This window comes from Nomascus leucogenys, chromosome 12, assembly GCF_006542625.1.
Source record: "Nomascus leucogenys isolate Asia chromosome 12, Asia_NLE_v1, whole genome shotgun sequence".
Lineage (NCBI taxonomy): Eukaryota > Metazoa > Chordata > Mammalia > Primates > Hylobatidae > Nomascus > Nomascus leucogenys.
This window is the reverse complement of record NC_044392.1, coordinates 45208684-45337784: the sequence shown is the minus strand read 5'-3', so window position 1 is coordinate 45337784 and position 129101 is coordinate 45208684. Positions and strand designations below refer to the sequence as shown.

Sequence of the window (129101 nt, the reverse complement as noted above, 5' to 3'; positions counted from 1 at the left end):
CTGAGGTTGGGAGTTCGAGACCAGCCTGACCAGCATGGAGAAACCCTGTCTCTACTAGAAATACAAAATTAGCTGGGCGTGGTGGCACATACCTGTAATCCCAGCTACTTGGGAGGCTGAGGCAGGAGAATCTCTTGGACCTGGGAGGCAAAGGTTGTGGTGAGCCGAGATTGCGCCATTGCACTCCAGCCTGGGCAACAAGATCAAAACTCTGTCTCAAAAAAAAAAAAAAAAAGAAAGAAAGAAAAGAAACACAGGTAAATGCAACACTCTAGAGTAATATACTGGGGGTAATATGACCCTTGCAACTGCTCTTTGTGGATTTCTCTACATGCCTTAACGTCTGGAGTGATTCACTTTTCATATTTTCTGTTCTGTGTAATTTATCCTCCCTGTGAGAGGAAGAAAGGAAGGAGAATCCATTCCTGCTCTTTTAAAGTTTCAGTGAAGGAACTACAAAATATTTTCAAATTATAAACTAATATAAGCACATTATAAGAAAACTGGGGCCACCCATCGTCTGGGAAGTGAGGAGCGCCTCTGCCCGGCTGCCCCATCTGGGAAGAAGTGAGGAGCGCCTCTGCCCGGCTGCCCCATCTGGGAAGAAGTGAGGAGCGCCTCTGCCCGGCTGCCCCCTCTGGGAAGAAGTGAGGAGCACCTCTGCCCGGCTGCCCCGTCTGGGAAGAAGTGAGGAGCGCGTCTGCCCAGCTGCCCCGTCTGGGAAGTGAGGAGCACCTCTGCCCGGCCGACCCGTCTGGGAAGAAGTGAGGAGCGCCTCTGCCCGGCCGCCCCGTCCGGGAAGAAGTGAGGAGCGCCTCTGCCTGGCCGCCCCGTCTGGGAAGTGAGGAGCCCCTCTGCCCGGCCACCCATCGTCTGGGAAGTGAAGAGCGCCTCTGCCCGGCCACCCATCGTCTGGGAAGTGAGGAGCGCCTCTGCCCGGCCACCCATCGTCTGGGAAGTGAGGAGCGCCTCTGCCCGGCCACCCATCGTCTGGGAAGTGAGGAGCGCCTCTGCCCGGCCACCCATCGTCTGGGAAGTGAGGAGCGCCTCTGCCCGGCCACCCATCGTCTGGGAAGTGAGGAGCGCCTCTGCCCGGCCGCCCCGTCTGGGAAGAAGTTAGGAGCGCCTCTGCCCTTTCACCCCCCCTGGGAAGAAGTGAGGAGCGTCTCTGCCCGGCCGCCCCATCTGGGAAGAAATGAGCAGCACGTCTGCCCGGCTGCCCCGTCTGGCAAGAAATGAGGGGCACCTCTGCCCGGCCGCCCCGTCTGGGAAGAAGTGAGGAGCACCTCTGCCCGGCCGCCCCCGTCTGGGTAGAAGTGAGGAGCGTCTCTGCCTGGCCACCCCGTCTGGGAAGTGAGGAGCACCTCTGCCCGGCCGCCCCATCTGGGATGTGGGGAGCGTCTCTGCCCGACCGCCCCGTCTGGGAGGTCTACCACGGAAGCCAGAAGCAATGTGGGGGCTGGACGTGGTGGCTCACGCCTGTGGTCCCGGCACTCTGGGGGGCCAAGGCGGGTTGATCACTTCAGGCTAGGAGTTCGAGACCAGTCTGGCCAACATGGCGAAACATATGAAAAATACAACAGACAAACCAACCTACCAACCCAGTGACAACAAAACAGGTCTACCCTGGAGTCATACTCTAATTTTTTCTATTTTCCTCCCTTTCTGATCCTTTATCCCACTTTCTTTTTCTTCCTCTTCCTTCTCCTTCTTCTTTGTCAAATAGAGGATTGAGTTATTATCACTGATCCATATAAAGTCCCTCTCTCATTTATTTTAATTCCCACTCCCCATTTCTATTCCCCGTCTTCCCATGTGCAACCTTCCTAATATGTTTGATACGCATCTTTTTGTTTGTATGTATTTTTAGAAAATGTTTATTGTTTTGTGTGCAAAAAAAATTAATTTAAAAAAAAAAAAAGAAAACTGGAGCAGGGCGCAGTGGCTCACGCCTGTAATCCCAGCACTTCGGGAGGCTGAGGCAGGTGGATCACAAGGTCAGGAAATCAAGACTATCGTGGCTAACATGGTGAAACACTGTCTCTACTAAAAATACAAAAAATTAGCCAGGCATGGTGGCACGCACCTGTAGTTCCAGCTACTTGGGAGGCTGAGGAAGGAGAATCACTTGAACCTGGGAGGTGGAGGTTGCAGCGAGCTGAGATTGTGCCACTGCACTCCAGCCTGGGCAACAGATCGAGACTCCGTTTAAAAAAAAAAAAAAAGAAAACTGGAACCAGACGCAGTAGCTCACACCTGTCATCCCAGCACCTTGGGAGGCTGGGGCAGGAGGACTGCTTGAGCCCAGGAGTTCAAGACCAGCCTGGGCAACAGGGAGACCTTGTCTCTACAAAAAGTCAAAAACTTAGCTAGGCACGGTGGTGTGTACCTGAAGTCCTGCCTACTTGGGAGGCTGAGGTGGGACATCCGTTGAACCCAAGAGTTCAAGGCTTCTGTAAGCCATCATAGTGCCACTGCACTCCAGCCTGGGTGACAGAGTAAGACCTTGTCTCAAGAAAAAAGAAAAAGAAAATTGGAAAATAGAGAAAAGGAAAAAAAAAGTCAAGATTCCAAAATCTTAATAATTACTTTGTCTCTTTATTTTTTTATCTTTTGTATTTATTTACTTATTTTTATAAATAGAGACAGGGTGTTGCTCTATTGACCATGGTCTCGAACTCCTGGCCTCAAGCTATCCTCCTGCCTCAGCCTCCCAAAATACTGGGATTACAGGCATGAGCCACCATGTCTGGGCCCATTTTGTCTTCTGAGCTTATCTCCTGTGCATATTTTTCTTGATACATCACTCAGAATCAATGTAGAAAATATGTAAAATAAAGTTCAAGTCATAGAAATAGGGGGAAATCCACTCAGAGGCAAGCATTGCTAATTTTAGCACATCTTCCAATTTGTTTTAACTATCTTATGATTGCAATCATGGTATGTATATAATTTTGTATATTACCTTTTTCTAGATGACTGTCTTAAAAATAACAACATCATCATATCACAATGATGGTAAGATTATCTTGGCACTCAGCATACTTTTGGCTACAATTAACAGGAAACCCAATTCAAGTTGGCTTAAACATTAAGAAAATGCATCAGCTCACCTAACTGGAAGTCCTAAGGTGGGGTAGCCTTCCGAGTTGACTTCTGCAAAAGGTCACTAATACTGTCAAGGACTCAGATTCTTTCTGTGGGTGCCCCCTGACATTTCAATGTCAGCTTCATCCTGTGGCTTTCATCTGATGAACCACTCCCAAGGTTTCTTGCTTCCTCATTCACCTCCAGGTGGAAAGAGGAGATGGCTCAGGACCTCTCCCAGAAAAATAAGAGAGCCTTATTCCCAGAATAAATTCTGAAAAGCCTCTAGCAATCCTCTCATCTGTTTTTCCTGATCCAAAATGTAACACGGTCATTTCTGAACCAAACATTGACAAGGAGGATGGAATTTTCTTTAGATCACTTAGGACTGTCCTGGAGCTGGGCCTGGGAAAAAGGTGAATTCTTGAATGAAATGTCAGTTTTTCTGGAAGGAGGAATAGATGCTGGGCGGGCAGCCAACCAAGAGCACTGCAGTAGTCCACCCTACCCTAATCCTGGGTTTTGCTTTCTGCAGTTTCACTTACCAACAGCACAACACAATAAAATACCCTATTTTGAGAGAGACCACAGTCATATAACTTTTATTACAGTGTATTTTTATAATTGTTCTATTTTATTAGATTGTTGATAATCTCTTACTGAATCTAATTTATAAATTTAACTTTATTATAGATACATGTGTATAGGAAAAAGTATATATAGGGTTTGATACTATCCATGATTTCAGGCATCCTCTGGGGATCTATGAATGTATCCCTTGTGGATAACTGGGAGCTACTGTACCTTGTACTTTTTTTATTTGTTTGTTTTTGTTGTTTTGTTTTTTTTTTTTGAGATGGAGTTTTGCTCTTGCTGCCCAGGCGGGAGTGCAATGGCGTGATCGCAGCTCACTCCCAGGTTTAAGCAATTCTCCTGCCTCAGCCTCCCGAGTAGCTGGGAATACAGGCATGCACCACCACGCCCAGCTAATTTCGTATTTTTATTTTTGGTAAAGAAGGGATTTCACCAGGGTCAGGCTGGTCTCGAACTCCTGACCTCGTGATCCACCCACCTCAGCCTCCCAAAGTGCTGGGATTATAAGCGTGAGCCACCTCGCCCAGCCACTGCACCTTGTTTTCTATAGACCTCTCACTCCGAGGTGCTTTTTCCTGTGATCTCCTTATAACAAACTCCCAGAAAAGAGTTGCCCACCATCAGCTGGGCACGGTGGCTCATGCCTGTAATCCCAGCACTTTGGGAGGCTGAGGCAGGTGGATCACGAGGTCAGGAGTTCGAGGCCAGCCTGACCAACATGGTGAAACCCCATCTCTACTAAAAATACAAAAATTAGCCGGGCGTGGTGACACACCCAGTAATCCCAGCTACTCAGGAGGCTGAGGCAGGAGGATCACTTGAACCCGGGAGGCAGAGGTTGCAGTGAGCCAAGATTACACCATTGCATTCCAGCCTGGGCGGCAACAGAGTGAGACTCCGTCTCAAAAAAAAAAAAAAAAAAAAAGAAAAGAAAAAAAGAAAGAGTTGCCCACCTAGTAAGGGCCTCCAGTACTGCTCTCATCCATCCCCCCATACCTTGTGGTCTGAAAAGGCAAACAGCCTAGTGCTTGGGCTTTTCTTTGAATACTTCAAGAGCAATGTAAGTTTAGACATAGGGCATCATTTTTCAGAAAGCTTAGAAAATACCGATTCTTAACTAGTATAACTTTTACAAGATGGTAAACTGGTGAACATCCCAATTGCCTAACACTGTCTATACTAGGGTCAATACCACCTTCTGGACACCTCTAAGAAATGCTCAAAATTCTGTCTGGCCTTCAGGAAACAAAGTCCTAAAGGAAGTCCTAAGGCTCAACAGGCCCAGGATTAGATGCGCTAACAGAAAATTTTGAATAAAAGTGTGGGAATTCATGAGCAAGTCTTGTGTCTAAGCCTGGGGAGCCGGTAATTCACCTCAAATACTACTTTTTTTTTTTTTTTTGAGACAGAGTCCTGCTCTGTCACCCAGGCCGGATTGCAATGGCCTGATCTCAGCTCACTGCAACCACCGCCTCCCAGGTTCAAGCAATTCTCCTGTCTCAGCCTCCCGAGTAGCTGGGATTCCAGGCATGCACCACCACACCCAGATAATTTTTGTATTTTTAGTAGAGGCGGGGTTTCACCATGTTGGCCAGGCTAGTCTCGAACTCCTGACCTCAGGTGATCCACCCACCTCAGCCTCCCAAAGTGTTGGGATTACAGGCATGAGCCACCATGCCCAGACAGTACATTAAATCTCAATCTAATTGAAAGGCTCTGACAGGGCCATAAGGAGAAAAACTCATTTTCTTTCTTCTTATTTACATTTTGAGACAGGGTCTTGCTCGGTTGCCCAGTCCGGAGTGCAGTGACATGGCTCACTGCAGCCTTAGCCTCCTGGGCTTGGTTAATCTCACACCTCAGCCTCCCAGGTAGCTGAGTAGCTGGCACCACAGGCATGCACCACCACGACACACGTGCTACCACACCTGGCTAACTTAAAAAATTTTTCTGTGGAGACAGGCTGGTTGGAACTCCTGTGCTCAAGCAATCCTCTTGCCTCTGCCTCCCAAAGTGCTGGGATTACAGGCGTGAGCCACCACGCCCAGCCTATCTAGCTATCTGTCTATCTATCTATCTATCTATCTATCTATCTATCTAGCAATCAATCATCTATCTATTGAGACAGGGTCTCACACTGTCACCCACGCAGGTGTGCAGTGGCACAATCATAGCTCATTGCAGCATCCACCTTCTGGGCTCAAGCAATCCTTCCACCTCAGCCTCTCAAGTAGCTGGGACTACAGGCACACGCCAGCACACGCAGCTAGTTTTTAAATTTTTGTAGAGATGGGGGTCTTGCTATGTTGCCCATGCTAGTCTTGAACTTCTGGCTTCAAGTGACCGTACCACTTCAGCGTTCCAAAGTGATGAGTTTACAGGCATAAGCCACCACACCTGGATGAAACTGGACATTTTCATGATTTACATTCACTCACATCAAATCAGCTTCTTCTCAGGCTTTTTTCCAAGTTAAAATTTAGTTATTGTTTTTTTTTAATAGGACCAGAAGGAATTTTATTAATTTTTTTGGCACACAAAACAATAAACATTTTCTAAAAATACATACAAACAAAAAGATGCATATCAAACATATTAGGAAGGTTGCACATGGGAAGAAGGGGAATAGAAATGGGGGATGGGAATTAAACAAAATAAATGAGAGAGGGACTTTGTATGGATCAATGATAACTCAATCCTCTATATGACAAAGAAGAAGGAGAAGGAAGAGGAAGAAAAAGCAAGTGGGATAAAGGATCAGAGAGGGAGGAAAATAGAAAAAATTAGAGTATGGGCCGGGCGCGGTGGCTCACGCTTGTAATCCCAGCACTTTGGGAGGCCGAGGCAGGCGGATCACGAGGTCAGGAGATCGAGACCACGGTGAAACCCCGTCTCTACTAAAAATACAAAAAAAAAAAAAAAAAAAAAAATAGCCGGGCGTGGTGGCGGGCGCCTGTAGTCCCAGCTACTCGGAGAGGCTGAGGCAGGAGAATGGCGTGAACCCCGGGAGGCGGAGCTTGCAGTGAGCCGAGATCGCGCCACTGCACTCCAGCCTGGGTGACAGAGCCAGACTCCGTCTCAAAAAAAAAAAAAAAAAAAAAAAAAAAAAAAAAGAAAAAATTAGAGTATGACTCCAGGGTAGACCTGTTTTGTTGTCGCTGGGTTGGTTGGTTGGTTTGTCTGTTGTATTTTTCATATGTTTTGCCATGTTGGCCAGGCTGGTCTCGAACTGCTAGCCTCAAGTGCTCAAGCTGCCTCGGCCTCCCAGAGAGCTGGGACTACAGGCGTGAGCCACCACGTCCAGCCCGAACATTGCGTCTGGCCTCCGTGGTAGACATCCCAGAAGGGGCGGCCAGGCAGAGGCGCTCCTCACTTCCCAGATGGGGCGGCTGGGCACAGACGCTCCTCACTTCTTCCCAGACGGGGCGGCCGGGCAGAGGTGCTCCTCACTTCTTCACAGACGGGGCGGCCGAGCAGAGGTGCTCCTCAATTCCCAGACGGGCCAGCCGGGCAGAGGCTCTCCTCACATCCCAGACGATGGACGGCCGGGCAGTGGCGCTCCTCACTTCCCAGATGACGGGCGGCAGGGCAGAGACACTCCTCACTTCTTACCAGACGGGGCAGCCGGGCAGAGGCGCTCCTCACTTCCCAGACGGGGCGGCCGGGCAGAGGCGCTCCTCACTTCCCACATGGGGCGGCCGGGCAGAGGCGCTCCTCACATCCCAGATGGGGTGGCCGGGCAGAGGGGCTCCTCAATTCCCAGACGGGGCGGCCAAGCAGAGACGCTCCTCAATTCCCAGATGGGGCGGCCGGGCAGAGGCGCTCCTCAATTCCCAGACGGGGCGGCCAAGCAGAGACGCTCCTCAATTCCCAGACGGGGAGGCCGGGCAGAGGCGCTCCTCACTTCCCAGATGGGGCAGCCAGGCAGAGGCTCTCCTCACATCCCAGACGATGGACGGCCGGGCAGTGGCGCTCCTCACTTCCCAGACGATGGGCGGCAGGGCAGAGACGCTCCTCACTTCTTACCAGACGGGGCAGCCGGGCAGAGGCGCTCCTCACTTCTTACCAGACGGGGCGGCCGGGCAGAGGCGCTCCTCACTTCTTCCCAGACGGGGCGGCCGGGCAGAGGTGCTCCTCACATCCCAGACAATGGGCAGCCGGGCAGGGGCACTCCTCACTTCTTCCCAGACGGGGCGGCCGGGCAGAGGCACTCCTCACTTCTTCCCAGATGGGGCGGCCGGGCAGAGGCGCCCCTCACTTCTTCACAGATGGGGCGGCCAGGCAGAGGCACTCCTCACTTCCCAGACGGGGCGGCCGGGCAGAGGTGCTCCTCACTTCCCAGATGGGGCGGCCGGGCAGAGGCACTCCTCACTTCTTCCCAGACGGGGCAGCCGGGCAGAGGTGCCCCTCACTTCTTCACAGACGGGGCGGCCAGGCAGAGGCGCTCCTCACTTCCCAGATGGGGCGGCTGGGCACAGACGCTCCTCACTTCTTCCCAGACGGGGCGGCCGGACAGTGGCGCTCCTCACTTCCCAGACGATGGGCGGCCGGGCGGAGGCGCTCCTCACTTCCCAGATGGGGCGGCCAAGCAGAGGTGCTCCTCACTTCTTCCCAGACGGGGCGGCCAGGCAGAGGCGCTCCTCACTTCTTCCCAGACGGGGCGGCCGGGCAGAGGCGCTCCTCACATCCCAAACGATGGGCGGCCAGGCAGAGGCGCTCCTCACTTCCCAGACGGTGGGCGGCCGGGCAGAGACACTCCTCACTTCTTCCCAGATGATGGGCGGCCTGGCAGAGACGCTCCTCACTTCTTCACAGACGGGGCGGCCGGGCAGAGACGCTCCTCACTTCTTCCCAGATGGGGCGGCCGGGCAGAGATGCTCCTCACTTCCCAGACGGGGGGGCCAGGCAGAGGTGCTCCTCACATCCCAAACGATGGGCGGCCAGGCAGAGGCGCTCCTCACTTCCCAGACGGTGGGCGGCCAGGCAGAGACACTCCTCACTTCTTCCCAGATGATGCGCGGCCTGGCAGAGACGCTCCTCACTTCTTCACAGACGGGGCGGCCGGGCAGAGACGCTCCTCACTTCTTCCCAGATGGGGCGGCCGGGCAGAGGCGCTCCTCACATCCCAGATGATGCTCGGCCGGGCAGAGGCGCTGCTGACTTCCCAGACGATGGGCGGCCTGGCAGAGGCGCTCCTCACTTCCCAGGCTATGGCTGTGCAGAGACGCTACTCACTTCCCAGACTATGGGCGGCCGGGCAGAGATGCTCCTCACTTCTTCCCAGACGGGGTGGCCGGGCAGAGACGTTCCTCACTTCTTCGCAGACGGGGCGGCCAGGCAGAGGCGCTCCACAGTTCCCAGACGATGGGCGGCCGGGTAGAGGCGCTCCTCACTTCCCAGATGATGGGCGGCCGGGCAGAGGCGCTCCTCACTTCCTAGACGGGGCGGCCGGGCAGAGACACTCCTCACTTCTTCCCAGATGGGGCAGCGGGGCAGAGATGCTCCTCACTTCTTCCCAGACGGGGTGGCCGGGCAGAGACGCTCGTCACTTCTTCCGAGACGGGGCGGCCGGGCTGAGGAGCTCCTCACTTCTTCCCAGACGGGGCGGTGGGGCAGAGGCCCTCCTCACTTCCCAGATGGGGCGGCCGGGCAGAGGTGCTCCTCAATTCCCAGACGGGGCAGCCAGGCAGAGGTGCTCCTCACTTCCCAGACGATGGGCGGCCAGGCAGAGACGCTCCTCACTTCTTCCCAGACGGGGCGGCCGGGCAGAGGCGCTCCTCACTTCCCAGACGATGGGCGGCCGGGCAGAGACGCTCCTCACTTCTTCCCAGACGGGGCGGCCGGGCAGAGGCGCTCCTCACTTCCCAGACGGGGCGGCCGGGAGAAGGCGCTCCTCACATCCCAGACGATGGGCGGCCAGGCAGTGGCGCTCCTCACATCCCAGACGATCGGCGGCCGGGCAGAAGCGCTCCTCACTTCCCAGATGGGGCGGTCGGGCAGAGGCGCTCCTCACTTCCCAGACGGGGCGGCCGGGCAGAGACGATCCTCACTTCTTCCCAGACAGAGACGCTCCTCACTTCCTAGACAGGGTGGCGGCCGGGCAGAGGCGCTCTTCACTTCCTAGATGGGGTGGCGGCGGGGCAGAGGCGGTCCTCACATCCCAGACGATGGGCGGCCAGGCAGAAATGCTCCTCACTTCCTAGACGGGGAGGCGGCTGGGCAGAGGCGCTCCTCACCTCCCAGACGGGGCGGCCAGGCAGAGGCGCTCCTCACATCCCAGACGATGGGCGGCCAGGTAGAGACGCTCCCCACCTCCCAGACGGGGCGGCGGCCCGGCAGAGGCTGCAATCACAGCACCCTGGGAGGCCAAGGCAGGTGGCTGGGAGTCGGAGGCTGCAGCCAGCCAGGACCACGCCACCACACTCCAGCCCGGGCAACACTGAGCACCGAGTGAGCAAGACTCCGCCTGCAGTCCCAGCCCCTCGGGAGGCCGAGGCCTGCAGACCACTCGAGGTCAGGAGCTGGTGACCAGCCTGGCCAACATGGCGAAACCGCGCCTCCAGCCAAAGGACGAAAACCAGGCAGGGGTGGTGTCGCGCGCCCGCAATCCCAGGCAGCCTGCAGGCTGAGGCAGGAGAATCACAGGAGCCGGAGGTAGGGAGTCTGCAGCGTGCCCACTCTACTCCAGCCCGGGCAACAGAGCGAAGAAAAGAAAGAAAGAAAGAGAGGGAGGGAGGGAGGGAAGGAAGGAAGGAAGGAAGGGAGGGAGGGAGGGAGGGAGGGAAGGAGGGAAGAAGGGAGGGAAGGAAGGAATTTAGTTATTGTTTACCAAGCAGTTGAAATTGCTATGTGTCCCTTACTCCTTCTCATTCTCCCACCATTCAGTCCAAATCTCTGTCAGGTTTTGCACATTAGAATTAGAGGTGCCCACTGAAAAGAACTGAGACTCTAAGAACTGTGAGCTTTTTAATTCACTGTTGAATTCCCAATGCCAACACATTGCTTGGCATGCAGTGGGTACCCAAGAAAGGCAGGCAGGCAGGGAACAAAATATTGTCTAGGAAGCAGACTTAAAGCAAACATGAAAATGCTGTCTCTTCTAACTACTTATTCTGAGTTGGAGTTTCAAAAGTAGTTTGGTATAATGATCGGTTTTGGTTTTGTCTTTTTTGATGATGGTGGTAGGTGTGTGTTAGTTGCAACTAGACCCATGTATTTCTCTTCAGGAGTCTAAGGACATGAAAGTTAAGAGTGTCCAGAATGTTTTGGGTGGGAATGCACAATTTACTTCTCTGGCTGACTAGATTGATGTGCATGCCTTCCTGGGCAGCAGAGATTTTATGTTGGATTGCAGTGTATTGAGCACTTGGACCCATCCTCATAAAAGCCATACATTTCTCTGCCTCTGCCGCCTCACCTGCACACTCCTCTGCCAGGAAACTAGGGAAAGCATTTTGTGGGAGATGTTTTGGATCTAAAGTTTTTCTTTTGGCTCAAAGCAAACTGCAATAAACTCTGGCAATAACCAGCTCCAGGAAGAGCAGGAAATGACACATGTCCCCACTGCAGCAGCTTTTGTTCAAAAAACTGAGTGACTTCATGATATGATCACGTGTGCTGTGGAATGTATGCACTGAATCAAAAGCTGCTCATCATGAGTTTTAAGCAAACATTATTAGATAAAGCTAAAACATTTCAGTAATTTTGTCTCAAGGCCAACTCATGGTTTTTTTTGTTTTTGAGACGGAGTCTCGCTCTGTCGTACTAGCTGGAGTGCTGTGGCGCAATCTTGGCTCACTGCAACCTCCACCTCCCAGGTTCAAGTGATTCTCCTGCCTCAGTCTCCCGAGTAGCTGGGATTACAGGCGCATACCACCATGCCTGGCAAATTTTTTTTGTATTTTTAGTAGAGACAGGGTTTCACCATGTTGGTCAGGCTGGTCTTGAATCCCTGACCTTGTTATCTGTCCACCTCAGCCTCCCAAAGTGCTGGGATTACAGGCGTGAGCCCTGTGCCCGGCATGTTTAAAAGTTGATTGGACAGCTTTGTACAGTGACAGGATTATAGCCAATGAGGCATGATTATTGCTAATTGAAAACTTTTCCCAATACCCTGGCATTGGCAATTTTTGAGAATCTCTATGGAGACTGAACTTAAAAAACAAAAGTTGATTGAAAAAAAAAATTTTTTTTTTTTTGAGACGGAGTCTTGCTGTCGCCCAGGCTGGAGTGCAGTGGCACGATCTTGGCTCACTGTGACCTCTGCCTCCTGGGTTCAAGTGATTCTCCTGCCTCAGTCTCTCGAGTAACTGGGATTACAGGCGCATGCCACCACACCTGGCTAATTTTGTATTTTTAGTAGAGACAGGGTTTCACCATGTTGGCCAGGCTGGTCTTGAACTCCTGACCATAAGTGATCCATCTGCCTCAGCCTCCCAAAGTGATGGGATTACAGGCGTGAGCCACCGCGCCTGGCAAGATTTCAAATTTCTGTACGAGTTTGGAAAAGGCATAACACTACCAATGACTTATTAGGAGTCTACTAAATTTACTAATTCCTTCCTTTTTGAATTCCTATAACATTTCCAGTTTGAAGCATGTGATTTATTACTTTAAGACTGATCTCTGGCTGTTTTATATATACAAATTTTATTTTATTTTATTTTATTTTTTTGAGACGGAGTCTCGCTCTGTTGCCCAGGCTGGAGTGCAGTGGTGTGATCTTGGCTCACAGCAAGCTCTGCCTCCCAGGTTCACGCCATTCTCCTGCCTCAGCCTCCCGAGTAGCTGGGACTACAGGCACCCGCCACCGCACCTGGCTAATTTTTTTGTATTTTTAGTTGAGATGGGTTTCACCGTGTTAGCCAGGATGGTCTCAATCTCCTGACCTCGTGATCCACCTACCTCAGTCTCCCAAAGTGCTGGGATTACAGGCGTGAGCCACTGCACCTGGCTATATATACAAATTTTATCTAAGCTCCAGAGCAGGGATAATATATATATATATATTTTGGTGTATATATATAATATACATGTAAATATATATATATAATATACATGTAAATATATATATAATATACATGTAAATATATACATATATATATACTTTTTTTTTTTTTAAATACAGAGTCTCACTGTTGCCCAGGCTGGAGTGCAGTGACACGATCCTGGCTCACTGTAACCTCCGCCTCCTGGGTTCAAGTGATTCTTGTGCCTCAGCCTCCAGAGTAGCTGGGATTACAGGTGTGGGCCACCACGCCTAGCTAATTTTTTTGTTTTGTTTTGTATTTCAGTACAGATGGGGTCTCACCATGTTTCTCAGCCTGGTCTCGAATTCCTAAGCTCAGGCAAACTGCCCACCTCCACCTCCCAAAGTGCTAGGATTACAGGCATGAGCCACTATGCCAGACCATATTCTATATTCCTCTGAATCCCTCACAGCTCTTTAAAACAGTGCTTAATACATGGAAGAGGCTTATAAATACTTCACCTGAAATTCCATTACTTATTCTAACAGAGGTTACGTTAGAAAATGGAATGCCATTAAATATGAGTAATTTAATCAAAAAAAATTTTTTTTTGAGATGGAGTCTTGCTCTGTTGACCAGGCGGGAGTGCAATGGCGCAATCTCGGCTCACCACAACCTCTGCCTCCAGGGTTCAAGCAATTCCAATTCTCTGCCTTAGCCTCCCGAGTAGCTGGGATTACAGGCACCCACCACCACGCCCGGCTAATTTTTGTATTTTTAGTAGAGATGGGGTTTCACCATCTTGGCCAGGCTGGTCTTGAACTCCTGACCTCGTGATCCATCTGTCTTGGCCTCTCAAAGTGCTGGGATTACAGGTGTGAGCCACCATGCCCGACCAGGGGAATGATTTTTTAAATCAAGTGAAAAAAAAAAAAAAGAGACAGAAAGAAAAATGGAATGCCACTCCTCCAGTACCTGTTTCTAGTGGACACTGACAGTTACTGACCATTCAAAAATGTTAAATAGGCAGGGTGCAGTGCTCACACCTCCAATCCCAGCACTTTGGGAGGCTGAGGCGGGCGGATCACTTGAGGCCAGGAGTTTGAGACCAGCCCAGCCAACATGGTGAAACCCTGTCTGTACTAAACATACAAAAAATTAGCCAGGCGTGGTGGTGCATGCTTGTAATCCCAGCTACTTGGGAGGCTGAGGCACAAAGATCACTTGAACCCGGGAGGCGGAGGCTGCACTGAGCTGAGATGGTGTCCCTGCACTCCAGCCTGGGTAAGAGTGAGACTCTGTTTCAAAAAAATAATAATAATAATGAAAACATAAAAATCCACTCCTGGGCCAGGTGAGGTGGCTCAGGCCTGTAATCCCAGCACTTTGGAAGGCTGAGGCAGGATCGCTTGAGGCCAGGAGTTCGAGACCTGCCTCTACAAAATATGTAAAAATTTGGCACGGCGTGGTGGCATGTGCCCGTAGTCCCAGCTACTGAAGAGGCTGAGGCAGGAGGATCACCTTAAACCCAGGAGTTCAAGGTTACAGTGAGCCAATGATCACACCACTGCACTCCAGCCTAGCACACAGAGGGAGACTGTCTTTTGGCCAAAGACAGGCCAGGTACAGTGACTCACACCTATAATCCCAGCACTTTGGGAGGCCGAGGTGGGTGGATCATTTGAGGTCAGGAGTTTGAGACCAGCCTGGCCAACATGACGAAACCATCTCTAATAAAAATACAAAAATTACCTGGTCGTGGTAGTGCACACCTGTAATCCCAGCTACTCAGGAGGCTGAGATGGGAGAATCACTTGAACCCGGGGGGCAGGGGCTGCAGTGAGCCCAGATCATACCCCTGCACTCCAGCCTGGGCAATAGAGTAAGACTCTGTCTCAAAACAAAAAAAATCTATTTGTTTAATGTCCAAACTAGGTCCTCTCTACCAACACTGGTGGCCATTTACAGTAATGGAGATTAAATGACCTTCAGGCAAAAAGTTATCATTCTTGGCCAGGCGTGGTGGCTCACGCCTGTAATCCCAGCACTTTGGGAGGCTGAGGCAGGCGGATCACAAGGTCAGGAGATCGAGACCATCCTGGCTAACACGGTGAAACCCCGTCTCTACTAAAAAATACAGAAAAATTAGCTGGGTGTGGTGGCGGGTGCCTGTAGTCCCAGCTACTCGGGAGGCTGAGGCAGGAGAATGGCGTGAACCCGGGAGGCGGAGCTTGCCGTGAGCCGAGATCGCGCCACTGCACTCCAGCCTGGGCGACAGAGTGAGAGCGGGACTCTGCCTCAAAAAAAAAAAAAAAAAAAATTATCGTTCTTTCACTTTTCATTTAGTGTATTTACTTATAACAACTTTAAGTAACCCTTGATCAGGTAGCAAATGTGCTGTCATTTTCCATATGTGTTTTTCCTGTCTCCTCCCAAGAGGTAATCTCTTCAAATGAAGGGGGTTCCATGGCATGCTCCCTAGCACTTGACATGGGTGTTTTGTTCATGGTGGGCACTCAAATTTTTTGAATTCATATTTTCCAGAATTATCACATCTCATGGTTATGTTTTTCTTAAAACAACTCTTTTGTGATGATTCCAAACTCTACCCACTGATAGGGAAGCAAAGGAAAGCCCAAGTTGTTTAAAAGTTTTGTATTGTCATACAAACTGTCTTCACATACAAGTGCATTAAAAAAATTTTCCCCCTCCTCCTCCCCAAACATCACAGTAGACCAATTCTTGCTAATATATGACAAAGTTAAAACATATGTCCCCTCTGAATTCTAAACAGCTAATTCTAGACACTAACATCTGGATCTTATAATTTACTGGTCTGGTATGGACATGAACAGTTCCAGTGCCTTTCAACTTATCCCTGAATTTTTCTCTTTTCAAAGTTCTAGGCAGTAATTTTAATGCCCTCAAATTAGATAAAGCTGATTACTTAGAGCTTATAAGTTAGCTACACTTTATGACACCAAGAATAGAGCTCTGACTTATGCATATCATACCTAGCACCACGAATAGAACTAATATTAATGGATGGACTAATACAAGGATCTAATATATGACAGTGATAGTCTTAAAAACACCAATTTGTTATTTTCCTTATATATAATCCAAATTCCTTTCTATCCTTCTGGCAATGTTTCTACTGCCTGACTACCTTAAATAATTATATAGTGTCAATTTCTTGCTTGGGCCAGGTGGTGGTTCATGCCTGTAATCCCAGCATATTGAGAGGAATGAATCCTAGGAGTTCGAGATCAGCCTGGGCAACATAGTGAAACCTCATCTCTATTAAAAAAAAAAAAAAATACATATATATATATATAGCTTAATGTTAATAACAATTCCCTAGGTCACTAGTAATAAGAAGCTATGGACTTTAAACTTAAAAGGTGCTAAACCAGTTTAAATGTAAAACATTCTCATAACAGAATTGCACTGTATTTCTTTTCTACGCTGATGCTCTTCCAAAGTGCTATAGTTCCTGTGAGATTTTTGTCCTGCACAGAATCAAATTCTAGGTCTTTCACTTTTGGATGGCTAAGTACCATAAAACATGATTTATTTGGTAACAAAAATGTTTCCAGGAGTTTAAAAAGGGACCATTACTCAGAGCTAAAAAAGTTCTAACAGTCACTTTTTAAAAAATCTAGTTTATCATTAGTTTATAAAAACACAACTCTGTCCTACTTCCTCTAATAAAAATGGAAAATATTAAGATGAGCTGTGTGCTTATAAAGAGGTGCTACACAAGTCATCTTACATTTCTAGTCGACACAAACATTGCTTCAGTGACATTTAATATTCAATACATGATGCATTACTCTTAGCATTTTTGCATTTACTCTCCACATGTAACAAGGTCAGATACCAAAACAGTCCTGATCTTAAAACAGACAACTCATTACCAATATTTAAAGCTGTTTCTTCCTAGGACTACAGTTCCTAAACTATGCACAGGGAGCAAAGTGGTATTCCCTTAGGATAAACTTGGTCAAGGCTCAGTTAACCCTGAGGTGAACTTAGCAAAGTCCTTGTAAAGAAATCTTCAGATAAGTAACTCCACCTATGTGAATTTTAAAGCTTTAAGACTGACCCATTAAACAGAAATAGCAGATTTTCTCAGAGCACTGAGTCTAGTGATTGTCCATGTCAAGGAGACACACACACAATTTTACCCACACCCGATGTCTCTTCTGTATGGAAAATGCAATCAGTGATGAAGGGCCGAAAAAACATCTTGCCAGCTGTAGCTCTTTCACAGAGCACAGAGTGGGAGGAAGCAATTAATATAAATGTGTTGGTGTGTGCATCTATGGGGAAAAAATAAACCTGTACAAGGCAATGGCTGATCCAACTATGAATTTTGATTAAACACGTTTAGTAATATAGTTATGATTCCCAAAATGTCTACCTTTGAAGGTAAAAAAAGAAAACCCTGAAATGAAGAGTAAAATAAGGTTCCCAGGAGAAACCTTCATCACATTTTATATGCTTCTGGCTGTTCTCACTTATCCCGGTGAATTTGGGCCACATGTGTACTTCTTAGAAAAGCAAAGCTTGTACTGAGAATACTTTTCTGAACCTACCTTTTTAAGTCCCTGCAAATATATAGCCCAACTTTCCCAAATCTCACCACTCCATAGTCTGCAACAGGTGCCAGCCCCACAGGTATCTGCTGAAATTTAGCACTGATCTCATTAGCCCCAATTTCCCTGCATGATTTTTGTTCGGTCTCTAGAAAGCATAGTGCGAATAGAAGAGACTGAGGTCTTTCTCTGGGATAGTCCCAGGAAATTGAAATTGAAGGATAATGTGGAGTGCAGAGCCAAAAACTTCCCTTGTGAACTTAGTCAAACACACATGGTATACATATTCTCCTGGGTATAAACAATTTTACATTAATTAATTAATAGCGCAACAGAACCCAAAACATTGGTAGATCAAATTCTAATGTGACAATTTAAAAGCAGACAGTGCTCCACTGGGTTAATAAATCATACTTAACTAACAGACAATACTTTAAATACCACATCATTAAAAACTCCTAGTAGGCATGTCCCTTTTATCAGTTAGGAGAAAGAGCAAGCACCATGCTCAGTACTGCAGGTTACTGGACTGCTTTGATACAGCACTGCAGTTCACAGATAAACACTTCACATCTTCTCTTCAAGTTACTGAATCTTTCTTCTTCCGGAATGGTGATTTTAGCCTCTTCCATACACTGTTTTTGGGCTTAGATTTTTTCTCCATGGCCAGTACTGCCTCCTTTTCTTTCCTACGTATCTCCCGTACAAGGGCATGGAAAACATCATCAATATAGTAGCGGTATGCAGCAGATGTCTCAAAAAAGGGACAGCTGAATTCTCGGGCCAAGGCCAATCCTTCTTCCTTGGTGACCTTTAAAGGCAAAATGTGAGAAAAAGTAACGGTGAAAAACAATTAAATTGTCCAAAAACCTGAATGCACCACCACCTTAACACAAAGAAAGCTTCTCAACTCTGGAGGTGTTCAAGCATATAGCACTAATTTTTGTAATTTTAGCAGGCTAGATTACTTCTAAGGTTTCTTCTTCTGCCTTCAAATGATACGATTCTATTTCTAGTCTACTTTTTTTTTTGAGACAGAGTTTCGTTCTTGTTGCCCAGATTGGAGTGCAATGGTGTGATCGTGGCTCACCACAACCTCGGCCTCCCGGGTTCAAGTGATTCTCCTGCCTCAGCCTCCTGAGATTACAGGCTTGTGCCACCACACCTGGCTAATTTTGTATTTTTAGTAGAGACGGGGTTTCTCCATGTTGGTCAGGCTGGTTGTGAACTCCTGACCTCAGGCGATCTGCCCACTTCGGCCTCCCACTGGGATCATAGGCGTGGGCCACCGCGCCTGGTCTCTAGTCTATGTTTAAGATACTTTTTGGAACAGGGAATAGTTATAGATATCAAATACACAATCTTAATTTTCCCCATACTTTTTTTTTAAAGAAAGATAAATATGCTGGGCTTGGTGGCTCACACCTGTAATTCCAGAACTTTGGGAGGCTGAGGTGGGGAGGATTGCTTGAGCCCAGGAGTTTGAGACCAACTGGGCAATATGGTGAGACCCTATTTTTACAAAATTTGTAAAAATTTAGCTGGGCTGGGCACGGTGGCTCACACCTGTAATCCCAACACTTTGGGAGGCTGAGGCAGGTGGATCACTTGAGGTCTGGGGTTCAAGACCAGCCTTGTCTACATGGCAAAACCCTGTCTCCACTAAAAAAAAACTAGCTGGGCATGGTGTTGGGCACCTGTAATCCCAGTTACTCATGAGGCTGAAGCAGGAGAATCGCTTAAACCTGGGAGGCGGAGGTTACAGTGAGCCAAGACCGCGGCACTGCGCTCCAGGTGTCGCACTCCAGCCTGGGCGACAGAGCCAGACTCCGTCTCAAAAAAAAAAAAAAAAAATTAGTTGGATGTGGTGGTATACACCTGTGTTCCCAGCTACTCAGGAGGCTGAGGTAAGAGGATCGCTTGAGCCCAGGAGGTCAAGCCTGCAGTAAGCCATGTTTGCGCCACTGCACTCCAGCCTCAGTGACAGAGCAAGACCCTGTCTCAAGAAAAAAAAAGTTGGGTGTGGTGGCTCACGCCTGTAATCCCAGCACTTTGGGAGGCTGAAGCAGGTAGGCAGATCACCTGAGGTCAGGAGTTTGAGACCAGCCTGGCCAACATGGTGAAACCCCATCTCTACTAAAATAGAAAAATTAGCTGGATGTGGTGGCAGGCACATGTAATCCTAGCTACTCAGGAGGCTGAGGCAGGAGAATTGCTTGAACTCAGGAGTCAGAGAGGTTGCAATGAGCCTAGATTGCGCCACTGCACTCCAGCCTGGGTAACAGAATGAGACTCCGTCTCAAAACAACAAAATTAAAATAAAAATTAAGAAAAAAAAGAAAGCTGGGCGAATCCCAGCACTTTGGGAGGCCGAGGTGGGCAGATCATGAGGTCAGGAGTTTGAGATCAGCCTGACCAACACGGTGAAACCCCGTCTCTACTTAAAAATACAACAATTAGGCCGGGCGCGGTGGCTCATGCCTGTAATCCCAGCACTTTGGGAGGCTGAGGCAGGCGGATCATGAGGTCAGGAGACTGAGACCATCCTGGCTAACACGGTGAAACCCCATCTCACTAAAAATACAAAAAATTAGCCAGGCATGGTGGCGGGCACCTGTAGTCCCAGCTACTCAGGAGGCTGAGGCAGGAGAATGGCATGAACCTGGGAGGCGGAGCTTGCAATGAGCAGAGATTGCACCACTGCACTACAGCCTGGGTGACAGAGCAAGATTCTGTCTCAAAAAAAAAAAAAAATTAGCTGGGCATGGTGGCATGCACCTGTAATCCCAGCTACTCAGGAGGCTAAGGCAGGAGACTCGCTTGAACCCAGGAGGAGGAGGTTGCAGTGAGCCGAGATTGCGCCACTGCACTCCAGCCTAGGCAACAGAGTGAGACTCCGTCTCAAAAAAAAAAAAAGAAAAAGAAACACAAAGGAAGGAAGGGAAAGAGATATATGCTTACACTAAAATATTGAAAACTATTAGGAGCCCATAATTGATACATCTAATTATGGATATGCCATAATTTCTACTTTTGGACAGTTACACTGTTTCTCATTTTCTGCTACCATAAATAGCCTTGCAATGAACATGTTATATATAAATCCCTAAAAATTTTTTCCAATGGAGATTAACAGAGAAGCATTATGAATTTGACTACTATCAAACTACTTCCAGCCAGGTGCGGTGGCTCACACTTGTAATCCCAACACTTTGGGAGGCCAAGGCAGGAGGATCACTTGAGTCCAGGTGTTCAAGATCAGCCTGGGCAACATAGTGAGATCCTGTCTCCACAAAAAGTAAAAACAATTAGCCGGGAGTGGTGGCACACGCCTGTGGTCCTAGCTACCCTCAAAGCTGAACTGGGATGATTGCCTGAGCTGGGGAGGTAGAGGCTGCAGTGAGCTGTAGCCCCAACCTCACTGCAACCTCCACCTCCCCAGGTCAAGGGATCCTCCCACCTCAGCCTCCCAACTAACTGGGACCACATGTGCATGCACCACTATGCCCAGCTATGTTTTTTTCTATTTTTTGTAGAGATGGGGTTTCGCCATGTTGCTCAGGCTGGTCTCAAACTCCTGACCTTAAGCAACCTGCCCACCTTGGCCCCACAAAGTGCTGGTGTGAGCCACCTCACCCAGCCTGATTTTCTATTTTAAGGCAAAAAAATCTGTAAGCCAAGCTAAGAATCTGTGAGCCAAGAAACAAAAATGACTAATTGTATAAGATTATAGACAGTATTTTCTTCTCTATCCTCACCTGTCTTAGCTGTTTGAGGTCTGACTTGTTTCCCACAAGAACCACGGGTGTATCATCAGTACGTCGGACTCGATAAATAAGCTGTTTAAACTCACGAACTTCATGGAAACTTCGACGATCCGTGATAGAGTAACAGATGATAAACCCTTCTCCTGCCCTCATATACTGGTCCCGCATGGCTGTAAACTCTGCCTAGAGGGAAAAAAGGGTCATTATGTATTGACGGAATCTGGCGCAACTACACACACAATTAGCTATTTCTTTCAGATTAAAGAAAATGCATGTTGATTACCTGCTATCCTGAGTCAGAGTGCATGAAAAATTAAGAGAGATAAACTAGTGATCTTCTCTGCGTAGGCCTTCCCCTCCCCTTTGCTAGAGTAAAAAAGCCTTTACTCATAACATTCTGGGATTTAATACCTGTCCAGCTGTATCCAAAATGTCCAGATTGGCAGGCTCATCATCAATACGGATCCTGATCTTATAAGCATCTTCTACAGGAGGGAAGAAAGGTGTACTATAAAGTCATAAATGCAGGAAGAAATGCCTATTTAAAACTCGTCTTACAGAGTAGTACATTGTATCCAAATTCATTAAATGCCCACATTTTCTCAGGAAGCATGCTAAATCCACTGAGATACATAAACTAAGTCTTCAACTGAAGTCTTTTTTTCCACATAGGTGATGATGTAGTTTATTCATAGCTGAAGATTTCACCTACAATTCTAAGCTAAAAAAGGATTCTGAGAAGATGTCTTTCTTAAAAAAATTAGGCCAGCTGGGCACAGTGGTGACTGCCTATAATCCCAGCTACCTGGGAGACTGAGACAGGAGTATTGTTTGAGCCCAGGAGTTCAAGACCAGCCTGGGCAACACAGAAAGAGATCATCTTTTTTTTTCTATTGAGACAGGGTCTCACTGTCACCCAGGCTGGAGTGCAGTGGTGCGATCTCGGTTCACTGTAGCCTTGACTTCCCAGGCTCGAGTGATTCTCCCACCTCGGCCTCCCAAGTAGCTGGAACTACAGGCGTGCGACCACCATGTCTGGCTAATTTTTTGTATTTTTGGTAGACATAGGGTTTTGCAATGTTGTCCAGGCTAGTCTTGAACTCCTGGGTTGAAACAATCCTCCTTCCTTGGCCTCCCAAAGTGCTGATATTACAGGTGTGGGCCACTGCACCCAGCCGAGACCCCATCTCTTAGGGGGAAAAAAAAATTAGGCCTGAAAAGTAACTTTACCATTTATTAAATAGTTATTATCTACCAGACATTATACTAAGTAACTTTATATGTATTAATTCTTCAATAATCACAATAATCCAATGAAGTAGGCATTATTACCTCCATTTTACAGCTAAAGAAAATTCAACTCGAAAATACTAATGTCTTCTCTAAATCACAGTTAATTAGTGACAGAATGAGGATTAAAACCCAAGATTGCTGAACTGAAAAGCATTATTAACTATGTGTTATACTTCCTCCTCATTACTACAAAAAAGGAAAAAAATACATAATTCGCTTTTTTTTTTTTTTTTTTTTTTTGAGACAGGGTCTCACTCCATCACCCAGACTGGAGTGCAGTGGCATGATCTCGGCTCACCACAACTTCTGCCTCCCAGGCTCAAGGGATTCTCCTGCCTCAGCCTCCTGAGTAGCTGGGATTACAGGCACATGCCACTACTGCCTGGCTAATTTTTGCATTTTTAGTATAGACGGGGTTTCACCATGTTGGCCAGGCTGGTCTTGAACGCCTGACCTCAAATGATCCACCTGCCTCAGCCTCCCAAAGTGTTGGGATTACAGGCGTGAGCCACCGCACACGGTCTAATTGGCTATTTTCTAAATAATCCACAGTTTCGCAATTTCTGTTTTCTGAAAGCAAATTTCTTTATGCATATTACTATAGTAACCTTGGAAAATATAGAAAACTAAAAAGAGAAAAAAAACCACTCAATATTTCATTCACTTAACAACTGCTGCTTACATCTCGATGTATTTCCTTTTAACATTTTTTCTGGAATTCCTGCTTCTGACTCTTCCTCAAAGATGAAGAGCTCATTAAATCAATGCTTCTCAATTATTCATTAGGATTAGTGAGTTGTGAAATCTACTTAATGAGCCGGGACCAGCATTAAAATACACAAGCAGAAACCTAAATAAAAATAGAAAATACCAGGCCGGGTGCAGTGGTTCACGCTTGTAATCCCAGCACTATGGGAGGCTGAGGCGGGTGGATCACCTGAGGTCAGGAGTTCAAGACCAGCCTGGCCAATGTGGTGAAACCCCACCTCTACTAAAAATACAAAAATTATCTGGATGTGGTCACAGGCGCCTGTAATCCCAGCTACTTGGGAGGCTGAGGCAGGAGAATCGCTTGAACTCGGAGGCGGAGGTTGCAGTGAGCCAAGATTGTGCCACTGGACTCCAGCCTGGGCAACAAGAGAGAAATTCTCCATCTCAGGAAAAAAAAAAAAAAAAAGGAAAGAAAATACCAGAGTAGGTGAGGTACAGTGGCTCTCACGCCTGTAATCTCAGTGCTTTGGGAGGTCCAGGTGGGAGGATCACTTGAGCTCAGGAGTTTGAGACCAGCCTGGGCAACAGAGCGAGACCTCATCTCTACTAAAAAACCAAAAATATTAGCTGGGCTTAGTGGCCTACGCCTGCAGTCCCAGGTATTTGGTAGGGTGAGGCGGGAGGAGCACTTGAACCCAGGAGGTCCAGGCTGCAGTGAGCCAAGATCACAACACTGCACTCCAGCCTGGGCAACAGAGTGAGACCCTGTCTCAAAAAAAAAAAAAAAGAAAAAAAGAAAAAAGAAAATATCAGAGTGCATCAGATGTAGTGAGGTAAAGTTTCATAATATTTTAGCTACACATACACATGTGCTTGTGTATATAATTTATATATACATATGCACACATTCATATGCTTTTTTTTTTTTTTTTTTTTCTTTTGAGGCAAAGTCTCACTCTGTCGCTCAGGCCGGAGTGCAGTGGTACAATCTCGGCTCACTGCAACCTCTGCCTCCTGGGTTCAAGGAATTCTCCCACTTCAGCTTCCTGAGTAGCTGGGATTACAGACATGCAGCAGTAACATGCCCAGCTAATTTTTGTATTTTCAGTAGAGATGGGGTTTTACCATGTTGGCCAGGCTGGTCTTGAACTCCTGACCTCAGGTGCCTTGGCCTCCTGAAGTGCTTCGATTATAGGATTACAGGCTCAGGATTACAGGCATAAGCCTCCGCACCCGGCCTTGTGTGCTTTTTTATCTCTACCAGTTACAATGTAAAGTTTTTCTGAGTTTACAGCCAGAGCTTGAAACCAAATGCACTAAATTATAAACTCAAGAACAGAAACCTCATCTTTTTGATCACCACTGTACCCTGAGCAGGGCTTGGCACATAATAGAAAATCAGGAGACATAGTATTTGCTGTTGAATCAGATAATATTGCCAGGAGAGTAGTTAACTGGAGGAAAATTGATTAAAACAGATAACTCTTACAGGAGACAAGTATTTGAGGTTTACTTTAAAGAAAGGAAAAGATGCGGCCGGGTGTGGTGGCTCACGCCTGTAATCCCAACACTTTGGGAGGCCGAGGCAGGCGGATCATGAGGTCAGGAGATCGAGACCATCCTGGCTAACACAGTGAAACTCTGTCTCTACTAAAACTACAAAAAATTAGCCGGGCATGGTGGTGGGCGCCTGTAGTCCCAGCTACTCAGGAGGCTGAGGCAGGAGAATGGCGTGAACCTGGGAGGCGGAGCTTGCAGTGAGCTGAGATTGTGCCACTGCACTCCAGCCTGGGTGACAGAGTGAGACTCTGTCTCAAAAAAAAAAGAAAAGAAAAGATGCTTCTGGAGTTCTCAAGTAAATATGCGTAAGCCCCAAATTCATTTTATTCCTAGAACTCCCACCATAATTTGAATCTCTGAACAATGTTTTTTTTTTTTTTAATTTTTTTGAGACAAAGTCTTGCTCTTATCCCCCAAGGCTGGAGTGTGATGGCACTATCTCGGCTCACTGCAACCTCCGCCTCCCAGGTTCAAGCAATTCTCCTGCCTCAGCCCCCGCAGTAGCTGGGATTACAGGCACCCACCAACATGCCTGGCTAGTTTTGGTATTTTTAGTAGAGATGGGGTTTCACCATGTTGGCCAGGCTGGTCTCCAACTCCTGACCTCAGGTGATCCACCCGCCTCGACCTCCCAAAGTGCTGGGATTATAGGCATGAGCCACCACGCCTGGTCTGAATCTCTGAACAATGTTCTAAATTTGATATAGTACATGAAAAAGTCAAGACTTTTTCTATTTTTCCTATCCCTGGAATCATCTGCTGTATGAAATGACCATACCAAAGCTGGGCCACCACAAAACATGACTGGCTTTGTGGGAAACAGAGCAGCAGAGGCCTGACCCAATGGAAACCCTTCCTAGAGAACTAGGATCATGGCAGAGAGTGTCACATACTGAAAATAACAAGGTCAGGTGCAGTGGCTCATGCCTGTAATCCTAGCACTTTGGGAGTCCGAGGTGGGCAGATGACGAGGTCAGGAGATCGAGACCATCCTGGCTAACACGGTGAAATCCCATCTCTACTAAAAATACAAAAAAAAAAATTAACTGGGCGTGGTGGCGGGCGCTTGTAGTCCCAGATACTCGGGAGGCTGAGGCAGAAGAACAGCATGAACCTGGAAGGTGGAGCTTGTATTGAGCCAAGATCGTGCCACTGCACTCCAGCCTGGGCAACAGGGTGAGACACCGTCTCCAAAAAAAAAAAAAGAAAATAATAGTACAGCTGACTTTCTGTGCCCTCTCCCATTCCCACATCCATTTTTCTTTAATATTAGGATATAAATCCATAGATTCAAACCTGCTTCCTTATGGTTTAGGAATGACAGTAATGTTCTTAGTCTTTGTAGAGACTAGCAATTAAAAAATCAGAAAGTCAATGCAAGTAAAATGACTTTTTTACTCTACTAGCTTTCTGCAACAAGAGTTAAGGACCGTAAAAGACATCGGAGGGCTGGGCACGGTGGCTCACGCCTATAATCCCAGTACTTTGGGAGGCCCAGTACTTTGGGTGGATGGATTACTTGAGGTCAGGAGTTTGAGACCAGCCTGGCCAACATAGTGAAATCCCATCTCTACTAAAAATACAAAAATTAGCCGGGTGTGGTGGCAGACGCCTGTAATCCCAGCTACTCAGGAGGCTGAGGCAGGAGAATTGCTTGAACCCAGGAGGTGGAGGTTGCAGTGACCGGAGATCGCACCATTGCACTCCAGCCTGGGAGACAGTGCGAGACTCCATCTCAAAAAAAAAAAAGACAGACATGGGAAAAGACATTACTATGTAATGAACTTAAGGTATAAGGAAGTAAATGAAGAGCTCCAAGTGCAAGATGTCCAGGCTTGGCATGTCTGGGTTGTAAGAGTTCAGCAGCCTAGCTCTACTTGTTTTTCTGCTTCCTTTTGTGGAAGTTCAAACCAGCTGACTCACAATTACAGAGCGAGTCTCAAGTCATACCCTTAGAGAAGTGACAGCAAGAAAAGGCTTCGTTAAGTGGCCTGTATACAACCATAAAAAAATACAACAAAGAGAGTTGTCCCATTAATGTTCAGTAAGAGACAAAGACTAAAGATGGCTTATGACATCTGAAAAAAAAAAGAAATATTCAGTTGCTTAACAATTGCTGATACCCTTGTTTCTAAATAAATCTGAATTAGACTCCAAAAAAGGCTCAAAATATAAATAGAAACCACTGATATTCATTAAGATATTTTTATGGGGTATATTTGGAAACATAAGTGATGATCTGGCTTACCAATGGTGGGATCATGATCTTCTGGGAATCGGTGGCTGATGAACTGCATGGTCATGGCTTCAAAAGAAGAAATAAAAGTCAAATCCTCACAAAGGTGACCCACAGAGAGAATTTTAAGTATTAACATTGCAAGATAGCAAGTATCCCATCTGGTCATTTAAGTACTTTTCATCCATGCTTCCTGTCAAATGGAAAATGTTACCTACCACTCTTCCCTACACCACCAGCACCCAGCATCACTAGTTTGTACTCCCGTGAGAGCCCAGCGGGGCTGCTACAGCAGCTACCAACTGGGCGAGTTCCAGAATCCATTGTCCTCTTGGGGCCTTCCTGGGCTGCCCCGAGGAAAAGCCACCTAGAAAAGGAGGAGGAAATGCTTAATCCAGGATGGAGACACCACGGCGACAGCCCTCAAGCCAGTGCCTTGCCTTTCCATACATACTCTGGCCTTTCCCTCTTGCTCACCACTGCACCCTTTCTGGTGGTCCTAAGAAACCCCCCACATCTTCACCCTCCCTCCTAGACAGTTTAGTCACATGACACATCACAGGTTTTACTTTTTCCAAAGAGAAAAATAAAAAAATACAAATACATTTAGGTCCCGGCACAGTAAGGACAAGGAGAAAGTTTTGGGAAGAAACGGATGCGGCCCCTTAGGCCGCAAGGGTCCTCTCACGTCTGCGGTACCCGGGGGTTCCGCCCCCTCCCCATTCTCCTCCGAACCCCCTCCCCACCCCCAGCTGCTCCTCCGCCGCCAGATTCCCCACCTCTCTGCCTCACAAGCCGACGCCCTGCTGCTCCTACTGGTCAGTGGGGGCTGGAACACCACAGCCGGTCGGGTCACGCACTTCGTCTTCCTTCACTCGCAGAGGCTCCGGCACTGACCTGTGACCCCTCCCGCAGCTGGGTAAGATGGCGCCACCGGCACCCTAGTCGCGGAAGGAGGGGCGGGGCCACTCAGTGACGCCCACAGCCTGCCCCGCCCTCTTCCCTCCCCCCCCAGGTCCCTAAAACCCAGTTCCGGGACTCACCGCTGAAGGCCCTCTGGTCACCTACCCAACGTAGGGTGTATGCACTCACAGATTAGGGTATTTAATCACGAGTAGAAAGTAAATTCTTTACACAAAAGGGAAGGGAGTACGTGGTAAGAGATATGCAGGGACACTTAACAACTTACCGAGGGTTGTTTGCTGCTTGTGGGAAAAAAAAAACAAACCGAAACTAATTTGACCCAATGTAATGAGAGGGAGGACAGGGGCACCCCCCAAATCCTCCTAAAACACAGGCTTTCAGTCAAGTCTACCGCGGATGACTGCTTCACAGGAGAAAAATGACTTTCCTAAAGGAGCGGCCACAATGACTTTGGTATTGAAACCTGGATTCATTCTCAGAAACCAGATGTTCACAACAGTCCCTAATCAGAGTTCTGTATGTATTTTCAACACGTATAAGACACACAAAAATTTGTTTTAAATAAATGTACCACACTCTGGCAGGAAAGAGAGCTTTGAGTTAACAGCGGACTTGAGTTAAACACAGAACTGAAGCGAAGCCACTATAACCACATTCCCTTCAATTTAGGTAGCACAAGTGCTAGAAGAAACTGACACTGGAAAATTGTTTCTCATGCAGCTCTGCCTACCACTGTTCTTTTTAAATGTCTTTCTGGGCCGGGGGCGGTGGCTCACTTCTGTAATCCCAGCACTTTGGGAGGCCGAGGCAGGTGAGTCACGAGGTCAAGAAACAAGAGACCATCCTGGCCAACATGTAAAACCGTCTCTATTAAAAATACAAAAGAATTAGCTGGGTGTGGTGGCATGCGCCTGTAAGTCCCAGCTACTCGGGAGGCTGAGGCAAGAGAATCACTTGAACCTGGGAGGTGGAGGTTGCAGTTAGCTGGCTGAGACGGTGCCACTGCACTCCAGCCTGGCAACAGACCAAAACTCCGTCTCAAAATAAAAAAAAAAGTCTTTCTGGCCAGGCGTGCTGGCTCACGCCTGTAATCCCAACACTTTGAGAGGCTGAAGTGGGCGGATCACTTGAGGATCAAGAGTTCAAGACCAGCCTGGCCAAAATGGTGAAACCCTGTCTCTACTAAAAATACAAAAATTAGTTGGGTGTGGTGGTAGGTGCCTGTAATCCCTGCTACTCAGGAGGCTGAGGCTAGAGAATCACTTGAACGCAGGAGGTGGAGGTTGCAGTGAGCCAAGATTGCACCATTCCACTCCAGCCTGGGTGACAGAGACTCCATCTCAAAAAAAATAAAATGTCTTTCCAAGAATAACTATTTCCTTTAAAACCTGCTTCATTCATGAAGTCCTTTTAATACCCTGTTAAATAAAGGAGAGCTAAAATATGAAAATGGAAAATATCCAGCATAATAATCCTTAACTTTTTTTTTTTTTTTTTTTTTGAGACACAGTCTCGCTCTTTCGTCCAGGCCGGACTGCGGTGGCGCTATCTCGGGTCACTGCAAGCTCTGCCTCCCGGGTTCATGCCATTCTCCTGCCTCAGCCTTCCGGGTAGCTGGGACTACAGGAACCCGCCACCGCGCCCGGATAGTTTTTTGTATTTTTAGTAGAGACGGGGTTTCACCAAGTTAGCCAGGATGGTCTCGATCTCCTGACCTCGTGATCCGCCCGCCTCGGCCTCCCAAAATGCTGAGATTACAGGCGTGAGCCACTGCGCCCGGCCATCCTTAACATTTTCATGTGAACTTTAAGGGTACATTTTGCAGTTACATAACTCTTGGAACTATATGCAAACCTTGGGGTCTGTATATGTATTTTTCTGGTAATGTTAGAGTTGCATTATGCTATGAGTAAAAAAAGTTTATGAATTTTAGTGTATGGATGGGTTGTGGAAGAAAACAGAGAAACCACAAGCAGAATATTTATACATTTATTTATAATGAAATTATGGTCTAAATATTTACAACATATAGGAAACCAGAGGATAAGTTTATACAAAGCCAGCCTGCAAAGTATTCAAATGTGCAAAAATGACAGTTCAATATCTCAAACTATTCCTGGTTCAGCAGACTAGCTCCTTCACTTTCACACATCAATATTTGATACAAAAAAGTTGTTTTGGCAAAACCTGTAATGCCAAGAAAAAGGACAAGTTGCAATTTCAGTCATTAAGTCCAAAATCCTATAGCCAGCAGTCAGATCTCTCTATTTTAGCTGCAACCAGTTCTGGGAGAGAGAGACCACTGTATTTCATTTCTGTGATGAGTTCTGACCAGTTTTAGTCAAGAAGTTTTCTGTGACCCAGCTGACGACAGGATCTTAGAAGGGCAATAAAAACAGTAATGGCTATGAGACCAATGTGCCTGAAGGTGCCAGCTTTGGATCACCCCAATTAAAAAACACAATGAAAAAATAACTTCATTTTTCTATCCAGGATCCAGCTATATCCAACAGTTTTAAATGAGACAGCATTTTCCAAAACAGAAATAATCCAAAACGAAAGAGGGATGCAGATCTGTCAGAATGAAATACTGAAAAGGATGGTCTTAAAATCATTTCCCCACTAATAAATAGTAAGGCTCTGTTTGTAACCAGTTATATATCAAAATTGACCAAACAGTAATAAAATACAAATAAAACTTTCTTTATGTCAGAATGGGGGCTATTCATTTGGAAAAGGCTGGACCAGGTCAAATGTGTATCGGAACGACCCTGTTAGGATGCTTTGTTGGACAAGCACATTTCACCAACTGTTAAAAAGCTTCTGAGATAAATTTGTGATTCTAATTAAATTTTAACAGATTCTGTGCCACCGCAGAAATAAAGATTTTTGTTCCTGTTGTTAAGGAACCCCTTTAAGAAAGGGGGGCACTGAATCTCTAACTTCTGCAAAGGTCCAAGATGGTTCCCAGCACAGGCCCCAGAGTCTTGTTAAATCAAATGCATGCATTATTGCTAAGAAGAGTCACTGAGGGTCAAAACTCTGTTCCACTGTTTCCTAGGGAGCCATCCAGAATGGCATCTGTTGTTTAGCTCGTGGTTGTGATGAAGGATATTGGTATCCCAAACTCCAGCCCTGTGGAAAACTACTTGCATTTTTATGACCTCCATGTTCCTCCTCTTCATCAGATGAATCTGCGGCATAAGCCACCAAGCCAAATCCTTTCTCTGTAGTTTTCATCTTCTTGGCTGGATAATCTAGAATAGAGAAAAACAACCCCAACCCCATCCCCACCAAGGGAAAAAAAAAAAAATACCATAAATTCGTTAATTAAAAAAAAAGATGTTAATTTTAAGTGGTTAGTTGGACACGATTTTGAGGTCACAGGGTCAATGGTCACCCAAAAACGTTGAAGATCACACGAAAAACAGCACCAGCATCAGCAAATGTGAATCCACCAGAACCATGTAAGAAAACAGAGAAAGAAAAAAGAAACACAAAAAAAAGAAAAAAAAGAAAAAAAGGAAAGTTAGCAAGTGAGTCTCTTGAGGGCTGATAAAGACCTTTTTAAAGAGTTAAAAGAAAAGAAGAAAAGAAAAAACGTATTTTCTTCTGTTCATTTTTATGAGTACAGGCAAAGAACAAAATATCCCATGTACCGCTACAGGATTTAGAGTTCTGGAATGCTAAAAAGCAACATTTTTCCTAATAGCCACAAATTGACCATTACTGACCAATAGAGCTATAAGGGGAGGTGTGGCTCAGCTCCCAATATAAAGCAAAATCAACCTTTATTAAGTCCGTATCAGATGACCTCCTGGTATTCACACAATATAGGCAACAGGATTTTGAAATGACCTACCACTCATTAGCATTCACTGATGCTATGTATAAAATAAGTCGACTAACTCTTTTCTAGATACACGTTGGTTGGAAACAAAAGGTTGTCTGTATAAAAATTTTTTAAAACTATTTTTTTCTCTCTGTCTCGACACACGTTAGTTGGAAATGAAAGGTTGTCTGTATACAATGTTTTTTAAACTATTTTCTCTCGACACACGTTGGTTGGAAAGGTTGTCTCTATACAATTTTTTTAAACTATTTTCTCTCTCTCTCTCGACACGTTTGTTGGAAATAAAAGGTTGTCTGTATACAATTTTTTAGAAACTATTGTCTCTTTCTCTTTCTTTTTTTTGAGACAGAGTCTCACTCTATTGCCCAGGCTGGAATGCAGTGGTGTGATCTCGGCTCACTGCAACCTCCACCTCCCAAGTTCAAGCGATTCTCCTGCCTCAGCCTTCCAAGTCGCTGGGAATAGAGGCATGCACCACCATGCCCAGCTTAATTTTTCTATTTTTAGTAGAGATGGGGTTTCACCGTGTTAGCCACGCTGGTCTCAAACTCCTGACCTCAGGTTATCCGCCCACCTTGGCCTCCCAAAGTGCTGGGATTACAGGCGTGAGCCACCGTGCCCAGCCCAAAAGTATTTTCACTGGCCAATAGATTATAGAGGTTGGATTAAACACCTGAATGAACATCAGGTTAGAAAACTAATAGCTTTATTTATGTATTTATTTATTTATGAGATGGAGTCTTGCTCTATTGCCCAGGCTGGAGGGCAGTGGTCTGATCTTGGCTCACTGCAACCTCCGCCTCCCAGGGTGAAGTGATTCTCCTGCCTCAACCCCCTGAGTAGCTGGTATTACAGGCACCCACCACCATGCCCGCTAGTTTTTGTATTTTTAGTAGAGATGGGATTTCACTATGTTGGCCAAGCTGGTCTTGAACTCCTGACCTTAGGTGATCCGCCCACCTCAGCCTCCCAAAGTGCTGGGATTACAGGCGTGAGCCACCGCGCCCAGCTGAGAAAACTAATAGCTTTAGACCAGTCTTAGTTAGTCACTTCCCTGTTCCCCCAGCTATACCACACTCACCATGGCTCCCTGTTAAGGTCCCAGACCCATTCCTTTCATCGGACTCTGTTTTTATTCCAGTCACTGGAAAGGCTGGTGGAGGCATCAACTGCCTATTGAAAAACAAAATGAAACTTTCTTTCAATTTAAATTTTCTTTTTTTTTTTTTTTTTTTGAGACGGAGTCTTGCTGTGTCCCCCAGGCTGGAGTGCAGTGGCGCGATCTCGGCTCACTGCAAGCTCCGCCTCCCGGGGTTCACGCCATTCTCCTGCCTCAGCCTCCCGAGTAGCTGGGACTACAGGCGCCCGCCAACACGCCCGGCTAATTTTTTGTATTTTTAGTAGAGACGGGGTTTCACCATGTTAGCCAGGATGGTCTCGATCTCCTGACCTCGTGATCCGCCCGCCTCGGCCTCCCAAAGTGCTGGGATTACAGGCTTGAGCCACCGCGCCCGGCCATTTAAATTTTCTTAACTTATTCAGTGGATTAGAAGTGCAATTAAGTCTGCACACAATCCTTCAAATTCATTTTAACCATTAATTTCAACCCCTTCCACCCTCCCCCAGCCCCTTTATAAAAGTATAAGGCCTGTCTACACAGCAACTGCCATGACAAAAATCGAATTGAACTGTTATAGAAAGATATCAGCTCCTTTCTTATGGAGCTTAATATACTAATATAAGAAAGGAAAATTCAAGCACTGTGTGGCAGGCTGAACTCCCACATTCATGTACTTCCATCCATGATATTCTAATGACTCTAAAGTAGCAAAAATAGCTGAATTATATAACATTTCTGTTACTGTCTACCCTTAGGAAAATGGCCAAGATGCAGACAATGGAAGTCAAGAAAGATGTCTGAACAAGTAATTATTCAAAGCCGAGTATAACTGCTTCTAAGTCTGTAAAAGGCCTATCATTATATTTTACTTCATTGCATCAATTACAACAAACAGAAGCATATTTGATTCGAAGATTTCATTTCAGTTTCAGAATACTTAAGCTCATAGCAATGATCATTACTCTCACTAATGGTGCAAACAAATAACATCCGAATACATTTGCATAATTATTCCAACTTACCTGTCCCTCTCTCTCTCTTTGCCTGAGGAACTTGCTGGCTTCGATCCTGCACCTTCAATCTCATTCTGACTGGAGAAGCCTGTACCTAAATTAGTCATATGAATGGGTCCATGCTATGAGCAGAAAAATACAGTGGCATTAGCAAATCTACAACTGCTGTATTGACTTTAGCTCCTTAACGTAACTGTCAAGTGCCTCATCTTTCTGATAAGTTGTAGTAAGTTAACTACAAAGCTCTTTGGGATTTGCTGTGTAACTGTAGTCAAAAGTAGGGATTTTTTTTCTCTATAGAACTTGGACAGGGGTGTTATAATTCATTATGCTATCTATGGCCTGTTTTTAACTGACTGCCCATAGCTCCGCTAGTTTCTATAAACCTAGCTAGAAACTATAAAAAAATGCTTTGGTTTAAAGAATGATTCAAGGATTCTGGCAAAATGGAAAGGTACTTCTGATAAAATTGCACCAAAACTACAAATTAAGAATCTTTTTAACTTTAGTGGCTAACTTTACAATTACATGTACAGAATCACTCCTTTTCTAGCAGTCTTGAGGGGTGGGGAGACTAGAGGGAGATACCACTCTCTTTTTTAGGTAGAGGGTAAAAGAGAGAGCACCATTGAAAGCCAAGGTTTTAAATACAAACCACATACTGGTAGATCAAGAGCTTTGAGTGAGATGTATAAGAAAGTAAGAACTCTCAGAGGCTTTCAAGACTCTGTTGAATAGGATAAAAAACCTAACCAAAATGAATTCCAGAAAGCAGAAATCCTAGTACTGGGAGAATGATGTGAATTTATCTTTTTTAAAGGGAGAATATAGTAGAAGAATAAGATGAAGATAGGAAAACGGTATTTTATTTAACCTGGTATCCAAGCAGTCCAGATTCCCGTTCATCTGGTAGCTCCTCTGTGAATCGTCTCTTCTGTGCCTGGGGCTGACTTGGGAGTGGGGGCTGGGTCTGGGGCTGGGGCTGGGGGCCAGCGGGCAAGGCAGTTTTGACAGGAGCAGCAGGAATAAAAGGACCACCCATCGGACTCTGGGACCAAAACAAACCAAGGAAGAAAAAAAGTGTGAGAATGCCCAAGGAATAAGTAAACAATTATTACAATATACTTTAAGGATCAATAAATATATGAATTTTGCATCTTCAGGTCCTTAGTTTCCTTCATGTATAATTTGGTAACAGTATCACCTAGCCTTCTCACCTCCATCCTAGGGAAACATGAAATTGACAACCTATATACAGTGCTTTGAACTTTTAAGAAAACTCTGTTATGCATTTGGGCTACTAGGGGCAAACGTGACCATTAACAGAACTCCAACCACTGACAGTCAACGTGATTAGCTTTCTGTAATAAGCTTTCTGTTATTTATAAATGCTGCTAATGCTTGTGGAAGAAGCAATTTCATCTTCCACTCCCTTAGTTATTAGTAAGTTACTATGTCAAGATTAAGTCTAACGTTTGAAGATGTTGTTCCAAAAAGGAATAAGGGGTATCAGAAGACAGTATATATTACAGAAGAATAGGCAGGTCTGAAGAGAAAACTCTATACAGTCATGCGTTGCTTAGCAATGGTAATACGTGTTTTGTTTTGTTTTTGAGACACAGTCTCAGTCTTGCTCTGTCTTCCAGGCTGGAGTGCAATGGTGCCAACTTGGCTCACTACAACCTCTGCCTACCAGGTTCAAGCAATTCTCTTGCCCCAGCCTGCCGAGGGACTACAGGCACGTGCCACCATGCACAACTAATTTTTTTTTTGTACTTGTGATCCATCTGTCTCAGTTTCCCAAAGTGCTGGGATTACAGGTGTGAGCCACTACGCCGAGTGGGAATATGTTTTGAGAAATGCACTGCAAGGCTATTTTGTCATTGAACAAATGTGTACTTATACAAACTTAGATGAAAATAGCCTACTACACACCTAGGCTATGATATGGCCTACTTCTTCTAGGCTACAATCCTGTATAGCATGTTACTGTACTGAATGCTGTAACACAATGGCAAGTATTTGTGTATCTAAATGTAGAAAAGGTACAGTAAAAATATGCTACTATAATTTTACAGGACAAGCATCATACGTGCAGTCTATCACTGACTAAAACGTTGTAAGGTGGCTGACTGTATTAATAACACGGCCAACATTTATTGACAGATTGGATCATCTTACTTAATCCTTGCAAACCTCTGAGATTTTTATCACTGTGCCCATTTTACATCTAAGGAAAACCAAACCCTAGACAGGTCAAGTTACATCCCAATATCACACAGCTCAAAAATGGGAAAGCAACATCAACCTGTCAATCTAATTCTAACTCCCAGTTTTTTTTTTTTTCTTTTTTTTTGAGTTTTGCTTGTTACCCAGGCTGAAGTGCAGTGATGCGATCTCGGCTCACTGCAACCTGACTCCTGGGTTCAAGCAATTCTCCTGCCTCAGCCTCCCAAGTAGCTGGGATTACAGGTGCCCACCACCATGCCCAGCTAATTTTTGTATTTTTAGTAGAGACAGGGTTTCACCATGTTGACCAGGCTGGTCTTGAACTCCAGACCTCAAGTGATCCACCCACCCTGACCTCCCAAAGTGCTGGGATTACAGGTACATGAGCCACTGCAGCCGCCTTAACTCCCTGCTTTTAACCACTCTGCTGTATTGCTTCCCAATTACAAAGGACTGACCCTCAGAAGTAGAGACCTACAGAGCTGTCTAAATATAAACATTAAAATAATTTTGGCCGGGCACAGTGGCTTATGCCTGTAATCCTTGCACCGTAATCCTAGCATTTTGGAAGTCCAAGGCCACGGATCACCTGAGGTCAGGAGTTCATGACCAGCCTGGCCAAAATGGCGAAACCCCATCTCTACTAAAAATACAAAAATTAGCTGGGTGTGGTGGCATGTGCCTGTAATCCTAGCTACTCGGGGGGCTGAGGCAGGATAATCACTTGAACCCAGGAGGCGGAGGTTGCAGTGAGCCAAGATCACACCACTGCACTCCAGCCTAGGTGTCAGAGTGAGATTCTGTCTCAAAATAAAATAAATAAGGCCAGGCATGGTGGCTCACGCCTGTAATCCCAGGACTTTGGGAGTCTGAGGTGGGCAGATCACAAGGTCAGGAGATTGAGACCATCCTGGCTAACATGGTGAAACCCTGTCTCTACTAAAAATACGAAACAATTAGCCAGGCATGGTGGCAGGCGCTTGTAGTCCCAGCTACTCGGGAGGCTGAGGCAGGAGAATCTCAAGAACCTGGGAGGCGGAGCTTGCAGTGAGCTGAGATGGCGCCACTGCACTCTAGCCTGGGCGACAGAACGAGATTCCTTCTCAAAAAATAATAATAAAAATAAATAAAAATAAAATAAATAAAATAAATTTGACTAGGGACCACAAATAAAATTTAGTTCATAGCTTTTTTGTTATACACTGTGCAACCCCCTTCAGTGCTCACAGCCCACAGGTAAAGGGGCTGGGCAATGGTTCGAGGCTGCCATTTACTCTGGCATGGGTACACTATGAGAGGCCCACAGAGAAGGACCCACCATAAATCCATTACCATGCTCTCATTAAGTCTCTCCCCTGCCTCCAAGACCAGTATATAATCCATCCAGATTATTATCCAGACATCTACTCTTTTCCTAAAATTCTACTTTCATGATTTAAGAAATTGTGGTCAGGCGTGGCAGCTCACACCTGTAATCCCAGAACTTGGGGAGGCAGAGGCAGTTGGATCATGAGGTCAGGAGATCGAGGGCATCCTGGTTAACACAGTGAAACCCCGTCTCTACTAAAAATACAAAAAAATTAGCCAGGCGTGGTGGCAGGTGCCTGTAGTCCCAGCTACTCAGGAGGCTGAGGCAGGAGAATGGCGTGAACCTGGGAGGCGGAGCTTGCAGTGAGCCGAGATGTGCCACTGCACTCCAGCCTGGGCAACAGAGCGAGACTCCATCTCAAAAAAAAAAAAAAAATTTAAGTATACATTTCTTAAGTTATAAAAGAAACATACCAGCATTTATAATCCTTACGTTTGAAAAGTTTATATATCTCTTACATAATGTTGCTTTCTAAAATTTTTTTTGAGACACAGTCTCACTCTGTCACTGAGGCTGGAGTGCACTGGCACCATCTTGGTTCACTGCATCCACGACCTCCTAGGTTCAAGGCACCCTTCCACCTCAGCCTCTTACGTAGCTGAAATACAGGTATGTGCCACCATGTCCAGCTAATTTTTTTGTAGAGATGGAGTCTCACTATGTTGCCTAGGCTGGTCTCAAACTGCGCTAAAGCAATCCTCCTGCCTCAGCCTCCCCAAATGCTGAGATTATGTTTCCTTCTAAGATATGAAATGCTAACTCAGTTCCAATCCCTGAGAGGTGTGGTGAAGGTAGCCCCATTCTCCTTCAGGACTTTGTTAACACTGCAAAGGCAAGGTTAGGCAAACAATGGCCAAGGGTATGGCAAACTATGACTGTGGCCTGCCACCTGTTTTGTAAATAAAGTTCTACTGGAGTACAACAGCTATGCTTATTCACTGAGGTATTATCCACCGGCTGCTTCTGCACTACAACCACTGAGTGTGATAGTTGTGACAGAGAATGTATGGCCCTTAAAGCCTAAAATATTTGCCATCTGACCCTTTATAGCAAGTGTGCCCACCATCCCCACTTTAAACAGCTATTTGGTGTGCAAGACTTGTGAAAATATAAACTTTAGGATAACATACACACATACACACTAATCCAAAATATTCAAGTAGGTTGGTGGTAGGAACACAGAAGACAGTAGGAAAAAGACATTCCACATCACATGATTTATTTCTGGAATACCACTACTTCCCCTCTTTCCCCAGTTTTTCCTAAATTCAGTAATATCTTGTTGCATATCCTGACACCCTACCTGTCCAGTGCTAGCTGGAGGCTGCACTTGTGTTATCGGGTATTGTGTTGGCACAGGTGGGACTCCAGTAGGTAATGCCGGCAATACTCCAGGTGCTAATGAAACAGCTGGTGGCACTATGCTTGGTACTCCGTAAGGAGGTTGAACTGGCTGCTGAGGAGGGGGAACAACAGGGTAACCAGACTGATAGCCATTGGATGGATAATATGGTGGTTGAGGAGGGACACTACTTATAGCAGAGGGTTGTGTATAGCCTGAGGGGGAAGAAAAAAAGTGTTTAATCAGCTGCAGCAGAATGAGACAATTTAGCTGAATATTAAACTTAATATCTAGGGAAGAAAAATACTGAGGCATGAATGGCTTTCCAAATTACCCTAAATTAAAGGGAACATTAATAGTGCTCTGGCACAGTCTAGCCTCAAGTATCATAGTTACACATAACTATCACTACCAAAATATTTTTTAAACACTTCAAGATGTACACACCTGGTAAAGGTACAGCAGTATTAATCTGATTCACAAATCTAGAGTATTCAGCATGAACCTGAAAGAGAGGGGGAAACAAATTAACATGGGACAGCCAAAGCTGTGCATTTACAAGGGTCTGATTACATAATTCTAGGACCAAAGCCATTAGGAATTAAAATATATCTACCAATGTCCCAATCAAATTTAAACTTGTTTAACCTACATTTTTTTTTTTTTTGAGACAGTCTCCCTCTGTCACCCAGGCTGGAGTGCAGTGGCGAGATCTCGTATCACTGCAACCCCCTTTTTTTTTTTCTTTTGAGACAGTCTCACTCTGTCACCCAGGCTACAATGCAATGGCGTGATCTCAGCTCACTGCATCCTCCACCTTCAAGATTTAAGCGATTCTCCTGCCTCAGCCTCCCAAGTAGCTGGGACTACAGGCACGTGCCACCGCATCCAGCTAGTTTTTGTATTTTTAGTAGAGATGGGGGTTTCACTACGTTGGCCAGGCTGATCTCGAACTCCTGACCTCGTTATCCGCCCGCCTTGGCCTCCCAAAGTGCTGGGATTACAGGCATGAGCCACTGCGTCCAACCCACCTCAACATTTTAATAAGGCAGATCTATAAATTATTAAGCCAATTTTGGGAATTAGCATAAATAATCCTGAATCTCCTAAACCATACTCAATTCTGGGGTACAAAATCATTTAGAAAGCCACAGAAATTAAGTAACTAGGAAATTTCCAAGTTGTTAGTATAACTGGTGAGACCTCATTCATTCACATTTACTGGGTGACTTTTCCTCAAGGAGCTCACATTTAGTAAGGGTTTAGTATTTTCCTCATACTTCCTTCCTATATATTATTAAGTCCATAACCTCAAGTACCAACAAAGATGGGAAACAGTCAAGAAAATTATCTGGTACAAGGGTTGGTAAATCAGGTGATATGTACAAAAGTAAAAAAACAAACAAACAAGAAAACCAACCATGAGCTACCCAATAAGGCACGAGAGAACACAAGGTTGAACATATTCAGTCCAAAACCTGATTTCCTCTAAGTGCTATAAAGACAGTCCTAAGGTTTAACTTTTGGTTGTTTATAGAATAAAAAGAATGCATAATCAAATGAGCAATCATCCCCCAAACATGTCTAACTGGTTTTAAATTATTATAGCTCTACCCTTACTTCACACTGGAGTTATGCTAATACAAGTCAAAGAAAACCAACACAATGACCCGGTGCTAGGAGAGAGGAGAGGCATGGGACGATTTCTCTCTCAAAGACTCCAGAAGGAACCAATTCTGCCAGCACCTTGATTTCGGACTCTGCTTCCTGGACTGTGATAGAATAAATTTGTGTTATTTTAAGCCACCCAACTGCCATAACTTGTTATAGCAGTACTAGGAAACTAAACAGGTGAAAGAAACAGCTAAGACATACTCCAAAATGGCAATTGCTCTTCTGAATGAGTATCAGACAAATACAACTCACTGTTTGCAAAAGATTCTCACAAAGCTTCTTGGCGGCAGCCAGGCCTTCTGGTTTGGGATGACTGCAAAGAAATAACCAGGAATTCAAAAGAGTGAAAAATAAATAAAAGATGCAGAATTCTGCTTTCATTTGTCATGCTATTTTACAAATCTACATTAATACATTCACTATAGCTCAAATCTAGGCCTCTGAAAATTACAAAACAGAAACACAAAACCTAAGTCTTTTAAGATACAACTACTATCATTACCACAAATATTTTATTAGTCTTCCTCTGAGTAATGGTACTTCTTGATATAAAAATGTTTAAAGTTCATAAAATTACTATAAAATGTATTGACATAGGTTTAAATGAAAATTATTTCAGACTTATCACAGCTCACTTTAAGATTCACTTTTTTTTTGGCCGGTCATGGTGGTTCACGCCTGTAATCCCAGCACTTTGGGTGGCCGAGACAGGCAGATCACGAGGTCAGGATCACGAGGTCAGGAGTCCCAGCTACTTGGGACGCTGAGGCAGGAGGCGAGTCTTGCTCTGTCGCCCAGGCTGGAATGCAGTGGCGCGATCTCAGCTCACTGCAAGCTCCGCCTCCCGGGTTCCCGTCATTCTCCTGCCTCAGCCCTCGAGCTGCTGGCACTACAGGCGCCCGCCACCATGCCTGGCTAATTTTTTTTGTTTTATTTTTAGTAGAGACGGGATTTCACCGTATTAGCCAGGATAGTCTCAATCTCCTGACCTTATGATCCGCCCACCTCGGCCCTGAAAGTGCTGGGATTACAGGCCAAGATTCACCTTTGTACAGACTTGTACAAAACCAAAGGACCTGAATACTAAAGAGACAATTCCGTCTCCTAATTCAATAATTTCTTTTTTTATTTTGAGATGGAGTCTTGCTCTGTTGCCCAGGCTGGAGTGCAATGGCAGTGTCAGCTCACTGTAACCTCCGCCTCCGGAGTTCAAGCAATTCTCCTACCTCAGCCTGCTGAGTAGCTGGGATTATAGGTGCCTGCCACCATACCTGGCTAATTTTTGTACTTTTAGTAGACATAGGGTTTCACCATGTTGGCCAGGGTAGTCTCGAACTCCTGACCTCAAGTGATCCGCCTGCCTCGACCTCCCAAAGTGCTGGGATTACAGGTGTGAGCCACCGCACGTGGCTTTTTTTTAAGACAGGGTCTCACTCAGTCTGGAGTGCAGTGTTGCAAACACAGCTACCTGCAGCCTTAATCTCTTGGGCTCAAGCCATCCTCCTGCCTCAGCCTACTGAGCAGCTGGGATTACAGGTGTACACCATCACACCTGACTAATTTTTTTTTTTTTTTTGAGATGGAGTCTCACTCTGCCGCTCAGGCTGGAGTGCAGTGGTGCAATCTTGGCTCACTGCAAGCTCCAACTCCCAGGTTCACGCCATTCTCTTGCCTCAGCCTCCTGAGTAGCTGGGACTACAGGTGCCTGTCACCACACCCGGCTAATTTTTTTTGTTTTATTTTTAGTAGAGACGGGGTTTCACCTCGTTAGCCAGGATGGTCTCAATCTCCTGACCTCGTGATCCACCCGCCTCGGCCTCCCAAAGTGCTGGGATTGCAGGCGTGAGCCACCGCGCCCAGCCTCTACAATTTCTTTAACTAATTATAAAGTAATTGCTCCTAGCATTTACCTAAATCCCTCGTTACTATTAATTATACCCAGTTTTCTCTTGCTCCTTCTGAATCACTCCTGACCGTACCAACAAGTTGACAAGAATTCACATGTCCCCTGCCCTATCCGTCCATACCTGATGTAAATATACATAGGTTCAAAAGCTTCTCGGCCAGATGCTGGCTCAATGCAGCCTGAACCTTTGCCCCGCAGGAAGACTTTGGCACCTGTTTCAATCTGAATGTGCTGCAAATAGGAGCAGCCTGGACCTTCCACCTTCTCCTTGACATTAAAAGTGGGTACAGCATGTTCTAGACCCACAAATAATTTATCTTGAACATAATGCATCTGTAGGAAGAACAGAATACTTCAGATTAAACAGAGAATATATAATTAAATCCTCAACCTTTGAAATAAGTCAATAAGAAATTATAGCAAAGACAGTCTCCCGTAAAACTGGGGTAGAGTGTTGGGTAGTACAGTCAGCCCTGTGGTACTCTTCAGTGAAGGCTGCTCTCTCCAACCCTTTTTTCTAGGAGGAATGTATCAGCAAAGTCTTGCTTCATCAGACTCAGCCTTCTTAGTCCTCCAGTTGTCATCAAGTTTACAAATACAAATTAAAACCACTAACTTCAAAATGCACAACATGTATACCTTCTGCTCTACCAATCTCCTTTCTAGAATATATCAATATGAAGAGATGTGTGATCAGGTGCTCATTATACCATGCACAGCTGGATAACACACTAACAGAATACCTATGGCAGGTAACTTTCGGGATTGGAATTTGGAATTTCATGTTTTTTTTCTTTATATGTATTACTTGGCACTTTTTTTTTTTTTTTTTTTTTTTTGAGATAGAGTCTTGCCCTGTGGCGCAGGCTGGAGTGCAGTGGCGCGGTCTCAGCTCACTGCAACCTCCACCTCCCGGGTTCAAGCAATTCTCCTGCCTCAGCCTCCCAAGTAATGGGGTTACAGGCGCCTGCCACCATGCCCGGGTAATGTTTGTGATGGGGTTTCACCACGTTGGTCAGGCTGGTCTCAAATTCCTGACCTCAAATGATCCACCCACCTCGGCCTCCCAAAGTGCTGGGATTAGAAGGATGAGCCACTGTGCCTGGCCGGCACATATCATTTTTATAGAAATGATAACGCTATTAATGATCCCTCCCCAAAACATACCCCTGACTGGAAGGGAGGCTTCTGGCTAACAGCTGGAGACAACTGAGCGATGGGTGCTGGCTGGTGATAGACAGTTACTGTTGCACCATTAAAAGTTGGACTTGTTCCTGTGGCAGCTTTTACCACTCCATTGGTGATAATTTCTTTGATCCGGTTTACAGCTCCTTGGAAAAACACAGACAGTAAAACTGAACGAAATGAACTGACTAGTGCCCAGGCAGGCCAGTGTTCAATTACTCACACGTAAATCTGCTTTATACGTTACCCAAATATGCGGCTCTCAATCCCTCTAAACTCCCATACAAATTCGTGTATAGTTCATGAACAAGGGTTAGAACAGCCATCAGGGACACTTTGCCAACTTGCTATACAGAGCCCTGTACTTTGCTCTTCACAAAAAGTGCTACGTGAGCCAAAAACATTACTTACTGTCCACTAATTCCCGTGTCTGGCCCTGAACATGAAGATATAATGGACGATCCCTATAAAGAGAAACAAAAAACGATGATCTCAATGTGGTCAAAACCAAAAAAGGAGTCAAATGGGTCACCAGATCTAATTTGTAATGTTTCAAGTTTCCAAATAACCAAAAGGGACTATATACATTAGAAGGCTTTTTGCTAGCTAATGTCTCAGAATATGCTTTAACAGCTGGAGAAGAAATAAACTTCTTGATCTTAGAAGTCAACTGGCACACAGATTTCAGATCAAATCTGTTCTTATGGATTCACTACCGTTATTTTCCAGTCTATTGAGATAACCCAATATTTAAGAACAGAATTCCTTTTTGCTGGTTGTCTAATAAGTTATAAACAAATGTGGTCTTGTCTATCCAAATCAATGGGGCAAGCCGGGTGCTGTGGCTCATGTCTGTAATCCCAGCACTTTGGGAGGCTGAGGTGGGCGGATCACATGAGGCCAAGAGTTTGAGACCTGCCTGGCCAACATGGCAAAACCCCATCTCTATTGAAATTACAAAAATTAGCTGGGTATGGTGGCACGCCTGTAGTCCCACCTACTCAGGTGGCTGAGGCACAACAATCACTTGAACCCAGGAGGTGGAGGTTGCAATGACCCAAGATCATGCCATTGCACTCCAGCCAGGGCAACAGAGAGAGACTCTGTCTCTAAAATGAAAAAAAAAACAAAAAAAAAAACCACACACACACACACACACACACAAATTAACGGGGAAAGACTGATCATGCATACAGAGAAACCTCTTAAGGCCCACATCAACTGATAATTTAGATTCTAAATGTGAAGAGGACTTAAATTATAATAAAGTGATCAATAACCATATACAGTTAATAAAAAGTAGCAAGTAAAAATAACTTTTTAAAGACAAAGTTCAAAACAGCAACCAACACATAGAGAAAGTTTAAATATATTCTTGGGGCTGGGCACAGTGGCTCATGCCTGTAATCCCAGCACTTTGGGAGGCCGAGGAGGGGGGACCACCCGAGGTTAGGAGTTCGAGACCAGCCTGGCCAACATCGTGAAACCCCATCTCTACTAAAAATACAAAATTCAGCCAGGTGTGGTGGCGCATGCTTGTAATCCCAGCTACTCGGAAGGGTAAGGCCAGAGAATTGCTTGAACCCAGGAGGCAGAGGTTGCAGTGAGCCGAGATGGCGCCACTGCACTCCAGCCTGGACAACAAGAGCGAAAACTCCATCTCTAATAAATAAATAATAAATAAGTAAATAAATAAATTCTTGGCTTGGGGTAGGAATTAAATTTTGCCATCTTATTTTGTGTAGTTTAAGCTAATGTTAAAAATGTTAGGCCGGGCGCGGTGGCTCACGCTTGTAATCCCAGCACTTTGGGAGGCCAAGGCGGGCGGATCACGAGGTCAGGAGATCAAGACCACGGTGAAACCCCGTCTCTACTAAAAATACAAAAAAAATTAGCCGGGCGTGGTGGCGGGCGCCTGTAGTCCCAGCTACTCGGAGAGGCTGAGGCGGGAGAATGGCGTGAACCCGAGAGGCGGAGCTTGCAGTGAGCCGAGACTGCGCCACTGCACTCCAGCCTGGGCGACAGAGCGAGACTCCGTCTCAAAAAAAAAAAAAAAAAAAAAAAGTTGCATTTCCTAAGTACCTATCAACTGACAGTGAAGAGAAACTCAAACACTGAATGATGGAAGGAATGAAATGAAACTGATTAAGTCTTTACTTGAATAATCACAACCTATAACCACCATAAAGACAAAAAAAAAAAAAAAGAGCCGATTTGTGAGGGGAGCTATTTCCACAGAAAAAAGTTAAGAAGTATATATGTGGCTAGGCGTGGTGGCTCATGCCTGTAATCTCAGCACTTTGGGAGGCCGAGGCAGGCGGACCACGAGGTCAGGAGATAGAGACCATCCTGGCTAACACGGTGAAGCCCCATCTCTACTAAAAATACAAAAAATTAGCCGGGCGTGGTGGCAGGCGCCTGTAGTCCCAGCTACTCGGGAGGCTGAGGCAGGAGAATGGCATGAACCCGGGAGGCAGAGTTTGAAGCGAGCCGCGATGACGCCACTGCACTACAGCCTGGGCGACAGAGCAAGGCTCCATCTCAAAAAAAAAAAAAAAAAAAGTATACACATTATTTCGCAGATCACATGGGACAGAAAGAAGAAAAAAAGTATATACATTAAATGTTAGTGATTAGTATCTTCTTTTACACTTTCCTATAATTTGTTTCCTCCAATAAAAACATTAAATGTGAAATAAAAGTCCAAAAACAGCTCCCAAAATCTTGTATCTGTTTGATATCCAGAATTCTGTTATAGAATGTGCACACACATACCCCTCAAACCTCGAATCAAATATTGTGTACACGTATTACCTAAGGATGAAAAACATGAGGCTAACATGAGTCATACACCCAACCCCTCCATAAACAAGATAAGAGAATACGCACCCTGGTCCCACTTTGGCTTTTTCCTCAGTTGTCATGAACCTCCCTCGAGTTGATACTGCAGCCCCACTAAGTCGGCTGATCTAAAAAAGGAAATGTTCAATTAAAAATGTGGCAGTTGGTTGATTTCAATGGCAGACAGACTTTCTTCCCATTCATTCATTCAATCAAGTAAAGAAGGAATTAATTCTCTCCTGTATCTGAAATTTTGATTCCATGGTTTCTTACTCAAACCAACCCAGAGAATTCATTTATATCCATTTCATTATCTTCCTCTGAAGTAAAATTAAACCCAATCCTGACTTTAGAGACTATGACCCAAACCCACTAATAAATACCTGACGCCTGTCTATTTAGAGGTCTTCTTTATCTGAATCCACTCACCACCTTCTCCAAAGAGTCTCAATGCCTCCTCACCTCATCTTGAGTCTGTCCTCGAGTCAGCAAGTTCCTACATGTGAGAGGCACATCATTAATTTCTACTTCAGCTACCACCAGGTCATCCTTGCTTTTATTGCTAGTTAGGCCTTTGCCAGGAGCCTGAAGCTAGAAAAAAGAAAAATTAGATTAAAAAGTTTTTATGATGAGATAAAGTCTTCTATTTTTTTTATTTATTTACTTTTTTTTTTATTTTTTTGAGATGGAGTCTGTCGCCCAGGATGGAGTGCAGTGGCGTGATCTCAGCTCACTGCAACCTCCGCCTCCTGGGTTCAAGCAATTCTCCTGCCTCAGCCTCCTGAGTAGCTGGGATTACAGGTGTGCACCACCATGCCTGGCTAATTTTTGTACTTAGAGATGGGGTTTTGCCATATTGGTCAGGCTGGTCTCAAACTCCTGACCTCGTAATCTGCCCGCCTTAGCCTGCCAAAGTGCTGGGATTACAGGCGTGAGCCACCGTGCCTTGTCTATTTTTTTTTAATTTTTTTTTGTGATGAAGTCTCACTCTGTCACCCAGGCTGGAATGCAGTGGTGCAATCCTAGCTCACCGCAATCTCCGCCTCCCAATTTCAAATGATTCTCCTGCCTCAGCCTCCTGAGTAGCTGGGATTACAGGCATGAGCCACCAAGCCCAGCTAATTTTCGGATTTTTAGTGGAGATGGGGTTTCACCGTGTTGGCCAGGCTGGTCTCGAACTCCTGACCTCAGTGATCCACTCACCTTGGCCTCCCAAAGTGCTGGGATTACAGGCGTGAGCCGCTGTGCCCAGCTGAGATAAAGCCTTTTAGTCATCCAATGTACAACTATCCTTTCCCAAGTCCCACACCTCCCTACCCTTCCCTTCATCTGCCTGTAAACACAGTTGGTCATTCTTCATAAACGAATTAACAAGCAAACAAAAACCTCACTAAAATGACACTAAATAAAGTCAATAATAAAGTCAATCTGCTTGAAGGCCACAACCAAGATTTCTCTGTGACCTTGGCCCTATGTGCATGTTTATGACCACCTAATTACAGAAGCTCTAGGGACTAGAAGCTACAACCTTCAAAAAGAAAATTAAAGGGCCAAGTTATGATACTCTATAGCTCAGTTAGTTGGCTGTACATGCAGTAAAACATAATAGAAGGTAGAGGAGCAATGCATACAACACATATACCTCATGCATACAATAGGAGTTGTCTTTGTGCCACTCCTATAATCCTAACATAAAATCCAACTAATTCCATCCTTGTAAAGCACTCAAAAACCTGTAAATTGTATCTAACTAATCATTCCTCACTCTATTACAGAAGAACAAAGAAGAATGAAAACCCAGTAAGATGGTAAAACCTGATCCAGTTTCTTTCAATTTAAACTACAAGGAGTTCGTGACCAGCCTGGTCAACATGGTGAAACCCCGTCTCTAGTAAACATACAAAATTAGCCAGGTGTGGTGGTTCGTGCCTGTAATCCCAGCTACTCTGGAGGCTCAGGCAGGAGAATCACTTGAAGCCGGGAGGCAGAGGTTGCAATCAGCAGAGATCACGCCGTCGCACTCCAGCCTGGGCAACAAGAGCGAAACTCTGTCTCAAAAATAAATAAATAAATTACAAAAAAAAGGCTGGGACTGGTGACTCCCATCTGTAATCCTAGCACTTTAGGAGGCTGAGGGTGGATCGCTTGAGCCCGAGAGTTTCAGACCAGCCTGGGTAACATGGCAAAGCCACATCTCTACAAAAAATACAAAACATTAGCTGGGCACGGTGGCATGAGACTGTAGTCCCAGTTACTCAGGAGGCTGAGGCAGCAGTAAGCAGTGATTGTGCCACTGTACTCCAGCCTGGGCGACAGAGCAAGACTCTATCACCAAAAAAAAAAAAAAAAAAGACAGAAAGACAGACAGACAGACAGATAGAAAGAACCAATGAACGAATGAACCAAACAGGCTCATCATGCCTGTAATCCCAGCACTTTGGGAGGTTGAAGCAGGCTGGGCAACATGGCAAACCCATCTCTTCAAAGAAATAAAAAAAATTAGGCTGGGCACGGTGGCTCACGCCTGTAATCCCAGCACTTTGGGAGGCCGAGGCAGGTGGATCACAAGGTCTGGAGTTCAAGACCAGCCTGGCCAAGATGGTGAAACCCCGTCTCTACTAAAAAATACAAAAATTAGCCAGGCGTGATGGCAGCCTCCTGTAATCCCAGCTACTCGGGAGGCTGAGGCAGGAGAATCACTTGAACCTGGGAGGCGGAGGTTGCAGTGAGCCGAGATGGTGCCACTGCACTCCAGCCTAGGTGACAGAGCGAGCTCCATCTCAAAAAAAAAAAAAAAAAATTAGCCGGGCATGGTGGCATGAGTCTGTAGTTGCAGCTACTTGGGAGGCTGAGCCTGGGAGGAAGAGACTGTGCCACTGCACAGTCACTGCCTGGGCAATCAAGCCAGACCCTGGAACCACAGGCGTGCACCACACCTAGCTAATTGTTTTTGTATTTTCTGTAGAGACAGGGTTTCACCATGTTGCCCAGGCTGGTCTTGAACTCCTAGCCTCAAGTGATCCACCCACCCGCCTTAACCTCCTGAGTAGCTGGGACTACAGGGGCCTATCTCCCCAACCTATGTCTAGAAAATCTGCTCAAGAAAGTAAGATACTGTTGTTTACTTTGTGCATTAAATACATTTTTTAAATGTGGAGGCAAAACTAAATACAAACTCAACAATATCACCTTACCTTTATTTAACCCCTTATGGTATTCATTTACATTATCATCTCAATGAATCCTTACGGTCGCCTTTAATAGTACTTATCAATGTTGTCTAAGAGAACTTTTGGTGACAAGGGTTCTAGTCTATCAGTCCAATATGGTAGCCATTGGCCACATGTGTCTCTTGAGCACTTGACAGGTGGCTAATGTGACTAAAGGTCTAAATTTTAAATTGTATTTTGGTTTTGCTTTGCTTTTTGCTTAAACAAAAGGAATTTATTTCTCACAGTTATGGAGCCTGAGAGTATTTAATTATTTTTATTATTTAGACAAGGTCTCACTCTGTTGCTCAGGCTGGAGTGCAATGGCAAAATCACAGCTCAATGCAGCCTCAAGCTCCTAGGCTCAGGTGATCTTTCCACCTCAGCCTTCCAAGAATCCAAGAAGAATTACAGAGCAGTTGGGACTACAGGTGTGAGCCACCACACCCAGCCCCTTAATTTTAATTTAAATTGCCACATGAGGCTAGTGACTACTGCACTACACAATGCAGGTATATATTACCAACGAGAAATCTGAGTTTCGTTATGCCAAAGCCATGTAACCAGTAACTGTGGATTCTGGGTTTCAAACTGTGGATTCTGGGTTTTTAGGTTTTATGATTCCAAATCCAGTGTTTGTATCCTGCTGAGGTCAACTACCTAAAGATTATTATTTTAAAGAAAAAAAAAGCTTAAACGATTAACATCAGTATTAAGAATCTTAATATACAAGGAGCATTGCATCTTTGTCAAGATGCTTTTAATTTTTCCTCATAAACCTTAGAAATGGATGACTGACTCACACAATCTTTGCAAACAATAGGCTGCGCATGGTGGCTCATACCTGTAATCCCAGCACTTTGGGAGGCAGAGATGAGCCTGGTCAACATGGTGAAACCCTGTCTACTAAAAATACAAAAAAAAACTAGCCGGGCATGGTGGCATGCACCTGTAATCCCAGCTACTTGGGAGGCTGAGGCAGCAGAATCACTTGAACCCAGGAGACAGAGGTTGTAGTGAGCCAAGATCACCCCACTACTGCACTTCAGGCTGGTTGACACAGTGAGACTGTCAAAATAAATAAATAAAACCCTACAGGTTCTAATTAGAGATGACACTATGGGGCTCACTTGATTTACCTGAACTCTTTTGACTTCAGAGAAAAAGCACATATATTAAAAACATGTTATGTGCCTTTAAATGACTATGGAAATAGAGCTTAAGTTGAACTAGGTGAACAAGGACAAGATAAGGTATTTGGTCCATAAATATAATCAGCCCAATCAAAAATGCCTCGTAAATATGTATTTGTAACAAAATGTCTTCTGGAACATTCCAAAACTAAATGATCTCTCAACTACTATATCCATTTATCCTTTACTGACACAAATTATTATGCAATTACAGGATTACAAACGACTTTTTTTTTTTTTTTTTGAGACGGAGTCTCATTGGGTCACCCAGGCTAGAGTGCAGTGGCACAATCTCGGCTCACTGCAACCCCTGCCTCCCGAGTTCAAGCAGTTCTCCTGCCTCAGCCTCCTGAGTAGCTGATTACAGGCAAGTGCCACCATGCCCGACTAATTTTTGTATTTTCAGTAGAGACGGGGTTTCACCATGTTGGTCAGGCTGGTCTCAAACTCCTAACCTCGTGATCCACCCGCCTCGGCCTCCTAAAGTGCTGGGATTATAGGTGTAAGCTACCGCGCCCGGCAAAACAACTATTAAATTCGCAATTAGTGGAGACCTTTCAACTTCAAATACCTTCTCAGAAGCATTCTGAGTTGGTTTCAGCTTCCCTTTTGCCATGAGCATGGCATTAATCTTGGCAGCCACAGCAGCAGCAGCATCCAAGGCTCCTGAAGGAGCCGCTGTGGTGCCCCCAGGACTTCCCCCACTGCTGGTGACCTCCCCACCTGGGGCCGCTGGCGGGAGGAAGAGAAGTGGGGCTGGAGCTGGTTGGTCCCATTTGCTGCGGCGCCTACGTGGAGAAAAAGGAAAACATTAGGCCCCAAAGCGTTCATGTATGTTCTTTCCTTACTACGCCTTAGCATCCCATTTTCCCTCTATTATATTCCATTTACATCTCCGAATCACCTTTCATATCTAAAACTCCCCTCTCCTTAAACAATTATTGTTATGTTTAACAAACTCCCACTTTCAACCTTTCCCCAAAATCTTTCGTTTCTACTGTCACCTATATCGAAAGACTCCACTCTATCCCACACGCTCTCGTTTACGCCTTCCCCTTGGCTCGCCCTTCCAAAAATCCCCGTTTGCCTCCTCCCTCGGATCCCCACCGGCCCGTTAAGGGCCCCAGGCCTGCTCAAGATCCTTCTTCCCAAACGTCTAGCCCTTTACTTCCCACTTAAGAGCTCCTCCACCCTATACGCAGCTTCTCAGGGTCGCTCCGCCTCTCCTGCGCCCCAGTGCTCGCTCCGATGCCCTCGCCCCTGAAGCCGTACCCGCCAGCTCCAGGATGTGTCGCGCTCCCCGCGGACATGGCGACCGGTTCTACTCAACCACCCGCCAACTACCCGACTACCACCTTCTCGTCACTTCCGCCCCCAACGCTCTTGCGCACAGCCTCTTCCGGTCATGAGGCCAAGCGGTTCCGGTGAAAATGTCGATTCCGATTGGACTCTCGATGATTTAAAGGCATCTGGCGTTTCTGAGGCAGGTAGGGTGTGATCTTCCGGGTTGCGCCTTACCCTTAAGAAAGATGGCTGCTATGCCCCCTATAAATGCGGAATCGGGGCTAGCCGAATCCATCTTTATCGTGGGCATGTTGTTAGACTAGAAGACAATATGCATGAGTCAGGAGATTAAACAGGTTTCTCCTCAAAGTCCGCTACGTTTGTATTGAGTCCTAGTTTCTGTCTGGGGAGACAGCCATCCCGCGGCTTTTGCCCGTTTCACTTTTCTGTTACTTAGAAAAAGGAAAAGGATTCGTTGCAAAGATCATTTGAAGAATTTCTGTTTGTTTGCTTCATTTCTATGCACCAAGCAGGGAATGTAAAAATAAAAAGATGAATAAGCCGCAGGCCCTGCCATTCTGGTACTCTCAATGTGGCAAGGCAGGTACGCAGGCAAATATGTATGATAGACTTGTATATTAAGCAAGGGTCGAAGAAGATAAGCTGCTCATCTTGCTGGAGCGTTTAAGAATGGGACGCTAAAAAGCCGGTTGAGTGCTGGAGAGGCGATCAAGCGTAGGTTATGGAGCACCCTGTTCTGGGATCTGTGTACTTAACGGTTGAGCTGGCTGGAGTGGGAGGCCAGAAGATGAAAGGCCTTGAATGCTATGCTGAGGAGTTTGAGTTGATTCTGTAGGCTAAAGGTTTCTTTCTTTTTTTTTTTTTTTTTTTTTTTTTTTTTTAAGACAGTTTCGCTCCGTCACCCAGGCTGGAGTGCAATGACGCGATCTCGGCTAACTGCACTCTCCGCCTCCCGGGTTCAAGCGATTCTCCTGCCTTAGCTTCCTAAGTAGCTGGGATTACAGGTGCCCGCCACCATGCCCAGCTAATTTTTTGTTGTTGTTGTTTTGTATTTTTAGTAGAGACAGAGTTTGGCCATGTTGGCCAGCCTGGTCTCAAACTCCTGACCTCAGGTGATCTACCCGCCTCGGCCTCCCAAAGTGGTAGGATTACAGGCGTGAGCCACCGCGCCCTGCCGAGGCTAAAGGTTTCTAAACTTTAGGATGTCTTGGAGCTTCAGTGAGTCTCCAGATCCTCCCACCTCAGCCTCTGAAGTAGCTAGGACTACAAGCACGCGCCACCACACCTGTTTTTTTGTTTTTTTTTTTTTTAAGAGATCGGGGTGGCAGGGGGTGCGGGGGTGGGGGGTGTCTTACTGTTTTGCCTAGGCTGGTCACAAACTCCTGGGCTCAACCGATCCTACCACCTCGGCCTCCCCAAAGTGCCCCTTTTCCTCTTCTCCCAAAAACACAATGCTGTTGGGATTCTGATTGAAATTACATTGTTTATTATATTTGTCATTTTAAAAAATTTGAGATGTAACTCCTGTGCCATAAATTTACCCTTTTTAAAAAGAGTAAATTTAAGTGCACAATTCAGTGTTTTTTAGTGTGTCCACAAGATTGTGCCACAGTCATCATTATCTAATTCCAGATTATTTTCATCACCCCAAAAAGAAACCCCTCACCTATTAACAGTCACTTCACATTTCTCTCGCCCCGCAAGACATGGGCTACCACTAGTCTACTGTTTCTCTGGATTTACCTATTTTACACATTTTATATAAATGGAATTATACAATGTGTGACTTTTTGTATCTGGCTTCTTTCACTTACAGTGTTTTCAAAGTTTATTCATGTTGTAGCATATGTCAGAACTTTATTTTTTTAGATCACTGAATAAACTTCATTCTTTTTTATCACTGAATTTCTTTTCCATTGGATGTATAGACCACAATTTATCCATTCATCCATTGATTAACATTTGAGTTGTTTCCACCTCTTGGCTATTGTAAGTAGTGCTGCTGTGAACATTCACAAGTATTTAAGTATCTGTTTTTAATTCTTTAGGGTTTACATGTAGAAGCAGAATTGCTAGGTCATATGGACATCTTGTTTAACTTTTGTGGAACTGCCAAACCTACTGGCTACACTATTTTACATGCCCACCAGCAATGTACCAGGGTTCCTGTTACTCCACATCATCCCCAACCCTTGATATTTTCGATATTTTTTTTAATCTTTTTTCTTTTTACTTTCCTTAGTCTTGCCAGTGTCGTATCTTTTTTTTTTTTTTTTGCCTTTTTAAAGAACCTAGCTTTTAGTTTTATTCATCAATTCCATATTAATTTTTTTTTTTGAGACGAAGTTTCACTCTTGTTGCCCAGACTGGAGTGCAGTGGCCTGATCTTGTCTCACTGCAACCTCCACCTCCCGGGTTCAAGTGATTCTCCTGCCTCAGCCTCCTGAGTAGCTGGGATTACAGGCGCGCGCCACCACACCCAACTAATTATTTGTATTTTTAGTAGAGATGGGGTTTCACCATGTTGGCCAGGCTGGTCTCGAACTCCTGACTTCAGATGATTTGTCGGCCTTGGCCTCCCAAAGTGCTGGGATTACAGACATGAGCCACCACACCCAGCCTTCCTTTTGGGAAGATTTATATTGGTTCCCCCCTTACTTTTTTTTTTTTTTTTTTTTGAGACAGAGTCTCGCTGTGTCACCCAGGCTGGAGTGCAGTGTTGTGATCTCGGTTCACTGCAAGCTCCACCTCCTGGGTTCATGCCATTCTCCTGCCTCAGCCTCCCAAGTAGCTGGGACCACAGGTGCCCACCACCACGCCCAGCTAATTTTTTGTATTTTTAGTAGAGGCGGGGTTTCACTGTGTTAGCCAGGATGGTCTCGATCTCCTGACTTCGTGATCCACCTGCCTCAGCCTCCCAAAGTGCTGGGAATACAGGCATGAGCCACTGCGCCCGGCCCCCCTCATTTTCTTAAGTTAAATGTTTAGTTCGTTTATTTATAATTCTTTTTTTTTTTTTTGAAATGGAGTTTCACTGTTGTTGCCCAGGATTGAGTGCAATGGTCCTATCTTAGCTCTCTGCAACCTTCACCTTCCAGGTTCAAGTGATTCTCCTGCCTCAGCTTCCTGAGTAGCTGGGATTACAGGTGACTGCCACCATGCCTGGCTAGTTTCTGTATTTTTTTTTTTTTTTTTTTGAGACAGAGTCTCGCTCTGTCGCCCAGGCTGGAGTGCAGTGGCGCAATCTTGGCTCACTGCAAGCTCCGCCTCCCGGGTTCACGCCATTCTCCTGCCTCAGCCTCTCCGAGTAGCTGGGACTACAGGCGTCTGCCACCACGCCCAGCTAATTTTTTTTGTATTTTTAGTAGAGACGTGGTTTCACCGTGGTCTCGATCTCCTGACCTCGTGATCCGCCCGCCTCGGCCTCCCAAAGTGCTGGGATTACAAGCGTGAGCCACCGCGCCCGGCCATTTCTGTGTTGTTAGTACAGACAGAGTTTCACCATGTTGACCAGGGTGGTCTTGAACTTCTGACCTCAAGTGATCCTCCTGCCTCAGCCTCCCAAAGTGTTGGGATTCCAGGTGTGAGCCCTGTGCCCAGCCTTATAATTCTCATAAAAGTCTTAATTTCACCAATAACATTTCTCTTTTGATGGCCAAGTGAGGTGACTCATGCCTATAATCCCAGCACTTTGGGATTCCGAGGCTGGTGGATCACTTGAAGCCAGGGCAACAGAGTGAGACTCCATCCCCCCAAAAAAATAAAAATTAGCCAGTGTGGTGGCACATCTGTAGTCTCAGCTACTCAGAAGGCTGAGGTGGGAGAATCACTTGAATCGAGAAGGTTGAGGCTACAGTGAGACATGATCACACCACTGCACTCCAGCCTGGGTGACAAAGAAACATAAAATAATAAAACATTTCTCTATTGATACAACTGAATCTGATTTTCTAAACTCAATTCAATAGCACTTTGTTCTACTGTTAATTGAAAAAGTCTCTCTAAAGTGAGATACGTTAGGCTGAGATCATTTTTCCTTTCTGTTGGGTACATGGTCAAAAAATTGACATATGAATCAATTATTCTTTCCAACCTAGTGGTCATTTAGGTATGATTAGGTCATTTACTACCAACTCTAAGGCAGTGACACCTTGGAGAGCACATAAAATCCATAGAGCTAGGCCCCATAACCTCTCTGTCAGTCTCCTCTCCTTGCTACTCCCCCTGTGTTTCAGTGGCACTTTCTAGCTAAGATTCAGTCCCCTTTTCTCCAGATGGTGGTGCTGCATTCCCATACCTGTCTCCAGAGTATCTCCCTCAAACTCATTTAGCTTGGAAAATGCCAAACTGGGTCATGCTCTTTGGCCTAATATTCTTTCCCACAGCAGTAGGAGTTGTGATGGGAAAAAAAGAAAAGATGGAGGGTGGGCTTTCTCAATGTCTCCAGTATTCACATCACCCCTAGGGGTGCTACCTCAAGCATTTATTGAATAATTTTTCCAAACAAGGAGATTTCCTGTGAGGGATTCTGATGTCACCTCTAAAAATAGTTTTAGAAATATTTTTCCACTTTCTTACAAGGGGAAATCTATCAAAAAGAATAATGGAACAGCTATTCAAAAAGAATAATGGAGCAGCTATTCAAAAAGAATGAGAGTATATAGCCCCATTTCTAGCCCCTATGAGGCCTGGCTATACTTTGTGCCATGTGTTTGGATTGCCATGAGGTTACCCAATTTTTTTTGTTTGTTTTTTGCGGTTTTTTTTTTTTTTTTTTTTTTTTGAGACGGGGTCTCAGTCTGTCACCCAGGCTGGAGTGCGGTGGCATGATCACAGCTCACTCCAGCTTTGACCTCCGAGTCTCAGGTGATCCTCCCACATCAGCCTCCCAAGTAGCTGGAACCACAGGCATGTACCACCATGCCTGGCTAATTTTTTATCTTTTATAGAGATGGGGTTTTGTCATGTTGCCCAGACTGGTCTTGAACTACTGGGCTCAAGCAATCCATTCGCCTCAGCCTCCCAAAGTGTCACCATGCCCAGCTGATTCTTTTTTTTTTTTTTTTGAGACGGAGTCTCACTCTGTCGCCTAGGCTGGAGTGCAGTGGCACGATCTCAGCTCACTGCAAGCTCCACCTCCCGGGTTCATGCCATTCTCCTGCCTCAGCCTCCTGAGTAGCTGGGACTACAGGCACCCGCCACCACACCTGGCTAATTTTTGTATTTATTTTTTAGAGATGGGGTTTCACCATGTTAGCCAGGATGGTCTCGATCTCCTGACACGCCTGTAATCCCAGCACTTTGGGAGGCCAAGGCAGGAGGATCAACTGAGGTCAGGAGTTCAAGACCAGCCTGGCCAACATGGTGAAACCATCTCCACTAAAAAATACAAAAATTAGCTGGGTATGGTGGCGGGTGCCTGTAATCCCAGCTACTCGGGAGGCTGAGGCAGGAGAATGGCGTGAACCCGGGAGGCATAGTTTGCAGTGAGCGGAGATTGCACCACTGCACTCCAGCCTGGGCGACAGAGCGAGACTCCGTCTCAAAAAACAAAACAAAACAAAACAAAAAACTGTGTTGAATCTACAGATCAATTGACATTTCAAGAATATTTTTGATGCTGGGCATGGTGGCTTATGGCTGTAATCCCAGCACTTTGGGAGGCTGAGGTGAGAGGGTTGCTTGAGCCCAGGAGTTCAAAAAAATCCTGGGCAACATGGGGACACCCCATCTCTACTAAAAATACAAAAATTAGCCCATGTGGTAGCACATTCCCGTGGCTGAGGTAGGAGGATCACCTGAGCCTGGGGAGGTCAGGCATTGAGCCAAGATTTTGCCACTGCACTCCAGCCTGGTTGACAGAGTGAGGCCCCTTCTCAACCAAAAAAAAAAAGAAAAAAATTTTTTTTTTTTTTTTTGAGATGGAGTCTCGCTCTGTCGCCCAGGCTGGAGTGCAGTGGCGCTATCTCGGCTCTATGCAAGCTCCGCCTCCCGGGATCATGCCATTCTCCTGCGTCACCTCTCTAGTAGCTGGGACTACAGGCGCCTGCCACCACGCATGGCTAATTTTTTGTATTTTTAGTAGAGACAGGGTTTCACTGTGTTAGCCAGGATGGTCTCTATCTCCTGACCTCGTGATCCACCTGCCTTGGCCTCCCAAAGTGCTGGGATTACAGGCGTGAGCCACTGCGCCTGGCCAAAAAAAAAATGTTTTTAAAGTCTTCCAACCCATGAACACAGTATGCCATTTATTTGGGCCTTCTTCTTTTTTTTTTTTTTTTTTGAGACAGAGTCTCCCTCTGTCGCCCAGGCTGGAGTGCAGTGGCGTGATCTCGGCTCACTGCAAGCTCCGCCTCCCGGGTTCATGCCATTCTCCTGCCTCAGCCTCCTGAATAGCTGGGACTACAGGCACCCGCCACCATGCCCGGCTAATTTTGTTTTTGTATTTTTAGTAGAGACGGGGTTTCACCGTATTAGCCAGGATGGTCTCGAACTCTTGACCTCGTGATCCACCCGTCCCGGCCTCCCAAAGTGCTGGGATTACAGGCGTGAGCACCACACCTGGCCTATTTGGGCCTTCTTTAATTTCCCTCTGCAATGCTTTGTCATTTAGTTTACTGGGATTGCACATCTTTGTTATAGTTTTCTTTTCTTTTTTTTTTTTTTTAGTGCTCTGCCAGTTTTACTTTGGAAAATAAATGAGATATATAATTCTCACTACTTTTGCCATTCCTCTGTAAATCTAAAACTATTCCAAAACATAAAGTTAGAAGGTGGTGGGGGGAGAGAGAGACTGATTTAGAACCTGCCCCTGAGCATTGGAGCTGCCCATACCCCTTACAAATACTGGAGATTTTTCCCCAGTGAACCTTGGCAGACATATGACAGAGTAGAGATGGTGGCTGCTTGGGTTGATGTGAGCTTAGGGATTTGGATTAGGGGTAGGTTTCCTATTCCTACCATTTGTAGTACCCCCAAGGGTTTAGTCTCTGTCCCCTCTACTACAAATGCAAATGCAAACTCCCTCCTCTCTGTGCTCTGTAGAGTGATAACTCAGTCCCTTCTGCCTCCTCTCCAATTCCTTTTCAGAGACACCATAGCCTGGGCTGTGAAGGGCAGGGACAGGGATGTGGGGCTGGAGAGATATGCAGGCTGAGGGAGGTGTGGCTATTCAGGTGACTGAGGGGAGGGCTTGGCCCCTAGAAGTCCTTTTTATCGAAGGCAGACACCATAATCTACCACTACAGGTCCTTGGACTCTGAGATGGAAGACGGCACTGATGGCCAACTGAGTGCACTGCCTATGAGTTAGAAAACAAACAGACAAGAAAATGGCACTGGCAAAGTCTGGCTCTACAGGGTAATATGAAGGTAGGGGACAGCACAAGCATTTTTGCTGAATCTAGTTCCTCCTCATCTCCCAGCAGTTGTGAGTGAAGAATCATCTCGAAAGGTGTTGTCACTGTCCCTCCGTCCACATCCTGGCACTGTTTCCCTCAGGTTCGTGATGTAGTGGAAAAGACTCCTATTCCAGGAGTCAAGAGACTTTTATCTCAAACCCTGACTCTACCGTCACCTCCCTGGTAGTCTTGGGCAAATCACTGTCATTCTACATAAAATAAGAAGTTGAACGAGATGGTCTGAAAGATCCCTTCCATCTAAAAAGTTTATTATTTTCTATGAAGAGCGTGACTATATTTGTTGTTTTTGTCTCCCAGCATCAAGCACAGTGCCTGGCACACAGTAAAGGTCCAGGGAATGCTGTGATTAGTGAATGAATGAATGAACGAAATGCTAGACAAATGAAGTTCTTTTTTTTTTTTTTTTTTTTTTTTTTTGAGACGGAGTCTCGCTCTGTCGCCCAGGCTGGAGTGCAGTGGCGCAATCTCGGCTCACTGCAAGCTCCGCCTCCCGGGTTCACGCCATTCTCCTGCCTCAGCCTCTCCGAGTAGCTGGGACTACAGGCGCCCGCCACCGCGCCCGGCTAATTTTTTGTATTTTTTAGTAGAGACAGGGTTTCACCGTGGTCTCGATCTCCTGACCTCGTGATCCGCCCGCCTCGGCCTCCCAAAGTGCTGGGATTACAAGCGTGAGCCACCGCGCCCGGCCGACAAATGAAGTTCTTAGACAAGGCCAGTTGGTGGCATCACCTCTCTACATAACCACAAGGGAGTGTTGCTAGTCTCAGACTAAGGGAAAGCCTTAGGACTAGAAATGATAAAAAGGTAAAGAAATGATTGGAGGACCAGATGTTTGAAATGAATAGCAGAAGCCTGGAATTCTGGCCCACTTTTTCTCTAAGCCAATAAAGAAAATAAGTCCAAAGCATTAAGCAGTTTTTGTTGCTGTTGTTGTTGTTTATTTATTTATTTTGGGGGGGGAGACGGAGTCTCACTCTGCCGCCCAGGCTGGAGTGCAGTGGCGTGATCTCAGCTCACCAAAATCTCCGCCTCCCGGGTTCAAGTGATTCTCCTGCCTCAGCCTCCCGAGTAGCTGTGATTACAGGCGCTCACTACCATGCCCCACTAATTTTGTATTTTTAGTAGAGACGGGCTTTCTCCATGTTGGTCAGGCTGGTCTTGAACTCCCGACCTCAGGTGATTCGCTCACCTCGGCCTCCCAAAGTGCTGGAATTACAGGCGTGAGCCACCTCGTCCGGCCAAGCAGTTATCTTAATTGCCAGATTAGCAAGGTGATTCTGGGTGGGCAGAGGAGTAGACATGGCCCCAAGAGACAGTGACGACACAGTCACACAGGAGCAGCCACGAGGCCAGAAGGTAGCCTGTGGGGCTCACCTGACCTCGGGCTGGGCACTCCCCTTCTGCCACCCCCTTTATACTCATCCCTGGTTCGAAAGCCCCAACATGTTGGCACCCAGCCTGGATCACTCTCACCTCTGGGTTTTTCCTATGTGTTCACAAAGCCCACTGCTGATTTATTGTCGCAAGGGGCCCCTCTCTTCCCCCAGCACTCCAAAGGAACTGAACATCGAACGTTATCTTAATTAGCCAGCAGAGGGAAAGAAGGGGCTGAATATATTGGAATCCTTGAGAAAGCCTTACTCTTTTACCTACCCACCTCCTGCCTTCTCTTTGTCCCCATCTCAGCTCCTTCTGCAGTAGGTAGAGATGTAGGCAATCAAAGGGGAGGGCCCAACGAAGCATTTTTTTTTCCAGTTATGATTGAGATCATGGGGAGACAGGATGAGGTGTGGTGAGGGTGTATCTCAGGATCCTTAGCTCTGACATGGGGTTTGCAGGAGAGAGTAGGGGGACCACTGAGCTCTGTCCACAGACTAGAGCAGGAAAGGGGGGAAAAGTGGCGATAGAGGTTAGCAGGAATATTTAATTATCAGGAGCAGGAACAGAACTGAGGGCATGCCCAGGTCCACGCAGGCCCTCATAGGCCCAGTGTTCCCAGTGGGGAGGAAACAGGAAGCTGTGACTTCCTCTCTCTTTTACCTCCCTGCTCTTAGCCTCAAGGTCACTGCTGCTGAGATGAATTCCAACCTGTTTTAGTTGGCACTGCTCCCTGGATATGGTAATAGCTTCTCAGTACCCTTCTGCCACAAACACCCCAAACTACTCCTTTGAAATAATATTCATACAAATCGTGATTTCACATGTATTCTCTCATTTCATCATGCCACTCCTGTGAAGCAGACTTATCTGAAAATTTTAAGCAAGAAAACAGGCTTAGGGGAGTAAAGTAACTCTCCCAGTCACACGGCTAGTGAGTAGGTCTGGGACTCCGCAGCCTCTGCTCTTTCCTCTCTTAGACACCCATGCTGATTCCCTGCCTCTATACCACCTCCCAGGCCCCTTCCTTTGGGCCCCAAGGGAACACTTTCTGCAGAGGAGGGAGGCCTCTGCACACTGTTAGGAACAGAGGCAGCTCTAGTTTGGTTCCTGTCATCTCTGGGACAGGGAACCTCCAGCTCTCTCCCTGGGGTGGAGGCTTGGGGCTGCCCTCCATAGTGAGGTAACCCTCCCTTCTACCCTCCCTTCTCCCCTCCCTCTCTGCCATTTAGAGCCCCTCTTACAGGCGGGCACATGCGCATATACCCTGGCATTCAGGCTCTGCCTCGCCCTGCCCCACCCACCACCAATCTTGACCAACAGGAAGGTGGTGGGTTGTCCTTTCCACACCCCTCCCTCTGAGGTATGGGCGTGGGCCAGGGCTCACCAGAGGCCCCAGAGAAGCACTTAATTCTAGAGCCTCCTTCCTAGAGCCTTCAGTGGCCTCTGCCAGTCTGGCAGACACTTGCAGACCTCTCTTCTCAGCACCACCAATCTCTGATGCCCTGCGATGCCCACACTCAATACTTCTGCCTCTCCACCCACATTCTTCTGGGCCAATGCCTCCGGAGGCAGTGTGCTGAGTGCTGATGATGCTCCGATGCCTGTCAAATTCCTAGCCCTGAGGCTCATGGTTGCCCTGGCCTATGGGCTTGTGGGGGCCATTGGCTTGCTGGGAAATTTGGCGGTGCTGTGGGTACTGAGTAACTGTGCCCGGAGAGCCCCTGGCCCACCTTCAGACACCTTCGTCTTCAACCTGGCTCTGGCGGACCTGGGACTGGCACTCACTCTCCCCTTTTGGGCAGCCGAGTCGGCACTGGACTTTCACTGGCCCTTCGGAGGTGCCCTCTGCAAGATGGTTCTGACGGCCACTGTCCTCAACGTCTATGCCAGCATCTTCCTCATCACAGCGCTGAGCGTTGCTCGCTACTGGGTGGTGGCCATGGCTGCGGGGCCAGGCACCCACCTCTCACTCTTCTGGGCCCGAATAGCCACCCTGGCAGTGTGGGTGGCAGCTGCCCTGGTGACAGTGCCCACAGCTGTCTTCGGGGTGGAGGGTGAGGTGTGTGGTGTGCGCCTTTGCCTGCTGCGTTTCCCCAGCAGGTACTGGCTGGGGGCCTACCAGCTGCAGAGGGTGGTGCTGGCTTTCATGGTGCCCTTGGGCGTCATCACCACCAGTTACCTGCTGCTGCTGGCCTTCCTGCAGCGGCGGCAACGGCGGCGGCAGGACAGCAGGGTCGTGGCCCGCTCTGTCCGCATCCTGGTGGCTTCCTTCTTCCTCTGCTGGTTTCCCAACCATGTGGTCACTCTCTGGGGTGTCCTGGTGAAGTTTGACCTGGTGCCCTGGAACAGTACTTTCTATACTATCCAGACGTATGTGTTCCCTGTCACTACTTGCTTGGCACACAGCAATAGCTGCCTCAACCCTGTGCTGTACTGTCTCCTGAGGCGGGAGCCCCGGCAGGCTCTGGCAGACACCTTCAGGGATCTGCGGTCGAGGCTGTGGCCCCAGGGCAGAGGCTGGGTGCAACAGGTGGCCCTAAAGCAGGTAGGCAGGCGGTGGGTCGCAAGCAACCCCCGGGAGAGCCGCCCTTCTACCCTGCTCACCAACCTGGACAGAGGGACACCCGGGTGAAGGGCGCAAGCTGAACACGCTCCTCTGAGATCCACCAAGTGTAGGATCCTCGAGTCCTGGGGAGAAGCTGCCCTCTCTGCCAGGCTGCAGCGCCCTCAGGGAAAAGTCTGATCTTTGATCCCCAACTCTGGGTGTGGTGAATGGGGGAGGCGGGGGCCCAGATCAGAGCTGGATGTGACAAAGCTTAAGTCTTTATTTGGAGATGGGAAAGAAGAGGATCTGAGAATAAACCTCTGGATTATCCACAAATTGTCTTGACCTTTTATCCCAGTTCCACCTCCAGTTCAGTATGGAACAAAAGGATTCGTTGCTCCATTTCTGCCTTCTGCAAGAATACCTAGGAAAACTTCCCTAACGGTTCTAGACTAATGAATCAGAGGTCAGTGCCCATCTCCCTCTATACCCACCCCCCACCTCAAAACAGGGTATCCCTTGTCTTTCTCCGGTATCAAGGCCAAAAATGCCTGCTTCCCGTCCCCACCTTACCATCTCAGTGGTGACCACAAAAACTTGCTGCCTGCAGAGGCCTCAGCTGCAAAAGCTGTAGTTCCCCTGAAGGGATGCCAGGTGTGGGGTATTGCTGGAATTTCCAGCGCCTGCCAGGCCCTAGGTGTAAATCCCTGGTGCTGACGGGAGTGCCTGTGTGTCTCCCTTTAAATCAGGATTTGAAAGAATTGAAGATAATGACAAGTCAAAGACATGGGTGGGGTGAAGGGAGGTGAGAGATTAAAGAGGGGAGGGGACTGGGAGAACAGGCTGCAGATAGAGCCAGAAAAGCGGAGACCTCAGAAAGTGGTGCTAGTCCTCCTCCTTGCCCCAACAATTTGAGTGTCAGAGCACCTGGATTCACAGCTTTACCTCCAGCAAATTACTTTAGCTCTTTGTACCTCACTGTTCTCAACTGTAAAATGGGCTCCTAAAGATTTCACAGTGAAATATACTGTTAGCTATTATTCTTTTTTTTTTTTTTGAGACAGAGTCTTGCTCTGTCGTCCAGGCTGGAGTGCAGTGGTGTGATCTCAGCTCACTGCAACCTCTGCTTCCCGGGTTCAAGCGATTCTCTTGCCTCAGCCTTCCGAGTAGCTGGGACTACAGGCTCCTGCTACCACGCCTGGCCAATTTTTTGTATTTTTTAATAGAGACAGTGTTTCACCATATTGGCCAGGCTGGTCTCGAACTCCTGACCTCTAGTGATCCGCCCACCTCGGCCTCCCAAAGTGCTGGGATTACAAGCGTGAGCCACCACACCCGGTCGAGCTATTATTCTTACACCCTGTGTAAAATGGAGACAGAGAGATGGGAGGAAATAAGCACGCAGCTGGGAGATGGGGATGGGGAACCATGTCTCAACTGGAATGGTTGTATATGCTCTGAAGTGGGGTATAATGAAAGTCTCACATAAAGAACTCAGAGGTTGGCCCCTAAGCCCCTCTTGAAGGTGTGTTCTCCAGGACAGGGGCTCCTCTTTGGTTCCTGTATTGAGATGCATCAATGATAAAGGTTAGCCATCAGAAGGATTTTCTGGGAGGCAGCCCCTAGAAAGGAGGGAGGCAGAGGGAAGATGAGGTACAGCTCCCACTTCCACTGCCCCACGCACCGCCCCCCCAGGCTCTCTGGCATGACTTGTAACCTACGAGGACACAGGCTGCTCAGGCTCCTGGGGCAACAGCTGGGAGCAGTGCCGCCTTATTAAGTGCAGAGCGCCCTGTGAAGGGGGAGGCCACAGTGCCTCCAGGTGCCCCCTGTCCCAGTTCCTTTAATTGCTGGGCAGAGGAGGCTCCAAAGAGGCACCCAATTCACAACAGATTAAGCAATGTGAAAGGAACTTAATTAGCCTCTTGTTTAATTTCCTCTTTTTGATGATGTTTAAACTAGTTCCAAAACTCCAGGTCTATTCCTAGCCCATGCAGGGAATGGAAAATCCCTCCCCACCTAAGCACCCATCTTCCCACCCCAGCAGCTCCCTCTGACAGCTTTGCTGGGCTCCGGATATTGGCTCCTCTGGGGGCATCTCTGCTTTATGGGCCCCAGAGGTAAATATTGACAAAGTGTACACAGGTCCAAGTTAGAGATGAATGCATGCACAAAGACCTACTCTTGTGGGGGAGTGGAAGAAGGAGGGTGCAGCGGAGGATGGAGAAGGGAGGGCTGGGCAGAGCAGGCGGCCTGGAGCTCCCCTTGGAACGGAGGGAAGGCAATGTTTTGGTGAGAACCTGGGCCCTGGCTCTCTGGAACGCCAAGCCAAATGGCTTTGAAACTTCAGCAGGAGGGACAGAGGTTAAGGCTGTGGGTTCCCAGAAGTGGGTTAGGGAGGGGACAGGGGACACAACGGTCAAAGATGTGAGGAAGAGGCCTAGCTCTCAGGAGTAGCCACATCATACAAATGCTTGTGCCCCATGTTCTGGGGCTGAAGATACGTGTGTGGTGTGGTGTGTGTGTGTGTGTGTGTGTGTGTGTGTGTGTGGAGGGGGTTGGTACGGGGTGGCAGAAGGGACAACACTGCTTGGAAGAAAGCAGCGGGGGACTTCACACCCACTCTGGGCTGTCTCCAGGTTTCCATGTTCTCTGCTGACTAGCATCTCTCATTGGATCTGTGGCGGATTCTGGGAGAGCCTGCATTCCCCTTTCTTGGTGGTCTCTGCATGCTGTCTAATATCCTCACCCCACCCCCACCTACCTTCCTTCCCCACCTAAAGGCGCCACCCTCACAGCTCTGGGTCCGAGCTACTTCCAGCTGACCTGGCAGACAGCTGTTGAGCCCTGTGTCCCTGTGTGTGATATGTGAAGCCCTGGTGTTTTTTTTTTTTTTTTTTTTTTTTTTCCAGGCAGGGTCTTGCTCTGTCGCCCAGGCTGGAGTGCTGGAGTGCAGTGGCACAATCTTGGCTCACTGCAACCTCCACCTCCCAGGTTCAAGCAATTCTCCCACCTCAGCCTCCCAGGTAGCTGGGACTACAGGCGCCCGCCATCACGCCTGGCTAATTTTTGTATTTTTAGTAGAGATGGGTTTTCACCATGTTGGCCAGGCTAGTCTTGAACTCCTGACCTCAAGTGATCCACCCAACTCAGCTTCCCAAAGTGCTGGGATTACAGGCGTGAGCCACTGCACCCAGCCAGCCCTGGTATTTTTAGGCAGAGTAGCCAAGAGAGAAAAGTGGTGGACTGGAACTAAGAAGGCCGGCCCCCTCCTGGCCTGGCAAGCTTCGTGCACCTAGGTTTCCTGGCCCATAAAATGAGAACAATTCCCCATTCTCAGGATCCCCGTAATGGCCGAGAAAGCACCTTGTAAAGGCTTGATGCTGGTGGATGAGAGTTACAGAAGGAGAGGGTGCTGGCTGCTCCCCCAGCCTGCTCCCCACGTGACTTCAATTCCTCTTTCTAGCTGAGGGCCTGAGCCCCCTTCTCCTGATCTGACCCCACGGGCTCCATCAGGGATGTGAATTCATACCAGCATTTATACAACCCTAGACTCTCACCTCCTCCCCTCCCCCACAGCCCCAAAGTAAGTACCAACCAGGAACAGGAAGTAAAACCAACTAAAACCAAGAACTGAAACCAGCTCATCTCTCACTGCCTCTCAAAGAGGGAGAGTAAATGAGCAGCTCCTGTGACGGGTAATCCCAGGGCCCGACATCATGGAGATGAACAAGGGCCTAGTGGGGGCTGGATCTGACAATGAATGACACTGGGGATGGGGGCAATAGGTGGAGGTTATTGCTGAGCATGGCATACAAATACGATGAACACACGTTTCCTGATACCTGAATTCCCAACATTGGAACCTGTGTGCCCCCTTTGTTTTTATCCTTGTATTTGTGAATTAAAAAAAATTAAAAAAAGATTTGCAGTGGTTACTTTTGTTAGTGCCCCCTCTCTTCAGTGAGGCAGAGGCTGTCCTTGTGGTGAGAGGAAAAGGCCCGTTTCAGAAGAACTTAGGTCACTGCCCGGCTCTCTCCTACTATCCTCCTCAGAATTGGCAGACGTTATGGAAGACAGTACCTTATGGAGTTCCAGGTTTTTAATTTTCCCTGAATTTTTTTTTAAACAACAAAATTGGCAAGAAAAAAAAAACTGGGGCTGGTCGACATTTGGGGGCAGGGGTTCCACTGAAAAATCCCCCAAATTCACGCTGAGGTTTCAGGTCATGGTTGCTGAGGTGGAAGATGAGGTCAGGGCTCCTGGAGATTTCCCAACCCACTCTAGAACTTGTTTCCAAATGGCTGGGGAAGAGGTCAGTATAGGTCCCCCTGTTACTGCAGATGAAGGCAGAAGTCATTGTCTCCCCCACCCCTCAACTTCTTCAGAGATGTGGAGACAGGAGGCTTCGATCTCTAATTGCCTACAATCTCTTAAAAATATAAAACACGTGCAGTTGACTTTGGTACAAAAAAGAAAACAAAACAACAACAAAACATTCTGGTCCCTGTGGGTTTTTTCCCTCACCCCCAACAAACCATTATGGCCACTCCAACCTTTATTCCATCAACTCCAGGAAGCCAGGTTATCTCCCAGGGCTTCCATGAAGGATGGAGAAGGGAGAACAGCAGTAAGAGGTTGAGGGGAGAGGAGAAAGGGACATGGCCCTGCCCACAGCCCTCCTTTATTTAAAGGGCAGTAGGGTGCTGTGGCTGCAGCCTCTCCTCCAAGACGGGTGTTGCAGGGGAGGGCCGTTAGGGCAAGAACCCAGCAGCTGCGTGGATGAGCCTGAATATACCCCAGTAGTGTTCAAGGACAAGGCCCTCTGATCCCTATGGCTTGGTTCCCATGTCCCTGGTCCTTTAAATCTCCCCTCTCCCCCCATAACTAATAAACAATAAATAAATAAATTCTCCTAAAGTTGGGGGAAGAAGGCATGAACCACTGGCATCTGTGGTGTAGCTTTCGGATGCCCCAGGGGGTGTTGTGGCCTAATTCCCCCAGCTTCTTAAATGGCCCCAGGTATCCAAGGATCCCAAGAGCTGGCAAGGACAATTTGCAGTTCTTTGAAATGTTCCCTCATCGTTGGCAAATTGAAGTCCCCAAGGTTAGCCCCCCTCAGTAATGTTCTTCAGTGGGGCACAGGGCAGCGGGGAGGGGCCCCCTTAGCTCTCGGAGGCTACAGCCTCCCCGTCGCGGCTCTCCGTCTCCTCCGGGATGTCCTGCATTCTGGTAAAGTCTGAAGGGGGACAGGACAAAGCCAGTGAGTGAGCAGAGACTCCCATGAGGAACTGTACCCCTAGACTAATGCCTCCCCATCTGCAGGCTCAGGGGGCTCTGGGGCTGTGAAGGGATGACAGGGTTCTGTAAATTCTTGGGTGAGAGGAAAACCTTTGGCAACAAAGTAAGCAAGGTATCCATACCTAGGTACCGGATACACTTTTACAGTATCCAAAGATACAATTTGATTAGGAAAATACAAAATAAGGTTAAAGCTTTTGGTAATTTTTTATTTCATGAACCAACTGTAAAAACTTGAAGGTCTTTGAAACTTTTTTTACTTTAAAAACTGGCCCCGTGGCTCGTGCTTATAATCCCAACACTTTGGGAGGCCAAGGTGGGAGAATCACTTAAGGCCAGGAGTTGGAGACCAGCCTGGCCAACATGGTGAAACCCCATCTCTACTAAAAATGCCAAAAATTAGCTATATGTGGTGGCATGCGCCTGTAATCCCAGCTACTTGGGAGGCTGAGGAACAAGAACTGCTTGAACTTGGGAGATGGAAGTTGCAGTAAGCCGAGATTGTGCCACTACACTCCAGCCTGGGTGACAGAGCAAAACTGTCTCAAAAAAACAAAACAAAACAAAAAACTATATCTTCCCAGGCACAGTGGCATGTACCTGTAGCCCCAGCTACTTGGGAGGATCACTTAAGCCCAGGAGTTTGAGTCCAGCCTTGGCAACAGCACGAGACCCTCTCTCTAACATAAAAAATTTCCGAGCGAGATCCTGTGTCTGGGTCTCCGGGTCTCTTTCTGTTGCCCAGGCTGGAGCCATCGCGGAGTACTGTCAACTCAACCTGCTGGGCTCAAGTGATCCTCTCACCTCACTCTCACTCTCTGTAGCTAGGACTACAGGCGCACTCCACCACACCTGGCTAATTAAAAAAATTTTGGGGGGCCAGGCACGGTGGCTCACGCCTGTAATCCCAGCACTTTGAGAGGCCAACGTGGGTGAATCAGCTGAGGCCAGGAGTTTGAGACCAGCCTGGCCAACATGGCGAAACCCCATCGCTACTAAAAAATACAAAAAAAATTAGCCAGGTGTGGTAGTGCATGCCTGTAAATCCCAGATACTCGAGAGGCTGAGGCAGGAGAATCACTTGAACCCAGGAGGCGGAGGTTGCAGTGAGCTGAGATTGTGCCACTGCACTCCAGCCTGGGTGACAGAGCGAGACTCCATCCTAAAAAAATAAAAAAATAAATAAAATAAAATAAAATAGGCCGGGTGCAGTGGCTCACACCTGTAATCCCAGCACTTTGGGAGGCCGAGGCAGGCGGATCACGAGGTCAAGAGATTGAGACCAGCCTGGGCAACATGGTGAAACCCTATCTCTTCTAAAAATACAAAAATTAGCTGGGCGTGGAGGCATGTGCCTGTAGTCCTAGCTACTTGGGAGTCTGAGGCAGGAGAATCACTTGGACCTGGGAGGTGGAGGTTGCAGTGAGCCGAGGTCTCACCACTGTACTCCAGCCTGGCGACAGAGCGAGAACTCCATCTCAAAAAAAAAAAAAACAAAAAAAAAAAATTTAGCCGGGCGTGGTGGCTCATGCCTGTAATCCCACCACTCTGGGAGGCCGAGACAGGTGGATCGCGAGATCAGATGTTCAAGACCAACCTGGCCAACATAGTGAAACCCCATTTCTACTAAAAATACAAAAATTAGCCGGGCATGGTGGTGGGCACCTATAATCCTAGCTACTCGGGAGGCTGAGGCAGGAGAATCGCTTGAACCTGGAAGGTGGAGGTTGCAGTGAGCCAAGATCACACCACCGCACTCCAGCCCAGGCAACAGTGCAAGACTCCGTCTCAAAAAATAATAATAATAAAATAAATTAATAAAATAAAATAAATAAATAAATAAATAAAATTTTGTTTTTTTGTAGAAGAGGTGGGTCTCACTATGTTGCCCAGGCTGACTTCAAAATTCTGAGCTCAAGCGATCCTCCTGCCTTGGCCTCCCAAAGTGTTAGGATTACAGGCATGAGCCACCATGTCTTTTTAAAAAAGAACCTATTTTTACTTCTAAAGGTTGGGAATCATCAACCAGTTGGAGGAGAGAGGCCCCTCCTGCTTCCTAGAGTTCCACCACCCAGTCATCGTCAGACAAAACAGGAAGTCCCTCCATAGAGTTACTAAAAGCCTCACAGGTCAGTTAGGGCCCATTTGGAAGCCACAGCCCAAAGGCCTGTACCCAGGCTGCACTCTACCTCTGGTCCATGTCTCCGCCAGGGTCTCACCTCGTGGACTGTGGGGCGGAGACAGACGGCTGCTACCTTCCTCCTCGCTGCCGGTGTCAGGGTCACTGCTGTCTTGCAGCCGCTCTTCAGGGCTCCCCAGTTCCTGCCTCTCTCGGTCCTCAAAGTGTCGATGGACAGAGCGAGTAGTGACAGGTAGATCCAGGCGGTCAGTGCCTCGGCTGGGCTGTGGACAGTGGGCAGGAAGAACAGCAGGCCAGGGACTGAGTAGTGTGAAGACTGGAGGTTCTGCTTGGCTGAAGGCAGCAGCTCTCCCCGCTGGGGCTCACCCATGACTCCCCTTCAGGAGATCCACCACCAACTGGCCTCTTTCAGCACCATGACCCGAGTTAGTTTCCTCCACCCCTGCACCCATCTATATTTCTTTTCAGTTCTCCAACCAGTATCTCAATATCCTTCAAGTCGGTTGCCTGATTGCATTTGGGCTCAAATCCCCAATGGCCCAATTTCTTTCAGGCTCCATGGAGCCTTAGGTCTACCCCAGGTCCATTCACCACTGCAGGCCACCTTACCTGTGGGGGGTTGAAACTCAAGTACAGGGCATCGCCTGCGGGGAGGCTGCGCCGCCGAGGATCCACAGGTCTGCGGGCCCAGGGGGCCTCAGCTGGGAGCGGCTCGGTCTGGCCCAGGGCGGCCAGCTGCCTTCGAGCCTCTTCGGCCTCCCGCTCCAGCAGTGCCCGGGCCTGCTCACTCTCCCGGAGGCGGGCCTCCAGGCTGCCAGCTTCGGTTGCCCGTTCTTCACCTAGCCGCCGGCAGCGCCGTAGCTCCTCCTGCAGCAGCGCATGTTGCCGCTGCAGTAATGCCAGTTCCGTGGCCTGCTTTTCAGGGACCACAGGGGCAGCCCCAGCCCTGCCAGCCTCCCCATCCCGAGAGTTGGCTCGGCACAGCTTCTCCCGCCACTCAGGGCCCTCAGGAAACCGGGCTTCCATCAAAGTGTCCTGCTGGGCCACAGCTGCCTGGGAGTAGAATGCAGGCAGAAGGGTTTATCAAAACCCCAGTGCTCTTCTACCCCTTGCCCTCACCCTCCAAGGCCCAGGTCATCGCTCCTGGAGAGCTTGGATTGGGAGGGTATTTAGAAAGGCCTGTTGGGATGACCATGCCCCACCTAAACAGGCATCTCTAGCCTGGCTCCTCCCCTTCCCCATTCAAGCCCTTGCCCTACTGACCTGTAGGCCATGTAGAAGTCCATAGAGGTTGACCAATCGCTGTAACGCCTCCTGAGGACAGACAGAGTGGGAACAGGGCCCCAGCTTTAGGATGGGAGAACTGCCCAAAAGTTGAACAAGGGTGGGTGTGGGGACAGTAAGATCTGGAGATATACTTGAATGTAGACGCTTTCCCCACCCCACTCCAAACTGGGCTCTAACTACTCAGACTAAGAACACCCTCCCTTCAGTCTCCTATACCATCAATTCCCGTCTCACCTCTTGCGGTGATCTCAGCTGATTTCCATTTCGGTCCTGCAGAAATGGGCAAGAATGGGGAGTCAGCAGGCACACAAATCCTGGGTGCCTGCCCCTGACAGCTTCGTGTTGAGGATCCAGAGGCTGGCTGTCCCTCTCCCACCCTCTTGCCAAGTCCCAGAACCTCTTGAGGACCTACCCTCTGGCTAGAGTCTGAGTCAGCTCTACAGAGTTCAATGGAGCCATTGAAGGTTCTGGCCTCACCATCTGTTGAGAAGGAGAAAAGGATGGCTGAGCTCACTTCCCTGGGGCCCTGATACCACTTGAACCCTGGTACCACTCCACTCACTTTGGCCCCTCCCACCTACTACCTTGGTCCCCTGCCCTGGCACTCACTGGCAGTGACCCCAGGACTCGTGTTACCACCGCTGTCTGGTTCCAAAGGCAGGGCTGGCTCTCGGGGTGTCAAGAGCAGTTCCACTCCCGGCCCCACCAGCAGGTCTTTCAGACCCTCCACTGTGGGGAAAAAGGAAGAGGTGAAAACAGGAATGACACAGGACCCTGAGGGGAATGCCATTCACCCCCACATGTGGGACACTTGGGCATCCGGGGGAATGCCCCCTGCACTGGCAGTGGGGTTTCACTCACACAACCACTGATGAGGTAAAGGGCAGTAAATGCCTATGAGGCAGCAGGAGTCCATGCAGCATGGACAATATGGAGCAGCAAGGACCACACCTCCTCCCCTGCCTTTCCCAGGAACTGGCCCAGAAGAGGCACTCAGGGCTGCTTATGGTTTACGGGGTTGGCATCCCACTTGTCTGTGTTTGTCCATGTCTAGTCACATGTCCACATTCTGTGACGGTGAGTGCTTGAGCCTGGACTCTGCCCTGGGAGCTCCCTCACCCTCACGGATGGCATCCTGCAGCAGCCGCTCGCCACGAGGGGACTCAAGGGACTCAGAGCGGAAAAGGCCCCTGGGCAGGGTGGGCAGGGCCATCCCACTGCCACCATCCTCTTCGGCCTGGAAATGGGTCATCTCAGCAAACAGCCCGACCTTCTCTCGCAGCAGCTCCACCAGTGCCCGATCCTTCTGCTGCAACTCCACTGCAGATAAGGAACAAGTGAGCACATGAGAGGACGTAGGGGGTATGCAGGAATGCCAGTAGAGGACAGCCCTAGGGGAGAGGGGTAGGCCGGGCAGTGTGGCAAGACTTAATTTTGTTATTTTTTTTTTTTTTTTTTTTTTTTTTTAGAGACGGAGTCTTTCTCTGTTGCCCATGCTGGAGTGCAGTGGTGCGATCTCGGCTCACTGCAAGCTCCGCCTCCCGGGTTCACGCCATTCTCCTGCCTCAGCCTCCAGAGTAGCTGGGACTACAGGCACCCGCCACCACGCCCGGCTAATTTTTTTTTTGTATTTTTAGTAGAGACGGGGTTTCACCGTGTTAGCCAGGATGGTCTCGATCTCCTGACCTTGTGATCCGCCCGCCTCGCCCTCCCAAAGTGCTGGGATTAGAGGCTTGAGCCATAATTTTGTTATTTTGGCATTTATAAAAAAGAAAAAGCTTTCTGTTGGTCAGGTGTAGTGGCTGACACCTGTAATCCCAGCACTTTGGGAGGCCAAGGCAGGTGGATAGCTTGAGGCCAGGAGTTCAAGACCAGCCTGGTTAACATGGCAAAACCCTGTCTCTACTTAAAATACAAAAATTAGCCAGGCGTGGTGGCACGCGCTGGTAGTTCCAGCTACTCAGGAGGCTGAGGCACAAGAATCACTTGAACCCAGAAGGCAGAGGTTGCAGTGAGGCCGAGATCACACCACTGCACTCCAGCCTGGGCGACACAGCAAGACTCTGTCTCAAAAAAAAAAAAAAAAAAAAAAAAAAAAAAGATTTGTGGCAGGGGTTGCAGGTTGTCTAACAGTGTTCATTCTTTCCATCTTCCTTTAATGAGAAAATGCACAGAAGTTTCATCCGGGCACACATGGCTGCCCAGTTAACAACTATGTTTTCCAGCCTGACTTGCACATGACTATATTGCTACATGACTACATTCTGGCCAATGGATATGAGCGTCTTCCAGATCTGCTCTTAAAAGAAATGGGTAGCCGGGTGCAGTGGCTCATGCCTGTAATCCCAGCACTTTGGGAGGCCGAGGCGGGCAGATCACGAGGTCAGGAGATCGAGACCATCCTGGCTAACAAGGTGAGACCCCATCTCTACTAAAAATACAAAAATTAGCCGGGCATGGTGGTGGGCGCCTGTAGTCCCAGCTACTCGGGAGGCTGAGGCAGGAGAATGGCGTGAACCCGGGAGGCGGAGCTTGCAGTGAGCCGAGGTTGCGCCACTGCACTCCAGACTGGGCGAAAGAGCGAAGACTCCGTCTCAAAAAAAAAAAAAAAAAAAGAAATGGGTATAGGCTGGGCATGGTGGGTGGATCACTTGAGGCCAGGAGTTCGAGACCAGCCTGGCCAACGTGGTGAAACCCTATCTCTACTAAAAATACAAAAATTAGCCAGGAGTGGTGGTGGGTGCCTGTAATCCCAGCTCCTTGGGAAGCTGAGGCAGGAGAATCTCTTGAACCTGGGAGATGGAGGTTGCAGTGAGCCGAGATCGCGCCACTGCACTCCACCCTCGGCGACAGAGCGAGACTGTCTCAAAAAAAAAGAAAGAAAAAGAAAAAAAGGGTATAAACTCTGTTCCTTTATTCCTCCTTGCTAGGTGTGATACAGGTGTGACAGTGGGAGCTGGAGTAGCCACTTCAGACATGACATAGAGATGAAAACTTCATGTTAAAGATGGCAGAGCTGCACCACTACTCTGCACTTCCCACTTTGAACTGTTATGTTGACAGCAATAGTATTCTACCTTTTTGGTGATTTTTTTTTTTTTTTTTTTTTTTTTGTTACCCAGACTGGAGTGCAGTGGTGCAATTATAGTGCATGACAGCCTTGAACTCCTGGGCTCAAACAATCCTCCCACCTCAGCCTCCCGAGTAGCCAGGACTACAGGTGTGTGCCATCATGCCTAGCTATTTTTTTCTTTTAATTTTTTGTAGAGATGTGGTCTTGCTATGTATGTTTTGTTGCCCAGACTGGTCTCGAACTCTTGACCTCAAGAGATCCTCCTGTCTCCCGAATCCTGCTGGGATTAAAGGCGTGAGCCACTGCATCCAGCCAATCTACTTCTTTTTTTTTTTTTGAGATGGAGTCTCGCTCTGTCGCCCAGGCTGGAGTGCAGTGGCGTGATCTCAGCTCACTGCAAGCTCTGCCTCCCAGGTTCATGCCATTCTCCTACCTCACCCTCCCGAGTACCTGGGACAACAGGCACCTGCCACCATGTCCGGCTAATTTTTTTTTTGTATTTTTTAGTAGAGATGGGGCTTCACTGTGTTAGGATAGTCTCAATCTCCTGACTTCGTGATCCACCCACCTCGGCCTCCCAAAGTGCTGGGATTACAGGCGTGAGCCACCACGCCCGGCCAGTCTACTTCCTTTTTTAAGGAAGAAGATTTTTGTTGGTCTTTTTGTATAGCAATTCAATCATACCCTAACTAATATAAGGCCTTACAGTGAAAAAGTAAGTTACTCACCCAACCTTGGTCTTCCATTTTTTTTTTTTTTGAGACAGAGTCTCGCTCTGTCGCCCAGGCTGGAGTGCAGTGGCGCGACCTCGGCTCACTGCAAGCTCCGCCTCCCGGGTTCACGCCATTCTCCTGCCTCAGCCTCCCGAGTAGCTGGGACTACAGGCGCCTGCCACCGCGCCCGGCTAATTTTTTGTATTTTTAGTAGAGGCGGGGTTTCACCGTGTTAGCCAGGATGGTCTCGATCTCCTGACCTCGTGATCAGCCCATCTTGGCCTCCCAAAGTGCTGGGATTACAGCCGTGAGCCACCGCACCCGGCCCCCATATTATTTTTACACACGGTAGTATACCCTTTACATTGTTTTAAACCTTGCTTTTTTCACTTAGTATGTTTCGGTTGTGGATCTACACCAGCCTTCATAGAGCCATCTCATCTTTTTAACAGTTGCATAAGATTCCATTGTGTGAATGTATTATAAATTACTAAGGAGCTCCTTGTGGGTGGACTTACTCTTAATTCGCCGCAGGTAAGCCTCATCCTCTGTCTCAATCAGGGGGAAGTCCTCCCTGGATGGGCATCTGGAGGGGTAACAAGTCACATGCCATTGAGAGACAGAAGCTAGGTTATAGACCAGAGTCTGCCTTCCCTCCTTCCCAAACATGCCTTACACTTCCATCTTCTGATAAGACTCCTCAGCCTCACACCCTAGCTTTAATTCAGTCTTGACCTTCTCCCTTTTCTTTCTTTTTTTTTTTGAGACGGAGTCTTGCTCTGTCGCCCAGGCTGGAGTGCAAGCGCTCTATCTCAGCTCACTACAACCTCCTCCTGGGTTCAAGTGATTCACTTGTCTCAGCCTCCTGAGTAGCTGGGATTACAGGCGCGCACCACCATGCCTGGCTAATTTTTGTATTTTTAGTAGAGATGGGGTTTCGTTATGTTGGCCAGGCGGTCTCAAACTCCTGACCTCAGGTGATCCGCCCGCCTCAGCCTCCCAAAGTGCTGGGATTACAGGCGTGAGCCACCGCGCCCGGCCGACCTTCTCCCATTTCTTAGCACTGATTATCTGCATTTACTGAGATGTATCTCTCCAAAGGTCGCTTGGAAAGGCAGCACAGTGCAGAGGGTCAAGTATAGGCTTTGGCATCAAGCAAACAGGATTCAAATCTTGGCTCCACTGTTTACCAGGTGGTAACCTCTCTTTTTCCTCATTTGAAAAATGAAGGTAATATCTTCCTCATAGGTTTTTCTTTAGGATTAAATGAAATGTTAAAGTGCTTTGAACATAACAGAAGCTCAACAAATCAATTACAATTAATATTATTAATTTCCACAATTATAATTTTTTTTTTTTTTTTGAGAGAGAGTCTTGCACTCTCGCCCAGGCTGGAGTGCAGTGACAGGATCTTGGCTCACTGCAACCTCCGCCTCCCAGGTTCAGGTGATTCTCCTGCCTCAGTCTCCCAAGCAGCTGGGACTACAGGCATGCACCACCATGCCTGGCTAAGTTTTATATTTTTAGTAGAGACAGGGTTTCACCATGTTGGCCAGGCTGGTCTCGAACTCCAGTGGTCCACCTGTCTCAGCCTCCCAAAGTGCTGGGATTCCAGGTGTGAGCCACAGCGCCTGGCCACAATTATAAATATTAATACTATTCATAAAGAAGCCGCTACAGATCTGTCAACAGGACAGGTTATTTTGAATTGCTTTCCTGGAATAGGCAATTTCATATTTTTTTTTTGGAGATGGAGCCTCACTCTGTCACCTAGGCTGGAGTGCAGTGGCACAATCCTGACTCACTGCAACCTCCACCCCCGGTTCAAGTGATTCTCCTGCCTCAGCTTCCTGAGTAACTGGGATTACAAGCTTATGCCACCACACCCGGCTAATTTTTGTATTTTTAGTAGAGACGAGGTTTCACCATATTGGCCGGGCTGGTCTTGAACTCCTGACCTCAAGTGATTCACCCGCCTCAGCCTCTCAAAGTGCCGGGATTACAGGCATGAGCCACTGTGCCCGGCCTGCAATTTCATACTTTTATATGCATTTCTAAAAACCTCTTCAAAATTCCATGGTGCAGAAGTTAAAAAAAAAAAAAAGATTTACAAACTATAAAGTTGAGGAGAACTGATTCCCTGAAAGCTAAAGAAAAATTATAAAAATCTTGGCTGGGCATGGTGGCTCACGCCTGTAATCTTAGCTCTTTTGGAGGCTGAGGTGTGCAGATAATCTGAGGTCAGGAGTTCGAGACCAGCCTGGTCAACATGGCAAAACCCCGTCTCTACTACAAATATAAAAATTTGGCTGGGTGCGGTGGCTCACGCCTGTAATCCCAGGACTTTGAGAGGCTGAGGTGGGTCAATCACGAGGTCAAGATATCAAGACCATCCTGGCCAACATGGTGAAACCCCGTCTCTACTAAAAATACAAAAATTAGCTGGGCATGGTGGTGCGAGCCTGTAGTCCCAGCTACTCAGGAGGCTGAGGCAGCCTGGCAATGGAAAGAGACTCTGTCTCAAAAAAAAAAAAAAAAAAAAAATGTGCCTGGGGTGGTGGTGGGCATCTGTAGTCCCAGCTATTTGGGAGGCTGAGGCAGAAGAATCGCTTGAATCCAGGAGGTGGAGGTTGCAGTGAGCTGAGAGCGAGACTCTGTCTCAAAAAAAATTAAAAAAAAAAAAAAAGAGGCCGGGCGCGGTGGCTCAAGCTTGTAATCCCAGCACTTTGGGAGGCCGAGGCGGGCGGATCACGAGGTCAGGAGATCGAGACCACAGTGAAACCCTGTCTCTACTAAAAATACAAAAAAATTAGCCGGGCGTGGTGGCGGGCGCCTGTAGTCCCAGCTACTCGGAGAGGCTGAGGCAGGAGAATGGCGTGAACTCGGGAGGCGGAGCTTGCAGTGAGCCGAGATCGGGCCACTGCACTCCAGCCTGGGTGATAGAGCAAGACTCCGTCTCAAAAAAAAAAAAAAAAAAAAAAAAAAAAAAAGAAAAACTAAAAATCTGAATTAGAATTACACTTCATTCTTTAGGCATAATCTTCCAGAATCCATTTTAAACATCTTACCTGTGCTTTATTTGATGTTTTTTCCCATCACAATTAGACACATAGTTGACTGCCTCAAATCTAATGTGTGTCCAATAGAAGCTAAAGATTTGCTGCTTTGACACACTGATTTCCTTCTTGCTTCTATTGTGTTGAGTTTGTTTATGAGACTTGTTCCTCTCCAGTATCGATGCTTTCATTATCCTCTTTTTCATTCATTTTTAGAAAAATAAACGTAAAATGCAGTACAATCCAAATAACAGCCCTCTGCCTACAGATGAAGATGTGAATGCAGCTGAAATTGTACTGTTGGCTGGCAGGTATGCCACCATGTGACAGCTCAAAGTATTCCTTTGCTTGTCAGCTCATGCTGCATTTGAAAGGGAGTTGAGGTTGGCAATGTATAAAATGTGACTTTATAGGACATAAGAACATAGGTGACCTTTCCAGTCTTGGGCCATTTTGTCTCTCCCTCAACCTCTTCCCCCACCTTTGAACGCTGGATTCTGTTCCCAGGGAGTTCTATGGTTGGGATCTAATGCTGCAGGTACCCTGAGGTCATGCACATGCAGGCGGCAGGCAGACACTCACATGCGCACGCTCTGCTGAATGACCCGGATCCAGGTGCTCCGGTCATCCCGGGATGCTGTGTGCACCTCGTACATCTCAGGTGGGGCTGCGCTGATCAGAAACATCCCTTTCTCCTGGTTGGCAATGTCCCGTACAATTAGATTCTGCAGCGATACCACTGAGGGCTTGTCCTGCCAGTCAGAGGAAAGGAAGGATTAAGCCTGGGAATCCTGTCCTTTGGCATATTTAGGCCTTCAATCCTTCTGGACGAGGACTGAAAGGACTGAAGAGTCATCTTACAATACCAGTTAAAAGCCAGGCACTGGTGCCAGTCAGAAGGGACTTAGAAATGTGCAACCCTTGACAAATTATTCAACTGACTTGAAGCTTTACTTTCATCATCTATAAAATGAGGACGAAAATAATCTTTTCCCACAGGTGTAAAAGTGCCTGTGCACAGTAACAATACCTGTGAGCTGCTCTTATTTTTTATTATTACAGTAAAAGTAACAATTACAGCTGTTTGGGGGACTCCAGAGCTCTTGTGGGCTTGGGCAGGAAAGCAAGAAGAGCCTAAAACACTTGTCTGTGCTGAGAAAGGTGAAGAATGAATGTCTCACCAGGGTAGGAAAGATGTACTTCTGGTCCTTTTCCTGGAGAAACAACAGTACATCTGTCATCAGCAGCATTAGCACATCTGGCAGGGGATGAAGGTGGGAGAACAGTCAGCACTAGACAGTCTGAGCAGCTGTTTCCCTCTTTCCCAAGGACCAGGCTTATCCCATCAGGTTAGAGCTCCCAATTTCCCTCTTCCTGGCCTCTCTTCCCTCTGGCTGCTTGCACTTTTTCAGACCTCTCACACCTCACCCATTCTTTTTTTTTTTTTTTTTTTTTGATACAGAGTTTCCCTCTTGTTGTTCAGACTGGAGTGTAATGGCACAATCTTGGCTCACTGCAACCTCCACCTCCCGGGTTCAAGCGATTCTCCTACCTCAGCCTCCCAAGGAGCTGGGACTACTATAGGCATGTGCCACCATGCCCAGCTAATTTTGTATTTTTAGTAGAGACGGGGTTTCACCATGTTGGTCAGGCTGGTCTCAAACTCCTGACCTCAGGTTCATCCACCAGTTTTGGCCTCCCAAAGTGCTGGGATTACAGGTGTGAGCCACCGCGCCTGGTCACACATTCTTAGAGCTTAAAAACGGTGTGGGTGGGGGGCGGGCAGGGTGCAGAAAGATTCATGTGCTATCAGACAAAACAGTGTTGTGGGCTAGCAGGAACCATAGGGATCACTCAGTGTCTTTACAGAAAACCCTTTCTACCTGACTGATTCAGGTTTCTTAACCTAGGGCCTACAGACCCCCCCTGGGATGTCAGGCTTCAGTGGCACTGTAAACCTTCTGAAGGTGTGTAAATAGTTTTACATATTAACACAACTTATGTGTATTTTTTTGGGTGACAGGGTCCAAGATTTTTGTGAGATTCATAAGGTTTCCCAGAGCAAGAGGGACCATACTTTTATTTTTTATTTATTTTTAATTTAATTTGATTTTATTATTTTTTTTTTGAGACGGAGTCTTGCTCTGTCGCCTAGGCTGGAGTGCAGTGGCGCCATCTTGGCTCACTGCAACTTCTGTCTCCTAGGAAAAAGCGATTCTCCTGCCTCGGCCTCCTGAGCATCTGGGATTAAGGCGCATGCCACAACACCTGGCTAATTTTTTGCATTTTTGTAGAGATGGGGTTTCACCACGTTGGCCAGGCTGGTCTCAAACTCGTGACCTCAAGTAATCTAACCGCCTTGGCCTGCCGAAGTGCTGGGATTACAGGCATCAGCCACTGCGCCTGGCCTATTTTTTATTTTTTGGGACCAAGTCTTGCTCTGTTGCCCAGGCTGGAGGGCAGTGGCGTGATCTCTGCTCACTGCGACCTCTGCCTCCTGAGTTCAAGCGATTCTCATGCCTCAGCTTCCCAAGTAGCTGTGACTACAGGTGAACGCTGCCACGCCCGGCTAATTTTTATATTTTTAGTAGAGACGGGGTCTCTCCATCTCGGCCAAACTGGTCTCGAATTCCGGACCTCAAGTGATCTGCCTGCCTCAGCCTCCCAAAGTGCTGGAATTACAGGGATGAGCCACCGTGCCCAACCTAGACCACATTTTTTAGCCTTTAAATTCCATTTCTAATATCTAACTAAGGAAGACCTTTACAGCTATCTGAGCTAAATTCTCCCTGTCCTGACATATTCCCACTTCTAATTTTGAGCTTGGTAGGGAGGGAGAAAGTTTCCTTCCTCTCGCAGAGGACTGAAAGACCATCCCTCACCCATCCATCTCCTTCAACCCCAGCAAGCCCCTGCTTCAATTTCCTTCTCTGCTTCACGCTCCAAGCTCTCAGATCCTATGGGGTCAGCACTCCAAGACTGAGGGAGGAAACAAAGACCAATTCCATAAAACTTGGATGTCACAATCAAGAAAAAACACAGGGCCAGGCATAGTGGCTCACATTTACAATCCCAGCACTTTGGGAGGCTGAGGCAGGAGAATCACTTGAGGCCAGGAGTTTGAGCAAGACTAGCCTAGGCAACATAGCAAGATCTTATCTTTACAAAAAATTTAAAAATGTGCTGGGTGTGGTGGTGCAGGTCTGTAGTCTCAGTTACTCAGGAGTCTAAGGCAGAAGAATCACTTGAGCCCAGGAGTTTGAGTTACAGTGAGCTATGACTGCGCCACTGCACCCCAGCCTGAGCAGCAAAGCGAGACCCTGTTTCTAAAAAAACAAAAGAGAGAAAACATACACTCCTCCTTTGCCCTTGGGGATTTTACTAAACTGTGGGCACACAGAAGGGGAGGGCTTTTGCTAAATGCTTCAGAAATAACGCTCTCCAGCCTTGCTATTTTTAATCCCCCATGGTTTATATTCTTAGCTGCTGCGTGGGAGGGATGGGAAGGAGAGAAAGGGATAAAGGAAAGAGGCTGGTGAAGACTGACAATATCCAAACCCAGGGAGCAGGGATTTCACGACACAGGTACAGAGGCTCAGGCAGGCTTTGGCCTCAGGTATCACAGTTTCCTATTGTCCCTCACATCTCATCCCCAAAGCCAAGGCCTGCTATTCTCTTGCTTTGATTTAGGTGAGAAAGACTTTGCCAGTGCAGACAAATTCTGGAAAGAGAGCCTGGGAAAGTGTGCCCTGGCCCCTGATCTGCCCCCTCTGCCCTGCTGTCTCTTCTCCTCCCTGCCTGTCCTTCACTGGCTCAGTCCCCTCCTCTGGGCCTCCTCTGGCCACACTCCCCAAAGCTCTTGCTTACTCCCAACCCTGGTAGCTGGGATTCCAGCTGGGGGAATCAACTGATCCTGTTCTCCAGTCTGAGAGCTTCTTTGTCTTCCTCAGTAAAACTAGTAGCTCTCTGGGCATGCAAGGACCAAAGAAATTATAAAATACTGATAGGGAAGGCCCTGTATGGTCCATAAAGTTAACTGCAGAATTCAGGCTTTTCTGCCACAGAGATCCTATTTTTCTCTCCCACTGAGTCTCACTGTTGTATGGGCTGCATAAAGAGAGGTTGATTCTTTTTTTTTTTTTTTTTTGAGATGGAGTCTTGCTCTGTCACCCAGGCTAGAGTGCAGTGGCGCAATCTCGGCTCACTGCAAGCTCCGCCTCCCGGGTTCACACCATTCTCCTGCCTCAGCCTCCTGAGTAGCTGGGACTACAGGCGCCCACCACCACACCTGGCGAATTTTTTGTATTTTCAGTAGAGACGGGGTTTCACCGTGTTAGCCAGGATGGTCTCAATCTCCTGACCTCATGATCCGCCCGCCTCGGCCTCCCAAAGTGCTGGGATTACAGGCGTGAGCCACTGCGCCCGGCCGAGAGAGGTTGATTCTAAGGCCTGCAGGCATCTCCCACTCTCCATCTGACTTTAAACTCCTGTCTAGTCTGCCGAGCAGGTCTGACCTTTGAAGCGCCCCGTCGCTGTCTTCCAGAGCAGGCAGCCATCGTGGATGAGTTTGCGCCGCAGAAGTTCCTCTCGGCCAAAGGGGCCCTTGCCAGGCACTGGGGTTTGGGCCCGAGGGTCCATGCGGTTGTAGATCTCCTGCAGACGGGCCCCTTTCTCCAGCTCATAAATATCCTGGTCCACATTGGACAGCAGCTCCTTCACTAGCCCCAGTGCTGTGGTCAGGTCCTGGCGCTCCTCCTCGATCCCTGGCACCAGGGGTTGGCATGGCGAACGGCTCAACCAGCTTCACTCACATCCCAGTTCCCATCGTGTCTTGATTCCACCTTTAGAGGCTGCCCAGGGTTTCACACCTGACCCCACCCTTCCCGTGGTCATACCGAGCCTTTCCTCATCCCAGGTGGCCATCTCCCAATGGCCCTCTCCTGGGCCTGCCTACTCACCGTGGGAATGCTGCAGGATGCGGCTGAGGAGTACCGGGTACTTGGTGATGCGCTGAGTCACCAGCAGGATGCACTCCTGTACCCCGTGCCGCTTGAGCACGGCGGAGCGGGTCACTTTCTACAAGGGAGGAGGCAGGGCTCAGGGCCAGAGGGGAGGGCAACAGAAAGGCCTGGGGCCTGAGCTCTGGTGCTGGCCCTGGTGTGGCCATTTACCTCATGCTTGCCTAGGTGACACATCTGGAAAATGGGGATAATAATGCCACAAGTTTGTTGTGAGGACCAACTGAAGGAGCAAAAAGTACTTGGGAAACTACCACAATGTGCTCAAGCATTCTGAGGGGTTACTACTGTGTGTGGATAGTCCGCATGGGTGGCGAATGCCTGACCTCCATGTGGGTGCAGCTCACAGGCACTACCCCCATGAGTCAGGGAGGGTGGGTTTGGGCCATGAGCATGGGATCTGGAGAGGTCCGCTCACCCGGATGAATTGCTGGAAGCGTTTGTCTCGGGCGTACAGCTCCTTATAGAGCTTTAAGGCCTTGGTGTGGCGGCTGCAGAATTCCGAGTAGGTCTTACGCATCTGCTCCGCACTAGGACCTGAGAACTAGAAGTTGGTCGAGCAAGGTTAGGTCAGCCTTCCCCCAAAGCCACACTTTACCCACTGGACGCACCTCTGGCCTCCTGCCAAATAGGCTGGCTTCCTGTTTCTCCAGCTCTCCCTGGTTCCCCTCCAACCCCTAGAGTTCGGACCCAAGAAATGCCCAACCCAGTCACACCTCCTTCCATGAATGTCACCCAGGGGTCCTGCCTTTTCCCACCTGGCTGATGAGCAGATCGCCCAAGCGATGGATGACAAAGTTCCGCGTGCTGCCAGGGCACAGGGCCTGGCGTCGGCGTTCTAATAGCTGGCTGAGGAAGCGTGTATGGATGTCACTGAGCTCATCCACGCAGGGGAACAGGCCCTGGACCACTCCCGGCTCCAACTGTAGCTCTTCCAGCATCCCCGTGCGGAAGAGGCGGGTCATGATCTTCAGTGTCCTCACATGGTGCAGCTCTGTCTGGATTAGCTCTGTGGGGGACAATGGGACATTTGGCCTTTACCCTGTCTTAGCTAAAACTGGTGGGACCCTAGGATAAGGACCTCACAGTTCACGTGAGGTTTTCAAGGTCCCTTCCAGGTTAATATTCTGCATTATTATGATCTTAGATAATTTTCTAATCTTTTTTTTTTTTTTTTTTTGAGACGGAGTCTCGCTCTGTCGCCCAGGCTGGAGTGCAGTGGCGCAATCTCGGCTCACTGCAAGCTCCACCTCCCGGGTTCACGCCATTCTCCCGCCTCAGCCTCTCCGAGCAGCTGGGACTACAGGTGCCTGCCACCACGCCCGGCTAATTTTTTTGTATTTTTAGTAGAGACGGGGTTTCACCGTGGTCTCGATCTCCTGACCTCGTGATCCGCCCACCTCGGCCTCCCAAAGTGCTGGGATTACAAGCGTGAGCTACCGCGCCCGGCCTCTAATCATTTTTATCTTTTTTTTTTTTTTTTTTTGAGACAGAGTCTCGCTCTGTTGCCCAGGCTGGAGTGCAATGGCATGATCTTGGCTCACTGCAACCTCCACCTCCTAGGTTCAAGCAATTCTTCTGCCTCAGCCTCCTGAGTAGCTGGGATTACAGGCACGTGCCACCAGGCCCGGCTAATTTTTGTATATTTAGAAGAGATGGGGTTTCACCATATTGGTCAGGCTGGTCTTGAACTCCTGACCTCGTGATCCCCCCGCCTCAGCCTCCCAAAGTGCTGGGATTACAGGCATGAGCCACCACGCCCGGCCCTCATTTTTATCTTTTAAAAATTTTATTATTTTTTTTTTCCAGAAATGAGGTCTTGCTCTGGTGCCCAGGCTGGAGTGTAGTGGCACAATGATAACTCACTGCAGCCTCGAACTTTTGGGCTCAAGCGATCCTCCTGTCTCAGCCTCCCAAGTAGCTGGGACTATAGGCACATGCCACCACACCTGACTAGTTTTTTAAAATATTTTTTAAAGACGGCTGGGCGCGGTGGCTCACGCCTGTAATCTCAGCACTTTGGGAGGCCGAGGCGGGTGGATCACCTGAGGTCAGGTGTTCGAGACCAGCTTGGCCAACACGATGAAACCCTGTCTCTACTAAAAATGCAAAAATTAGCCGGGTGTAGTTGTAGGTGCCTGTAATCCCAGCTACTTGGGAGGCTGAGGCAGGAGAATTGCTTGAACCTGGGAGGCAGAGGTTGCAGTGAGCCGAGATAGCGCCAGTGCACTCCAGCCTTGGCGACAGAGCAAGACTCCGCTTCAAAAAAAAAAAAAAAAAAAAAAAAATATATATATATATATATATTTTTAGAGACAGAGGTCTTGCTCTGTCGCCCAGGTTGGTCTCAAAATCCTGGCGTCAAGTGATCCTCCCACCTCGGCCTCTCAAATCGCTGAGATTATAGGCATGAGCCACCACGCCCAGTTCCATTTTTTATCTTCACACCTTATCATCTCAAGCTGTGAGCTATTTTAGGGTAAGAACCATATGTCTTCTACATGTAGAGGCTTCCCACAGTCTCCAGCACGGTGTTAAGCATGGAAGAAGCACAGAGTAAAGACTGAAGACTGAGATAAAGAAGGGATAAACAGAGGGTGTTGGAGACCAACAGCATCAAGAGGTGGGGACCTAGTGGGCAACCTAGTGGGATACCAGGCAGGGTCTTGTAGGCCAAGAAGATATAAGAGAAAGGGTTTTGAGAGGTAGGGACTGGTAGAAAGAAGGACATAGCCGGGTGTGGTGGCTCATGCCTGTAATCCCAGCACTTTGGGAGGCTGAGGCGGGCGGATCACCTGAGGTCAGGAGTTTGAGACCAGCCTGGTTAACATGGTGAAACCCCATCTCTACTAAAAATGCAAAAATTAGCCGGCATGGTGGCAGGCGCCTGTAATGAGAATCACTTGAACCTGGGAGGTGGAGGTTGTAGTGAGCCGAGATCATGCCACTGTACTTCAGCCTGGTTGAGACTCCATCTCAAAAAAAAAAAAAAAAAAAAAAAAAGAGAAAGAAGGACATAGATAAACAGGACCTGTTGAAGGAAGAGGAAGACTAGGGTAGTCTTGGCTTACCATAGATGACATCCTGCTGCTTCATCACCTCCTTTTTATGCTGCTGCAGGAAGCTGCTGTCCACAGCAAGGCTCCAGGAGTCAGCTGCAAAGTCCTTCTCATCCATCTCAAAGTCACTCATCAGCTCATTGTAGATTACCTCTGCTGGACATTTGCAGGGCAAGCAACTCAGAGGTCTTGAGTTCCGTTCCCTGGGTCCCTGGACCTTCTCTAGATCCCTTCCCTCCTTGCCCTACCAGGCTACTCCCACCAGCATATCATCCTCAGCCCCTCTTCATCTTCCTCAGGGCTCCCCTGGGCCCAGGCCTGCTCACCTTCGTCAATGAGGGATTCCACGGATAGGGTTCGGTTCCGCATGTTGAGGGAGTCTGTGGACTGTGAGAGGATCCGGCGCAGCCCCAGGGGAGACTCATCATTGAAATGTCTGAAGAAAGTGGGGGCTGTCTGCATCACCCCCAGTCGGGCAAAAGATCCCTTCCCAGGTAGGAAGCCAAAGCCAGGATCCAAGAGGCGGTCCCCCTAAGTTCTCCTTATTTGTGTCTACAGTTCTGAACTCAGGGATGGAAAGGGACCTCTCAGCACCCCCTTGGTCTCCACTGCCACACTCTCTGGCTGCCCCTTTCCCCAAACAGAGGCTTACCCAGCAATGTTGGTGGTGGAAACACTCTTGGCTAAAGACAAGGAGGAGCGGCCACGGCGGGAGCCTAGGAGGGACTGCCGGAAGCTGTCGGAGGGGTAGATGGCCGAGCTTGGCCGCTCCCGGATGGTTGCTGTGGGGGAGAGATGCCCAGGAGGCAAACATCAGACTCTGGTGCTTCCTGGGATTGAGGCCTCCCAGGCTCCTCAATGAGGAATGAGGCATCCTCTCACTCCACCTCAGCCCCTCTAGTCAAGAAAGATGATAATGAGAATGCCACCTTACATTTGTGTCATACTCTAATGTTCACAAAGAGCTTTTTCTTACTTATCTCCTCCCTGACATAAGCCTATAAACAAACAGGAGCTCAGAAAGGCAAAAAGATTTGTCCAGGGTGACTTGGGTAATGGCTAGGCAGGGACTGAGGCTCTGCTCTTTTTACCTAAGGGCCATGCTCTTTCTGTTACACCAAAGCTGTCTGAATTGACACTTGACAGCTGCTACCAACACTCCCAAAATGCAGTGTAAATGACTGATAAAAATGCAGGTTGTGGCCAGGCTCAGGCGACCACCCATCCCCAGCCCTCATCCCCATTCGGACTCTCCCCTCCTGCCTCTAAGTCCAAGAGTCTGAACCATCCCTTAGGCCCCCACTATCTGCTTCCAGTTGAGAAGAGGAAGGTGCTGTTCCTGGAAACAACCTTAGTGGGGCAGCAGAGCCCATGGGTTGAGCAGCCTGGGGTCCAGGGTCTTAGAGGACCTCCTCCACTCCCCAACTACTCACTCTTACTTCGAAGAGAGACAGACTGCAAGGCAGTGTTGTTCTTCAGCAGAGCTGCTTTCTGTTGCTGTGAGACAGAGAGAAGGAGAGAGATACCAAGAATGGCTGTCACCTAAGGATCACCCCCAGAGGCATGGGGCAGGAGCTAGGTGGCCGGCCCCCTTAGGAGAAAGCTGGCACTATGGTTAAGGGGATCAGGGTGATTGAGCCCAGTGCTGCGGGGACATGTCTGCAGCAACAGGCCTGGCCTACTTGGGGCCCGAGGCCTGGGGTTGAGGGTCTGGGCTGCCCCTTGGTGAGGAGGTGGGTGGTGAGAAACACAGGGTAGGGAATGAATGGAAAAGGCATGAGGGTACCGCATACTCACTACCCTCTCCCCCAGCCCTCTGCCCTCCCTGCCGTCTCACCTTCTGCTTGACCTTGGTACAGTTGGCGAGGGTGTCTTTACAGCGGTTGTGGATAGTCACATTGCAGGCTGGGAGGGTGGGGTAGAGAGGGTGAAGGGAGGGCCGGGTGGTACAGGAGGGGACACACCCACATGCAGACACCCATCTCCTCCTGGCCACACAGTCCTCGGGGACTCTCCCCGCTTCCCCGACTTCTGGGCCATTACCACACCCCAGTCCCTCTCCTCCCACCTCCCTCTTCCTTCAAGCAGGAAATGAAGTGAGGGGGGTATAGGTGCTGAATGAAATTAAACAATCAAGTGGGATGGGCAATCCTGACCCCCAGGTGGCCTGAAGGATGGACCAGAGGGGAGCAGGGGTCACTGGCTGCCAGAGATGAGCTCAAGAAGCACGAAGGTGGTTGCGAATGGCAGATGGAAGAGAGGACTCCCACAGAACAGAAGATGGCACAGAGGCAGCCGGGATGGGGGCTAGGGGCAGAGGGGAAATTTACATTCCCTGAGCTTTTATAATAGTAAATGTTCCACATTTACTTAATCCTAACCACCCATGGAGGGAGGTTCAGTTATCCTCATTTCATGTATGAGGAACCTGTCCTGGAGTGGCTAAATCGTCCATCAGAGGTCACACGGCCAGTGGGAGAGCTGGGGTTTACACTCCAGTGGGCCTGAATCCAAAGGCCGTGCTCCTTCCCTTGCACCACATGCCCTGGACTCTGGCTGGGCCTCAGCAGCTCCAAGGCTGATGGCTCCAGTGGTAAAGAAGGGACAGGCAACTCCCCACCAAGCCTGGCCTTCTCCCTTCCAGGCCCAGGGAGTCCTGTTCCCCCAACTCTGGCAAATCCACAGCTCCCACACTCCATCTGCTTCTCCGCCATCCTCCACCCCACCTTGCCATGGGGTAGGAGAGAAGAAGAAAGGAGGATTCGCTGAGCCTAGGCACTGGGACCCCGGCTGTGCCCTTCCCAGACATGCCCTCAGCTCCTGGCCCTCTCCAGCTTCCCCTCCCCCATCCAACAACACCGGAAACTCTGCTAACTCTTTTAGACAATACCCAGCACCAGGCTCACTTCCACAAATACAAGGCAAACAGGGTGGAGCAGAGGGGGCAGACAGAAGTGGGGTTTGCAGCTGCCCCCACCCCCCTGGAGCTCCCTTCTCCTACCCCCAACACTCAGTGTCTCTGGATCGAACCTCCGCTTTCCACCTGCTCTCAAAATAGTGCTGCCCGCCTCCCCTGTTCCCCTGGCAACAAGCTTCCGGATTGGGAATTTTGTCAGGTCTCTATAGGGATCTAGATTGGGGTTCCCTCCTCATCCTCACAACTCTAAATTGAACAGTGAGGAAAGTAGGGAGGCTTCACTGGTTCTCTTCTTTTTTTTTTTTTTGAGCGGTAGCAAGCTTTATTGTGAAGAGCAAAATGACAAAGCTTCCACAGCGTAGAAGGGGACCCGAGCAGGTTGCCCATCACTGGTTCTTTCTGGGGGTTCCTTCCCCAAGTTTCATAGGGATTTACAGGCTACAGCTTTTGTCCGCTATTCAGTAGCAGGTCATAATACCTTCAATCCTGCTCTAATCAGAGGCATCTCTGCCATAACTTCAGGAGGAATTGAGGGAGAGGGGGCAGCAGGAGCCCTCTGTATACTGGGGAAGGAAAGAATTCCTGGCTTATACTCCCTAAAGACAGGGCTACGCTCAGATGTGGATGAAGGGCAGGAATTCTAACCCCTACCCCTCAACACACACATCCCTACTACATTCCCTCTTTCTCACTAGAAATTTGAGTTGAAGGGTCCTAATCACATCTTCTGCTTGAAACAGCAGAGATTTCAAGCTCCACGCATCGTCAATAGAAAGAAAGGGGCAAGGGGACTGTGAAGTCCTGAATGCCCAGCTCTGCCTAGGAAGACAGGCAGAGCCAGCTGCAAGGCTGGCAGCTTTCCACCCAGTTCCTCTATCACCCCCCACCCCACCCCCTCCACACATACAACATTCCTGCTCCTTCTCCAATCAGTTCCCCTAACCCTTAGCAGCTGTTCGGGGAGCAAGGGGGGGTGCCTGGTGGATGACAGCTGCAAGAGGAGCCAGCACAGCCTCCCCTCCCCCACATTCCCAGATAGTCCGGCTTATGCCATATTCCAACAGCCACCACCCCTCAGCGTGAGGACAGGGAGCAAGGGATCAAGCATCTGGCCCTGGCATTTGGGCCCAGCTGGGGATCAGAGAGAAGAGTGACCCTCATGGATCCAGGCAGAAAAAACAGATGAAAAGATCAGGGTCAGTGGGCACCGAGTCTGGGTGACTTTCAGGGTCCCAACAACTTACTTGGGCAGATGAGGGCTTCCTTGGCTGTGATGCTCTTGTTACAGGCATAGCACATGGTCATGCCTGAAACTGAGATGGTGGTGAAGAGGTGCCCATTGGTATAGCGGGCATCCTTGGCTTCCTTCATCTTCTCCTTTTCCCGGGTCTGTGGAAGGGATGAGAGGGAGAGGAAGTGAGGCTGGGAAATGCCAGGGTGCCTGGAGTCCAGAGAGACAGGCTGGAGGCAGAAGCAAGGAAGAAATGCCAGCCTGAGGATGCTGGAAAGACACCAGTTCCTAAAGCAGAGCCTGCAACTGGGTGTCAGAGGCAGCTGTCCAGGAGTGACCAGGCCAGGCTCTGGGGCAGCCAGCCCGGATGGGTTCTGGGTCCCTGACCTACCTGGCCCCTGCGGCTGGGCTGCCTCCTGTTGCCACTCATCTCCCTGGCTCTAGGTCTCTGCGTCCTCACTCCACCTTCCCAGCCCTAGCTCTGCTCGCCCCCGAGCTGCTGTACTCTCTTCTCTGTGCTAGGGGGAAGATGCGCAGAGAGGAGGGGAGAGCAGGCGAAGCGGAGGGTGCCAGCTCACCAGCGCTTTCCAATCTATGGGAGTTAGCTCCTCTTATAACCATGACAACCAGTGTTGGATCCGCTGTCTCTGTGGCAGTCACAGTGGGGGGGCAGGAGATCCCCTTATTAGATTGGCTGAAGGGGGCAGAATGCCTCCCCTGCCACCCCCAACCCAGGGGTCAGGATCCCAGACCTCTAAAACTCTTTTCACCAACCCCTCAGCCATGGCACACAGGGCCTGTCTGGGAGGCGGCATGTCCCCTACTAACCTTGAGGCAAAGGCAGCTGCCTTTGGGTCACTCTTCCACTCTAGGATCTTTAAGTAAGGAAGCTCAGCCAGCCATCTCGGTTGCTTCCAGCGGAAAATCTCTCCTGCAGTCTAACTTTTATCCCTCTCATACTACTCTCCAGAGTTAAAACCTAGGAGAGTTTCCTCTATTGCTCCTCACCCAACTGGTCTCTCCCATCCTAGGAAGTCCTTTCTGACATCTACCCTCCATCCTTCAGTGTTGATCTCTGCAGGGATGGCGCACGCCTTCCTCGGAGCCTCTGAGCTGCGTTTTCCATCTCTGCTGTCTCCCACTTCCCCCAGTGCCCCTGCCTCTGCAAGTCAAGTCATTCTCCCTGACCTCCAATCCGTCCCTCTTCAAGCCCCTGTGATTCCCAAAAAGCCTGAGAAGGTGAGAAGAGGGGGATATCACTCTTCCAACTACTCTAGGACCTTCCTTAGTTGTGACCTCCGATCTCTGGATTTTCCCTCTGCTCTTGGAGTAGAACTATAAGCTGAGAAGACCACTCCCTCCAAGGTTTCCCAGGCTCTCAGAAATCAAAAATCAGGATCCAGATGGCTGAGGGTAGAAGCCCCAAGTCAGAGGACCTGGGCTGGGGACAGATGATTACAGCTCAGCGGGAAGCACTCAGCCTGGACTCTAGGAGACCAGTACTGACTCAGCCGAGGCCATGAGGCCACGCTAGCAGCTGAGAGGTGGAGGAGGGGAAGAGATTCACGGGCCTGGTGCTTGCGGCAGAAAAGGGTAGAAAGAAAGGGGAAGTGTGGAGGGGCTGAGTCAACAGTGCAGGGACAGAGGGCATGGGGCTGCAGTGCCTAGGCCCAAGATCCTTCTCTTTCCTGCCTCTCTTCCCAAGCTCCAGGTTTGCCTGATGATGTCCAGAGCCCAGAGGTCTTGGGGTCAATCCCTTCTCCCCTCATGCATCCTCCCCATCCCCAATCATCCATTGTTCGCATCCTCCTCCTGTCTCCTGCTCTCTCTATGTCCTCCCTTCTCCTCTCAGGGTCTCCCTCCTAGGCTCCTCCCACTCTGCCTTCCCTTTCTCAGCCTTGCTTCTCTGCCACTGTTCTCCTCTCCCGCCCACAGCCTCTCCTCCCCTCCTCCTCACGCAGGCCACCTGCTCCTCTACCTAGGCTTACTCAGGAAGCTGAGCTGCCTCTAGCCTCGAGCTCAAACCTCTAAACTGTTCTGGCCTCCTTTTTTCTCTTCTGGTACCTGCCTACCTGGACCACTAGAAAATGCTCCCTTTGGTCTAACCTCCACCTATCTTGAGACAAATTACACCTTTTTAGAAGTTCGAATTCAGGCCAGGTGCGGTGGCTCACACCTGTAATCCCAGCACTTTGGGAGGTCGAGGTGGGTGGATCACCTGAGGTCAGGAGTTCGAGACCAGCCTGACCAACATGGTGAAACCCCATCTCTACTAAAAATACAAAAAATTAGCTGGGCGTACTGGCAGGCACCTGTAATCCCAGCTACTTGGGAGGCTGAGGCAGGAGAATTGCTTGAACCGGGGAGGTTGGAGGTTGCGGTGGGTTGAGATTGGGCCACTGCACTCCAGCCTGGGCCACAGAGTGAGACTATGTCTCAAAAAAAAAAAAAAAAAAAAAAAAAAGTTCAAATTCACCTTTGAATAATAACTTCACAGGACCTCAAACACCAAGCCCAAATATCTCTTCCCACTGCCATACACTCTCCCTTTGCTCCTCCTCTCCTGCCTTCCCAGTCTTCTATATAACACAAACCAAGTTTGAGCACGTATCACATTTGAATTAAAAGCAAGAGGCGGGGGGAGGGGGGAGGGACAGCATTAGGAGATATACCTAATGCTAAATGACGAGTTAATGGGTGCAGGAAATCAACATGGCACATGGATACATATGTAACAAACCTGCACATTGTGCACATGTACCCTAAAACCTAAAGTATAATAAAAAAAAAAAAAAGAAAGAAAGAAAAAAAACAAAATAAAAGCAAGAGGCCGGTGAGGTGGCTCACACCTGTAATCCCAGCGCTTTGTGGGGCTGAGGTGGGAGGATCGCTTGAGGCCAGGAGTTTGAGAACAGCCTGAGCAACACAGCAAGACCCATCTGTATAAAAAAAAAATAAACACAAATAAAAGCAAGCAAGCCGAAAATAGTATTTAAAAAAACAACATGGCTGGACCAGGGTCACTCCAGAATGGGCAGTGCTGCAGCTGTGCCCCAGTGCTGCTACAAGTACCCTCTTCCACAACTGACCTCTGCCCTTTGCCCTCCACCCTCCCGTTGTGGCATCCACAAACACTCATCTGTCTGACCAGCTCAGATGCGGTGGCAAAGGGAGGGAGAAGACTGGGGCAGCCAGAGAACAGGGTCTCTAGTGGCCCTTCCTATCTCTGGCATCAATGCTCCACAGACAGCCCTGGTACTCTGGGCCCTGCCTCCTCCACCTCCCAACACTCACCCTCTCTCGAAGTGACCCCTGCTCTAGGTGGGCCAGCAGCGGGCAGCAGCCACAGCAGCAGCACATCCCAGCACGGGCACTGCCCAGCAGCAAGCGGCCCTGGCACTGCCTAGTGCTATTGTCCCGAGGTCGCCTGTGCCCGCCCCAGGGCTCAGGCTTCTGAGGATGGAAGGACACAGGGCCTGCTTACCAGGGGTGCCTGCTCCAGAAGTGGAGTGAGTGGGCTTGTTTGGTTCTTTGTCCTACTGTTTTTCAGGTATTCTTAAGATTATCACATTGGTCTCCCATTTACCCACACCCAAGTAGGACAGCCCTTTACCTCCAAGACCGAACCTATCCACCAAGAAAAAGGGCCCATTACTCCACAATCCATAATACCCACCCCAGTGCTCAGAGGCCCTTCCTGCTTGGTTCAGTCCTTTGCTCTCCAGCATCTAGAGACATTTTTTTCTTTTTTTTTTTTTTTTTTTTGAGACAGGGTCTCACTCTGTTGCCTGGACTGGAGTACATTGGCATGATCATGGCTCACTGCAGCCTTGACCTCCCGGGCTCAAGTGATCCTTCCACCTCAGCCCTCCAAATAGCTGGGACCACAGGCATGCATCATGATGCTCACCTAATTTTTTAATTTTTTTTGTAGAGACAGGGTCTTGCTATGTTGCCCAGGCTGGTCTCGAACTCCTGGGATCAAGTGATTCTCCTGCCCCAACCTCCCCAAAGTGCTAGAATTATAGGCGTGAGCCACCACGCTCAGCCCTAGAGTCATTCTGTCTCTTTCCCACAAATCCCATGGGAAGTCCTTCTTGCTACACACCTTCATCCACACTACTGCTACATCAAGGATAAATAAAGAATATGAAAGCCCTTAGCACAATACCTGGTTTACAACAGGCACCCAATACATGTTTCAAAATGAAAGAAAAGGAGGGAAGCAAAAAAACAAGGAAGGATGTATGGACACCAAGACATGGGGTCTCAGTAGCACCCTGGCCCCTACTCTGGGAACCCTCTTCCTTCCTTATCAGAGCTTTAGAACCTTCTGTCTCTTCTTGTTTCTCTTTTCTCCCTCCTCCTGAAGGGCTCTAAGCCATTCTCTCCTATTTCCTTTGAGTTTAGACCCTGAGGGTTTCCTCTGGAAGTCAGAAGACCAACCCCAAACTTCCTTCCACTGTCATCCCAGATCTCAGTCACTTTTCGGAAAGAAAGACGGGGCCAGGCCGGGTGCAGTGGCTCACGCCTGTTATCCTAACACTTTGAGAGGCAGAGACGGGCAGATCACTTGAGGATTGCTAAGAGCCACAGGAGTTTGAGACCAGCCTGGCCAACATGGCAAAACCCTATCTCTACCAAAAATACAAAAGTTGGCCGGGTATGGTGGTGGGCACCTGTAATCCCAACTACTCAGGAGGCTGAGGCAGGAGAATTGCTTGAACCCAGGAGGTGGAGGTTGCAGTGAGCCAAAATCACGCCACTGCACTCCAGCCTGGGTGACAGAGCGAGACTGTCTCAAAAAAAAAAGAAAGAAAGAAAGATGGGAGCAATGGCAGAGGGCATTGTGGATCTCTACTGAAAAGCTCAAAGGCAGACACAGTCTCCCCTCTTCTCTCCACTTTGTCTCCCAGAATAAGGGATGAGGAAACAGTGACGTACATGGAGGGGAAGGCAATGCCAAGGCTAGGACTTTGGCTTCCTGTGCACCCAGCGGGCAGCAAGGCCAGGCAGATCCACCCAGGCGAGGTAGAGCTTCTCCAAGCAAGCCCTAAGCTCTCATCTGACTTTTTTTTTTAATAATAGATTTTTAAAACTTAATGTTTTTGTAGAGGTAAGGTCTCACTATGTTGCCCAGGCTTGTCTCAAATTCCTGAGCTCATGGGATCCGGCTGCCTTGGTCTTCCAAAATGCTAGGATTACAGGTGCGAGCCAGCGTGCCCAGCTCTCTCAGCTGCCTTTGCTTCTGTCTCAGGTATGTCCAAATCAAGACTTCTGGGAGAGTCACAGAGTACTCAGAATCACCTATCCTCCAGCTGTACCTGGCAGCAGCCCCTTCCCCAAGATGGTGACACCTCTGTCCACACCCTCTGTAATAGTGACCGGAGAGCCTATGGAGCGTTCCGCTGGGATTCGAGTCACCTGTGGCTCAGCCCCTGGACAGCAGAGGCGCCGTTGGCTATGAAGAGCACTGAGCCCTGGAGGAGGAGCTATAGGGCTGGGAAATGAAGAGGTGAGGGATTGCTGGCGGTGGGACTGAGAAGAGGGCTTGGGGTGGTCTCAGCCGGGCCCTGCTCCTTTATGAGCTTCCCGGGACAAGATGAAGACAGGAGGCTGAGGGGAAGGCAGCCAAATGGAAACACTAATGCCAAAGCCAGAAACAACACAGAAAGACATCACTGCACACACAAAGGCACTTAATAAATGTTTGCTTGGTGAATGAAGATGAGACACTGGCAACGGGGGTGGGTACGGGTGAAACAGAAGAGGATTGCTAAGGGCCACAAGGAATAAATCAGGTTAGGGACCCTGAGACCCAAGCATCCTGGACCCCAGCCTGCCCCCTACCCGGCCACACCTGTCAGGCCAGGAGAGAGAGACAAGCAGAAAGAGAGAGAGGGGGGTAGCGATGCAAACAGACAGGCATTTGTGCAAGTGAACAATAGCTGTGCCAGGACTCCCTGCCCTCCTGGCACAAGGCAGGCCGGCTGGGTTGGGAGGGGGGCAGCTGCTGCCTGCAACCCCACCCCCACCCTCTCCCAAAGAGACATAAACAAACCCGGAAGGGTCCAGCCAGCTCCTCTCAGCCTTTCCTCTTACCAGCTTCAGAAATCCTGACCAATCCGCTCACTCAGCTCCTAGATACTTCCAACCAGAAACTGAAGCTAAGGATGAAGCTACTTCCTCATGGCCAGACAGCATGAACCCCCTACTTTGCTGACCACTTTCAAAACAGTAGCCCAGAGCATCTGGGCACAGAATAGGAGGGCAGGCAGGCAGGCAGGCAGACACACACTGACACACCAGCACACCAGTAACATGCAAACAGGCGATGCACACATTCACATCTGTCCCCTCCTTGATTCCAAGGTCAAATTCCACAGCCAGAGTGGCTGAGATCAGACCCCACTGTAACTCCTCTGGTCGGCCTCAGCAGGTCCTTCTCTAGGCCCCATCTAACCTCCTGCAAGTCACTCAGTGACTTCCCTAAGGTTTAGACTCCCTTCCCCCATCCTCACTTCTCCCCTCCCTCTCAACTCTCTCCCTAACCTCCACCACCCCTAGAATTTTTGTCTATGTCCCCAGAAGACTCAGCCACCAGGAGGACCCCCCATTCTTCCACTCTCCTCCAACACCGTCAGCCCTCTCAGCTCCCTCCTGGGCTCCCCCAGCTCTCCTCTCCGCTGCACTCCTAGTCCTGCACACAAAGCCGGCCACCTCTCCATTCCTCAGAACAAAGAAATAGTCGCTCTGCACACTCCCCACTCCACCTGCCCACCACAGAGATTCCAAGGGGACCCCCAGCCTCCACAGCCATCCCTGGACCTCTGGTCCCTGCTTGGCAGAAAAGGACCCTTTGTTCTAAGGGATATGATGGTTGGGGTTTGGGAAAGGAGAAAGGGAAGAACAGGGGGCTAAAGAGAAAAAGGGGACCTGTGAGGTTTGGGGCTTGTGGAGGTAGGAAGTACAGCAGAGAGAACAGAGGAGGTGGAGGACTGAAGACAGCCTGGGAGAACAGAAATGGAGTGAAAAGCAAAAGGAAGCATGGAGGGGGCTACACAGAGAGATCCTGTGAGGATGGGACAGAGAAAGGGGCAGGTTAAACTTACATTCCTCCTCCTAGGAGGAGCTCCCAGGGAATGAGGCAAGGAACGGGGAGGGGCTGAGGTGTCAGGGCTTAGCTGTGACCCGTCCCCCCAAGGAGGTAGCAGGGGAGACCATCTTCCTCAAATAATGTCTTTTCCAGCGGGTGCCCCTCTACTTCCCACCACAGTATAAAAAGAAAGGAGACAGCTGGTGTGCTGGGGGGAGGGGGAGAGGGGATCCAGGGTTTGTTGGCTAAGAACCAACTCCCCATTCTGTAACCACAGTTTTCCGGAGGTGGCCCTCCCCTTCCGACCGGCCCAAACTGACAACCACCCTTCTCCAGTGGCCTCTTTGCCCTTTCAGATCCACCCACTCAGCCCCCCACTCCCCGCTGCCAGCCAGATTCCCAAATTACCCGCCCCACACAGCCAACCCCCATGGTAGAAAGAAGAGCCAGTCCCCCCCACCCGTCACCAAAGAAAAAAAAAACAAAAACAAAAACAGAGCATGAACACCCAGGTGTCTGACCTCCCAGCTCCCCACAGTAATGGAAAAGGGATCCCAGTATCTACCTGCCCCCCTCCCTCCCCAACCTCTCTCTATACCCCCTAGCCAGGTCTTCCCCCAACCGGCTCCCCCATGGCTTTCCTTTTTAGGGTGGAACCAAATTTCTGCGGTTTCAAAAAACCTCTCCCGCCCCCATTGGCTCTACTCCAGGGTCTCAGCTCAAACGGTTGAAAAAATAAACAGACTTTTGGAGCTGGGGCCTGGCCTGGCACAGGGCTGTGAAGAGCCTGTCTGCCACCCCACTGTTCCACCACACTTCAGCCACCTCACCTCGGCCCTCTGTTTGTCTTAGGCCCTACTCGAATCCCCAGTTGCTTTCCGGATAGCAAAATCTAATCCCAACCCCCTAAGGAAAGTCCTTTTAAAGCTGCCTTCCCTGGCTCTCCACCCCCAACCCAGGATGGAACCTCTATCTCTCCCAGTTTAGCATCAAGACAGGTAGCCTGGCTAGGAACTACCAGGGAGGTGGAGGGGAGGGCTTTCCATCACCCTTAAGAACTCCAAAGGGGTACTGCTCCCTTGGCTAAAGTTGGTGATCAGCATAGGCTGGCACCAGGGTAGTAGGGCACTCAGGTCGGAGAGAAGCCAGAGATTAAACCAGCTCTGGGCTGGGACCTGGCCTTTCTGATAATGGGTACAGTGTGGGGGCCCCAAAGGAGCTGTCTGCAGGCCCCAAAGGAGGTGCTGTCTGCAGGCACCACCTTCCTTTCAGCTCTGACTTATTCACCTGCAAGTCAGCTTCATCATTTCCTGGGGTCTGGGTGTGGAAAGGTCAGGGCACTTGGGAATGGGGCTGGGTACAAAGGCAGGGATAAAGGGTACTTGGAGAGGAGTGGCCAAGAGGTCATGACGGGGGAGGAGTGTGGATAATTATACACTCAGACTCATGAAATGCTAGGTGAAGGGACCCCAAGACGAGCAGATAAGATAATGAGAGCGCTGGGGGAGGAGGAGGAAGGGCAGGGAACACAATGCACAGTGCCAGGTGTGTCAGCCTAAGGGTTTCAGGTTGGGAGAAGGAGAAGCTAGGAGGCTGGCGGGGCAGATAGGGATGGAGGCCCTATGTTCTAAGCAGAAGGGCTCAGGATGGAGGAGAGGAGCCCAGCTACACAAAGACCTCTGCTCCCTTCACCTAGAGGTGATGGCTTGGGGGAAGTAAGCCGTCCCTCGGCCGTCCCGACCCCAGCCACCCGCCCACCCACAGGGGAGAACTGAATCACAGCTGGAAAGTCCATTTGCGAGGAGAGGAGGAGCTGACTTTTGTCTTGGAGGGGTGGTGGTGGTGGTGGGAGGAAGCCGGGAAACCACCCCCTCCCGTCCCCTCCGCCGGATGGCGGGGACAAAGGGGGAACGACCAAGCCAGGGATTGGGGAGTGATGGGGGGTCGCCACGCCAAGACCAAGCCGGTGGGGCCCGGGGGGAGAGGAGGTGCCGGAGCTTCCACCGCCCCCACCCCCAAGACACACACCTCCCTCTTCCCGCTCCGTCCCTTACCGGAGCAACTTTCTTTCGAGCGGCCTAAAGCACTCGGTCCCGCCGGCTCGGAAGCGACCAAGACCAGGTCCGCTCCGCTCCCTCCCGGGATCCCAGCACCGTCGCGTCTGCCGCTCCCCCCACCCCTACCCACTCTCTCGCAGTCCCCACCCACCCCGTCCCGCCGCTCGCCGATCCACCGCTCCGCCCGATTTTGGCGCCCAGAAAGCAGGCGGGGAGACAGGGGATGCACCGCGGGTGCCGGGGTTCGGGGAGAACCCGAGGACCGCGGCGAAGGGAGAGGGGTTTCCGAGCCCACCTTGCTCGCCAGCTCTTTGCTCCGGTCGATCCGCGCCCGCGTGAGGGATTCGATCCGAGACATAATCGGACGGGGGGACCAGGGAGGACGCGGCGCGGACCCCAGCGTCTGGTATTGTCGGGGGAGGGCGGGGGGAGGGGTCCGGCCCGCACGCGTTGGTCTCGGGGACAGGAAGTCTGACTCCCCTCGCCCGGCACCCAGCACCAGTTCCTCAAACCCGAGTCTCCTCCCCCGCCCAAGCTCAGGAACCGGGGAGGCGGAGCGGAGGGAGGGCGGGGTGCCGGCGCGCAGGACGCCAGGGTTTGTGTGGGGGCAGCTCGGAGAGGTACGAGGGTCCTAGGACAGGTTTGAGGGGCCCCTCTGCCTATTTCCCCTCCAGCGCCTGGGGGCGCCCTCTAGCCCCAGAGACCCGCCTCTTAGCTCTGTTTTTCCTAAAACCCAGCCCCACAGCCCTCGCCGGACCCAGGTCGGCCCTTTCCCGTCTCCCCTCCCCTTCTTCCCTTCTCCCCTCCCCCTCCCTTTCTCCCTCCCGTACTGCGTTACCTCAGTCTTTAAAGACCCGCAGGCAGGAGGATTCCATCCGCCCCCAGCTCTTAGAAAACCCAGGACCAGTTCCTTCCTGGCCTTCGGGGTCCCATCAAAGCAGGCCTGAGCAGACTGACCCCTTTTACGATTGGGGGCAGGGGTGGCCAGAGGGAGAGGAAATCAAAGGAGAACTAAACGCTGGGTCTTCAGTACACGGGAAGGGTAAGATTCACTCCCAGAGGTCGAAGAATAGAGAGGAGAGAATTCTCCCACATGCCCCACCCTACTGGGACCTTCCTGACCCCACTCTGCCCATCCTCCTCCTAGCTCCGCCTCTGCCAGCTACTTTGGGGGACTAGGTTGGGATTCTCCACTTTCACCGAAGGCCTTCCATGTGTCTAACTCCAGTTCTCTCTGTTGCAAGTTAAGCCGGAACTGAAAGACCAGAAACCAGCCTGCCCTAGTCAAAGAAAGTTAGGGCCCAACCAGCCTCTCCACAAGAAGCAGGGTAAGGTGGGCATTCATCTCTCTGGACCCTTTTCCCCAGCCTGAGCCAGCCTTTGGGTGAGTTTTCTGCTATTGGGAAAATTCCTCCTCCAGTCTAACTATGATCACTTACAATGAAGTTCATTTCTGCCTCTCAGGGTCTCCCATTTCTCTGGAGAAACCAGAAGCACAGAGAGGCCTGGGACAGAGCCTTCTGTTAGCAGGGTCCTGCCTGATTCTGGCCCCAAAGGGCATGGGAGAAGAAGGAAGGGAGGGGAGACCCAACCCAGATCCAGCAGCTCTCTGCCCTGGCTCAGCAGTGGGGCCAGGCTGCAGGTTTCAAGCCCAACTCAGCACTCTTGTAGGTGCCAATTTTAGCCTCTGCCACTATTTTTGGGCTCCACTGCCTCACCACTGGCTGAGCTGGTTGGGCTCCTCACCCCCAGCACTACCCTCACACTGCCCCTCTGGCTTCCCCTCCTGCCTAGCAACTCCTTCACCTCCTTCTTCACCCATTCCCCTGTTTAGAATCGTTAAATAGCAAAGACCAGGAAAAAGGGAGAGGAAATAAACCATGCCCAGTTCAGGCTGGATGGAAATTAGAAAGCAGGAAGGACTTTCCCAGGGCCATAGCTGGTTCTTCCTGGCTTGCACCTGCCAAGGATACCTACGGGGAGGGCGCAGGAACTCCCCCAGACCAAGAGCCCTGAGGCTCCTGGCCCCAGAGCTCCAGACTCACCTCCCCTGAGGTGGGCAGCCAAGACTCAGGAATGTACTAAATTTAAAAACAGACAGCCAGAGGCTAGAATCTTGGCCTCAAGGCTCCACCCACTGGAGGCCCAGAGACAAGATCTGGGGTGGGACCTCAGCTTCTCTCCCAGGCCTGGGGCAGGAGGGTGCTGCAAGCTATGGATAGAATCTTAAAGGGCCACACTCCAGCCTAGGTACCCAGGAAACATAGAATTTGAATGCTGGGGTTTTTCAAGCGACCTCACGGTCCCTCAACTCAACTAAGAAGGTCTCTATGAAAGAAGAGGACCCGACCCTCCAACCCTTTTCTGTCTCCCACCCCAACCTTCAGTCTACTTTCCATCCCACCTGCTGTTACCCTACCCCTCAGCCTATGCCGTCTTCTTCCCCTTAGGAGATGAATAACAAGGAAAGGGACTAGGGACAGGGAAAAGAAAAGTGTTCTGCCTTTAAAAACACCTGTGTTTAGTGAGCTTGGCCTGCAGCTTGACTCAGTTTCCATTTTCTATATCCTCGTGAACAATGAATACTTTTCCCTTCTCCTTGGTGTCACCTGCCCCCCTTTTCCAAGACCCTTCTTCATTCCGGCGTCCCCTCAACTCCTATTCAGTGATATCTTCCAGATTTTCAGAAATATTTTTTTTAGATACACAGAAACAAACATTTCTACCAGGATCTAAAAATAGCCACCACCTTCTTTAGCCCATTTAACTTGACGAAATGTGTCCCTCCCATTTCAGGGGTAGGGAGGAGGTCCCAGGGAAGAACCTGGTTGCCAAAGTCTTGGCCAGTTGGAGCAGAGATGGGTCTCCCGAGGATACCCAAGCCCAAGCTCTACACTGTCCCAAGGTGGTTTGTTTTTCTTCTTTCTTCTATTGGTCTGGACCTTGTATATTCTGGGAGGAGGTGATTAAGGCCAAATTGCCTTAAGTGGCCATCCAGCCAGAAGCTGGAAGAAGGGAAGGATGAGAGGGAGTGAACTGTTGTGTTAGGGCTATTGAGAGAAACAGTGGCAATACAGAGCCGAAGCCCTGGGTTTCTAATACGGCGCCACCTCTTACAACCTGTGAGATCTTGGGCAAAGTAACTAACCTTTAAGTATTTGTCTGTAGAATTGAGATTGAAATACTTATCTTTGCCAGAATTGTTATAAGAATTAAATGAGTTGAAAGTGTTTCATCAAGTGTGCAATGCTACTCAAGTAGGAGGGACTAAGCTACTTCCTTCTCTCACTGCTTGACTGAGCTTCTCTCCAGCCCCACCCCCTGATGTTTACTGCTTATGGAGAAAGAGATTAAGTGAAGCAGGCCCACACATTCATGAAGGAAGATGTAGCAGGAGATGGCGGAGAGGGAAACAGAGGAAGACAGGACCACAGACGTGGGGAGGAAAGGCTGAGCGAGGCAATGTCCTGACTCACTCTGGCGCTTCCCTCTTTCCCATCTGGGCTCCAAAGTCTCTGCCCTCATTCCCCTTCGCCAGGTTGCTCAACCCTCCATCAGACTGTTAGGTCAAGGGTGGACAAACACAGACCAACCGGGATCTGGATGGCCCCTGGGCAGTACTGACTTCCCCTACCATTCCCAAGGCAAGAAAAGGGGGTGATTCCACTAGCAGACTCCCCTACCCTGCAGTGAGACAGCCTGTAGGAAGGTGAGAGACCCCAAGGTTTCTGTTTTTGCTTTGTTCCTTCGAGATCTCCGTTTCCCCATGGGAGAGAAACCTCACTGTCCCACCTGCCCTCCCCTCCCATCAGCTTTCAGATTCTCCAGCTGCTCCTCTTCTGAGACTCACCCAGTCTCATGCCTCCATTAGCCTCAACTCCCGACCCATGGCCTATGGTGAGAGGTGCTAACAACATGACCTGCTTTCATCTTGACCTTCCCAACCCACCCAGAGAAAAGGAAATCTTGGCTAAAAAAAGGCTGGAAGAGGGGAGAACCCTGGCACTGCGGGTGGGGCTGGGGGGAGCCCAGGCAACCTTACTGGTGAGAATCTCATGGCTCTTCAAGGTGAATATGATGACTTCCCTGGGGTTTCTTTCAATACTCAGAAGCGCCCCGAGTTGGAAAGCACATGCATACTTGGGAAGGTCAGGGGAGGAAAAGGGGGCGGCTCACTCTGACAGTAAATGAAGAAAGTGGAAACAAATTCAAGGAGCAGGCAGAGCTCCCGGTTTCACCAGAGCCCAACGGTTGGTAATAAGGATGAGAACAATGTGCCTTCACTTCTGGGATCAGAGCAGCACATGGCCACACACGTACGGGTATGCATGTGCTTCCATAATCATATACTTTCCCAGCTTCTACTCTGCCTGTGGTCTAATTTCAACTCCTTCAGCTGCTGTACCCACCCATAAAATTATGAGTGTAAAAGCACTTTGCAAACCCTGATACTCTATGAAGAAGTAAAAAGTAGTGCTGTAATTATTATCATTATTATGTCCAATGGTTGAGGTTTCTGCTGCCCACCTGTCAGCTATGTGAGGCCTAAAGAGAGGGAGGGCTAGGCCATTCCTCAGCTTCTGAGGTTCCTGGCCCTTTTCCCCTTCCAGCTGTCCACAGCTGACTGCTAAGCTGGAGGCGTAGGGGAAAGCAGAGAAAAGGTGATTTACTGGGACACAGAGACACAGGCTGGAAGAGATAGCATGTGTTTGCTTAAAATTTGAAGCATTTCGGCCGGGCGCGGTGGCTCAAGCCTGTAATCCCAGCACTTTGGGAGGCCGAGGCGGGCGGATCACGAGGTCAGGAGATCGAGACCATCCTGGCTAACACAGTGAAACCCTGTCTCTACTAAAAATACAAAAAATTAGCCGGGTGTGTTGGCGGCGCCTGTAGTCCCAGCTACTCGGGAGGCTGAGGCAGGAGAATGGCGTGAACCCGGGAGGCGGAGCTTGCAGTGAGCCGAGATCGCGCCACTGCACTCCAGCCTGGGGCACAGAGCAAGACTCCGTCTCAAAAAAAAAAAAAAAAAAAAATTTGAAGCATTTGGCTGGGCACGGTAGCTCACACCTGTAATCCCTGCACTTTGGGAAGCCAAGGCAAGAGGATTGCTTGGGCCCAAGAGTTAGAGGCTGCAGTGAGCTATGATTGTGCCATTGTACTCCAGCCTGGGAGACAGAGACTGCCTCTCTTACAAAAATAAAAAAAATAAAAAATGGAACCATTGCTCTGAGTTTCTAATAGGGGGAGTGGTGGGAGGTGGCGATGGTGGGATGGGAGAAAGGGAACTGGGGAGGGCAGTGGGTCCCAAGCCTCCTGCTTCCCCAGCTGACTCTTACCTTGGCCTTTCCGGTCATGCCCAAGAGGAAGCTGAAGGTCCGTCGCAGGGAGGAGCCCGCCCAGGTACCTGAATGTCCTTCCAGCTGGCTGCAGCTGCATAGAGAAAAAGAAGACATGAGGAGATGGAGGTAATGCTGGAAATGAAGAAAAAGATAACTTCCTGAGAGATGGTGGATGAAGGTGCCATGACCAGCAGAGCCAGAATGGGAAGGAAGAAAGAGGAAGGACTGGGAGAGAAAGATAAGCCCCCATCCTGACCTCCTAGGACTTCCTGGATGTGGGCATTTCAGTTTCCCAGGCCCCTCTATTTAGGAAGAAAACTCCAGGCTCCACCCAGATAAATACAGACTCCTCCTTCCTACCTAATCCAGGCTCAGGATGGGAGGCCCAGCCTCCTCTCTCATGCTGCTCCCAAACGGAAGTGGTATGGGGCGGGGGCTCTCCCGGGGGGCATTTTCTCCTCTCAGAACAAGAGCCCTGTGTACGACCCTCTCTGCTGTTTGGAGAAGGCCTCTGGGCCTAAAGCCAATAAGGACTGAATTTCCTGGGATTTCATCAGCCCCATCCCATGAGCTAATCCCAAACCCAGAGCCAGGAGGATGTGTCAGCTAGAGATTTTCAGGACCACAAAGCAGAGCCTGATATCTTAAAGGGACCATTACTTGCTTACACATCCACAGTCTTAGAGGGCTGACCCACTATAATCAGGCTTCAGCCATAGAAGCCAAATAAGCAGGTGCTGATTTTGTACGCTTATTTACATAGTTATTCAAATCTCCCAGCCTCCACCTCCAGACCTGAACTCTGCCTTCAGGCCCTGCCCTCTGCTGGGAGCTCCACAGCTCTTGCCCAGCTCTCCTTAGGGCCATTTCCCATTGGTCTATTATCTGAGCCATCCTAAGCTGATCCATGGTCCTTGGTCATTGTCCCTCACTAAGACTGTTCAACAGTCTATCTGCCCTTTCACCCTATACCACTGATAACAGCAAGCAACTCCCATGCTCTATTATTCAATGGACACCCTGTGCCCTGGATACTCCTTTTCTCCTAATTTCTCCCCCCATCTCATGCAGCTACCGGGAACCTGGTGAGCCCACCCAAACCAAAGAAGGGAGGGTGAATTCTGTGCAGCTCAGGGAAGGATATTTGGAGGTCTTAGATCAGAAATGTTAAGGGGAGGAATGATTCAGGAAGCAGGGAAACCCCTGGGGCTACAAAACCATGGCCTAGACCCTATTGCTGTTCCCCTATAGAGGCTTTTGAAGGATTCCGAGTCCCCGACACTCACCGTTTCCTGAGGTCAATGGCAGAGGACTGGGATAAATTCCCTGCCAACACAAAAGGAGACGAGAAGTGTCTAGCTAAAGCCAGACAAAGGCGCCCAGGGCTTCCTCCCCCACCCGCTTCACCTGGATCAGGTTCCCAAGCTGCAGGTGCATGTGACGCCATTCCTGAGGGCGGGCAGTGGGCAGCAGGGAGAGAGGGCGGGGTCTAAGCAGGGCAGAGCTGAAGAATTTAGGAGCCATGGGAACAGAGCACCAGGGTTATGTGGAGACAGTGGCTGGGAGACTGATTTTTCAGAGGTTTCACCCAGAACTCCCAGTACTCCATCTTGAGGACAAGGTACATTGCAGGTAACTGTCCTGCATCTCTGGTGACAGGGGAGGCTGGAGAACTTCACCATGTCCTATGTCTGCTTTCATCAGTAGGAGTTTCAGAATTCCCAAGTCCAGAATTCAGATTGCTTATTTGAATAAAGCCATTCTGAGGCCAGGCATGGTGGCTCACGCCTGTAATCCCAGCACTTTGGGAGGCCAAGGCAGGCGAATCACTTGAGCTCAGGAGTTTGAGACCAGCCTGGCCAACATGGGGAAACCCTTTCTCTACTAAGAATACAAAAATTAGCCGGGTGTGGTGGCACGCTTCTGTAGTCCCAGCTACTCAGGAGGCTGAGGTACTAGAATCACTTGAACCTGGGAGGCAGAGGTTGCCGTGAGGTAAGGTTGCGCCACTGCACTCCAGCCTGGGCAACACAGTGAGACTCGGTCTCAAAAAAAAAAGAAAAAATAATAAAGCCATTCTAGGAGTTCCAAGGGTATGTGGCTAAACATAATCCAGGACATCTGGACCCTAAACAGCTAGCTATGAGGAGTGGCAGCGAGATGTATAGGGGAAGGGGCCACCCCTGCTTTGCTCCCTACTTTTGCTCACCATCTGGATCCGACCAGTCCAAGAGACAGTTGATGCCACTCATGGATACAGACTTGGAAAGCGTGCCAGTGGCCAAGTGGTCCAAAAGGCCAGCAGATGGATGACAGGAATCCTGATCCTGGAATCATGTCAAGAGTCCTCACACCAAGGGCAGGATTCATCTGTCCGCCCCTCATGCTCTTTACTTCCCCACAGCTTGGTCTCTCTTCAAATCCAGGCCTCCCACCCATTTCCAAAACCCATATTGGGATATTGCACTTTAAATAGTTGGGAAGTTACTCTGCTGTTTTGCAGTCATTACTCTGTTGCAGTTCAAGCCCAGGCTTTCTTAGTATATAAAAGTATCTAAGAAGAGAGATTTACCCTGAATGGTTTCCAGAGATGGCAAACTCAACCTATAGAGGCCAGCCAGGTAATGAAAAAAACAGGCAGGACTGGCGCGGTGGCTCACGCCTGTAATCCCAGCACTTTGGGAGGCCGAGGCAGGCGGATCACTTCAGGTCAGCCTGGCCAAAATGGTGAAACCCCATCTCTACTGAAAAAATAAAAAAATTAGCAAGGTGTGGTGGTGTGCACCTGTAATCCCAGCTACTCAGGAGGCTGAGGCAGAAGAATCACTTGAACCCAGGCCGTGGAGGTTGCAATGAGCTGAGATCACGCCACTGCACTGGTGCAACAGAGCAACTCAAAACCAAAGGCCGGGCACAGTGGCTCATGCCTGTATTCCCAGCACTTTGGGAGGCCGAGGTGGGTGGATCATTTCGGGTCAGGAGTTTGAGACCAGCCTGGCCAACATGGTGAGACCCCGCCTCCACTAAAAATACAAAAATTAGCCAGCCATGGTGGCGGGTGCCTGTAGTCCCAGTTACTCAAGAGGCTGAGGCAGGAGAATCACTTGAACCCGGGAGGCCGAGGTTGCAATAAGCCAAGATCGTGCCACTGCACTCCAGCCTGGGTGATGAAGCAAGACTCCATCTCGAAAAAAAACAAAAACAAAAACAAAAAAAAACAGCAAATAAGCCAGAAGTCCCTCCTCAGTAGACTAAAGAATCAGTAGTGTACTTATGCATTGAAATACTATTCAACAATAAAAATGAGCAAATCACAGCTCACATAACAATATGGATGAATCCCACGGACATGTTGAATGAAAGAACCAAGATACAAAGATGTGTATACTGGTATGATTATATGCATATGAAGTTTAACACAGGTAAAACTAATTGACATTGTTTAATGATGCCTACATAGGTGGTAAGCCTATAAAGAAAATAGAGCCAGGTGCTGTGGCTTATGCCTGTAACCCCAGCACTTTGGGAGGCTGAGGCGGGTGGATCACTTGAGCTCAAGAGTTCGAGACCAGCCTGAGCAACATGCTGAAACCCCATCTCTACCAAAAATACAAAAATTAACCAGGCGTGTTGCCTCACGCCTGTAATCCCAGCTACTCAGGAGGCTGAGGCAGGTGGATCGCTTGAATCCGGGAGGCGGAGGTTGCAGAGATTATGCCACCGGACTCCAGCCTGGGTGACAGAGTGACACCATCATGTCACCTGGGTGACAGTCTCAAAAAAAAAAAAAGAAGGGCGGGTGCGGTGGCTCACACCTGTAATCTCAACACTTTTGGAGGCCAAGGCGGGCAGATCACGAGGTCAGGAGATTGAGACCATCCTGGCTAACACAGTGAAATCCCGTCTCTACTAAAAATACAAAAAAATTAGCCAGGCCCACGTGGTGGCGGGTGCCTGTAGTCCCAGCTACTAGGGAGGCTGAGGCAGGAGAATGGCGTGAACCTGGGAGGCGGAGCTTATAGTGAGCCGAGATCGCGCCACTGCACTCCAGCCTGGGCGACAGAGTGAGACTCCGTCTCAAAAAAAAAAAGAAAAAGAAAAAGAAAATGGATCTCAAAAGTCAAGAATGCAGTCATCTCTGCCAGAGAGAGGGCTATGAGTAAGAACCCAGGGAGCTTCTCAGCTATGATAATCTCTATTTTTTTTTCTTTTTTTTGAGATAGAGTTTCGCATTTGTTGCCCAGGCTGGAGTGCAAAGGCACGACCTCAGCTCACTGCAACCTCCGCCACCTGGGTTCAAGTGATTCTCCTGCCTCCGCCTCCTGAGTAGCTGGGATTACAGGCATGTGCCACCACGCCTGGCTAATTTTGTGTTTTTAGTAGAGATGGGGTTTCTCCATGTTGGTCAGGCTGGTCTTGAACTCCTGACTTCAGGTGATCCGCCTGCCTCAGCCTCCCAAAGTGCTGGGATTACAGGCATGAGCCACCGCACCCGGCCTATTTTTTTTTTTTTTAACCTGGGGTGGTTATACGGCTGTTTGCTTTCTAATTTATTATACTGTAAATATATGTTTTATATATTTTCCTATGTATGTGCATTTCAAAAAAAACTTAAAGTTTAAAAAAATACAGATTTATAAATTTTAAAACACCATTCTAAATAAATGTATTGTCAAAGAAGAAATCATAATGGAAATTTAAAGATGTTTCGTAACTGAACAATAATGAAAATACAGAACAAAACCTGTGGGAGAAGGCCAAAGTGGTATTTCAAGGGCAAGTTGTAGCCTCAGAATGCTTATACTGAAAAATTTTTAATGCTAGAGAACTGAGCTATTCTAACTTAAAAAGTCAGGTAAAGAACAGGACAAACTCATAGAAAACAGAGGCGAGCGCCGTGGCTCTCGCCTGTAATCCCAGCACTTTGGGAGGCTTAGGTGGGCTGATCATGAGGTGAGGACATAGAGACCATCATGGCTAACATGGTGAAATCCCGTCTCTACTAAAAATACAAAAAATTAGCCAGGCATGGTGGCGGGCGCCTGTAGTCCCAGCTACTCGGGAGGTTGAGGTAGGAGAATTGTTTGAACCCGGGAGGCAGAGATTGCAGCGAGCTGAGATCGCACCACTGCACTCCAGCCTGGGCAACAGAGTGAGACTCCGGGTCTCAAAAAAAGAAAAGAAAAAGAAAAGAAAACAGAAGGAAGCGGCCAGGCACGATGGCTCACGCCTGTAATCCCAGTGCTCTGGGAAGCTGAGGCAGGTGGATCACCTGAGGTCAGGAGTTCGAGACCAGCCTGGCCAACATGGTGAAACCCCATCTCTACTAAAAAAAAAAAAAAAAATTAGCTGGGCATGGTGGTGGATGCCTGTAATTCCAGCTATCCAGAGGCTGAGGCAGGAGAATCTCTTGAACCTGGGAGGCAGAGGTTGTAACGAGCTGAGATTGCACCATTGCACCCAGCCTGGGCAACAAGAGCAAACCTCCGTCTCAAAAAAAAAAAAAAAAAAAGGAAGCATATAATAAAGATAGATGCAGAAATGAAATAGTAAGGCCGGGCACAGTGGCTCACGCCTGTAATCCTAGCACTTTGGCGGATCACCTGAGGTCAGGAATTCGAGACCAACCTGGTCAACATGGTGAAGGCCCATCTCTACTAAAAATGCAAAAATTAGCCAGGCGTGGTGGTGGGCGCCTGTAATCCCAGCTCCTCAGGAGACTGAGGCAGGAGAATCACTTGAACCCGGGAGGTGGAAGTTGTGGTGAGCTGAGATAGCGCCATTGCACTCCAGCTGGGTGATAGAGCAAAACTTCATCTCAAAAATAAATAAATAAATAAATAGTAGACAAAGATAAATTAGAGAGGATCAATAAAGCCAAGAGTTGTTTTCTAGGATCAAGCAAATGAAATAGGCAAACCTCTGATAGGAATGATAAAGAAAACAAGAGAAAGCACAAATAGAATGAAAAAGCAGACCTAACTATAGAAAGAGCAGTGATTATAAAGATAAGAGAATACTACCTATGGCCAGGCACAGTGGCTCATGCCTGTAATCCCAGCACTTTGGGAGGCTGATGTGGGCAGATCTCTTGAGGTCAACAGTTGGAGACTAGCCTGGCCAACATGGCAAAACCATCTCTACAAAAAATACAAAAATTAGCTGGGTGTGGTGGCGTGCACCTGTAATCTCAGCTATTCAGGAGGCTGAGGCGTGAGAATCACTTGAACCGGGGAGATGGAAGTTGCAGTGAGCAGAAATGGCATGGCTGGGTGTGATGGCTCATGCCTATAATTCCAGCACTTTGGGAGGCTGAGGCAGGCGGATCACCTGAGGTCAGGAGGTCAGGTCGAGACCAGCCTAGCCAACATGGTGAGACCCCATCCGTACCAAAAATACAAAAATTAGCTGGGTGTGGTGGTGGGCGCCTGTAGTCCCAGCTACTCAGGAGGCTGAGGTAGGAGAATCGCTTGAACCTGGGGGACGGAGGTTGCAGTGAGCCAAGATGATGCCACTGCACTCTAGCCTGGGTGACAAGAGCAAAACTCCATCTCGAGAAAAAAAAAGAAAAAAAGAAAAGAAATCACACCACTGCACTCCAGCCTGGGTGACAGAGCAAGACTCCGTCTCAAAAAAAAAAAAAAAAAAAAGAGGTTGGGCGCGGTGGCTCACGCTTGTAATCCCAGCACTTTGGGAGGCCGAGGTGGGCGGATCACGAGGTCAGGAGATCGAGACCACGGTGAAACCCTGTCTCTACTAAAAATACAAAAAATTAGCCGGGCGTGGTGGCGGGCGCCTGTAGTCCCAGCTACTCGGAGAGGCTGAGGCAGGAGAATGGCATGAACCCGGGAGGTGGAGGTTGTGGTGAGCCAAGATTGCGCCACTGCACTCCAGCCTGGGCGTCAGAGCAAGACTCCGTCTCAAAAAAAAAAAAAAAAAAGAGTACTACCTACGACTTCATGCCAAAATGCAAATGAAGTAGACAAATTTCTAACCCCCAAAATAAAACTTACCAAAACTGAATCAAGAAGAAATAGAAACTCTGAATGGTCCTATTAAAGAAATGAAATCAGTAGTTAATCTTCCTAAAAACAAAACAAAAACACCAGGTCAAAACAGTTTTAGAGACAAGGGACAGATCTTTCAAGGAAGAGATCACTGAAATCTTATACAAACTCTTCGAAAGAATAGACAACTAAAATAAAAACTCTTTAACTCGGCCGGGCACGGTGGCTCACACCTGTAATCCCAGCACTTTGGGAGGCCAAGGTGGGTGGATCATCCAAGGTCAGGAGTTCGAGACCAGCCTCAACATGCAGAAACCCAGTCTCTACTAAAAATATAAAATTAGCAGGGTGTGGTGCTGCATGCCTATAATTCCAGCTTCTTGGGAGGCTGAGGCAGGAGAATTGTTTGAACCTGGGAGGCAGAGGTTGCGGTGAGCCGAGACCGCGCCATTCCACTCCAGCCTGGGCAACAAGAGCGAAACTCCGTCTCAAAAAAAAAAAAAAAACTCTTTAACTCTTTCTATAAGGTAAGTACAACCTTGATTCCAAAACTACACACAGACAGTATGACAAAGATAAATTATGGGCCAATCTCTCTTATGCACATAAGTACAAAAATCTTAAACAAAATATTAGGAAAGTATAGCTGATTTTATTTTTTATTATTACTTTTTTTGAGACAGTATTGTTCTGCTGCCCAGGCTGGCGTGCAGTGGCACGATCTCTGCTCACTGCAACCTCTGCCTCCTGGGTTTGAATGAGTCTCATGCTTCAGCCTCCCAAGTAGCTGGGATTACAGGAGTAACCCCCCACACCTGGCCAGTGTAGTAGATTTTAAATGGTCGCAAATTATTTGCAGTTCCTCCCATTAAGAAGGAGCCTGTCTCTTCACTCTGAATCTGGGCTGGCCTGTGACTTACTAGGATGACTAGAGTGTCACAGAAGTGCCATCATATGATTTTTGAGCCTAAGCTTCAAGAAACCTTAAAGCGTCCACTCTCGCCCACTTGGAATGCTATTTTCATCTGAACAAGCCTAAGATGGCATTCTGGAGAGGCCGTGTGGATGAGAAGCAAGGTACTGCAAGTGGCAGGCTGCCAGCTGAAATGGTAAGGAAGGCCATCCTTGATCATCAGCTCTATTCAGGCCACCAGACAATGGCAGCCACCTAAATGAGTCCAGGTGAGACCAGCCAAAATTGCCCACCCAAAGAATTGTGAGTAAAAAAAACAAAAAAAGAATTGTCATTTTAAGCTGCAAAGTTTAGGGTTGGTTTGTTACACAGCAATAAATAATTGATACAAATAAAATCCAGCAGTATGTAAAAAGATGAAATGTGTCATGACAAAGTTGGATTTATCCTAAGAATACAAAGGTGGTTTAATGTGAGAAAAATCCTTAAATGTAATTTACCTCAATAATATATTAAAGGAGAAGGGGTGTGGTGGGTCATGTCTGTAATTGCAGCACTTTGGGAGGCTGAGGTGAGGCTGAGGTGGGAGATCACTTGAGCTCAGGAGTTTGAGACATCCTAGGCAATATGGTGAAACCCCGTCTCTATCAAAAATACAAAAAATTAGCTGGGTGTGGTGGCACACGCCTGTGATCCCAGTTACTCAGGAGGCTGAGGTGGGAGGATAGTTTGAGCCCAGGTGGCAGAGGTTGCAGTGAGCCAAGATTGCACCACTGCACTCCAGCCTGGGTGACAGCGAGACCCCCATCTCAAAATAATCAATAATAATATTAATATATTTAAAGAGAAAAAATATATAATCATTTTTGTAAATGCAGAAAAGCATAGGATAAAATCCAACACCCACTAACTCTAAAACCAAAGGCTTGGCAATTAGAAGGAATCCTCCTTAACCTGATAAAGAGTATCTTTTAAAACCTGCAGCCAAAAACCAACCTCAATAGTGAAACACAAGATATACTCCCTCTAAAATCAGAAACAATACTTCTTATGGCATAGTTTTTAAGAAAAAATAATAATAAAATCCAGAAATAAGACAAGGATGTCCATTACCACCATTTCTGTTCAGCACAGCACTAGAGTCCTATTTTGATGGATTAATGCTGGAAGAGAGGAGAAACACTAAATAATAAATAAATAAAAATAGAGTCCTAGTCAGCACAGGAGTGCAAGAGAAAGAAATGAAAGGAGTGGATATTGGAAAAGAAAAAAAGCAAAGCTCATTTAAAGGTGACATAGGCTGGGTGAGGTGGTTCACACTTGTAATCCCAGCACTTTAGGAGGTTAAGGTGGGAGGATCACTTGAGCACAGGAATTTGAGATCAGCCTGAGCAACATAGTGAGACCCCCATCTCTACAAAAAAAATTAAAAAAATTAGCTGGGTGTGGTGGCGCACACCTGTAGTCTCAGCTGCTGGGGTGGCTGAGGCAGGAGAATCACTTGAGACTCGGAGGTGGAGGTTGCAGTGAGCCATGATCATACCACTACACTCCAGCCTGGGTGACAGAGCAAGACTGTCTCAAAAAAAAAAACAAAAAGTAAAGATGACATAATTGTGTACTTAGAAAAGCCAAAAGAAAAAAAAAAACACACACAGATAAATGGTTTTAATTTAAAACAAGAGTTTAGCAAGATAAATGACTATAAGATTATCGTATGAGGAATAATTTTTTTTCCTTTTGAGACAGTCTCACTCTGTTGCCCAGGCTGGAGTGCAGTGGCTCAATCTCGGCTCACTGCAACCTCTGCTTCCTGGGTTTAAGTGATTCTCCTGCCTCAGCCTCCTGAGCACCTGGGATTACAGGTGCACACTACCATGCCTGGCTAATTATGTATTTTTGTAGAGATGGGGTTTCACATTGTTGGCCAGACTGGTCTCGAACTCCTAACCTCAGGTGATCCTCCTGCCTCAGCCTCCCAAGGAGCTGGGATTATAGGCATAAGCCTATAATTACTATCCTATATTATGAGGAATATATATAATATATAATATAATAATATATAATATCCTATATTATCCTATATTAGGAATAATTTAATTCCATTTCTATAAACCAAAAATAATTATAAAATATAATTTAAAAATAAGAATGTATTGGCTGGGCACGGTGGCTCACGCCTGTAATCCCAGCACTTTGGGAGGCTGAGGTGGGTGGATCACGAGGTCAGGAGATCGAGACCATCCTGGCTAACATGGTGAAACCCCGTCTCTACTAAAAATATAAAAAATTAGCCAGGCGTGGTGGTGAATGCCTATAGTCTCAGCTACTCGGGAGGCTGAGACAGGAGAATGGCGTAAACCCAGGAGGCAGAGCTTGCAGTGAGCCGAGATTGTGCCACTGCACTCCAGATTGGGTGACAGAGCAAGACTCCATCTCAAAAAAAAAAAAAAAAGAAAAAGAAAAAAAAGCAGGTATTTTTAATAGTAACCAAAACTATAAATTACCTAGAAATAAATCTAATAAAGATTGACAAGGGTTGTGTGAAGAAAATTTTTTTGTTTTTTGAGATGGAGTTTCATTCTTGTTGCCCAGGCTGGAGTGCAATGGTGCGATCTCGGCTCACCGCAACCTCCGCCTCCTGGGTTCAAGCAATTCTCCTGCCTCAGCCTCCCGAGTAGCTGGGATTAAAGGCATGTGCCACCACGCCTGGCTAATTTTGTATTTTTTTAGTAGAGACAAGGTTTCTCCATGTTGGTTAGGCTGGTCTAGAACTCCTGACCTCAGGTGATCCACCCACCTCGGCCTCCCAAAGTGCTGGGATTACAGGTGTGAGCCACTGTGCCCGGCCCATGAAGAAAATTAATACTTTATTAAAAGACATTTTGGGCTGGGCGCAGTGTAATCCCAGCACTTTGGGAGGCCGAGGCAGGTGGATCACAAGGTCAGGAGATCGAGACCATCCTGGCTAACACGGTGAAACCCCGTCTCTACTAAAAACACAAAAAATTAGCCCAGGTTGGTGGCACAAGCCTGTAGTCCCAGCTACTCGGGAGGCTGAGGCAGGAGAATCGCTTGAACCTGGGAGGCGGAGGTTGCAGTGAGCCAAGATCACACCAGTGCACTCCAGCCTGGGTGAGAGTGAGACTCCGTCTCAAAAAAAAAAAAAAAAAATAGATTTTTTTCACTAAGTAAGGGTAGAAAAATATTTTTTTAAAGACTTTTTTTTAGAAAGCCTAAGTAAATAAATAGTTACATTATTTTTCATGGATAGATAAACTCAATATTGGAAATAGGTCAATTCATCCTACATTAATCTTTGTTTTGTTTTGAGATGGAGTCTCGCTCTTGTTGCCCAGGCTAAAGTGCAATGGCACGATCTTGGCTCACTGCAACCTCTGCCTCCCAGGTTCAAGCTATTCTCCTGCCTCAGCCTCCCAAGTAGCTGGGATTGCAGGTGCCCGCCACCATGCCTGGTTAATTTTGTATTTTTAGTAGAGATGGGGTTTCACCATGTTGTTCAGGCTGGTCTCAAATTCCTGACCTCAGGTGATCCACCCACCTCAGCCTCCCAAAGTGCTGGGATTACAGGCGTAAGCCACTGCACCTGGCCCATCCTACATTAATCTTTGAATTCAGTATGATCTCAATCAAAATCCAGCAGGAATTTTTGTCTTTTAGAAATTGATAAGGTGATTCTAAATATCACACAGAAATGCAAAGGACCTAGAATCGCCTGCCACTGTACTCCAGCCTAGGCAACAGAGCAAACTCTCTCTAAAACATAAATAAAAAATAAAATAAAAATATTCCTAAAGAGAATAATAATGTTAGAAGACTTACACCACTAGATTTTAAAGACTTACAATAAGGCTATGTTAATGAAGACAATGTGATATTGGCATAAAGATAGACAAATAGACGAGGGGAATGGAAAAGAGGGCCCATATGAGTGCACTTACTTGATTGTCAACAAAGGCACCATGGCAATTTGATAGAGAAAGTAAGTTTTAAAAATAAGTGATACTGGCCGGGCACGGTGGCTCACGCCTGTAATCCCAGCACTTTAGGAGGCCCAGGCGGGTGGATCACTAGGTCAGGAGATCGAGACCATCCTGGCTAACACGGTGAAACCCCGTCTCTACTAAAAATACAAAAACATTAGCCAGGCGTGGTGGTGTGCGCCTGTTGTCCCAGCTGCTGGGGAGGCTGAGGCAGGAGAATGGCGTGAACCCAGGAGGCAGAGCTTACAGTGAGCCGAGATTGTGCCACTGCACTCCAGCCTGGGCAACAGAGCAAGACTCCGTCTCAAAAAAAAAAACAAGTGATACTGGAGCAACTCGATATTCATATGGGAAAATAAAAACAAAAAAACAAAAAATCTTGGCCGGACACAGTGGCTCACACCTGTAATCCCAGCACTTTGGGAGGCCAAGGTGGGCGGATCACTTGATGCCAGGAGTTGGAGACCAGCCTAGGCAACATAGGGAGACCCTATCTCCACAAAAATACAAAAATTTGGCCAGGCACGGTGGTGCGTGTCTGTAGTCCCAGCTACTCAGTTGGCTGAGGAGTGAGGATTACTTGAGCCCGAGAGGTGGAGGTTGCAGTGAGTCATGATCACTCCACTGCACTCCAGCCTGGGTGATAAGACTCTGAAAGAAAACTGAAAGGAACATCTAAAGTTTTAAAAGTGTAAGCACCCTACTGGCCAAACAATGAATATTGGAGCTAGACTTGGCTCATGGACTGTCAGTCTGCAATCCATTGTCTAGCTTAATGAGTCTCAAGCTTTTGTTTGTGGACATTAGTATAGTACTTATTCACACTGGCTACTGCAGGAAAAAAGTAAAACAAAACCCCCAAACATATAGATGAAGAGCGTATTAAGGAGAGCACATAAGGATTAGGTGAAGAGAGCTGAGGCATTAGAGAAGGAAGGCATAAGAGGGAAGAAAACACTACGGAAAAGGGGGAAGGAAGAAAACGTAATACCAAGAAGTGGGGAAGAGAAAAGTGGAAGAGAGGGAAAGTTACAAAGGAATGAGAAAAGGAAAAAAACATTTACTGAGCTCATCTTATGTGCCAGCCTCTGTGCTGAGTACTTTGACACCTTTTGTTCATTTAATAATCACAACTTTAAAAGACAATTTATTATTCTGATTTTCAGAAAGATAAATTGCTCAGCGGGTAAATAAATGAAGGATCTAGCAGTCAGTTCGACTCCGAAATCCTGTTCTTTCTACTACAGTACATTGAAATGGGGATCAGGGGAGACATGCAAAGATACTGATGGAGAAAAGCGGTTGATGGGATCACTTGAGGTCAGGAGTTTGAGACCAGCATGGACAACACGGTGAAACTCTGTGTCTCCTAAAAATAGAAAAATTAGCCAGGTGTGGTGGCAGGCCCCTGTAATGCCAGCTACTCAGGAGGCTGAGGCAGGAGAATTGTTTGTGTCCGGGAGGCGGAGTTTGCAGTGAGCCGAGATCGTGCCACTGCACTCCAGCCTAGGCAACAAACCAAGACTCCATCTCAAAAAATAAAAAAAGCAGGTGATGGGATGACATGGAGTTTTGTTTTGTTTTGTTTTGTTTTTTGCTGCTTCCCTGATAGGCTATATACCGCTCCCTTCAGCCTCTCCCCCAAACCATAGGTGCCCAAACAATGAGGCCAGGGTTGGAACCCCTGGCCAGCTAGACGATGAGCTGAAGGGGAGGGAACCTTTAGCCAGCAGACTTGAGACATCTCAGTGTACTCAGGGCCTCCTGGCTAGCAGGCCCAGTGGGGTCTCCAAAGCCCTTCTGTATCCTTAATGGTCCTTAAACCCTGGTTGAAGATCCCCCCAGTTGTGTTTACTTAAGCCAGAAGGCTGGGCAATCTCTATATCCTTTCTCCATCGATCATCCTATGATTACTTTGTTAAAGAATTATTATTGTTCAGGGTACCAGATCTTAGTTTCATTTCACAGATAATAAGTTCGGCTCCAGGCTGGGCATGGTGGCTCACACCTGTAATCCCAGCACTTTGAGAGGCCAAGGCGAGTGGATCACTTAAGGCCAGGAGTTTGAGACCAGCCTGGCCAACATGGTGAAAACCCATCTCTACAAAAAATACAAAAATTTGCAGGGTGCGGTGTGGCGGGAAGTCAGGGACCCCAAACGGAGGGACCAGCTGAAGAAGCCATGGCAGAAGAAGGTGGATTGTGAAGACTTCATGGACATTTATGAGTTCCCCAAATTAATACTTTTATAATTTCCTATGCCTGTCTTTACTGCAATCTCTGAACATAAAATTGTGAAGATTTCATGGACACTTATCACTTCCCCAGTCAATATCCTTGTGATTTCCTATGCCTGTCTTTACTTTAATCTCTTAAACCTGTCAGCTGAGGAGGATGTATGTCGCCTCAGGACCCTGTGATAATTGCGTTAACTGCACAAATTGTAGAGCATGTGTGTTTGAACAATATGAAATCTGGGCACTTTGAAAAAAGAACAGGATAACAGCAATTGTTCGGGGAATAAGAGAGATAACCTTAAACTATGACCGCCGGTGAGCCGGGTGGAACAGAGCCATATTTCTCTTCTTTCAAAAGCAAAGGGGAGAAATGTCGCTGAATTCTTTTTCTCAGCAAGGAACATCCCTGAGAAAGAGAATGCACCTCTGAGGGTGGGTCTATAAATGGCCCCCTTGGATGTGGCCGTCTTCTATGGTCCAGACTGTAGGGATGAAATAAACCCCAGTCTCCCATAGCACTCCCAGGCTTATTAGGAAGAGAAAATTCCCGCCTAATAAGTTTTGGTCAGACCGGTTGCTCTCAAAACCCTGTCTCCTGATAAGATGTTATCAATAACAATGGTGCCCAAAACTTCATTAGCAATTTTAATTTCGCCCCGGTCCTGTGGTCCTGTGGTCCTGTGATCTCACCCTGCCTCCATTTGCCTTGTGATATTCTATTACCTTGTGAAGTACGTGATCTCTGTGACCCACACCCTATTCGTACACTCCCTCCCCTTTTAAAAGTCCCTAATAAAAACTTGCTGGTCTTGTGGCTTGTGGGGCATCACAGAACCTACCGACATGTAATGTCTCCCCCGGATGCCCAGCTTTAAAATTTCTCTCTTTTGTACTCTGTCCCTTTATTTCTCAAACTGGCCGACGCTTAGGGAAAATAGAAAAGAACCTACGTGACTATCGGGGCAGTTCCCTGATAGTGTGGTGGCAGGTGCCTGTAATCCAAGCTGCTTGGGAGGCTGAGGCAGGAAAATCACTTGATCCCAGGAGGCAGAGGTTGCAGTGAGCCAAGATCGCGCCACTGCACTCCAGCCTGGGCAACAGAGGGAGACCCTGTCTCAAAATACATAAGGAAATAAATAAATAAGTTCAGCCCCAAATTGGGGAAATGTGGGGTCCACAGAAAGAAGTGGTTATCATTACTAGGGGAACAGGGCCCTTTTAGTGAGACAGGAACACATACACCCTCATCAACAGAGAGGCACTGACACAGAAAGGAAGAAACAGAGAGTCTTAGAGAAAAGAGACACAGGCAGGGTACCCGGAGTCAGGGACAGAGCACACAGACCCAGGGGAGCAGACAGAGGTGCATAGACGATAGATTCCGATTCGGTCAGATGGAGCCAGAGCAATGCCTGGGCACAGAGAGACCCAGCAGCTGGCAGAACAGAGGAGACATAGAATAGAATGGTGTCTAGACAGGCGAGGGGCAGGAAAGGAGGAGCAAGGCAGGGGCCTTCATGGGGATCTGTCTGTCCATACCAGCCGGGAGGGGTAGCCACCCTGGTGCTGCAGTTCCAGAAAGGTGTCCAGTTCTTCTTGGTTCTGCAGGAAGGGGGCCTCCTCGGGGCCTGGGCATCCCGATGCTTGCAGTCTCCTCCTGAAACACACATCGCCACCACTACCGTCTGTATCCAGTGGCCAGTGACGGGCACCAGGGAGGAACACCGCCTTGCCTCAGCCCAGCCCTGTTGCTTGCCCCCAGCCCAGCCCTTCCTGTTGGCATAAGCACAGCCCAGACCCAAACTGGTCCCACTTTGGGGCTCTGCTTTGCCAGAGCTGCAGAGTTGGCTGTGGGCAAGAGTGGCCCCTGCTGGTCAAAGGGCAGTACTGCCTCCAGAAGAAAGCCAGGGTTCAGGGGAAGGCGAACAGCAAGAGCAAGCTGGATTCTCCCTCCTTGCCTGGTTGCTGATGCCAACCTTTGCCCCTGCTCAGTCAAATAGTGCACTCAGGACTCCCTTCCCTCTCTAACCAAGGGGCAGAATTAATGCCTGACTGTGAAAGGTGGGTGACAGTGGGTGACACTTGAAAGACCCTGAGATACAGTTGGTGCCACATAAGGGGGGCCCAGGCATTTGGGCATCTCTGCTTTTAGCCAGCTACCCTTAGGAAGGTGCCATGAGCCCTGCAGGCATTGCTTCTCATCTGAGTTCCCACCCAAGCCAGTTCAGGGACAAGGCCCAGGGTCCTCTCCCCTCACTCCAGCCAGCCCTGCCCAGGAGCTAGGGAAGGTTGGTTCACTCACCAGAGCTAAAGGAACTTGTTCAAGGGGACCACTGTCAAAGCAGAGAGACAGTGCCCTTCCATGGCCAGCAGCCCCTACAATGTTCACTCACACTGAACTCTTCATGCTGACCCCCGGACCTTCTCTTTCTGACTTCCTCTGACTTTGGGGAAGTGGTCAGGGGTTTTCCAAGGGAGGAGGAAGAGATGATCTTTCTGCTCCAGTCCACCAAGCATATGCAGAAGTCTGAGCAAGAACAACTGATCTCACATGGCAGACATTCTGGGTTGTCCTCAGCCTGCAACCAAAAGCCCGGCAAAGACCTGGCAATGGGGCAGGCCCAATGTCCCAACCCTGAGACCACCTCTCTCAAGAAATCTCTAAAAGTTCTTTGGGCCTCAGTTTCCTTATCTGTAAAATGAGGAGATTGTGCCATATGCTCTCTGAGTTCCTTATGTGGTTCTATGAAACCCACCGTGGGAGGCGGAAGCAAGAAGATCCAGTGTCCTGATACTCCCCCTGACTCCACACCTCCCTCCCACTCCCACCCTCAGTCTGCCCTGAGAGAAGGAGATAAGAGCCACTGCGGAGAGGCATATTTTGGAAGGCAGCATCCAACCTCCCCAAAGGCCCACAAATGGGATTGAGCTCTGGTTCTCCAGGGAAAGGACTGGGGGCCCAGGTCTCCTCGACTCTTGTTGTTCTTCGGATGGTTGTCTCTTGAGGGAGATAATTAGAGAGTTATCTAGTTCCTTCCTACTTTCCCATTTTCTCCAAGGTCTAGGCCTGGAGGGAAGGAGGTACAGGAGGTCCCCTGGGGGCTTACCTATTCAGTGGGTCCTCGAGCTCCCTGCCAGGCCCCCAGCTATGTCTTTTGAAGACGTCATAGTTGCGGCCATGGGCCCGGAAAGCCCCCGACCTTCGGAGGGGTACAGCATGCGAGCCATTCCCCTCCTTTATTTCCCCCATCTCTTCTTCCTCCAGTTGTTCTCTGGATTCAACTGCAGAAAGACAGCGGCGAGTGTGGCCTCGGAGCACCTGCTCTCCACCTGCGAGGAACACATCTGGGACAGCTCTGTTCATGGGAGACACACGCAGACCAGTCTGCATCAGCAAGAAAGAAAAGGGTGAACAGGGTTCTAGAACTCTGGAACCTTGGAACTAGAAGCATCACAGTCAGCTGGACTTCGGAGCGCCTAGCCACCCCTCACTTTACTGAGACACAGAACTGGAGAATGTGTGGCTCAGGGTCACATTGTGAATTAGCTGCAGACTCAAGGCTAGAACTCAGGTTTTTGGATCCCAGTTCAGTGTCCTTTCTAATACATAAAGAGATCCTCATTGTCTCATTCTTATTCCATTTACTGAGGATTTATATAGCAGAAAGCCAAGCAAAGAGAAAGAGATATTGTTCCTATCCTCAAGGAATCAGTCTACTGAGTGGGTGAGCGTGTGTGTGTGTGCACAAGCAAACGCACAAATCACCGATGACTCCATAACTGGCTCACATATGCCAGATGCCACAAGAGAAGTTTCAACAAAAGGCTTTGGGCTGTTAAAGGAGTGAGGGCACATGACCAGTCGGGAGACTCTAAAAAGGCCAGGTGCGGTGGCTCAACCAGCGCTTTGGGAGGCTGAGGCGGGTGGATTGCTTGAGCCCAGCTGTTCTAGACCAGCCTGGGCAACATAGCGAGACGCTGTCTCCACAAAAAAACAAAATGTTAGCCGGGCGTGGTGGCATGTGCTTATAGTCCCAGCTACTTGGGAGGCTGAGGTGGGAGGATCACTTGAGCCCAGGAGTTCAAGGCTGCAGTGAGCTATGATCACGTCACTGCACTCCAGCCTGGGTGACGGAGGAAGACCCTGTTTGCTTTTGTTTTGTTTTGTTTTTTGAGACAGAGTTTCGCTCTTGTTGCCCCAGCTGGAGTGCAATGGTGCGATCTCGGCTCACTGCAACCTCTGCCTCCTAGGTTCAAGCGATTCTCCTGCCTCAGCCTCCTGAGTAGCTGAGATTACAGGCACGCCCCACCATGCCTGGATAATTTGTATTTTTAGTAGAAACGGGGTTTCACCATGTTAGCCAGGCTGGTCTCAAACTCCCAACCTCAGGTGATCTGTCCGCCTCAGCCTCCCAAAGTGCTGGGATTACAGGCGTGAGCCACCGTGCTCGGCCTTGTTTTTTTTTTGTTTGGTTGGTTGTTTTTTTTTTTTTTTTTTTTGAGACAGAGTCTCGCTCTGTCGCCCAGGCCGTAGTGCAGTGGCGCAATCTCAGCTCACTGCAAGCTCCGCCTCCCGGGTTCATGCCATTCTGGCATTCTCCTGCCTCAGCCTCCCGAGTAGCTAGGCCTATAGGTGCCTGCCACCATGCCCAGCTAATTTTTTGTATTTTTAGTAGAGAGGGGGTTTCACCGTGTTAGCCAGGATGGTCTTGATCTCCTGACTTCGTGATCTGCCTGCCTTGGCCTCCTAAAGTGCTGGGATTACAGGCATGAGCCACTGCACCGGGCCTGTTTTTGTTTTTAAAGGGGAGGAGAAAACAGAAATAAGTAGATGGCCTTTGAGATGTGCCTGGAAGGGTAAAGTGGTTAGGATTTGGCCAGGGTAGAGGGAGAGGATTTTAGGCAGATAAAGTAGCAGGGGGAGGCCGGGTGCGGTGGCTCACTTCTGTAATCCCAACACTTTGGGAGGCTGAGGTGGGCGGATCACAAGGTCAGAAGTTTGAGACCATCCTGGCTAACACGGTGAAACCCCGTCTCTACTAAAAATACAAAAAATTAGCTGGGTGTGGTGGCAGGCGCCTGTAGTCCCAGCTACTCAGGAGACTGAGGCAGGAGAATGGCATGAACCCGGGAGGCGGAGCTTGCAGTGAGCCGTGGTCGGACTCCAGCCTGGGCTACAGAGCGAGACTCTGTCTCAAAAAAAAAAAGAAAAATTAGCCGGGCGTGGTAGCAGGCGCCTATAATCCCAACTACTTGGGAGGCTGAGGCAGGAGAATCACTTAAACCCGAGAGGCGGAGGTTGCAGTGAGCCAAGATTGTGCCATTGCACTCCAGCCTGCGTGACAACAGCAAAACTCCATCTCAAAAAAAAAAAAAAAAAACAAAAAAGGTAGAAAAAAGTAGCAGGGGGAAAAGGTTCATAAGTGATAAAGTGTTGTGATTTCTCCTTCTCCCTCTCCCTTTCCTCCTCCTTCTTCTTCTCCTTCTTCTGATGGAGTTTCACTCTTGTTGCCCAGGCTGGAGTGCAATGGCATGATCTTGCCTCACCGCAACTTCTGCCTCCTGGGTTCAAGCGATTCTCCTGCCTCAGCCTCCTGAGTAGCTGGGATTACAGGCATGTGCCTCCAGGCCCAGCTAATTTTGTATTTTTTTTTTAGTAGAGACGGGATTTCTCCACGTTGATCAGGCTGGTATCAAACTCCCAACGTCAGGTGATCTGCCCACCTCTGCTTCCCAAATACAGGTGTGAGCCACCATGCCCGGCATGATTTCTTCTTCTAAGAGTCTGGTCATATGCAGAGTGAAAGCCAGTCTGACCTCTCCCCATGGTGCAGAGAGAAGGGCTCCAAGCATCAGCCACAGAGCACACATTTCCTCCACTCTCTCCCAAATGGGCGTTGTTCTCACTGCCCAACACTCCTGGTTGGCATCAGGGCTTGCCTCAGTGTGTCTCAGAATTAAGAATCCTCAGGTGCTCTTAAAGTTGAAAATAATAAGCCCCACTCCAGAAAGAAGTGCCAAGTCCCAGAGTACCAGGGGCAGGAAGGGCAGGAAGGGAAACAGCATTTACTGCATACCTCTGTACACTTCACTCCTAGGCCATGTCTCTCTCGACCTTCTGCTCTAATGAGTCTCCCAGGCTCCCTTTCTCCTGGGACCACTTCCAGCTACTCAGACATCAGGAGTGCCCAGGAGGATCAGGAAGCCAGGACCCAGAACCTTCCCTCTTTCAAGGCTTTCTGTGGGGCTGTCAGACCTTCTGCAGGTTGTCTTAACCACCCCAGGGAAGTCCAGGTTATCAGTTATTGTCCCTTCAATCTACTTTCCTCCCTCACTGCAATCTGTCCTCTGTCCTCACCCCACCCAGAGAGCTGAGAAGAAAGTGCTGTGCCACAGGCTGGGCGCAGTCGCTCACGCCTGTAATCCCAGCACTTTGGGAGGCCAAGGCGGGCAGATCACGAGGTCAGGAGTCTGAGACCAGCCTGGCCAATATGGTGAAACTCTGTCTCTACTAAAAATACAAAAATTAGCCAGGCGTGGTGGCACGTGCCTGTAGTCCCAGCTACTTGGGAGGCTGAGGCAGCAGAATCGCTTGAACCCAGGAGGCGGAGGTTGCAGTGAGCCGAGATCACACCATTACACTCCAGCCTGGGCAACAGAGCAAGACTCCATCTCAAAAAGAAAGAAAGAAAGAAAGAAGAAAGAAAGAAAGAAAGAGAGAGAGAGAGAGAAAGAAAGAGAAGAAAGAAAGAAAGAAAGAAGGAAAGAAGGAAGGAAGGAAGGAAGGAAGGAAGGAAGAAAGAAAGAAAGAAAGAAAGAAAGAAAGAAAGAAAGAAAGAAAGAAAGAAAGAAAAGAAAAGAAAGAAAGTGCTGTGCCTGGGGTGGCTGTGTGCCTGTTTACCACAGGGAAGGGAGGGAGGCAGGTGCTCAGGCCTCTACAGACGGCAATGCTGTTCCCCCATTGGGTGGGTGTCTAAGGAGAGAAAAGGAGAAGCCTAGGAGAGTGGCCATGGCCCTGTGCCCATCTGTGCTCATCGTGTCTGGGAGCTATGGACAGGGAACCCCTTAGCCAGCCACCAGGAGAGATCCTCTCCCTCCCTGCCTACAAACGGGCCCTGTGCCATCAGGTATGTTGGGTACAAACAGGATGAGCAGATCTACAGGAAGCAGGTCAGAGCCTAAGGGCCATGGCAGGGTCCCTCCCAACCAGTGGCCTCCAAAGCTGAGAGTTGGAGGCAGAGGGAGGTTGACAAAAATACTGTGAAAAGCTGGGGTGGAGAGAAGAGTAGGAACTGGAGATATACTAGGAAAAGGGGAACGGGGGCTGGAAATAGGACAGAAACTGAGAGGCAGTGAGGGGGAGGCAGGGACACTGGGTGGATATTGTGAGCTCTGGAATTTAGGGACCTCCCAGAAGCAGAAAGTTGGTTTGAACTTTACCCCCTGTACTCAACCTCTACCTGCTAGCCTTGTCTCAGCTGTGCCCACTCGGTTGAATTCTTTTTTTTGGAGAGAGGATCTCTCTCCCTCTGTCACCCTCAGGCCTCACTGCAGCCTCCGCCTCCCAGGCTCAAGCAATCCTCCCACATTAGCCTCCTGAGTAGCTAGGACTACAGGTGCATGCCACCACATCCAGCTAATTTTTAAATTTTTGTTTTGTTTTGTTTTGTTTTAGATGGAGTTTTGCTTTTGTTGCCAGGCTGGAGTGCAATGGCGCAATCTCAGCTCACTGCAACCTCTGCCTCCTGAGTTCAAGAGATTCTCCTGCCTCAGCCTCCCGAGTAGCTGGGATTACAGGCATGCACCACCGCACCCAGCTAATTTTTGTATTTTTAGTAGAGACGGGGTTTCACCATGTTGGCCAGGCTGGTCTCAAACTCCTGACTTCAGGTGATCCACCCACCTCAGCCTCCCAAAGGGCTGGGATTACAGGTGCGAGCCACTGCACCCGGTCTTAAATTTTTTATAGAGATGGGGTCTCACTATGTTGCCTAGCCTGGTCTCAAACTCCTGGGCCCAGGTGATCCTCCTGCCTCAGCCTCCCAAAGTGCTGGGATTACAGATGTGAGCCACTGCACCCAGCCTGCAGGGTTGAATTTGGCAAGATGAAGGAAGTGCAGTGAACTGAAGACCTTTGCTTTTCTTCAGTCCGTGTGGATGTTCCTGCTGGAGATGGTGTCCTGTCACCCTGGCCCTATTGACAGTTACCTTAGATCTTAAGATCTTTATGAAACTCACCCTGGCCCCACTGACAGGTACCTCAGATCTTAAGATCTTTGTGTAACTCACCCTTTTTCCTCCAGCTCAGACCAACTGGAGTCTGACGTCTTCTCAAAGATCTACCCTTTTTCCAGCATCTCTGTCATTTCATTCATGGTCTCTGCCCTCTGTGAAAATGGAATCTGTCTGGCAGTTTCTCCCTCGCATCCTCATCCCCACCCACTAACGCTGCCTATGCTATGATGCCAATACTTTTTATTCTGTCCCTCAAAGAGATGAGGTTTAGCAAGGCTTCCTCAACTCCCTCCTAGCAATATTCCCTCCTCCACTGTCTGAAATTCAAACTGGGGCTCCCATCATCGTGTTGCTTCTTTTTCCATTAGATTAACTCTCCTAGCCCCCCTCCCATTTTCCCTTAGCCTCTTGAGCTCAGGAAATGGTGCATGGGAGAGGCCAGGGCTGGGTCTCACACAATGGCTTTATTTAGCTCTCAAATGAGATCACATCATATCATATCACTGCTTCCACTGAGCAAAGAGATAGGAGATTCTGAAATAGGTCTGGGATCCGATGCTTGAGATGGGGGAGGGGAGCTGGGAAAGCAGGAAGGGGCTCTAAGAAGTCATTTTACTTGTCTTCCTGCCTCTGGATCAGATGGTCGTCCCACCACTGCAAACCATCAGCGTGTGCTGTCCCTTCCTCCAAGTGTATAACCTCCACAGATTGCACTGGTCATCAAAGATTTCTTAGACATTCTACTGGGAGCTGGAATGGGAATATATAATATTTTAATAGAGAGAGACATCTGTTACTCAAAACTCTGAGAACATAATTTCTTTAGGGTATTACAGCTTTTAAGTCTGTCAAATTTGCTAGCTCTGCCACTTTCTTTTTTTCTTTCTTTTTTTTTTTTTTTTTTTTGAGATGGAGTCTTGCTCTGTCGCCCAGGCTGGAATGCAGTGGCACAATCCTGGCTCACTGTAACGTCCACCTCCTGGGTTCAAGCGATTCTTCTGCCTCAGCCTCCCAAGTAGCTGGGATTACAAGTGCCTGCCACCATGCCCGGCTAATTTTTGTATTTTTACTAGAGACGGGTTTGGCCATGTT

General features: G+C 48.5%; 4 protein-coding genes, 2 non-coding genes and 1 pseudogene across 28 annotated transcripts; 2 read left to right on the top strand and 5 right to left on the bottom strand.

Moving 5' to 3' along the window:
• The first annotated feature begins 11723 nt into the window (after positions 1 to 11723).
• Positions 11724 to 11829, top strand: LOC115837684 (annotated as a pseudogene).
• Positions 11830 to 15290: 3461 nt separating this feature from the next.
• Positions 15291 to 27723, bottom strand: RIT1 (Ras like without CAAX 1). Of its 3 annotated transcripts, XM_030824259.1 has the most exons (7): positions 27598 to 27723; positions 27037 to 27185; positions 26831 to 26887; positions 21430 to 21503; positions 21302 to 21304; positions 21010 to 21201; positions 17010 to 18062 (listed from the first exon to the last, which is right to left on the bottom strand). In XM_030824259.1, exons 2-7 carry the CDS (start codon positions 27140 to 27142, stop codon positions 17832 to 17834), a joined length of 663 nt encoding a protein of 220 aa, XP_030680119.1. In that variant the 5' UTR covers positions 27143 to 27185; positions 27598 to 27723; the 3' UTR covers positions 17010 to 17831. The 3 variants fall into 3 exon arrangements, with proteins under 3 accessions (XP_012366948.1, XP_030680119.1, XP_030680120.1); XM_012511494.2 differs by lacking the exon at positions 21302 to 21304 and having other exon boundaries at positions 15291 to 18062; XM_030824260.1 differs by lacking the exon at positions 27037 to 27185.
• A 1992-nt stretch (positions 27724 to 29715) lies between these two features.
• KHDC4 (KH domain containing 4, pre-mRNA splicing factor) lies at positions 29716 to 52065 on the bottom strand. Of its 2 annotated transcripts, none has more exons than XR_004032636.1 (14): positions 51949 to 52065; positions 51248 to 51464; positions 46737 to 46865; positions 46323 to 46402; positions 43845 to 43897; positions 43416 to 43579; positions 42370 to 42581; positions 40595 to 40655; positions 39116 to 39173; positions 38630 to 38883; positions 34603 to 34776; positions 33738 to 33822; positions 32677 to 32768; positions 29716 to 30999 (listed from the first exon to the last, which is right to left on the bottom strand). XR_004032636.1 is itself a non-coding variant. In XM_003259439.1 (14 exons), exons 1-14 carry the CDS (start codon positions 51984 to 51986, stop codon positions 30800 to 30802), a joined length of 1845 nt encoding a protein of 614 aa, XP_003259487.1. In that variant the 5' UTR covers positions 51987 to 52065; the 3' UTR covers positions 29716 to 30799. The 2 variants fall into 2 exon arrangements, 1 of the variants encoding a protein (XP_003259487.1); XM_003259439.1 differs by having other exon boundaries at positions 33738 to 33850.
• LOC115837782 lies at positions 37158 to 37294 on the bottom strand. The gene has a single exon (XR_004032834.1). It is a non-coding gene; the product is annotated as a small nucleolar RNA SNORA42/SNORA80 family (small nucleolar RNA).
• LOC115837787 lies at positions 42698 to 42826 on the bottom strand. The gene has a single exon (XR_004032839.1).
• An 8502-nt stretch (positions 52066 to 60567) lies between the features above and the next one.
• Positions 60568 to 64340, top strand: RXFP4 (relaxin family peptide/INSL5 receptor 4). Its single transcript, XM_030824258.1, has one exon. It carries the CDS (start codon positions 62289 to 62291, stop codon positions 63411 to 63413), a length of 1125 nt encoding a protein of 374 aa, XP_030680118.1. The 5' UTR covers positions 60568 to 62288; the 3' UTR covers positions 63414 to 64340.
• A 3070-nt stretch (positions 64341 to 67410) lies between these two features.
• ARHGEF2 (Rho/Rac guanine nucleotide exchange factor 2) lies at positions 67411 to 121579 on the bottom strand. 20 transcript variants are annotated; one of them, XM_030824241.1, is made up of 25 exons: positions 121314 to 121579; positions 107823 to 107940; positions 106900 to 106939; positions 105611 to 105704; positions 91135 to 91279; positions 88811 to 88878; positions 88407 to 88470; positions 87626 to 87755; positions 87300 to 87409; positions 86986 to 87129; positions 84673 to 84923; positions 84333 to 84458; positions 83855 to 83972; positions 83411 to 83659; positions 80078 to 80154; positions 79479 to 79648; positions 76359 to 76426; positions 73174 to 73374; positions 72664 to 72783; positions 72467 to 72534; positions 72289 to 72324; positions 72031 to 72081; positions 71377 to 71820; positions 70817 to 71030; positions 67411 to 68565 (listed from the first exon to the last, which is right to left on the bottom strand). In XM_030824241.1, the coding sequence occupies exons 2-25, from the start codon at positions 107863 to 107865 to the stop codon at positions 68492 to 68494; spliced, it is 3105 nt and encodes a 1034-aa protein (XP_030680101.1). In that variant the 5' UTR covers positions 107866 to 107940; positions 121314 to 121579; the 3' UTR covers positions 67411 to 68491. The 20 variants fall into 20 exon arrangements, with proteins under 20 accessions (XP_030680101.1, XP_030680098.1, XP_030680106.1 ...); XM_030824238.1 differs by lacking the exons at positions 106900 to 106939; positions 107823 to 107940; positions 121314 to 121579 and having other exon boundaries at positions 86986 to 87126; XM_030824246.1 differs by lacking the exons at positions 105611 to 105704; positions 106900 to 106939; positions 107823 to 107940; positions 121314 to 121579 and adding an exon at positions 100570 to 100820 and having other exon boundaries at positions 86986 to 87126.
• Between the last annotated feature and the right edge of the window lie 7522 nt (positions 121580 to 129101).

Excerpts from the sequence above, each read along its gene's own strand:
- RIT1 (XM_030824259.1), bottom strand. The coding sequence starts at position 27,142 with ATGGATTCTGGAACTCGCCCAGTTGGTAGCTGCTGTAGCAGCCCCGCT. Across the intron at positions 26,888-27,036 it reads TGGTGGTGTAGGGAAGAGTG|CCATGACCATGCAGTTCATC; the intron begins GTAGGTAACATT and ends CTTCTTTTGAAG. Across the intron at positions 18,063-21,009 it reads ACCTCAAACAGCTAAGACAG|GTCACCAAGGAAGAAGGATT; the intron begins GTGAGGATAGAG and ends TTGCCTTTAAAG.
- KHDC4 (XM_003259439.1), bottom strand. The coding sequence starts at position 51,986 with ATGTCCGCGGGGAGCGCGACACATCCTGGAGCTGGCGG. Across the intron at positions 46,866-51,247 it reads CTCAGAATGCTTCTGAGAAG|CTTCAGGCTCCTGGCAAAGG; the intron begins GTATTTGAAGTT and ends TCTTTTTTCTAG. Across the intron at positions 40,656-42,369 it reads CCTATGTATATTTACATCAG|TCATCCCAAACCAGAAGGCC; the intron begins GTATGGACGGAT and ends ATTTCTTTGCAG.
- RXFP4 (XM_030824258.1), top strand. The coding sequence starts at position 62,289 with ATGCCCACACTCAATACTTCTGCCTCTCCACCCACATTCTTCTGGGCC.
- ARHGEF2 (XM_030824241.1), bottom strand. The coding sequence starts at position 107,865 with ATGAGTGGCATCAACTGTCTCTTGGACTGGTCGGATCCAGATG. Across the intron at positions 87,756-88,406 it reads TGTCTCTCTTCGAAGTAAGA|CAACCATCCGGGAGCGGCCA; the intron begins GTGAGTAGTTGG and ends TCTCCCCCACAG. Across the intron at positions 72,784-73,173 it reads GCAGGATGCCATCCGTGAGG|TGGAGGGTCTGAAAGACCTG; the intron begins GTGAGGGAGCTC and ends TTTTCCCCACAG.